This window comes from Monodelphis domestica, chromosome 1, assembly GCF_027887165.1.
Source record: "Monodelphis domestica isolate mMonDom1 chromosome 1, mMonDom1.pri, whole genome shotgun sequence".
In the NCBI taxonomy this organism is placed as follows: domain Eukaryota; kingdom Metazoa; phylum Chordata; class Mammalia; order Didelphimorphia; family Didelphidae; genus Monodelphis; species Monodelphis domestica.
In genome coordinates this window covers 421627755-421771933 of record NC_077227.1, presented here as the reverse complement: position 1 = coordinate 421771933, position 144179 = coordinate 421627755, and the positions used below count along the sequence as shown (strand labels likewise).

General features: G+C 38.3%; 1 protein-coding gene and 1 non-coding gene across 10 annotated transcripts; both read left to right on the top strand.

Annotated features, from left to right (window-relative positions):
* Positions 1-12115: 12115 nt before the first annotated feature.
* LOC130456600 (U6 spliceosomal RNA) lies at positions 12116-12222 on the top strand. Its single transcript, XR_008915671.1, has one exon. It is a non-coding gene; the product is annotated as a U6 spliceosomal RNA (small nuclear RNA).
* Positions 12223-27112: 14890 nt separating this feature from the next.
* Positions 27113-142495, top strand: GGTA1 (glycoprotein alpha-galactosyltransferase 1 (inactive)). Of its 9 annotated transcripts, none has more exons than XM_016427770.2 (8): positions 27569-27707; positions 81368-81477; positions 95211-95299; positions 95827-95862; positions 103562-103633; positions 104627-104680; positions 105799-105936; positions 139365-142495. In XM_016427770.2, exons 3-8 carry the CDS (start codon positions 95220-95222, stop codon positions 140056-140058), a joined length of 1074 nt encoding a protein of 357 aa, XP_016283256.1. In that variant the 5' UTR covers positions 27569-27707; positions 81368-81477; positions 95211-95219; the 3' UTR covers positions 140059-142495. The 9 variants fall into 9 exon arrangements, with proteins under 9 accessions (XP_007474645.1, XP_056668020.1, XP_056668021.1 ...); XM_056812045.1 differs by lacking the exon at positions 27569-27707 and adding an exon at positions 70046-70545; XM_007474583.3 differs by lacking the exon at positions 81368-81477 and having other exon boundaries at positions 27113-27707.
* Positions 142496-144179: the final 1684 nt, after the last annotated feature.

Genomic DNA, 144179 nt, shown 5'->3' with positions numbered 1-144179 from the left:
TAAGGAAATCTAGATTCTAAGAAGGAAAGTGACTTAAATAGACCGCACAGCTGACTAGCAAAGTTGGGATTCAAACAGATCTTTCTTTTAAAAACTGTATTATTTTTTAAGTAAATACACATTTATTTTCTTTCCTTTTTACCTCACTCCACTCCACTGGAAAAAATATATAAAAATAAATATATATTTATATATACACACACACACAAAACCCTTATGACAAATATTAATAGTCAATCAACTAGGTAGCACAGTACTAGAGGGCCATATATGGATTTAGGAGAACTTGGGTTCAAATTTTATCTCAGATATTTCCCAGCTTCCTGGGCAAGTCAATTAACCCTGTTTTCCTAGCCCTTGTTGCTCTTCTGTCTTAGAACTGATATTAGGAGAGGAAGCAAGGGTTGGTTTTTAAAAAATAATCAAAATAATTTTCTACATTAGCCATGTCCAAAACATATGTCTCATTCTTTACTTTGAATCCTCCACTATTCTGTCAGGAAGTTGGTAGCATATTTCATGACAGACCCTCTGGAGTCATGGTAGGTCATTTCATTGATCATACATCTTAAATCTTTCAAAATCATTGTGCTTTACAATGTTGTTCTATGAATTGTTCTGATTCTGTTCATTTCCCTCTGTTTTCGATGATACAAAAATCTTCCTCAGTTTCTTGGGAACCATCCTTTCTATCCCTTCTTATGGTACAATAGTTTTCCATTACATTCGTATCCTATAATTTGTTCAATCATTCTCCAGTTTATGGCATATCCTTAGTTTCTAGTTTTTTGCTGCATCAAAAAGAGTTGTATAAATACTTTTGTCTCTGTACCCTGGAGTTCAAGTTTGGATCATTTGCATATGATTCTCCTCCTTGATGGAGAGAAGATGCTGACTCAGTGCTATATAAGGGGCAGGGTTGGCGTGAGAGCTTAAAAGAAAGACTTCTTTCCTGCTCTCAAAGAAGACACATGGTTCTAGATTCTCCTCTGGGGAAAGAAAAAACATACACGCAGAGGGAAAAGACTTCAATAAGTGACAGACAAAATGAAACCAGGACTTCACCATTTCCATGATCTCCAGCTTACGCTCCCCTAGAGCTTTCAGGGAATTTCTCTTTAAATGAGACCAGGGATTCTCTTCCAGTGGGAGAGAGAAATAAATATTTCAGTACAATTGACCGCCAGAGAGGGAAGGGGGTGGGGAGGGAAAGAGAAGAGAGATACAGAAAAGAGGGGGGAAATCAGATAGACAAGAGAGCCCACAGTCAAGGGCTGGTACCTATATCATAGTTTTGACCAGTGAGAGAAAACCTTTTCTCTCTCTGTCCTTCTTTATGTTTCTGCTACCTATGTGAGCTAGGGTATGTCACTTCCTCTTTCCAGTCCTCAAATGCCTCATTTGTAAAATGAAGAAGTTGGATTAGGTGGTCTCTAAAGTTTCTTCTAGTCCTAATCCAATGAAATAAAATAAAAATCTTAACAAATGACCCTGAAAAAAAGAGCTCAATATTTTCTGTCCACCATGAAAAATCTTTGCCATCCTCCCTGTATCCATCATAACACTGAAGTCACTGAGTATCAAGGTAAATGATTTAATTTTGAATTACTCATTGAATTCTCCTAGCAATATTGTAGTTTTGAATAGTAGAATACCTTGTCTTGGAAGAACAAAAATTTCAGTTGAGCCAAAGGACATTGGGTATCATTGGCAAGCTGTAGGGATATTCCTGGGGGTGACTTAAGGATGAGAAGAGAAGAGTAGGCCATTACCAAATAATGGTTCAGAGCTCTCTCCTCCCAGCAGTGCATAGGGGACTATGGATGTGAAACACATCATAAGCTACAAATGATGGATTGGTTTTGCTTAAATATTTTTCTTTCTGGCCAGAAGGTTCGAAAAGAGAAAAGGAATGTAATAGGAAATGATTTGTGAAAAAACAAAAAGTGACTGTAAAACTTTTTCTTAAGATAACAATCAGCAATGATAAAAATAACTGGAAGAGATGAGCTGGTCAGGCTCATTTTGAGAATGAGAGACCCTTAAACTATAAGAACAACCTAAATTTTCACTAATACCCATAAAATGTGAAAAGAACCAGCAGAAGGCCTTTAGTGGCTGGGAGGATTTAGGACAAGGATCTCATGGTGTCAGAGGGCATAGGTAGGTTATGAATACACTAGTGGAGGAAGTATATCTGTTAATGGTTTCAGAGATTTATTCATTCATCAAGTAATGAAGTACCAATGTGGTCTTAATTTTTAAAAAAATTATTTTGTCTTCACAAAAGCAATTGTGCTCTGACCATCAGAACAAGTGAAAATATGAAATTGCCTTGAATTAGAGGAGGGCTTTACTAAAGGAAGCTCTAGAACTAGAAGAGTTGAATATCCAGTGAAATTTGTTTATGTATTTTTTTCTTTCTGTTTCTTTCTTTCCTTTGTTCCTTCCTTTCTCTTTTTCTTCCTTCCTTCCTTCCTTTCTTCCTTCCTTCCTTCCTTCCTTCCTTCCTTCCTTCCTTCCTTCCTTCCTTCCTTCCTTCCTTCCTTCCTTCCTTCCTTCCTTCCTTCCTTCCTTCCTTCCTTCCTTCCTTCCTTCCTTTCTTTCTTTCTTTCTTTCTTTCTTTCTTTCTTTCTTTCTTTCTTTCTTTCTTTCTTTCTTTCCTTCTTTCTTTTTCTTTCTTTCTTTCTTTCTTTCCATCACCATCAGATACCACAATTTGTTCAGCCATTCCCCAATCAAGGGACACCCCCTCATTTTCCAATTTTTTTGCCACCACAAAGAACATGGCTATAAATGGTTTTGTACAAGTATTTTTCCCTATTATTTCTTTGGGGTACATACCCAGCAGTGGTACAGCTGGATCAAAGGGCAGGCAGTCTTTTAAAGCCCTTTGCACATAATTCCAAATTGCATTCCAGAATGGCTGGATTAATTCACAACTCCACCAGCAATGCATTAGTGTCCAGATTTTGCCACATCTCCTCCAACATTTATTATTTTCCTTTACTGTCATATTGTCCAATCTGCTAGGTGTGAGGTGGTACCTCAGTGTTGCTTCAATTTGCATTTCTCCAATTATGAGAGACACTTTTTCATGTGCTTATTGATAGTTTTGATTTCTTTATCCAAAAACTGCCTATTCATGTCCCTTGACCATTTGTCAATTGGGGAATGACTTGATTTTTTTGTACAATTGACTTAGCTCCTTGTAAACTTGAGAAATGAGACCTTTGTCAGAGGTTTGTGTTATAAACACTTTCCCCCCAATTTGTTGCTTCCCTTCTAATTTTGGTTGCATTGGTTTTGTTTGTACAAAGACTTTTAAAGTAAAAATATTCAAAATTACACATTTTGTAGTGTTCTCTATCTCCTGCTTGGTCTTAAATTCCTTCCTTTCCCATAGATCTGGCAGATATATTATTCTATGGTCACTTAATTTGTTTATGATTTCCCTTTTTATATTTAAGTCATTTACCCACTCTAAGTTAATCTTGGTATAGGGTGTAAGATGTTGATCTAAGCCTAATTTCTCCCATACTGTTTTCCAATCCTCCAGCAGTTTTTGACAGATAGTGGGTTCTTGTCCCAAAAGCTGGGATCTTTGGGTATATTGAACACTATCTTACTACTCTCATTTACCCCAAGTCTATTCCATTCATCCACCCTTCTTTCTCTAAGCCAGTACCATATAGTTTTGATGATCCCTGCTTGATAGTATAGTTTGAGATCTGGTAATGGATATGGGATTATTTAAGTATTGTATTTCTTCTGCAGCTCATCTCCAAGGGAGGTTAAGGAAGTCAAACCACCTCCTTTTTTCTGCTAGAGTCAAACAATAAAACTTGATTAAGGACTTCGTATGTGTCAGACTCTGTTATGTCTATTTCTTCTTCTGTTAACTTAGGCAATTCATTTTTTTTAAATACTCAACCATTTCACCTAGATTGCCATATTTATTGCCATATAATTGGACAAAATTTTTCTTAATAATTACCTTAATTTCCTCTTCATTAGAAGTGAGATCGCTCTTTTCATTGATGATGCTGTTAATTTCATTTTCTTTTTCTTAATTAGATTAACCATGTCAGGGCTAGGCAATGTGGCTTAAGTGACTTGCTCAGGGTCACATAGCTAGGGAGTGTCTGAGGACATATTTGAACTGAGGACCTCCCATCTCTAGCCCTGGCTCTCAATCCACTGAGTCACCCAGCTGCCCTCAGTTTTCTAACTCTTGAACCCCTATTGTCTCTACCCTACTTTCTCCTTCTCTTTAAGAGTGGTAGAACCTGGAAGTCAGGGTGTAGACTAAATTTCTCAAGCCCTAGCCTAATCTGGGGATTTGGAGCCATATTGGAAACCATGGGGAAAAATTTTATGGGAAAGAACTCAACTGGGACTTAACGAAGGAGTCATTTCTGATAGAAATCAAGAATTGAGGTGTTCAGCTACATAGTAGGATCTGGACATGATCAAAGGTTTCCCCTCTCTCCCATCTGATTCCTCTTACTACTATTCTTTTTAATTGCTCTCAGACTTGACTCAAACCAGTGATATATTCCCATATTTTCAGGTGTGGGGCAGAGGTACAGGAGGAGGCCATAACCAGTAAGAAAAGGTATCTGTCCTGAAGTAAGTATTAAGAGTAAGGTTGCAGAGTCAGAAAGCCCAGATCTGATCATGGCTTTGTTACTTCCTGCCTGTGTAAAGTCATTTTTCTAAGCTGTGTCTGTTTCCACATGTGAAAGATGGACAGATTGGGCTAGAAGGATCTCTAAGTTCCCTCCTAGCTCTAGACATAGAGACTTAAGAGAAAATGGATTGTCATACCATCCAGCAGAACATAGGCTTATCACTGTCACTCTCTTGCTGTCATCCCACCCTCTTCTGCGAATCACACAATTGCCACCCCAAGAAGTATTGTATCCTGGTACAGAGAAGCAACTCTCTAATCTGGAGTCAGCAGACTCTGTTTCAAAAAGCCTTAACACTGGCTTACTGTCTTGCTTTGGGCAAATTAATTGACCTCCCTGGACCTCTGTTTCTTCCTATAAACTGGAATAGACAACCCATCCAGGTCTATGAGCCTGTGAACCTATTCTCTGCCAACAAGAGTAGGAGTGTCCCTCTTTTATTATTACAAATGGGCAGGGATCAGAATTTGGGCATGCATGCCACAGACTACAGAGAAGCTTGTGGAGAAAGATAAACCAATAACCTCACATTCTAATGCAACCATTGCCAACCACTCAGCTGAACAACTCCAGCAAAGTCACATAGCCTTTGTTCCTGGATGTGAGGAGCAGAATTTCCTGTCAACAGCAAGGGTGCTATGGAGATAGTGACTATACAGAGAGGAATGAGCAACTGAAAGACACCCACAACTTCTCCCCAGTGAGAAAGAAATTTCTACTTTGTCATTTTTGTAGGAAAGTGACTTTAGATATCACTAATTAAAACAGCAGCTCATCTCCAAGGGAGGTTAAGGAAGTCAAACCACCTCCTTTTTTCTGCCAGAGTCAAACAATAAACCTTGATTAAGTACCTCCTATGTGTCAGATTCTGTTATGTCTGGGGATACTAGGCAAAGATGAAATAGTTTCTGCCTATCACAAGTCTGTATTCTCATGCTTGCTACCACCACCTGAGACTTGAGGTAGAGGCAGGTGGCCATGGTTGAAAAGAGAGAGAATTTTCTTTTGCCAATGACCTCAAAATGTGTGCCTAGGAAATTATAGAACACAGAATATCAAAATTTAACTGAACCTTAGAACATAGAACTTTAGAACATACAATGGTTGAGCTAGTAGGGAACTTAGAACACTGAATGTTAGGCTATAAAATATGGGATTTAAGTGTGGAAGTGACTCTCCCCCATCCCATTTTATAGATTAAGAAACTAAAATCCAGATAAGGGAAATGACTTGCCCAACGCTGACATAAATAGTGACAAAGCCTGCACTAGAAACTGGGTTTTAGACTCCCACTTCAATGCTCTTTTTAGGATACTATAGTCCCCAATACTACCCCAGCCCTGATCAAAATTGAAAATTCCATCCAAAATCCAGATGTTTCCAAACATTTGGATTTTTCACATTGTAAAAACCTGATTTCTGTTCCCTCTAGGACACCTCTTTGATTAAACATGAGATTTCCTGCTCTCAGTGAGTCAGAAGAGAAGTCTTGAATCATTACTCATTTTCACATCTCCCATTCCTCCTGCTGGAAGTGAGGGGACCTTCTAGGCAAGGATGACATGGTGGCAAAACTAGAGAGTCCTTCAGCTCTGAGTGTCAGCTGTGCTATTCTAAATGGCAATTCTAAATGTTTTACACTCATGCACTAAGATTTAATATTTTGTGTTTTACAACTATATATGCCAATGCCTTTTCCAACCAATATATTCCTTACTCAACATTTTCGGTTATAAGGTCCTCAGGAGAACTAAAAATCTTTTTAAAACAATCTGTGGGTCTATCACAATATTTCATATCTTCTACTTGCTGAAAATCAATAGTAAAGATAAAAATAGGAAAAAAAAACAGAAAGAGGGAGAAAGAGATTGAGAGAGGAAAAAAGGAGAGAGAAGAGAAAAAGAAAAAATGAATGAACACAAAAAGTTTTTAAAATACATGAATGAGAGAAATAAGTGCAAAAGAAATGAAGAAGGAAAGAGAGAAGAAAAATAGAAAAGAACATGAAAGTAAGAGAGACTAAAGAGAAGTCAGAGAGAAGAGAGAGAATATGAGACAGCCAGGGTATTGATTTGTATTGCTCAACTATACTTAATTTTTTTTTAACTATCCTTGTCACACAAGGTAAACTCTATAAGTGGAGGGGAAGGGCATGGTTGATAGTAATATTAGAAAAGAACATCAATAAAGCATTAAAAAAAGAAAAAAAGTCCATGAGAAAACATAAGCAAATAGCAGAGAGGAAAAAGATAAAGAAAAGTGAATTGGCTTCAATCGATTTAAATGAGCTTCACCAGTTAGACAAATGTCTAAAATGTTTAGCAGGAAGATCCAAGGTTTGGGAGGGTCTGTAATTTGGAAGTTAAATTCTTGATAATTTGTCTTTTTTTTCTGTCAGGCTAAAGGACTATGGCCCAGTTCAGCTAAGTCTCTTCATTAGTAACTTTTTTATCTACATATGGCCTTAGAGTTAGGAAGCTCTTTGCAATAACTATTTCACTTCACTTAGCACACCTCAGAGATGACAGGGCAAGTGTTATAATTTCCATTTTATAGAGGAAAAAAGTGAGGCCCAGATAGATAAATTGAGCCACTTAAGGTCGCATAGCTTGTAACTAGGAATAGAACCTAGTCCTTCTATCTCTTAGTCAAGTAGGAATCATTTTCTTTCCTTTTAATAAGTATTCACATGGACCAGTTGATGTGTTATTAATAGAGCTCCTCTCTACTCCTGCAGTGATTTTCCATTTGCCAGAAAGCAATCTTTCATTTCACTTATTCATTAGAAGGAAAATGCAAAACAAAGATAACAAGCACATTTCCCCCCAGATGCTAGGAAAGAGAAATCCAAAGATACTCAATTTCCTATTTGTGAATGCACACATAAAGTTGTATACTCCAACACCTAATAAATACACTCACTTTCACACAGATGCTAATGTATGGAGGTACTCACTATCATATGCACGCTCATGAACAAATATCACACATAAATGCACACATTATTACACTAACATACACAGACACTATCCCAGTCCTAGCCAGCAAAGTTTTCTTTCAGCTACGTTGGCCTAGTTGTACTCTTTTGGAAAAAAACTTAATTAATTAATTAGCTGGCGACTTTAAAATACCCAATTAACTCTCTCCTCTTCTTCCCTCCCCCCATTAGAGAAGGCATCATTTGACAAAAACATATATGTATATATAAAACTATGTCTTAATTTTTTTTAAACTCTTATATTTCGACTTAGAATCAATACTGTGTTTTGAATCAGAAAAGCAGTAAGGGCTAGGCAATAGAGGTTAAGTGACCTGCCCAGCATCACACAGCTAGGAAGTATATTTGAGGCCACATTTGAACTCAGGATCTCCCATCTTTAGACCTGGATCTCAATCCACTGAGCCACCTAGCTGCCCCCTTACTTATTTCTGTGGCAGTGTATATAATGTTCTCTTCATTCTTCTCTTTTTATTACTCTTAATAATTTCATGTAGGTCTTTCCATGTTTTCCCCAAATTAACCTGTTTGTCATTTATTATGGAACTGTAGTATTCCATCACAATTATGCATCACAACTTGTTTGATTATTCCCCAATTGAAGGATATCCCCATAATTTCCAATTCTTTGCTACCACAAAGAGAGCTGCTATGAATATTTTAGAACATATAGGTTCTTTTCATTTTCCTTATTACCCTAGGAAGTAAACCAAATAGTCAAAAGGTATTCATGGTTTTATAACTTTTTGAGCATAAATTCAGTTTGCTGTCCAAAATGGTTGGAGCAGCCCATAGTTCCACCAACAAGATATGTATCCCCATTTTTCCACATCCCCTCCAACATTTGTCATTTTGCTCTTTTATCATATTAGCAAATCTGATAGGTGTGAATTATATCTAATGTCATTTTTTTAAATTTTATAGTATTTTATTTGATCATTTCCATGCATTATTCATTAAAGACAAAGATCATTTTCTTTTCCTCCCTCCCACCCCCCATAGCCGACTCGTGATTCCACTGGGTATCACATGTGTTCTTGATTCGAACCCATTGCCATGTTGTTAGTATTTGCATTAGAGTGTTCGTTTAGAGTCTCTCCTCTGTCATGTCCCCTCAACCCCTGTAGTCAGACAGTTGCTTTTCCTCAGTGTTTCTACTCCCACAGTTTATCCTCTGCTTATGGATAGTGTTTTTTCTCCTAGATCCCTGCAGATTGTTCAGGGACATTACACTGCCACTAATGGAGAAGTCCATTACCTTCGATTATACCACAGTGTGTTTGTCTCTGTGTACAATGTTCTCCTGGTTCTGCTCCTCTCGCTCTGCATCACTTCCTGGAGGTCATTCCAGTCTCCATGGAATTCCTCCACTTTATTATTCCTTTTAGCACAATAGTATTCCATCACCAACATATACCACAGTTTGTTCAGCCATTCCCCAATTGATGGGCATCCCCTCGTTTTCCAGTTTTGGGCCACCACAAAGAGCGCAGCTATGAATATTTTTGTACAAGTCTTTTTGTCCATTATCTCTTTGGGGTACAGACCCAGCAGTGCTATAGCTGGATGAAAGGGTAGACATTCTTTTATCGCCCTTTGTGCATAGTTCCAAATTGCCCTCCAGAATGGCTGGATCAGTTCACAACTCCACCAGCAATGAATTAATGTCCCTACTTTGCCACATCCCCTCCAGCATTCATTACTTTCCATAATTGTCATGTTAACCAATCTGCTAGGTGTGAGGTGATACCTCAGAGTTGTTTTGATTTGCATCTCTCTGATTATAAGAGATGTAGAACACTTCTTCATGTGCTTATTAATAGTTTTGATTTCTTTATCTGAAAACTGCCTATCCATGTCCCTTGCCCATTTATCAATTGGGGAATGGCTTGATTTTTTGTACAATTGATTTAGCTCTTTATAAATTTGAGTAATTAAACCTTTGTCAGAGGTTTCTATGAAGATTTTTTCCCAATTTGTTGTTTTCCTTCTGATTTTAGTTACATTGGTTTTGTTTGTACAAAAGCCTTTTAATTTGATGTAGTCGAAATTATTTATTTTACATTTTGTGATTCTTTCTATGTCTTGCTTGGTTTTAAATTCTTTCCCTTCCCAAAGGTCTGACATGTATACTATTCTGTGTTTACCCAATTTATTTATGGTTTCCTTCTTTATGTTTAAATCTTTCACCCATTTTGAATTTATCTTGGTGTAGCGTGTCAGGTGTTGATCAATTCCTAATCTCTCCCACACTCTAATGTCATTTTGATCTGCATTTCTCTTATCAATAATGATTTAGAGCATTTTTTAATATAGTTATATATAGCTTTGATTTATTTATCCAAAAAATGTCTGTTCATATCTTTTTGACCACTTGTCAATTGGGGAATGGCTTATATTCTTATGTATTTGACAATATTTTCTATATGTTTTAGATATGAGACATTTATTCAATAAAATATAAGTCCCCCACCCACCTTATTGCTTTCCTTCTATTCTTGGCTATATTCTTTTTTTTTTGGTACAAAATCTTTTTAATTTATTAAAAATCATTCATTTTCCATCTCACAATGTTAGAACTCTTAATCACAGACTGCTTTTGAGCCAAGAAAGAAATCCGTACTCACCAATTAGCTGATTAGGGCTTTTCATTGGCAAATAATATGTATATTATACTTAGAGTCACTATCTCTGGCTCTCAGAATCCCAAATGCACTGGGTATACTATAACAGAACATTTGCTTCTGACTGGAACTAGTGGTCTTCCACAAAATTCAACTTGTTAGTTAGTCAGTCAGCAAGCATTTATTAAGCATTTACTATGTACCAGCTCCTGTACTAAGCATTAGGGATAAAAAACAAAAACAAAAAAACATAGTTCCTGAAATCAAGGATTATATATTCTAAAGGAGGAGACAACGTGAAAATAATAAGGTACACTTTCTCCCTCCCTCTCTCTCTCTCTCTCTAAATATATGTGTGTGTGTGTGTGTGTGTGTGTGTGTGTGTGTGTGTGTGTGTGTAGAATAGGTAGACAATAATGTTAGAGAAGACACTTTTTATTAATAAATTCAAGATAGTACTTGGTGCTACATGTTAGGGTGGCTAGGAAGATGGTGGTGCCTTTAATGATAATAAGGAAGTTGGGTAGGATTTGGGGAAAAGCTCATGAGTTCTGCTTTAGGCATGTGAGTTTGAGATTCTTATAGGACATCTAATTCAAGATGTCCAAAATGCTGTTGGTAACTGAAAAGTGAAGCTCAAGAAAGTGTCTAGACCTAGACAGAAAGAAGAATATTTATTAAGTCTTGCTATATTCCATGCACTATCGATCTAGGAATTACCTGCAGATATAGCACTTAAATTCATGGGTGTTGATGAACATTCCTAGTGAGAGAGTGTAGCAGAATAGAGAAGGAAACCAAGTACAGAGCCTTGGAGGTTATCAGCAGATAGTGGCTGTGACATGGATGAAAATTCAGCAAAGGAGATTGAAAAAGAAAAGTCAGAGAAATAGGAGAACCAGAGATTTAGAAGGATGACAATTAAGAAAAATCCATTAGATCTGACAACTATGAAGTCATTGTTAACTGTGGAAAGTGCAGATTGTATCAAATGATCAGATGAAAAGTGAAATTGCAGAAGGTTAAGATGAGTAGAAGTGAAGCCAACTCTTATGGAAGATTTTTTTTTTTTTAGGTTTAGTCAAGAAGTGGAAGAACAAAATAGAAAGGTAGTTAGTGGGGATGGTCAGATCAACTGATGGCTTGGGAAAGAACTAAGAGGTGGAGGGATTGGATATCATGATGAGGATGAACAATAAAGTCAGGAAATATATGGCAAAGGAAAAAAGGAATGATAATATGTGGTGATGAGATAAGTGAATTTTGGAATTCATGAACATGGAAGTGGAATACTTACGAGTTGCAGCAAGATTAAGTATATGGCCATTTCTGTGCAGGAGTTGGTCATAGAAATTGAGTAGATTGAGGAATTTAGAATTCAGGCTATTTAAAGAAGCATCAATATGCATTTTGAAATTTCTTAGAATGAGGGCAAGAATTGAAGCATGGAATTCATTGAAGAAGGAAGGAGAATGTTCTGGAGGTTGATAGATGAAAGCAATAAAGATCTCCATTAGATGAAAAATGCATATATATATCACACATCTCAAAGGAAGAGGCATTGCTAAGTGATAGTAGTAGAGGAAAAGTCTAGAACACTAACAGGGAGCAAGGAGTATTTTGATTCCCTTATCCTGATCAACAAGTTGAGGGATATGAAAGTAGAGCTAATACCAGAGAGGATGATAAAGGAAGCAGTATTATCAGAAGGGAGCCAGATCTTACTGAGTGGTGGAAGATGGAAAAGAGTGAAAAAGGAATGCAAGATGAAAGGAAGCTTGTTAATTATAGACCAGAGGGTGATTGCTTCATCAGCACATATACTAAAATTGGAACAATTCAGAGAAAATTAGCATGGTCCCTGTGTAAGGACAACATGCAAATTCATGAAGCATTCCACATTTTTCAATTCTGAAGAACTTATGACAAAGAAAGCTATCCACCTCCAGAGGAAAAAAACTGTCTGAGGAGGAATGCAGATGAAAATATATGATTTTTTAAAACTTATTTATTTGAGTATATGTTGTGGGTTTTTGGTTTTATAAGATTAGTCTCTTACAAAAATGAATAATATGGAAATATGTTTCATGTGATAATACAGGCATAACCCAGATTGAATTGCTTACCAGCTTTGGGAGTGGGGAGGGAAGAGAGGAAGGGAGACAAATTGAATCATAGAAATTTGGAAAACTTATGTGAAAAATTTTTATTACATGTAATTGGTAAAAAAATTTTAAATTAATTTTGAAAGAAGAGAAAAAAAATTATAGACCAGAGGACATAGTAAAAAGTAAAGACATTTGTGTGGAGGATGATTACAGTGGATGGCTTTAAGGGAATGGACAATTGTGAAAAGGAACTGGGCTTTATACATCAGTGGCTGGGAATTGAGAATCAGTGATATAGGAATAATAAAAGAGGGAAGGAATATGCTAACCATTGAGGAATGAGTCTAGGCAGAGCATCAGTGTTTGAAGAGAGGTATATTGAGGAGAGAAAAGCAAATAAACTGCTCACTCCCTTTCCTTGACCTTTTGACAGGTAATTGTGTTTGGGGAGGTTCTATGACGCTTGCTTTGTAGGAGGCATGAGCAGGAGAATGTATGGCCCTCATTTGAAGCATAGGATCCTGGTCAGGAATTAGGAGGTAGCTATGCAAGGTGGGTCCTTCAGAAGATCATGGGAGCTAAGAGAGAAACTGAGATTTGGGTGATGGAGTCTCATCCTGGGAGGATGATCAGGATTTGCAGTGTCAGAACTCAGACTATATAGTCTACTGACATTGGGGAATGTCCTCTTGATTCAATACGGAAATACCTCTTTTTTATTTAGGAAGGTTCTATTAAAATTTTCTTTTTTTTAATCATAAATTTAACAAACCAGCAAAAATGAATAAATGAATAAATAAATATATGAGGAAGAATGAAAAAGATTCTATGTGAAATTATCAAGTTCTTTTAGGTACATTTTTAAAAGTGTTTATCAGATTTATATAATTATAATAAAATTGTCCTGTTTGCCTATCTCCTCTTTGGAACTTTAAAAAATTTTCTTATGACTACTTTTTAATGTTTTATTTATTCTTTCCCCTTCCCCATCTCTAGAAAAAGCCACTAAGGTTACCTGTAAATTTCTCTTTTATGCACTTATTCTTTTCTCTGATAGAATGTAAGTTCCCTGAAAGTAGGATTATTTTTGCCTTTCTTTTTATCTCAATTCCTTACACAGAGCCTAGAATATAAGAAGCACTTAAATTTGTGAGTGAATTGATTGATTCATGCTTAATCATCAATCTTCTGAAGTCATAATTGGTCAGTGCATTGATCAGGGTCCTGAAATCTTTCCAAATTGCTTTCTTTTGCATTATTGTGCCATTGTGTAAATTATTATTCTAGTTCTATTCACTTCACTCTGCATCATACATAATTCATACAAGTCTTTCCAGGTTTCTCTGAATCTGTCATATTCATTATTAAATAATAATATTCTATTACATTCACATATCACAGTTTGTTTAGCCATTCTCCAAATGATGTGCACCTGCTTTGTTTCCATTTCTTGCCATAACCAAAAGTGTGATTATATAATAATAATATCATTAACATAATAATATTTCTGTAGATATATGTCCTTTCTTTCTGTCTTTAACCTCTTTGGGGTATATGCCTCATAGTGATATTCCTAACTCAAAGGAAATGATATATACTCTGATTTTTTAAATCTAGTTCTAAATTGTTTTCCAGAATGGCTGAACTACTTCAAGGTTCTATGAAGAGTGCATTAGAGTGCCAGTCCTTTACCAGGTCCCTCCAATAATTGCTATTTTCTTCTTTTGTCTTCTTTACCAACCTGGAGGATATGAGGTAAAATCACTGAGTTGTTCTAATTTTCATTTCTCTTATTAGTAGTGATTCAAAACGCTTAAAAAATTGGGGGCATTTTTTAAATTTAGTTGAGATCATTTGCATTTCTCTATTTGAAAAATATCTGCTTGTTCAGATCATTTGATCACTTACCTATTGAGAATCACATCATTTTCAGATATTTGTAATAATTCCCTAAAAATCTATATAGCTTTTATATCAGACATATCAAAGAAATTTGCCACAATGATTTGCACCATGGCTATTTCCCTTCTGATGTTAATTGCATTGATTTTGCTTGTGTAAAAAGCTTTTAAATTTTGTGTAATGGAATTTGTCCGTTTTATTTTCCATGGGGAACCAACTTGCTTTCAAAGATGAGGTAACAAAATGGGCTTGATTGTAGGTGTAGTGTTTTATAGTTTCCAGTGGCAAGGATCAGCAAGAGTTACAGCCCTGAACCCACCAGCAAAATTTTGGCATCATACATACACACAGATAACAAAAAACAACAGGAAGGGAGAAGGCTAAGTTGCCATTGGGAAACTGAGCAATGGTTTCATTGACCACAGAGTCCTCTGAAACAAAGGCTATCCTTTTAAACAGTATTCTTGCAGCAGATGTTGTATGACAATGATTCATGAAATACCATAGACTCTTAAGAGTTAAGGTGGAGGGTCATGCATGCTATATGACCAATAAAGAATTTATATGACAATAAAGAATTTCACAGGAGAAGCAGCACAAAGGCAGAGTGAGGAATGAATGGAAAAGGAGATGAGTTGGCCACACAATGAGAGAAAAGATCCTTTTTGAATATTACAGGACCAGTATCTATCAAGGTTCTCCTCTTCATCTCAAACTGGGATTGCTTGGAGAAAAGCAATAAAACTCCCTCTAGGAACCATTTGATTTTAGCCTGTCTTGATGAAACTTCCTGTTCTCTTAAAGGCATACAAAGCCATCCCCCCCCCCCCAATATAGAGCTGAGACCTCTCCATTTTGGTAACTATCTGAAAACCTTAAGTCACCATTCTCTGTCCTACTGATATGAGTTACTTCCATATAGAGATAAGGTTGGCAGAGTCTATAGACGCTAAGTGCTATTATACTCTTTTCTCTGCCACATGTTAGGGCAGTGACGGTGAACTTTCTGTGTTCACCTCCCAGAGACCATGTTCCAATCCCCCCCTAACACCCCTACCCCATACAGGAGAGGGAGAAAGCACTCCCATTGGGCTATTGGGCAAAGGGGAGGGTGATATGAAAAAATGTTAGGCACAGTAGAGAGAGGGAAGGGAGCAGTTCCTTCTGAGTCTCTCTGCCTTTCCATTAATGAACTCTGGGGTAAAGGGAGAAGGGCAGCACACATGTCCACAGAGAACATTCTGTGTGCCATCTTTGGCATGTGTGCCATAGGTTTGCCATCACTGTGTTAGGGCTAGATAAATTATTTACTTTTGTTATCTGTTCAATAACTTTCAAGGATATCATTTAATCCGTATATTGAACTTAAATTATCAGAATGCCTGCATTAGACCCCACCCCTAATACTTTTTATTTATTTATCCGGTTGTTTGACTGTTTGTTTTAAAACCCTTATCTTCCTTCTTCGAGTCAATCCTGGGTATTGGTTCTAAGGCAGAAGAGTGGTAAGAGCTAGGCAATGGGGGTTAAGTGACTTGCCCAGGGTCACACAGCTAGGAAATGCCTGAGGCCAGATTTGAACCCAGGACCTCCTGTCTCTGGGCCTGACTATCAATCCAGTGAGCCACCCTGCTGTCCCCTTTTAAATTTATTTTTAATAATTCATTTGTGAAAATTTTGATTTTTAAGTTCTCCCTTCCCAACCTTCCCCATCCACTGAGAAGGCAATTAATATAATATTAATTATACACATGAAGTCATGTAAAACATATTTCCATATTAGTCATATTGGGGGAAAGAAAGCAAGAAAAGTAAAGAAAGTGTAAAAATCTGCTTTAATCAGCACTCAGAGTTAATTAGTTCTGTCTGTCTAGAAGTAGCATGCCACCCCTAGCACTTTAATCACCAAATTCTTCATCTCATTCACTACCTCAATTCTTCAGTTAAATTTCAATTTGATTCTAATCTTTTTTTTCTTAATTGAGACATTTGCCCTTACCATATTGAGTCTTACCATATCTTACCCACTTACTTTGGTCTTTCAAATATCACTGATAAGGTTCAACCATGATGACTCTCAGTTTTTTCATTGCCTCAGAGATAGAATTCATTTATGCCAGGTGGCTTGTAAACATCAAGTACAATTAAGTGCTCTTAGTATGTCCTTGCTTATCTTGGATAATAATTCCCTGTCAGTGATTTTTGTTCTATTATTTGTATTGCAAAGTTCATTCTCTTTGGGAAAGAAAGCAGGAGCAAATAAGAATTGAGCATCTCTCTCTTCTTTTTGTTGTCACTTATCATCAAACCATCCATCGCAAGGAAAGGCTCCTTTGATTCCATTTTTCTTCCTTATATAACTTGCCTCTGTTTCCATTTTATTTTTCTTAACTTCCTCCAACAACTTCAGTTCATTCAGAGCCTTATTCTTCATATTATTTTCACATGGTGATGCCATGCTCTCTTAATTCATCTTGTTATTTGACCTTTCTTCCATCTTCTGAACATGACTCTAAATTGACAAATCTACTGTACATCCACATTGCGTATTCAGACAAAGTTCATTTTCCTTTCTTATTGGCTTTGTTTCTCTTTGAGTCTTTAGGATTCTATTTTTGAGCATCTTTCATCCTATCTGGATTATCTTCCCTTGACAATAATAACATTGTTGTTGTCATTGAGTCATGTTTAGTCATGTTCAATATTTTGTGACCCTGTTTGGGGTTTTCTTGGCAAAAATACTGGAGTGGTTTGCCATTTCCTTCTCCAGCTCATTTTATAGATGAAGAAACTGGGGCAAACAGGGTGAAGTGACTTGTCTGGAGTCACATTGCCAGTAAGTATCTGAGGCCAGATTTGAATTCAGGAACATGAATCTTCCTGATTCTGGGCATGGTACTCTATCCCCTATGCCACCTAGTTGCCCAACAACAATAATAGCCAGCATTTATATCTCACTTTAAGTAAGGTCTGCAAAGCATTTTAAATAAGTATCTCCTTTGATCCTCACAACAACTATGTGAGGAAGGTGTTATTATTATCACTCCATTTTGTAATTGAGAAGACTGAGGCTAAGAAGGTTAAATGATTTGCCCAGGTTCACAGAAATATCTAAGGTCAGATTTGAACCCAGGTCCTCATGACTTTAAGCCACCTGGTGTTCTATCCAACTATGTCACATAGCTGTCCCCTAGGGCCTTCATTCTGAAGAGAACACTGTATTGGTCACCTTCAAAAGCCTCCTAGCTATCCTTATAACTTTTCAGCCTTTAACACTTTGCTTAATATCCCCTTCCATCTCCCTTCTGTGTGTTCTCTTCTCCAATTAGGATGTGAATTCCTTGAAGGCAGCGACTATCTTTCTTGTTTGTATTTGCATCTCCAGCGTTTTGCATGGTGTCTGGCACATAGTAAATACTTAATATATGTTTGTTGTCTTCCTCTTGTTTCCCCTGACAGAATGTAAACTCCTGGAGAGTAGAGTCTCTTCCTTTTTGTCTTTTTCTCTAGTGCCTACCACATAACTGCCACAGCATGAATGCTTGCTAGTTGTTTGAATGCTGTTATATATAATTATTACTATTATTTTCATCTCATTCTCTGTTTTTTCTTTTATTATTATTCATCCCATGTGTTTTAAAAAGAGAATAAAAGCTGTCTTAGTGAAATATAATCATGATGAAAGTTAATTTATTAAGAGGAGAAGGAAGAGGAAGAAGGGGAGGAGGAAGAAGAGGAAGAGGAGGAAGAAATGGAGGAAAAGGAAGGAGGAGGAAGAGGAAGAGAGGGAGAAAAAGAAGAAGAGGAGGAGGAAGAGAAGAAAGAAGAAAGGGAAGAGGAGGAGAGGGAGGATTGTGTGGTATAATGGAAAGCACACTGGATCTCCAGTCAGAGGACCTAAGTTTGAATCCTGACAGCTACTTATTTTTCCATGTCATCTTGGACAAATGACTTAACCTCTTCAGGTTTCTTCACCTACAAAATAAGGTTGAATTGGCATGGGCTTTTAAGATCCCTTGCAGTTTTAAATGTATGATCCTACATAGATGGGCTTACATCAAAGCAAGAATATACTCCTTGTGTGGCATTGAGAAGCTATTCATCCTATAAAGAAGCGGGGGGAGAGCAAATATGCTTCAAGTTATGATATTGGAAAACAATTAGGGGCAGTTAACCCAATGGATGGAGTGCCAGGACTGGACCTAGGGGTATCTGGATTAAAATCTGTTAAGCTTATATTTGTAAGCATCTTTTTTTATAAATATTCTCTCACTTGATCCTCATATTATCCTAGTATGTGCTATAATTACACCCATTTTATAATTGAGGAAACTGAGGCAGACTTTAAGTAACTTGCCCAGGGTTCTTTCCTATTCCTCCTCCTTCTCCTTTTCCCTTTCATACCATATGAAATAGTTGAAGAAACTAAGGGTATTTAACCTGTAGGAGACTTAAGAGGGAGGGACACAGTTGTATTAGCTTTCTTCAGGTAATGAAGGGACTGTTATGTGGAAGAGAGATTAGACTTGTTCTCTGGGGCCCAGAGGACAGACCTAGGAGCAGTGGGTTATACAAAAACACATTTAGATTTGATGTGAAGAGACAATTCCTAACAATTAGAATTATCCAAAGAAGGAATAGGGTTGCCTTAAGATGCAGCAATGGGCTTCCCTTCATGGAGGTTCCTCAGGCAAAGGCTAGATGACCTTCTTGTTGGTTATGATATAAAGAGGATACTCATTTAAGGACATTTAAGGACAAATTGGACTAAAAGACTTCTGAGGTAAATTCCAATTCCAAGGTTCTGTGAAATTGTACTTCATAGATCACAGGGGTCTATGATGCCCAGATTCTCTTTATCTGTACCCATGAATACTGAGAGGCATTCACGGGTGCAGATAAAGAGAATACATACAGATATAAGTACAAAGAAATAATTATAAAACACTTTTTACACAAATAAAGTCAGATCTAATTAATTGTACATGGGTAGTCTGAGCCAATATCATAAAAATGACAATTCTACCCAAATTAATTTACCTATTCAGTGTCATACCAAACTACCCAAAAATTATTTCATAGGGCTAAAAAAAAAAAGTTCTTCTGGAAGAGCAAAAGGCCAAGAGCAACAAGGGAACTGATGAAAATAAATATGAAGGAAGGTGGCTAAGCTGTATTGGATCTCAAACTGTATTGTAAAGCAGTCATCATCAAACATTCTGGTGTCGTTTAAGAGGATAGAACAACAGATCAGTGGAATAGATTAGGCACTCAACAAACAGTAGTAAATGACCATAGTAACTTTGCATTTGACAAATCCAAAGATTCAGGCTTTTGAAAAAAGAACTCACTTGACAAAAACTGCTGGAAAAAGTGGAAAACAGTATAACAGAAACTAGATATAGATCAATACCCCACACTATATTCCAAAGTAAAGTCAAAATGGATTTAGAAATTCATCATTATAATTTAGATTTAGATTTTGAAATAAAGGGTGATATCATAAACAAATTAGGGGAGCACAAAGTAGTTTAGCTGTCAGACTTATGGATAAAGAAAGAACTTATGAGCAAACAAGACAGAGGACATTATGAGATATAAAACAGAAAACTTTTACTACATTAAATTTGAATGGTTCTGCACAAACAAAACCACTGCAACCAAAATCAGAAGGGAACCAGAATCTGGGGAAATTTTTTTTTAAAAAGCATCTTTGACAAAGGCCTCGTTTCTCAAATATAGAGAGCTGATCCAAGAATACTAAGTATTCCCCAACTGACAAGTGGTCAAAAAATATGAAGAGACAATTCTCAGATAAAGAAATTAAAAGTATCTTTAGTCATATGAAGAAATGCTTCTAAGTTAGAGAAATGCAATTTAAAACAACTCTGAGGTACCATCTCTCACTTATCAGACTGACAAAAGAACTGGCAGAATGACAAAAAAGAAAAATGATAAGCATGGGTGAGAATGTCATAAAATTAGGACATTAATACATTGTTGTTGGATTGTAAACTGGTACAGCTATTCTGGAGAACAATTTTAAACTATGCTCAAAACATCATTAAACTGTGCATATCCTTTGTCTCAGCAATATCACTACTTCCAAAGGGATCAAAAATAAGGGGAAAGTACATACTTTAAATATATATATATATTAGCAATTCTTTTTGTGGTGGCAAAGAACTGGAAATGGAACAGATGTCCATTGGCTGAATAAGTTGTGATATATAATTATAATTGTGCCATAATAAATGACAAACAAGATGATCACCAAAAACACCTGGAAAGACTTATATGAAGTGATGCAAAGTGAAGTGATCAAGTCCAGGAGAACATTGTACACAATAACAACAATAGTGTTCAATAATCAACTGAGAGTGATTTAACCATTATCAGCAATGCAAGGATCCCCGACAACTCCAAGAGACTCATAATGAAAAAGGCTATCCACTGTCATAGAAGGAAATGATGAAATCTGAACACAGATCAAAGCATACCATTTGAACTTTCTTTCCTTCCCAAGTTATTTCTTGTATGTGTAATATGTGTCTTATTTCAGAACGTGATGAATATGGAAATATGTATTACATGATAGCATGTGTATGACCTCTATCAGATTACTTGCTGTCTTGGGGAAGAGTGAGAGGATGGGAGAGAGGGAGAGAGCATGGATCACAAAATGTGAGAAAATTATTATTAAAATTGTATCTATATGTAATCTGAAAAAAAAACCAAACCATTCTTTATCAAAAAAAGAAAACCCAGCGAGATACACAGCAGGAGGGTGGGGTGGAGGAAGGAAGAAACACACCTCCACACCCCCCACACACACACACATGCTACATATTCATATTAAGATATAGCAATGAATTAGCCCTTGCCAGAATGTCCTATTTGCTCTCTTAGGCATTCTTCCCTCTCTACCACTTGGTCCAGGATGATGATAAGTACTTCCATTCTCTTCTCATTTCTGTTTTTCCTCCATCCTAGGGGTTGCTATCCAGGAAGAGAGGAACTAGACCCTCCTCTTTCATTTAAGATGAATTATACCTAAAAACAGGTTAATGATTCTCATCCCTTCCCCACACTCCTGGATGTCTAGAAAACCTCTATAACTTGAATTAGAATCTATTGTAAAAAAAAAAAATCAGAGTTTAGAATGCAAAGTAAAGTTTGGTCAGAAAGTTTCAGGGGGACAAAAATTGAATCCCATTACAGACCAGGTCTTATTCAGAATAATCCAGTGCTCTAGGTTAGGAACTGAGACAAAATAAGACACTTGTAGATCATCTAAGAGATAACCAAAAGAGGTTCACTAAGCAATAGCAGAGAAAGGATATTCAGCAAGCATACAGAAGTGATGCAATTGGGCAGGCCTTTCTTTATGCTATGTTGATCAATATGAGGGAGGAACTCCTAATTCCACACTTACTGGCTTTTTACTTAGGACACTTTTTACTTAGGACATCTGGGTCTGGCGCCTTATTGTCCTGAGCCAATTAAGGCTCAAAAATTATTCAAATACTTTAAATATACCCCAAACTAACCTCACTTGTGGGAGCAGGCAATTGGACTGAGTCATACCACTCCCCTTAAAAGGCATGACTCTAGCTTCAAAGTTCCTTCTGGTTCAAATATTTTGTTTCATGCACCTTCTTTAAGTTCTCCTTCAGATCTGAAAGACATTTTCTGTGTTATCTAACTAACATCATCAGTGTAATGAGGGAGGATGCACTCATTCAGAGACAGCACAGCACAGTAGAAAGAGCATTGGATTTTGCTTCAGGAGACTTTGATTCAGATACTGACTCCTAAAACAACAATATCATTAATAATAACCAGCATTTGCATAACATTATTCAGGTCTTCAAGGCATTTAACATATCATCTCATATCCTAATCACAGCTGTGAGAAGTAGATGCTGTAATTATTCTCATTTTACAGAGGAGGAAACTGCCAGAGGTTAAATGACTCTCTATGGATCACACAGCCAGTGAGTTATCTAGTTAGGATCTGAACTCAGGTCTTCCTGACTCTACTTCCTACTCTATCCACATTTGGCTGCTTAGTTGTATGACTTTGGGCAAGTGACTCAAATGAATCATGATTTCCTTATTTTTAAAATGGGGATGGTAGTACTTGTACCACCTGCTTCCCAGAGCTGTTAGGAAAGCACTTGGTGAACTTTACAGCACAGTTAAATCCCCTCCAGATCTAAATCCTACATCTTAAGTTCCTTTCTAGCTCTAACATGCTATGTTCCCCATTCCTGCCCTGCCATTCTGTGTTGAAACACCTCCCTTTGTTAGCTGGGAGGCTGTCCAGCCACTGCCTGCTAGCTCTGTATGTTGACTCTGTAGGACTTGCCTAATTGGACTGCTCACAACGGCTCACATTCAGCTGTCAAGAAGGATGTCTCTGTTTAGAATGGGGGAAAATCCCATCTCCCCTGAGGTATGGCCCTTAGCTGCCTGGAACCACTGTTTTCCATGGAAATATAATCTGGGTAGTTCATCCAGGTTGTCCAGATAGGCCAAAACAGTATGCAGGCATCTGGATTAAAGTCCGCTCCAAAAAGTTTCCCTGAAGTCTGTTTGGGTTTTTGTTGATGGAGAAACTGGCCCCATTCCTTTACCTCATGGGGCAAACATTGTGATGCCAAACACCATGCCAGAGGTCCAAAGAGTAGCCACCGTGTTGATCTTTACTCAGTATCTTACCTTGGACAAGAATGAAGATCTCTTAGGTGGCATGAGCAAAAGGTGGCAAGAGCAAGCTTGTAACAACAACAATAACAACAATGTTTATATAGTATCTTAAGCTTTACAAAACACTTTATGAATATCATTCCATTTTGGGCTCACAACAACCCTGACACATAGATGTTCCTTTTATTGATGAGGAAACTGAGGCTGAGAGAAATAAAGTGACTTTTCTAAGATCTCATAGCTAATACATGTTTGAGGCAAGCTTTAAACTCGTCTTTCTAATGCTTCATTTTTTTTTTTAACCCTTAACTGGGGTCTTAGAATCAATACTCTGTTTTGGTTCCAAGGCAGAAGAGTGCTAAGGGATAGGCAATGGGGGTTATGTGACTGGCCCAGGGTCACACTGCTAGGAAGTATCTGAGGCCAGATTTGAACCCAGCTCTCAAGCCACTGAGCCACCCAACTGCCACCCAACTGCCCCCCCCCATGCTTCATTTCAACAACTTTCACCTGTAAATTCTGGGTGTAAGTTAAAATGGCCCAAGTTCTATGGTTTATATTCTAAACTCCTTTCTAATCCTAATATTCTATAATTTTTTTCTTGTTCCTACATTAGAGAGTCCACATGCTGTATAGCAAAGAATAATGAACTTTGACCAGAAGAGAAGTAGGTTCAATTTTTCTCCAAGATTTTCTAGCCTTGTGCTGTTAGGCAAGACATATAATCACCCTGACTTACATTTTCTTTCTTTATAAAATGTAGATAATATACCTGTAATATTTCCCTCACAATATTCTAAGACTTTTTTTTTACTTTTAGATTTTGTAATCTATGAAATGCTATTATTTATAAATATCATTTATTATTTTTGTTAATTATTAAAATATTTGAAGATACAAAGAAAAACAGGGGAGAGGATCATATAAGAAACTGTGAACATCTGTTGTGGTTTAGCAGTTTTCAGTTATGTCCAACTCTTTGTGACCCCATTTGGGATTTTCTTGGCAAAGACACTGGAGTGGTTTTCTAATTCCTTCTCTAGCTCACTTTGCAGATGAGGAAACTGAGGCCAATAGGGTTAAGTGATTTGACCAGGATCACATAGTCAGTGAGGGTCTAAGATCAGATTTGAAATCAGGAAGATGAGTCTTTCTGACTCTAGGCTCCACACTCTATCCCATTGTGCCACCAGTGCCACTGTTCACTGCTCCATTTTATACATACATATACATATATACACATACATGTGTGTATCTTTGTATGGGTATACATATACATACTCTCTATATGCACACACATACTATACATGTATACATATGAAATCTAGCACAGCAGTAACAATATTGCTGTCCCCTCCATATTTTTCTTCCATTTATTATTAAGATATTTTATCGATATTTCCAACACCCTGCCATGTCTGTCACTACCCATTAACATTCTTTCCCTTCCCCAAGTAGTAACTCTGTTATTATAAATATGTATAGTTGAGCAAAACAAACAAACATATTGGTCAGGTCTGAGTATGCTTTTCTGATTCTGCTCCTTTAGTCCAACACCTCCCTTCTAAGAGCCTGTATTGTGGAGAGTGAAAGGAGGAAACCAAGGCTTGTATGTGTGGGGAGAAGGGGCATGTGGGATGTTCATCATCAGTCTTTTAACCTCTTCATTAGTCCCTGCTTAGTCAGAATTCTGAGGGCTTTCAAAGTTTTTTCCCCTAGTGTTACTATTGCACTTATCATGGCTGTGTTCTCATGATTCTGCTCCCTTCATTCTGCATCAGTTCATACAAACCTTTCCATATTTCTCTGAATCTGTTACACTCATCATTTCTTATGGCAAGCCATAATACCATTCAATTCATAACACAGTTTGTTGAGCTATTTTCTAATTGACGGCTGGCTGCTCTCCTTAGTTTCCAGTTCTGCTACAAATATTCTTATAATGATCAGTTAATATGTTCTAATAGTTGACATTTTAGGATTCTTTTCAACTCTAGCATTCCATAATTATATGATCTCTTTATAAGGTAGATTGGTAATATCATTGGTAATATCAAGCTCATTTCTTTTCAACAGGATGACCCAGACCAGCATGCTCTACAGGGATGGGGTTATAGCCCTGGAGAGGCTAAAATTATTATTTTGACATTTTTTAAAGTTGGAAAGAGAAGACTTTTAAAACTTGGTGGAATGCAAGGAGGGTCATTTTATTAATATTACTTGCTTAGGTACAATAAAACTTTATTTCAGGCTACTGAATTCTTGGCCTCAAGGCAGTGAAGTTGAAAAAAACAAAATATCCCAAATGCATTTTTAAAAAATTGGCTAATCCCCTGTGTCTGCCTTTTCAATTTGCCATATGTAAATACCAGAAGCAGAATTTAATATAATTAAAAACAAAGGCTTCCAAATGCTTGACCAAATAAAAAGATAGAGGGATTTTTTTTCCCCTTTAAAAATGATGGGTTTAGCAGTCTTTTTTCCTGGGTTCAGTAAAGGGCAGATAACCTTATGGGCGCTTGGGGAGCCAAGTTAGTTTAGACTCCTCACTGCTTGTGAATTTCCATTTCCTTATTTATTGCTAAGAAAAAATGGAAGAAATTTTCCAATGTGATTCAAGAATAAGAAAGTTTTTTTGTTTTGTTTTTTTAGTTTCCTGTGAGGGAAACGATGGTGGCAGAATGAACTCTGGATACGGACTCAAAAGATCTAAACTTAAAATTTGTCTCTGTTACTTTCCTTTTATGTGATCTTGGGACTCACTTGTCTTAGTCTCAGGACCTCATCTGGTTAAAATAAGGCAGTAAGACTAGATCATTCTTAAGGTCTTCACCAGTTTTAAATTCTAGGACCCCCCCCCCCCCCCAATCTTCAAACACATTTTATCATGTGGTTTCCCTCTCCTAGAGTTTAAAGCTTCCCTTTTCTCATCCTATTGAAATTCAAACACTGAGGCGGTTAATGAGGAGAGGGGGAAGGGAGATCATCCATTACTTGTTTTCCCCCTGAGGGACACCTTCAAAAGAATCATTTTGTATTTATTTATTTATTTAACTCTTACTTTCCATCATAGAATCAACATTTAAGTATTGTTTCCAAGGCTGAAGAATGGTAAGGGCTAGACAATGGGGGTTAAGTGACTTGCCTAGGGTCACACAGCTAGGAAGTGTCTGGGGACAAATTTGAACCCAGGATCTCCGGTCTCTAAGCTGGCTCTCTATTCACTGAGTAACCTAGCTGCCCCCAGCTAGGATTATTAATTAGAAAGATAGACTATATAACAGCATACTATAATTTGAAGGAGCCTTTGACAGCAAAATGTTAGAACATCAAATTCTCGAACTGGAAGAGATGTTTTAAGGTCACAGAATCATAGATTTTGAGCTGGAGAGACCTTGGAGATCATCTAGTTACCCCCTTATTTTACCGAGAAAGAAATTGATTAGGAATTAGGAAGAAGTAGATTAGCAATCAGGAAGAAGTAGGAATAGTATCTGGACTAGATGGGTGACTCCGAATGAAGGACTTGTTTCACCACCTTATGTCGATCTCAAATGCAAACATCGTTTTACAGCAAACGATGCTCCCCAATCTTGCTTTCCCCATCTGTAAAGTAAATAAGGAGGCTTGCCCAGATAATCAATTCATCTTCTATCTTCTTTGCGTTGGCTTTCTGTTTCATGTTTTTTGCAATTTAGTTTCCAAAGTATTTTCTTCCATCTCTGGCATTCTCTGGACCAAGATCCCTTCCAGGTCTAAGATTAAGGACAAGCTCAGTCTAACCCAAGACATGCGGTGGAAACCACTATCGGTCCATTACAGAGAAGACAATGTAACTAGCATTTGGTTGATTTCCTCCTTCCGGGGGAAACAAGTGGTGAAACAGATACGCTCTGCCTGTGGTAAAAGGCTGAGAACGCCGTTTATTTGTCTGGAACTTAGCAGGACGAGAGCCAAGCTCTCACCAACAATTATCCTAAGTCCCCCTCCCCACGAAGAGTGGTTGGCACTAACCCCTCCTCCTCCAACCTCTGGATTGCCCTGTTGTCTCGCCGCTTCTGCTGTGGCTGAGTTTAGGCAGGGCAGGGTCGCCCTGATGAGATTTTTTCTTTTTTCCTTTTTGCTAGCTTCAGGGTTTTTTCCGCTTGAGTGAATTTTTTTTTTTAAAGGGGGTGTGTGTGTGTGTAGCTTGCAGCTGTCTGCCTAGGGTGGGGGCCTGACTGGCAAAAGCAGAGAGAAACATTAACAGGGCGGAGAGAGGAGAGTTCTGGGACCTGGGTTTAGCAGTCCCAACTGCCCTACCCGGCATGTGCAGAAGAAGAGAAAAACACATTCACTCTAGCACACAAAGACACAGACACAGACGCACACACACGCGCGCACATACACACACGCACGCACAGAGCCAGCCCTATTTGTAAGGGAGGAGGAGATAGCTGGAGTAATGCATAGGCAGGAGAGGAAGCCGTGGCCAGCGCCGAGCGGGGGAGGAGGAGGAGGAGGAAGAAGAGGAGGAGGAGGAGGAGGAGGAGAAGGAGGAGGAGGAGAAGCCGAAGGAGAAGGAGAAGCAGAAGGAGGGGGAGGCGGCAGCAGCCGCTGCCCCTCGGAGGACCTAGTCCACCGGCTCTGCGCCCGCACCAGCCTCATGGCTGAAGTTCTGTTCCGGCAGGTGGGTCCTAGCGACCGGCACGTCTTCTCCTCCTTTCCCTTCCCCAAGGCGGCTTTTTGCTGGTTACCCCTCACCTCCCCACCTCCCCACCCCCTACCCCTAATCCTGGGTCTCCTCCAGATCTGCAACGAAGTCGGGAAGGGTGCGAGACCCCGCTTTCAGTAAAGAGGAGGGTGTTACCCTCTACAAGAGCTGGGGGTGGAGGGGTGGGGGGCGCAGAGTGCAGCCTCGCCCTATCGGGGCAGTCTCCGGAGGCGGGGGACGGCGAACAAGTCCCTAAGGGAGTTATTAAGAACAGTTACGATTTCCTTTGGCACCGGGGGACCATCCTATATAAGAGGGGGAAAGAACACGGGATGCAGGAAGGAGTAGGAAGGGGACGAAGAGAGATGTTGGACGCTGTACATTTCTCTCTCTCTTTCTCTGTTTCTGTCTGTCTGTCTGTCTCTCTTCCTCCCTCTCCCTCTCTCCTTAGAGAATTGTTGAAACTTTAAGTTAATATAGAACAGAAAATGTTTAGAACATAGAACATGTGCTAAAGCTGGAAGGGGACTTAAAATCACCTAATCACTTTTTTTTTTTTTTAATGGAGACATAGACATGCCCTGAGGTCACGCCGCTAATAACTGCCGTAGTTCGGACTTGAACTCAAATCTCCACTGCCGGGCCAGTACCGTTTCTAGTACCACGCATTTGGGAAGTTCTAAAAGTTTAACTTTGGTAGTAAATAGTTCCTGCTCAGCTGAACTTCCCCAAGATCTATGGGGACACTTTCAGACTAGTTGTCAAGCCCTCTTACTCTCTCCTCCTCCCCACAAACTCCAGTTCTCACTCTCATCCATGTGGCATAAACATAGAAAAATAAACTGGTTGCAAAATTTGAAGGATGTCCGAGAAACATTAAAAGAAGCAAAAAACTCCTAAAATAAGTGGGATGAAATTGAAGGAGGAAGGAAGGGAAAGCCTAGAAGTTGGACTCGGGTTTTCTAAAGGCTTTGCCAGGATATACCCCCTCCACCTCCCCACCCCCAAACACACCAAATCCTACACATTGCCCATCTTCACCTAAGTCCTTCAGATGGCGTTAGCCAAATACATGGAGAGAGTTGTGAAAAAGAGAGCTTCAAATATGGCTAGGACTTATCATTGTTAACCCTACCCCCTCTCCTCTTTCTCTCAAGGCAGAACTTTATTTGGCTTTTCCTCTGCTCAGAACTTGTTGGGAGATACTAGACAAAAAATAAATGCTTGCGGCATATTGAATGAATATTGAATGCTATGCTGTTAGATGATTTGTTGGTGGCAATGCTTAATTTTTTTTGAAATTGTTACAAGAAAGAGCATACTATGTTGCTGCTGAAGCATTTCCTGAAATGACCAAGCTATGAAAAATAAAAGGCATCAATATAACCTTAAACAAATATATTGGGTTGCAGTGGAACTAGAATCCTCTTTGCCCAGGATGAATCTTGAACCTTACTTTCCCCATTTGTAATATTAAGCTGTTGGAATAGATAAAAACCAATCTTCCTTCTAGAACTAAAATCCTATAAATATATTAAGTGCCATTAAATATTTGCATCATTTTAAACTGATAAATGTATAGTGTTGGATGTGCTGCCCTGCAAATAAGGCAATTATCATCTAAAAAAATAAAAATCTTTGCATCTCCAGCATCCAGCACATATCAAGGGCCTTTGTATTAGGAGCTTAGTTAATGTTTGCTTAATTTAACGAAACTGAATGAGATACTAAGGAATAAACCTAGATTTTCCAATTCCACTCCCTTTCCCCTTACATAGGTGGAATGAGTTATGTCCAATGTCCAAAGTTGCTGTGGAGTGTATGAGAAGGTGGAAGGAAGGATAGAAGAAAATATGTTTATTAGATTCCTATTATGTGCCAGGCACTGTGCTAAGCACTTCACAAATATCATCTGGTTTGATCTTCACAACAACCTTGGGAGGAAGGTGCTATTATTATTTCCATTTTATAGTTGTGGAAACTGAGGAAGACAAGTTAAGTGACTTGCTCAGGGTCACAGCTAGTGAATCCCTGAGAAATATGTGTACCCTAGACAAAGTCTCCAAAATGCAAGCCTTTACTTTTTAAAATTATATACCAGTTATATTACTGTCAACTCCCCTATTCCCATTCTCTGTTCTCCCTTCCACTTTGAATCTGTACCTGAACACAAATCCTTTCCTTGTTACAAAATAAATTTGCTGGAGGCCACGGAGTACAGCACATATGCATTTATTAAAAGGGAGAGACCTTGAGCTAGAAGGGACTTCTGGATTATTAGAATGGAACACTGAAGATAGAAAGGGGACCTTAGAGATGACCTCTTCCACATAACAGAAATGAGAGTGGGGATAAAAGAAAAGGCTGTATGGGCCATCAGAAGTAGTTGGTCCTAATGGAAGTCAGGACACATGGCCCTGACATGAATTAGCCATGGAGCAAGTCACCACATTTTTGGACCTCAGTTTCCTCATGGAAAATGAGGGGGTCGACTTGATCATTATAATTTTGTGAAATTACTGATAGAATCCACAGGGTCAGAAGCTTAGCTTAACCCCATTTCCCTATGACTTTGTGTTCCAAGGGCATCATTAAAAGATAAAGGGCGGAAGGGAAGCTAGGTAGTTCAGTGGTTAGAAAATTAGACCTGAAGAGGGGAAGTTCTGGGTTCAAATTTTGCCTCAGACACTAGCTTTGTGATCCTGGGCAAGTCACATAATCCCAGTTACCTAGCCCTTACAGCTCTTCTGCCTTAGAATCAATACCAAGACAGAATTAAAAAAAAAAAGACAGGATTAAAAAAAAAAAGATAAATAGGGGACAAGTAGGTAGTATAGTGGAAAGAGAGCCAGGCCTAGAGATGGGAGAACTTGGGTTCAAATGTGACCTCAGATACATCCTAGCTATGTGACTCTGAGCAAGTCACTTACCTCTAGTTGTCTGCCTTAGAGTTGAAAGTAGGAGTTCCAAAATAAAAAAAAAAAAGATAAATAAGCATATTCTTCCTTGACTCAGAAAAGCAATACCATTCACCCACTGAAGCATTAGGTGTATTGATTAGGCTAAAGACAAAAACTCCTTGATTGTAAAGATTGTGAAGCCCTGAAAGCTGTTAACACAGACTAAAGACTAGAGAGACACTTTGCAGCTAGGTGGCTCAGTGGATAGAAAGTCAGGTCTGGAGACAGGAGGTCCTGGATTTCAAATGTGGCCTTGAGACATTTCCTAGCTTTGAGATCCTGGGCAAGTCACTTAACCCCCATTAGCTAGGTAGATGGAAGGTAAGGGAAGAAAGAAAGATCTAGAACACAATTGAAAGTCTTAACCCCCATTAGCTAGGTAGATGGAAGGTAAGGGAAGAAAGAGAAAGATCTAGAACACAATTGAAAGTCTTGAGTGGGGGGAAGAGAAAGAGGAGGGGCACTGATCACATAAGGAAATTAATTACATGAGGAACTTTTATTCAATTTTAAACTTTACCTTGAATTCTTTGCATATGTAAAGAACAAAAGGGGAAATTTTGAAAGAGGTAACAGTGAAGTAATATAATGATTTTTGTAGGAGAAAACTCTGCTATAGAAGCCACTGGCATAGCTCTGAGAAACAGCATAGCATAATGGAATATTGTGCTTGAGAAGGCATGTATTCTAGGCTTGTGAGTTTGGTTATTATATCCCTTCTCTGGACTTCCAAGTCTCTCAGCTGGAGAGAAATGCTGCCCCTATCTCACCAGGTTGTGGTGAGCTAAAAAATGGGTAAGAAAGTGCTCAAAAAGAGCCCTTGAGCCTTGAAGAAAAGAAAGTCTAGGATCTTATCTTGGTTTTGCCATCTGGTAGTTGGGTGAGCTTGGACTTGTTACTTCCTTTTGAGACTTCCTTTCTTCTGTAAGATGAACCAGTTTGACTAAGATGTTCTTTAAAGTTCCTCCCTGATCAAAAATTCTCATTTATATATACTAAAATTCTGTGTTCTCTACAGACTCTTCCACTGCTAATGTTCTATAATCTCAAGGTCTCTGCCAGCTTTAACATTTTCTGTTTTAAGGTTCTTTTCCAGTTCTTCCATTCTATGTCCCATTCTATGACTTTTTGTAATGGTAACATTCCCTGTTACCATTCTCCATCTTAGTGCTAGATAATATTGCCCCCCCAAAGAAGTTTAAAAGGAATGGAATGAACATCAGTGTAGCTGCAATAAGAAAAAGAGTTTGGATTCAAGTACAATTGAAAAAATGAAAACAAAAGAGCCAGTCAACTCTCAGAAGAATATCCCTATGGTTAGGGGAGAAATTTGGTACAAAAAGGCTCTAGTTTCCCAGACTTATTTTGTCCTTGATCAAAAAATATCTGAAGGCCAGCGAAGGCCATGCCTGAGAAGATGACAAAAAGTACGGAACTGTCATTTATGCAGATGGTGGATGGGGCCTAGAACATGGTCAAGAACAGTCTTAGGAGTAAGCAAAGGGGACAGCTGAGCCCCCAAATAACAAATCTATTTCCTTTTGTTAAGGCTTCCTTTCTTTGGTTCTTGAAGGCTATCTGGTCTTCCAGAGTTTCTTATTAAAATGACCAGGTCTTCTGGAAGAGGGAATAAAACCCCTTCAGCTTTTATTAGCAAATGTCATAAGCAGTGTGATGTAGTAGAAAGAATTCCCAACCTTAAGTCAAGACACTTGGCTGCTACATTTATTAGTGTTGGAAATTCTCAGTTTTCTTATCTGTAAGATGGGACTCTGGACCTCACAGGGATTTTATAAGAAAAATGTTTTGTAAGCTTTAAAGCAACACAAAAATGTGAATTATTACCAGTTATCATAGACTGTTTGATTCACTGAATAGATCCAGAGCTGGAGTCCAGTCCCCTCGTTCTATAGAAGAGGAACTAAGGCTGAGGGTCTCAGAGCTGGAGAATCTGAAATGAGATTTGAACCCATGACTTCCTGACTCCTAGCCCCATTTTTTTTTAAACCCTCACCTTCCGTTTTGGAGTCAATACTGTGTATTGGCTCCAAGGCAGAAGAGTGGTAAGGGCTAGGCAATGGGGGTTAACACAACTGGGAGGTGTCTGAGGTCAGATTTGAACCTAGGATCTCCTGTCTCTAGGCTTAGCTCTCAACACACTGAGCTACCCAGTTGCCCCCCACCCCCACCCCCAGCCCAATTTTTTATGCATGCTGCCTCTAGATATAGACTGTCAGACCAAAGACCATAAAAGGTTCTAGCTAGCTGAAACCTAAGAATTTAGAATATTAGAACAGAAAACAGTGAATATTAGAACCTCATAGGAACTTAGAGATTAATTTAGTTGAGCCTTGTTTTGTCCAAAAGGAGACTGAGGCCCAGAGATAATGTGGTATAGTGGGAAAATGCTGGGTTTGGATTCAAAGAAACTTTCCAAATCCCTTCTCTGTCACTTACTCCCACCTGTAAAGTGAGGAAGCAGGATAGATGGTCTCAGAAGTCCCTTCCAGCTATAACTCCGAAGGGACATTTATTGCTTGACGATACCCTCAGCCACAGTTGCCTGAATGGGGCCATTTGACCCAGCACTGAAGGGTTGAGTGGTTGGCTCTGTGTTTTGAGTTTTTCTCCTTCCTATCTTGATTTTACTTTAAGGACTCTTTGCTTGTAGAGGCAGTCTTACCTGTCCTTATCAATTGTTTGCTAACCACAGATCTGTTCCACCTGAATTCCTATCTCTGCTAGTAATTATAAGGGTTCTGCAAGATTCTGACAAGCCATTATGCCGACCAAATGTAGTTCATCTCTGTTAGCTCATTCGGGCCTCACGATTTTGCCAGCCTTTCAAAATCAGTCCTTGTTAGGGAGTTAGGAGAGGCAGTTTCAAGTGGAAAGAACGCTGCCTCAAAAGGCAGCAAGAGCCAAACATACGGCTAGTGATAAATGACCAAAGAATAGGAGAAGGCAGTTTTTGAAGGGAAAAACATAAGTTATCAACAACTGTAAGAAAAAAATACTCCAGACTTCTGGCTGAAAGTCAGAAGACCGGGACTTGAATCCTTAGTGAGGGTGATGTTGGGAAAAGCATTTAAACTCTCTGGACCTCAGCTTCTGAATCTGTAAATTAAAGGGGCTAATCGATCCCTCCTAGTGAAAACAACAAGCATCTATTAAGTGCCTTTGATGCTCCAGGCTAAGCTAAGCACCTGGGATACAAGGAAAGGCAGAAATAATAATCCCTGTCCTCTAGAAGCTTGAAATATCTCAAAGAAGAAAGGAAATAAACATTTACCAAATATACCTAGAAGAATAGCTGGGTGGTACAGTGGGTAGAGTGCTGGTTTCTAGAGCCAAGGGGACTGACTCTCTTTCCTAAGTTTAAAAATGGCCCCAGACACTTACTAGCTGTGTGATCCTGGACAAGTCCCTTAACCCTGTTTGTTTCAGTTTCTCATCTATAAAATGAGCTGGAAAAGAAAATGGCAAACCACTCCATTACCTTTGCCAAGAAAACCCCAAATGGGACAACAAAAAGTCAGACATGACTGAAACTGCTGAATAACAAGCCCCTCCTATGGGCTGGGCATTATGCCAAATACTTTACAATTATTGTCTATTTTATCATAATGTTTATTAAAACCCTACTATGCCTCATGCACTATGCTAAACACTATAACTATGATCTATCTGATCATCACAACAACCTTGGGAAGTAGGTGCTATGATTATCCTTATTTTACAGATGAGGAAATTGAGGCAGACGGCAGCCAAGTGACTTTTTGAGGATCACACTAATGAGAATATGGGACCAAATCTGAACTCGGGTCTTCCTGACTCCAGGTGCAGAATCTATCCACTGAGCTTTCTAGCTGTCTGTTTCTGATATGGTGCAGACCATATACAAACAGCTTATGTACAAATAAGGCATATATGGGATACATTGTAAGATAATGAAAGAAGGCAGAATGTCATTTTTTTTAAAGTTCTAGATCCTTGGGCCTGAGAAATGATTGAGAGCTACATTAAAGGAATTTCCTTTTTAGAACTGGAAAGAGGACTAGATTGGGAAGGGGGAATAGAGTTTAAAAGCTGGATAAGCATGAACAGAAGAGAGGATTGAAAGAGAAAGTGGGAGGATAGTGAAGATAACCTTCAACTTCACTATTTTGCTGATGACCAGTTTTAAGCCCAACCAGGCTTTTTAAAGTGGCTATACAGTAAATTGTGTCCAGTTCTAGAACATTGCTCACTCATAATGTCAAAGAAAGCAGATTAAAATCAACAGTCATTCTGAGTTGAGACACCTGAAATGTCAGATTTTATGATTATTTCAGGATGAAAAGGAATATAACTTTCTTTGATCTCTTTCTTAATGGTACAAACCTAGTAGTGGTTGGGTCAAGAGGGATGTCCAGTTTTATGTTCATTCAGCATAATTCCAAGATGTTCTTGAGAATGCTTGGATCAATTTGGAACTACACCCAAAGGGCTATAAAATTGTGCATACCCCATGATCCAAGATACCAGTATTAGGTCTGCATCTCTAAGAGATCAAAGGAAAAGAACCTATATGTTAAAAAATATTGACACTAGTTCTTTTTGTGGTGGCAAAGAATTGTAAATTAAGGGGATGCCCATCTATTGGAGAAAGGCTGAACAAGTTGTGGTATATGATTGTGATGGAATGCAATTGTGCCATAAAAAATGACAATCAGGGTAGTCTCAGAAAAACCTGGGAAAACTTACACAAACTGATGTGAAATGAAATGAGCAGAATTAGGAGAAGAACATTGTACATAGTGAACAGAAATATTGTGTGAAGATCAGTTATGGATGGCTTAGTTAATCTCAGCAATTCAATGATCCAAGACAATTCTGAAGTGATTTCCATCTCCAGAGAAAGAATTGATGGAGTCTGAATGCAGATTGAAGCATACTTTTATTTTTTTTTCTTTCTTATTCTTGTGTTTTCAGGGGTAGGGGATCTGCATTTTCTTTTGCAACAATATGGAAATGTTTCACATGACAGTATAACTCGTATCCAGTTGTTTGCCTTCTCAAGGAGGGGAGAGTTGAGAGAGGAAGAAAATTCGCAACTCAATAAAAAAAGAAATAAATGTTAATAATTTTTGTTTACATGTAATTGAGGGGGGGAAAAATTAAATTAACAGGGTGGCTGAGTGGATTGAGAGCCAGACCTAGAGATGGGAAGTCCTGGGTTCAAATGTGGTCTCAGGCACTTCCTAGCTGTGTGATCCTGGGCAAGTCACTTAATCCCCATTGCCTAGCTCTTTCTGCCTTGGAACCAATATATAATATTGGTTCTAAGATGGGAGATAAGGGTTTAAAATTTTTTTAATATAAATAAAACAAGAAAATGAATACCATGTAAGTAGTTTACACTGAAATTAAAAGCAGCAATTGTCACTAATGTCCTTAATTCCTTGCATGAAAGCCCTCTTTAGGCCTCAGTTTTCTTGCCTGTTGAAGGAAGCAGTGAAGATAGCCCTGTCTAGTTCTAACATTCTCAGAAACTTGGAGCTAGAAGGAATGGGGAAGAAGCCATTTAGCCATTTGAAACTGAGTAAGATTTCCCTCTTCATCATCTCTGAGAAGACATCAAGCCTTCACTTGAAGACCTCCAGAGAGAAGGAACCAGCTGGGAGGTGGGGTGCAATGGATGGGCAGAGTGCTGGACTTAGTCAGGAAGATCTGAATTTGAATCCTGTCTCAGACACTAGCTTTATAATCTTGGGCAACTCACTTAACTATGTGCCTCTGTTTCCTCATATGTAAAATTTAGATAATAATAACATCTATCTCACAGGATTTTTGTGAGGATCAAATGAGATAACATGTATTCTGTCAAGCTTAAAAAACGATATAAATGATAGTATTATTGTTATTGTTGTTATATTATAGCCCACTACCATCCCCCCCTTTTTTTAACTCGTACTTTCTCTCTTAGTAATAGCTCTAAGACAGAAGGGCAAGAGCTAGGCAAACAGGGTTAAGTGACTTGCCTGGGCTCACACAGCTAGGAAGCATTTGAGGCCAGATTTGAACACGGCTCCTCCAGACTCCAGGCCTGGTGCTCTATATTCTGTGCCAGCTAGCTGCCCCAATCTGCCCTCTGCTGTATCCTTTTATGCTTTTCAATGCCTCCACTACTTAGGAAGTCCTCCCCAATTTCGAATGTCTTTGCAGTTTCTTCCCTTTGTTCTCTATTCACCTTAGAACAAATTGAATCCTTCTTCTGTGTGACAGGCTTTTGAATACTTGAAAACAACTATCAGATCCTCTTTCTTTTCTCTGGGCTAAGCATTCTCAGTTCCTTCAAGGAATCCTCATATGTCATGAGCTCAAGGCCCTCCATCCTTCTGGTTGCCTTATTCTAGATACTTTCTGGTTTGCCAGTGTCTTTCCTAAAATGTGGAATCTAGAACCGAACCCCAAACTCTGGCTATGGTCCTGTCAGGATGGGGTAAATACAATATAATTGTATAGTAAAATAAGGTTTTCTGGGGGCAGCTGACTGGCTCAGTCGATCGAGAGCCAGGCCTAGAGATGGGAGGTCTTGGGTTAAAATCTGACCTCAGACATTCCCTAGCTGTGACCTGGACAAGTCACTTAACCCCCATTGCCTAGCCCTTCTGCCTTGGAACCAATACCTTAGTATTGATTCTAAGACGGACGATAAGAGTTTAAAAAATAGTAATACTAAAATAAATACATAAAACTAATATATATAAAAACAAATACAATACATAAAAAATAAATGCATTAAAAATTTTTTTTAAATTTGCTTCCAGGTCCTGCACACTGTGCCTCTCTTTTTGAGACCTGATTATTCATCGGCTTTTTTGTTGCCATTTGTTACTGTTGATTCCTATTCAGTTTCCAGTTCCTGAAAATCCTCACTTTTTTTTTCTATCTTCTGCACTGTTGTAAAGTTCATTCATTCATTTGTCATTCCTTGTTTGTTTATTTTTGAACCCAGAAGCAGGACTTTATATTTACTCATGTTCAGTTTACATTTTTAGATTCAGCTCAGTGCCTCGGGCTGTCAGAATGTTTTTGAATCCTGATCGTCAACCAGCACCCTGACGATCCATACCTAGCCCTCTCTGCTTTGCATCATCTGCACATTTCACAGGCACACTGTCTATGCCTTTATCCGAGTCATGGATATAAATGTTCAGCAGCATAGAGCTAAGTGCACATCCCTGGGGCATTCCACTAGCTTTTAGCATTCTGCATCCTTAAGTCCCTGCTCTAATGCTCTTTGTTCCAACATCCCTTTCAGCTTGATGTTTTAAGGTCCATTTCCCTTATTTTATGATGTTCTAACTAGAACGTCTACGCTGCAGGTGCTTAAGGTAGAGGAGGCCAGATTTGAACCTTTGCTTAGGGGAAACTTTAATCAAGGACACTAAGGAACAAAAGGATAACGTGATTCTAGGGGTGCCTGTGTGTGTACATAAATACCTGTATGTATACATATGAGAATCCATGTATGGAGACACCTATAGAGGTAATTCTTTCCATATATATGTATATCCTATGTATATCCATGCATGTGTATATTGTATATTATTGTCCCAGGTCTTGTCACCCACATGACATTGAGTCTTGGAAAAAATAGCCACATTTCTTTGAGGCTCTTTCTCATTCCCACAAATACAAATCATTTCTCACACATGCTTGCCTATCTGTTTAGAGGAGAAAACCTTCACTGAGTCAGGAGGGACCCTTAGTGCCCTTTAATGTTTAGAGATTTCTGGGATGTGACATCAGGAAATGTTTTCTTCTTAAAAAAAAAATTTTTTTTTAAATTTAGTTTCCTAATATGTCTCTCTCCTTCCCTTAACAGAGAATCGTCCCTGATTTGGGGGGGGGAAAGGAAGGAAGGAAAAAGAAAGTTTTGCTAAAGTACTCTAAATAATGCTCCATTATTTCACATCATGGTCTCTTACCTCTATAAAGAGTTTGGAGAGATCCAGGTGGCTCATTGGGCCTGAGGAAAATAGATGGGGAGATTGGGGGGTGAGGGTGGGGTATAGATAGATATAAATTTTTTTAAGCAGAGATTTGAACCTGGGTGGAATGGTAACAACAAAAAGCAACATTTAGGAGAGGAGCAAGTAGGTGGTAAAAATGTCATTCCTTATTTTCTGTGTGAGATGTTTTCCTCAAAAGATGTTAGGGGAGGTAGTTTTAAGTGGTTCAGTGGATAGAGAGCCAGGCCTAGAGACAGGGAGGTCCTGGGTTCAAATTTGGACTCAGATACTTCCTAGCTGTGTGACCCTGGGCAAGTCCCTGTCCCTTAACCCTCATTGCCTAGCCCTTACTGCTCTTCTGTCTTGAAACCAATACACAGTATTGTGCTAAGACAGATAGTGAGGGTTTTTAAAAAAGCAGAATTCTGTATAGCAAACCCCTAGAAAAGGGTTTTTTTTTTACTTTTACTTATACTAAATAATTGGATATCTTATTCCTAGGGTAAGCCTGTGATCAGAAATTCAGAATTTGCCAGTGAGTTTAATTTAGCCTTAGAAAATGCATTCCCTGATAAATATATATCTATATATTCCCTGATATATATAATGTCTCTGTTGATATAGCTATATGTTTTTTGGTTGGAGCTGTGCTTTCATTATTATAGGTAGCTCCAGATAAGAAATTTCCTTTAGCAGTTCAGATAACATGGGTCTAAGGGAAGTACCTGGATCAATTAAGAGGCTAAGTGACTTCCCAGGACTCCAGATCTGGTATGTGATAGGTGGCATATTAACTCATATCTTCTGGATTCTAAGATTAAGACTAAGACCTCATTTATGTGATTTTCGGTGCCAAGTCTGAAGTCAGGAAGGTTCATCTTCCTGAATTCAATGCCAACCTATGACTTGTGTCCACTTACGAGCTGTGTAACCTCAGGCAAGGCACTCAACCTTGTTTGCTTTAGGTTTTTTATCTGTGAAATGAGCTGGAGAAGGACATGGCAAATCATTCCAGAATCTTTGCCCAAAAAAATACCAAACACAGAGATTGGATACAATCGAACAACTAATGAGATATGTGTTTTGTGTAGGTATAATTTATATAAAATATGCACATATATGAATACATACATTCATCAATAACTTATTATAAAGTGCCTATTTTGTGTAAAACACCACGGTCCACATTAGAGAAGATTTGGCAGGTTGAGGGGATAATTTCGTAGGAATGAGGAATTCACCTCACCAAAGCAGATTGGTAACTCGCCCATAAAGTATAGACTTCCAGAGCTGCTTTCGCCTTGGTCAGGTAATCCAGTATATGTCTGAGGCAGGATGTGAACCTAGATGTTGTTACCAAGGCTGATTCTCTGTTCACTAAACCATATTGAAACTGTGTAAATAAAGGAAGTTCCTTGGTGATTCCAGCTTAGTGGGGTGATTAAATATATAGATCTGATAACATGTAACATTAAATGCTAAGTACTTTCAAGAGATGCAAAATGCTATCTGAGATTGTGACTGGGCTGGGATGAAGAGAACTTTCTCTTCCTTCCTTCCTTTCTTGCTTTCTTGCTTTCTTGCTTCCTTGCTTGCTTGCTTGCTTGCTTCCTCTCTCCCTCCCTCCCTCCTTCCCTCCCTCCCTCCCTCCCTCTCTCTCTCTCTCTCTCTCTCTCTCTCTCTCTCTCTCTCTCTCTCTCTCTCTCTCTCTCCTTCCTTCCTTCCTTCCTTCCTTCCTTTCTTTCTTTCTTTCTTTCTTTCTTTCTTTCTTTCTTTCTTTCTTTCTTTCTTTCTTTCTTTCTTTCTTTCTTTCTTTCTTTCTTTCTTTCTTTCTTTCTTTCTTTCTTTCTTTCTTTCTTTCTTTCTTTCTTTCTTTCTTTCTTTCTTTCTTTCTTTCTTTCCTTCTTTCCTTCTTTCCTTCTTTCCTTCTTTCCTCTCTTTTTCCTTCCTCTCTCAACTTTAAGTTCCGTATACCTACTACTATTACCTTTGTGACCTTGAGCAACTCATTAGAAACTCTGATCCTCAGTTTCTCCTCCATAAAATGAGGGAATTGGACTAGATAAATTTCCAGGTCTAAATCTATGCTTCTATAAATATTCCATTTATCTACTCAGAGTAGAAATTAAACACCTTGAAGACTGGGGTTTGTGTCTCCTTTGTATCTGTATCTCTTGTTGTTCAGTCCAATTTAGCTCTTCTTCACCCCAGGGACCATAACTATGTGGTTTTCTTGGCAACAATATTGGAATAGTATGCCATTTCCTTCTCCACTGGATCTAGTGGATCCCTTTGACATGTAGAAGTTAAGTGACTTGCTCAGGATCACATAGCTAGGAAGTATGTCTGAGGCTGAATTTGAATTCAGATCTTCCTGACTTGAGCTGCCTCATTAGTATCTTTACTGCCTAGCAAAGTGCCTGGCATATAGGAGGTGCTTCAAAGCTTGCTGATCAATTGGCTTGCACACAATTGTTAGGTAAAATTGTGTCTCTAGTAACTTAGCAAGTCAGAAGCAGCTAAAATCTCTCAGGGTAATTTATTATTATTCTTTTAAAGCAGCTCTTTCTTTAATGGAGGTAAATAATCTGACATACTTGGTGCCCTGGGACATGGGGCCAATGAGGAGGAAGGCCTTTTTCCTTCAGCCACTCTAAAGTACAATGTAAAGTAGGCCTTAGAGCAGAGCTGCCTGAACTGGGACTGAAAAATACCTCCTGCTTTGCTTAAACCACAGCTTGGGTCCAGAGCCCACTCTGAGCAAAACAAGAAAGCCCAGGAAGGGTGGAATAAGGATAACAAAGGAGCTTGCCAAGATGGGCGGGCTCAGAGCTTTTTACTCTCAGAAAGTGCAAAACCATGGCTTTTCTCCCTCACTTGCTGTGCCCAGAGGGAGGTATGCATCACACATCTACAAGAGAAAACATATAACATACATGTTTAGAACCCAAGGGACCTTAAACCTCACAAATTCACCAAAAATAGCCTCCAGAATCTGTGGAAGAGTTTAAGTTTTGTAATGAGGTTTCCCCATGATAAAACTGGGAAGTGGTACACGTACTGTTATCCCCATTTTACAGATAGACAAGCTGAAGCTCTGAGAGGTGATGAGATTTGTCCAAGGTCACATAGCCAGGCTTTGAACCCAGATCTCCTGGTTCCAGATTCAGTATTTATTTCCCTAGCCCAGTGATGAACCTTTTAGAGATGGAGTGCTGGGCCCCACCCCCATCCCACCCCCTGACCTAGTGCCATACCCCCACCTCCTTATTCCACACCAGAGAGTGAGGAAGGGCTCCCATTGGACTGCTAGGCGGAGGGGCAGGTGAGGAATGTCCTCATCAAGTGTAGAGAGGGGACGGGGAGTGACCTGAACCCTCTGCTCCCCTCTAGCTCTGCAGCCTATGAGTTCCCCACCTTATCCACTGTGTACTCACAGAGGAGTAGGGCATGTGAAAAAATATCAGGCATGGTGGAGAGGGAGAGGGGAGCAGCTCTGCCCAAGTCCCTCTGCCTTTCTAGTAACAAACTGGAGGGAGGATGCATGCCCACAGAGAGCACAATGCATGCCATCTTTGGCACCCATGCCATAGGTTCACCATTACTGCACTAGCCCCATTCTGTTCCCTAAGGGAGAAGGGAGGGGAGAATAGCTACTAGAGCATGTGACAGATATACAATACTTTTAGGTTTACAAGTTCTTTCCTCACAATGCCAGTATAAATGCTAGTAGAAATAGCTTTATTCCCACTTTATTGCTGTTGCTGTTCAGTTGCATCTGAATCTTTGTGACCCCATTTGGAGTTTTCTTGGAAGAGATACTGAAGTGATCTGCTATTTCTTTTCCAGCTTACTTTACAGATAAGGAAACTGAGTCAAACAGGGTTGAGTGACTTGCCCAAGGTCATGCAGCTAGTAAGAATCTGAGGCAAGATTTGAGTTTAGCTCTTCCTCCTTCCAGGCTCAGTAATCTACCACTGAGCCATCTAGCTGCCTTCTGTTTAATACATAGGAAAGAGCCAATAAAACTCCAAGAATTATAGATCAGAGAATGTTCGAACATGAAAGTTAAGAGTTGAAGGGGCCATTAGAGACCTTGGAAAGGGCTTTGTAAACCTTAAAAAACAATATAAAGATAAGTAATTATTAGTTGACCCTAGAAGGTGAGGCTTAAAACACTCATCCAACTCAAATTTTCATAAGTACTTTAGTTTTACAAAGGATGTATGGTGTATTATTATTTGAACCTCAGAATGCCCCTATGCAGTAATAATAATAACTTAACATTTTTATAACGCTTACTTTTTGCTAAGTGCTTTCCAATTTTTATCTTATTTGGTCCTTAGAACCATCCTATGGGGTAAAGGCTATTATCATCCTCATTTTACATATGAGAGAACTGAGGATCAGAGAGTTAATGTGAGTTGTCTACATGATTAGTAAGTTGTAAAGCTCAGTCTTGCATGTGGATCTCTAGATTCCTAATCTAGTGATCTCTTCTTCAACCTGACATTCTAGAGAAAAGCCACTCTACATAAAAATACACTAGTATGAGATAGAAATGTTGACAGTTACTATTCAGTTATGACTCATATGGGCCAGTCTGTGATACCAGAGGTCCAGAACAACCACAAATCACATTTATATTATATTTGAAGATTTATGAAATACTTTATATTATCCTCCCTTTTGATACCCATAATACTCCAATGAACTTAATTGTGCAAATATTATCAATATCCATTTTAGAGATGGAGAAACTGAGGTGCAAAAAGGTATATGACTTGCCTAAGGTCACATAGCTAGGAAGAGGTAAAGTCAGTTCTTCAATAAGGGTCTCCAAACTCAGTGGTGAAGAACTTATGACACAGGTGCCAAAGATGGCACATAAATTGCTCTCTATGGGCACACGAGGTTGCCCTCCCCACTGCCAGAATTGGTTACTAGAAAGGCAGAGGGATTCAGATGGAACTGCTCCCCTCCCCCTTTCCACTGTGCCTGATGACATTTTTTCACACGCCCCACTCCTCTGCCCAGCTGCCAGTGGGAGTACACAGAGAGTAAGGTGGGTGGCTCACAGGCTGCAGAGCTGGAGGGGAGCAGAGTGCTTGGACCACTCCCCTCCCCCTCACTATACTCACTGAAGACATTCCTCACTTCATATGCCCCTCTGTCCAGTAGCCTAATGGGAGCGCTTTGTCCCTCCCATGTGTGTGGGAAGGGGTGGGGGCACTTAGCACTCAGTGTTGGAGGGGCATGGCACTCCATCTCTAAAAGTATTGCCATCACTGTCTTAACTCCTCAAATTGAGCACTGTATCCACTGCCTAGCAAGGCTGATTATTTCAGGCTGATATTCTAAGGAGTTGGCTCTCCTGGGTGATAGGATGTGGGAGAAAGTTTGGGAGCGTGACTCAGGTGTGCAAGAAGTGATCATCTTGACATTTGCTGAGAAGAATCCACATGCAGTTAACAAAACATGAATGTTGTCTCTGCTTATTTATTTATTTACCCTGTGTGGCTATTAGACTTAGAAGTTTGGCCCCAAGCTTACACACTAACTTGATATGTGACTTTTAGCAAATTAGCTTTTCTCTCTGAGGGCAGGGAGGTTACAAAGCACCAACCCTGTAATTAGGAAAATCTGAGTTCAAATTCAGCCTCAGACATTTACTAGCTGTGTGATCCTGGGCAAGTCCCTTAACCCTGTTTGACTCTGTTTCTTCATCTATAAAATGAGTCTTTGCCAAGAAAACTCCAAAGGAAGTCACAAAGTTGAACATGGTAGAACAACCACTACCAATTCTCTCCGAGGAAGGAACTCTTAGCCATTTTTGTGTACCATGCATATCTTTGACAAGTCTTGTGAAACCTATGGCCTCAGAATGTAGAGCATAAAATAAAATGAACAGGAATACAAAGGATACCAATTAAATTGAAATACAGTTATCAAAATACCAAAAATAAATAAATAAATAAAAAGCTCCTGATGGAAATAGTTTTGGAGCATTTAACAGACCTGGGCAGGAGTCAAGGCTCTGCTACTTATTAGCTGTTTGACCCTGGGTGAGTCACTACAAATTAAACCAAATCTGAGGTTCCACCTCATAACCAAAAAATTGCCAAAGGTGACAAAAGATGGACACAGTTAATGTCGGAGGTGCTGTGGAAAAACAGGGCATGCTAATACACTGTTGGTGGGGCTGTGAATTGGTCTAGTCCTTCCAGAAATTGGTTTTCATACAGTTGTTTCATGTGGTTGTTATTAGTTGGTACTTCTTCTTTTGAATATTACTAGTTCATATCCTTTGACTACTTACTGAGGAATGACCCCTTCTTGTCACTGTTGGTTATATACTCTAAGGAGATTTAAATAACAAAACAGAACAAAAAGCCTCCTGAGTAACCAAAATATTCACAGCACATTTCTTTTTTTTGTGGTTGCAAAAATCTAGAGCTCTATTAGATGACAGTTGGTGACTGACCAAACAAATTAATAGGATATCATTGAATTCTAAAACACAGTAAATGTGACAACTTTAGAAAAATAGAGGGAGTCTTGTACTTGTGCAAAATGAAGTGAGTAGAACGAGGAGAGCAATAGAAATTCATCAAAAAGCTTAAAAAAAAACACTAGTGGAGGAATTCCATGGAGACTGGAACAACCTCCAGGAAGTGATGCAGAGTGAAAGGAGCAGAACCAGGAAAACATTGTATGCAGAGACTGATACACTGTGGTACAAGAGAACGTAATGGACTTCTCCATTAGTGGCAATGCAGTGATCCTGAACAACTTGGAGGCATCTAAAAAACACTATCCACAAGCAGAGGATAAACTGGGAGTAAAAACACCGATGAAAAGCAACTGCTTCACTACAGGGGATATGACTGAGGAGAGACTAAATGAACATTCTAATGCAAATACCAACAACATGGAAATGGGTTCGAATCAAGGACACATATGGAATCGCGCGTTGCCTAGGGGAGAGGTGGTGGGAGGGGGGGAGGAAAAAAAATGATCTTTGTTTCCAATGAATAATGTTTGGAAATGACCAAATAAAATAATGTTAAAAAAAAAACACTACAAGGAAGCTAAACTCTGAGAACAGACCAAGAAACAAACACGCCATCTCCCTCCTTCTAGTAAAGGCAGAAGACTACAGGGATAGGCTGTTGTTGACTATGACTTCTGATTTGTTAACTTAATGCTTGTCTTCTTTTTTTTACAAAGGGTAAGGATTAGGGAGAGAATTATCCAGAAATGATTGATATAAAAACCAAAAGCATCAATAAAACTTATTTTTTAAAAAATGGAGGTGGGAAAGTGACAAAGCAAGTATATTTTTCTCTTTTTATAGGTGAATATTTTATAAAGGACATTGATAAACTAGAGAAGACCCAGATTAGGGCATCCAGGCCGGCAAATGATTTTTTTTTTATTTTATTTAGTCAATTTAGAACATTATTCCTTGGTTACAAGAATCATATTCTTTCCCTCCCTCCCCTCCCCCTCTTCCCTTAGCCGATGTACAATTCCACTGGATTTTACATGTGTCCTTGATCCAAACCCATTTCCATGTTGTTGATGTTTGCATTAGGATGATCATTTAGAGTCTACATCCCAATCATATCCCTTTGACCCATGTAATAAAGCAGTTGTTTTTCTTTGGTGTTTTACTCCCAGTTTTTCCTCTGGATGTGGATAGTGTTTTTTCTCGTAAATCCCTCCTAGTTGTTCAGGATCAATGCATTGCCACTAATGGAGGAGTCCATTACATTTGATCGTACCACAGTGTATCAGTCTCTGTGAACAATGTTCTCCTGGCTCTGCTCCTCTCACTCTGCATCAATTCCTGGAGGTTGTTCCAGTCCCCATGGAATTCCCCCAGTTCCTTTGGGCACAATAGTATTCCATCACCAACAGATACCACAACTTGTTCAGCCATTCCTCAATTGAAGGGTATCCCCTCGTTTTCCAATTTTTTTCTGGCAAATGATTCTATTCCATATAAAGAGTGGTTGAAAACTGGAGATAGAGAAGAGAAGGCTATAACTTTTGTGTCTTTTTGTATCAACATTTGTATTTTGTATCATTATGCTTAGCATAATGCCTGGCCCTTAACAAATATTCATCGATGTATTGGGTTGGGAAAGGCATCATTGTATTATCGTTCAGTTCAGTTGTATCTAACTCTTCATGACCCCATTTGGCAAAGATCCTGGAGTGTTTGCCCATTTCCTTTTCTTGCTTATTTTACAGATGAGGAACCTGAGGCAAACAGGATCCACTGACTTGCCCAGGGTCACACAGCTCTTAAGTATATGAGGCAGGATTTGAACTTGGGAAGATGAGTTTTCCTGACCCAAAGTCTGATGCTCTATCCACTTAGCCCCATGATAGCCAAGGGAATGATACCTCTCTTCAATTATATGAAAAGCTATTATATAGAAAATCATGTGGAAAAGGGATTGGATATGTTCTCTTTGGTCTTCAAGAGTAGTGGAAGTTGAGATAAATTTAGAGTTGACATCAGGAAAAACTTCCTAAGAACTCTGAGCACTCTCCAGAAGTGGAGTAGGCTGCCTACACTGCTGGTCTTCAAGTGTATTGGGTATGTAAGTGAAATCTTTGTTCAGATATCAACTAAACTATATGGCTAATGAGGTTTCTTCCCAATCTAAAATTCTTTGCATCTATGACAATAATCCTGAACAGAGATTGAGATTGAACAGATGAATGAGAGATACAGATCAGCTTTCATAAGAGCACACAGTGAGTTGGTGACTAAGCTCCAGAAAGGAAGCACTGCAAAGTAGTGGAAAGAGTCCTGGGCTTGGATTTAGGAGACCTGGGAATGGGTTGAGGCTCTGCCACTTATCAGCCATATGACTGTGGACAGGTCACTGAACTCCTCTGATCATTGGTTTCCTACTCTGTTGGATCTGAAATATCTTGAAGGTTCTTTTTGTCTCTGGAATTCTTCCTTCTGATATTTCATAGGAACAACCTGGTGTAGTAGAAAGAAAATGATCATTCTCTCTGCATACCATATACAAGCTGATAAACAACTATGACTGCCTTCACTACCAACTTGTCCCTGTATTTATAGGCTCTTAGAGACTCTGGAAGGGCCTTTGAGGTCATCTAACTCAATGTTCCCATTTTATAGTTGAGGAAACTGAGAGCTCCAAGGAGAAATAGTGGTATGCCTAAGGTTGAACAAGTGGTGGAACCAGGATTTTATTGGAAGCCTCTGGTGCTTTTTAAAGCTTTTAAAATGTTTTATTGAGATTCTTTTCTTTTTTAATACCACTTTTGCTTCTCAGTGACTCGCTTCTACCCCCAAAATAGAACCTTCCCTTTTAACAAATAAGTTTCATCTTGAACATCTGAAAATGCATCTTATTCTTCAGCTACAGTCCACCATTCTGGACAAAGGCAGGTGGCAGGAGTCGTGCTTTACCAACAGTCTTTGGAATCTCCTGTGTTTTTCCTACTAAGTTCCCTTCTAGCTCCTATAGTCTACAATCTCATCTTCCTGACTTCCCAAATTATTTATTTTACTTTTTGTGATTCTTTCTATGTCTTGCTTGGTTTTAAAGTCTTTCCCCTCCCAAAGGTCTGACATGTACTGACTTCCCTATATAGTGCCCTCCATCTGCTTTTTATTTTTGCTCTTAAGGAAGATCACTTTATTAATTTATTATTATTATTTTTTAAATTTTTTGCATAGTTACATGATTCATGTTCTCTCCCTCCCCTCTTTCCTCCCTACTCCTGGAGTTGACAATCAGTTCTGCTGTGTTGTACATGTATTATCACTCTAATTCTATTTCCATAGTATTCATTTTTATAATAGAGCAAGCTTTTAAAACCCAAACCCCCAATCCTAGACCCATATAAACAAGTGATCAATCACATGTTTTCTTCCAGATTTTTACTCTCACAGTTCTTTCTCTCAGTGTGGATAGTGTTCTTTCTTATAAGGCTATCTGCTTTGAATCTACAGGATGTATGCATGTAGGTATGCACGTGTATATATATGCATATATATATGTACACATATACACCTAGATTCATACACCATGTGTGTACAGGGGTGGACATGCGTGTATATACAACATGCTCACATCTACATTATATGTATATATATATATGCATACATCCTACAAATTCAAAGTAGGGAACACCTTAGAGGAGGGACATTGTATTAAGGAAGATTCAGGAAGACTATACTCACATACACACATATATGTGCATAGTAGTAGTAGAAGTCCAACTTCTGATACATTCTGGCCACATGACCTTGGGCAAGTCACTTAACTGCAGTCTGCCTCAGTTTCCTCATCTATAAAATAGAGATAATGATAATATTTACCTCAGTTTCTTTTGTGAAGGTAAAGTGAAATAATGTTCATAAAACTCTTTGCAAACTTTGAAGTACTATATAAATGCTAGCTGTTATTATCAGTCACAGCTAGGGGCAGCTCAATGGCTTAGTGCAGTGATGAAAAACCTTTTAGAGACTGAGTGCCCAAACTGCAATTCTCATACATGTGAACCCCAGACAGGGGAGGGAGGAAGCGCACTCATTGGGTTGTGGGAGATGGGTGGGTCATGTGAGCTGCCCACTTGCCCCAGGCAGGGGAAGGAGGAAGTGCTCCCATTGGGCTACTGGGCAGAGGGGTGGGTCATGTGAGAAATGTCCTCAGGTGTGTGTGGAGAGGAGGAGGAGAGCAGCCCCCTTTGGCACATGAACTGCTATAGGCGAACTGCTATAGGCTCATGAACACAGACTTAGTGGTTTTAGAGCCAGGCCTAGGGGATGGATGATCCTGGGTTCAAATTTGTGCTCAGACATTAGCTGTGTGAACCTGGACAAGTCACTTACTTAACCCCCATTGTCTAGGCCTTACTGCTCTTCTGCCTTGGAACCAATACACAGTATTGATTCTATGACAGAAGGTAAGGGTTTAAAAAATATTATTAGTCACAATTCTAGATGGCCTTATAGCACTGGGCATAAGTTGCCAAGATGTGAGCGTGCATTGGTAGAAGACATTATCCTTTGAGAGTTTCCTATGCCAATGAAATGAGTGGTCTAATCTTTATCCATATTGAGGAGTTTATTTCTCTTATAATATAGAATTTTACACAAACACACACTTTAGATATAGGTTTTTTTCTAGGGAAGGCACAAACAGAAGAAAGTCCTGTGTAAGTTAGAACAGGTTTTTTTTTTTAACTTCTATTTCCTTTGTATTACTTCTACTTCAAGTGATTATTAATAAACTTCATAAAATTAATACTTGTAGTTGCTGGGTATTAATTTAAGTCCTACATGTATAAAGGAAGTGACACAGTCTTGACAGTAGCTGGGATTTCTAACAGATGAAAGTTAGGAGGGAGTTCTGAGGATCATAGATCAAGGGCTGGAAAGGACCTCAAAGCTCCAACTCTTCGATTTACAGATAAGTAAACTGAGACCCAGAGAGATTAAGTGACTTGCCTGTGGTCCCACAGCGTGTAAGCTAGCATCTGAATTTAAGGTTTGTGCCCCAGCATTCTTTCTACAGTATCACCTGGCAACTTAAGGGAAGGGAATTTTATTTTTATCTTCGAATTATCTTCATATTTCTGTGTATATCTTTGTGTGATCAAGAAAAAGGGGCCGAAAATGGTCACTGAGCCCAACCCCTTGATTTTACTGACCGCCAGAGTTGGAGTGACTTGCTTAGAGCCACACAGCTCTCTGGTGTCCAAGGCAGGGTTCAAACCTGGGTCCTGGGTCCTGACTGGAGAATGGAGTGTTTTATCTAGCTCAGGGCTTGTTAAGTTGAATCTAATCCCTAGGCAAACTGATAAGAGAACAATGCTCTTTCTCCCTTTAGCTCCCTCCAGAACTCTTTGTTCTGAAGCTACTGGATAGGTAAGAGAATGTGCTGCTTGGGACTCTTTTGTGTCCCAAACAGCAGGAACACCAGTAAGTAAGGGCCCCTCTCCATCGCTCTTGGTTTCCTGTTTTTGTGCCAAGCCAGAAATAGCCTTTTGGGTGAAAGGGTGAAGGGTGGGGGTGAGAGGCCTCCTCCATTTAATCAGTCCCTCATGTTGGTCCCTTTATTTCCCATTCCCAAGAGGAGCTTCACAGAAAGCCCTGAGAGCTTGGCTTGGGCCCCTCCTGCTTGCTGGCATCGCAGCTGCCTGGCCTCACTCCCATTCCCTAGGGGCCTGGCCCACTTTTAGGCGGGCTACGTCATTCCCAGGTGTTTTGCTTAAGGTGTGGCTCCCCTTTTAGGGGGTACCCTCACTGAAAAAGGACATTCCTCTTACTTAGAACCTCAGAGTATGTGTTTGCGTATTCATATTGAGAGTAGAAGCAGGATATCCCCATACACACCAGTCCAAGCCTTTTATCTTCTAAGTAGAAGGACCCTTAGCATCTAATCCAGGTCCTTCATTTTACACTTGAGGAAAATAAAGATCCCAATGGTTCAAAGAATTGCCCAAGGCCATGCTAGCTAGCTATAGAGGTTCTCTGGCTGACTTTCCCCTTACAAATGATAAAAGAAGCCTCAGAGTTATCATAAATTTTAAGAGATCATAGCATTGGTATGCCTGATCTTGGTTGAAATGTTAATTTCTTTCCTTGATAGACCTTTGCTTGAGTGTTCATTGGAATTGGCTCCACTCATATTCTCCAATCTCCCCTTTGTTCTCCTCTTGATGCTCCCATCATCACCTCTGCTTTATAGGAGGGAGCCCCATCTTCAAGTGTTTCTACCTTTCCTTCTCATAGGCATACCCCCCAAAATAGCAAAATAAGTAAATCAAAAAATTTTAGAGCTGTAAGAATCACAGGATCATTGGTTTTGACCTAACAGAAGACCCAATAAAGTCTGAGAATACCAAGGTGCAAATGGGCCGAGTCCTGGAGTGGGAGTTCAAGGCCAGTCTTTGCTATGGTTTGACCTTGGGCAAAATCATATTACCGAGGGGGCAGCTGGGTGGCTCAGTGGATTGAGATTCAGACCTAGAGACGGAGGTCCTGGGTTCAAATATGGCCCTAGACACTTTCTAGCTATGTGACTCTGGACAAGTTCCTTCACCCTGTCAACATGGAATCTGGAAACCCCAAACTTGTAGCCTAGTAAGATCTGATGAACCCCAAGTTTTAGAACTAGTTTGTAAGTTGGAGACCCCAAAGCTTATACTTGTTCCTTGTTCCTGTGAGAATCCACTCTGAAGGGAATCTCAGACTAGGCTACAAGTTTGGGGTTTCTAGATTCCATGTTGACAACCCCCATTGCTTAGCCCTTTCCGCTCTTCTGCCTTGGAACCAATACATGGTAATGATTCTAAGGTGGAAGGTAAGGGTTTAAAAAAAATCATATTACCATTCTAGGACCAAAGACTCCTTAACTGTAAGATGAGAGGATTAGACTAGACAATTTGGTGGGTTCCTGCTGTCTCTAAATCTCTGTTCCTGAGCCAAATGATCTAGAAAATGAAAGGATGGAGGTTTGTAACATGACCTCTAGGGTTCCTTTCACTCGCATCATTCTGTGATTCTGTAAGCACAGAACCAGAAGGAATGTCACAATGATAGAGTGACAGGTGTGGAAGAATAGAGGAGTGTTTCTCAAACTTTTTGGTCTCTGGAAACATTTACATTTCTAAAAATTGTCCAGAAGCTCCCTCTTCCCCCTTAAAAGCTTTTGTTCATCTACGTTTTCTCTCTCAATATTTGAAATTAAAACATCTTAATATTGTTATAAGAATAGTTTTGACCTCAAAGACTTCATCTTGAGAACTACTAGAATAGAGTTATCAGAGTTGAAAGAGGCCTTAGAAATCAACTGGTCCAACTCTTGCAGCTGAGCAAACCCTGCACATTGAATGCAATACGGAGTCAGAAGGAAGCAGCTAAGACTAAATAATAACTCGGAGCTCCAGGCTCCCAGGCCGGCTGTTTCCTATCCCACCTTTGCTTGAAGTGAGATTCATTTACATCTCAGGGGAAGTTATAAACAAGGGTTTGGGAAGAACAGCTGGATTGGGTCTTAGAAACACATGGAGCTATTTTGTGTCAGTGAGACCCCAGAAACAATTATGAGGCTTGTAGAAATGTAGCTAATGGGATAGTGTGAGATTTCCAAATAGGGTCTGAGGGTCCCGAAATGGGGCCATATCCCCAAATGACTCCATGAGATGGGAGAGGCTGTCTAGCTTGCTTCTGAAGGAGCAATTATCTCCAATCCATCTCTGCTCCATAACCTGTTCCAACTTGCTTTTCTGCCTTATTCTTGTAATTCAGAACACTGACTATACTCTCTGAATCCCTGTTTGCTTTGTTTTGTAGTTGCCATAGACACTACCTGAGAAAAGAGCCGTGACAGCCCTCTGGGTGCTCTCTGTGGCATGCTTCAGCTATACCATAGAAACCGTGAGCCAGAAGGGGCTTTAGAGCGCAGACAATTAGAACATAGACTCTAAGGTTATAGATCTCCAGCTGGAAAGGACCTTAAGGACCACCTAGACCAAACGTCTCATTTTACAGAGGGAGGGAGGTCAAATGACTTGAGCAAAGTCACAGGTAACATGTAGCCAGGTGGGAGTTGAAACAAGGTTCTCTAGTGTCAAATGCAGGACTCTTTTCACTGGACCAAGCAATTTCCATTGAACATTAGAGCTGGAAGGAACTTGAACCAAGGTTCTCTAGTATCAAATCCAGTACTCTTTTTCCTGGGTCTGGCAATTTTGTTTAGAGCTGCAAGGAATGTAGGGCTGAGGGAGACTTTAAAACATAGTGTTAGAACTCAAAAAGGGGTTTTAGAACACAATAATAATCATTTACATCTGAGTTGTCCTTTAAAGTTTGTAAAATATTTCACATTCATCATCTCCCTGGATCCTTACAGCTTACATATTATATATAATATATAATATTATTATTTTGTATGTACACATAATATGTACATATTACATATGATTATATCCATTTTGTAGATAGAAAAACCTGAAGCCCAAAATAGTGACTTCCACTATGTCATATGGCTAATAAGTGACAAAATGGGGCCTCCAACACAAATATTCTGACTCTGATTCACATGTATTTATTTTACATGGAGCAGCTTCTCTTGCATAGAAGACAAGATATGAGAGCAAGAGGAGACATTCAGACAAAGGATAGATAATATCTAAGCATAGATCCAAAAGTTTATCTAATCCAGTTTTCCTCATTTATATAAATCTGAGTTCTAGAATGATGAGTCACAGGGTCATAGGGGGTTAACAAGGAAGCTGAGATAAAAAGAACCCTGATTTTCTGACTTCTAAGGGACAGACTGCATTTTTAAAATTTCCTCATTTCAGAAATTTCCTCTTTGCAGCTGAAACCAGACTTTGTTTCTCTTTTAGGCCACTGGCACAGCTGTACTGGCTGACAACTTGCTGGCCTTTCCTTTTTTTTTTTTGTGCTGAGTAGCTAAGATTAATGCAACTACTTTATTTTCAAGTTTAACCCCTTTTAAGTTCTGTTTTTATATCACTTTTATTTCTGAACATTATCTTTTCCCCTTCTCCAACTCTTCCAGCCATCCCATATAAGAAAGAATAAAAGGGTGTGGGGGGGAGCATTTTAGAAAAATCAAAATGCAGTGTTTGTACCCAGAGTCCCTCACATATGCAAAGAAGGGAGGGAAGTGAATTTCCTTATCTCTGCTTCCTAGGGGGGCAAGCTTAGTCATTTTATGGCCTTTACATTTTATTATTGTAATTCTCTTATTCAAGTGATTTATAATCATTATCATTAATGTAGTCAACACAATATTCAGTTATTCCTGGTCCATATCTGAGCTACCTTGAAGTTAATGATATCCAAGGAGAAAGGAAAAGCCATACCTTTCTGTTATAAATATAGTTTCAAAATATTGTAGCTTAAGAAATGGAAGGGTCTTAGAATTTGATCTGTTTTTAATCCTCTCATTTTAATAGAAGAAAAAAACTAAATGTTTATTGACTGACTCACTGGCCTTGGGGTGGGGGTGGGGCCCTTTTAGTAGAGGGGGCTGTGGGGCTGCTTTGGTCTTCGTTTTGGTATTCTTAGGTTCTGGCACACATAAAATGGATATCATCATATTCGGCATTACAGGATTGGTGTAAAGGAAGTGCTCTGTCAACCGTAAAGCATTTTGGACATGTTTGTTATGGTCCCTATGACTATTCTCATCAAAAGTTGTAACTAAAACCAGGTATTTTGACCTGTGGTGCAGAACATGAATGTTGGGAGTTTATTGGAGTGATGGTGAGACTGTAGATTGGGGTTAGTTAGGGAAGGCTTCAAGGAGGAAGTGGTTCATTCCTACCTGGGTCTTGAAGGATGGGAAGAATTCTTTTGAGAAGATAAAAGGAAGGGCATAATGAATGAAAAAGAGGCTGATGTTTACAAGACTGCTAGAACACCAAGTATGGCTGGAGCCAAGTGGAAAGTCATGGGGGATTAGGTTAGAAAGTGAGTTGAAGACCGGAGGTCCTAGGTTCAAATCTGGCCTCAGACACTTCCCAGCTGTGTGACCCTGGGCAAGTCACTTGACCCCCATTGCCTAGCCCTTACCACTCTTCTGCCTTGTAGCCAATACACAGTATTGACTCCAAGATGGAAGGTAAGGGTTTTAAGAAAAAAAATTAATTAATTAAAAAAAAGAAAGTGAGTTGAAGGGGGTAGCTAGATCTTACCCCTTTTCCTCTTTGGAACATAGTATTGATTCTAAGATGGAAGGTAAGGGTTTAAAAAAAAAAGTGATTTGGAGAGGGGCAGCAAGGTGGCACAGTGGATTGAGAGCCAGACCTAGAGATGGGAGATCTTGGGTTCAAATCAGGCCTCAGACACTTTCTAGCTGTGTGACCCTGGGCAAGTCACTAATCCCTTCCATGGCCTAGCCCTTACCCCTCTACAAGGTGGCACTGTAGATTGAGATCCAAACCTAGAGATAGGAGGTTCTGGGTTCAAATTTGACCTCAAACACTTCTTAGCTGTGGGCAAGGGCCTTAATCCTATTTGCCTAGCCCTTGCCCTTGGGTCTTAGAGTTGTTACTGAGATAGAATTTGATATGGCTTTAAAGCTTGATATGCCCATAAAGTAATGCAAGTATTATTATGCCCATTTTATAGATGAGAAAACTGAAGCACAAAAAAGGCACCACCACTAAGTGTGTCAGAGCTCCCACTCAAATCATCCATTTTTGAGTTCAAGGCCAGTGAAATGACTTTTTTTTCCCTACATGAAACAGTACCACTTGCTCTTATTTTGAATTTAAGTAATTGGTATTTATCTTTGAAAAGGATGTATCTTAAACCTTTCTAAGCTTCCCTCTTTTGTTTTGTACACTGATATATAGGCTTATTCGAGGAAGAGGAATTTACAGTTTAGTAGAGGAGACAACTCACACCAAACACATGAAACTGCCTGAACAGCCACTTGAAGGGGTGGGGGTGGAGATAGATGGGGGGCAGAGCAGAGTGGTTGGGGCCCACTGCTCTATGCTAGTGTTGAAGAAACCCGGAGAAAAGGGAACAGAGGAGGCAAAGGATCAAGGCAAACTATTTCCCTTTCTTTGCTTTAGCATTAACTCAGCATATGATTTCCTCTCTGGGCCTCAATTTCCATGTTTATAAAATGAAAATGCCTTTCCATTTCTAATGTTCTGTGTCCCAGCATTCTTGGTTCTAAGATCCTTTGAGTTCTGACGTTCTGTAATTCTCTGGTGCTAAAAAACATTCCATCACCTTATGCAACCGATCCTGCATTTTCCTTGTGAAGTTTGGTCAGCTGTGGTGGGACTAGTGCCAAAGAGACTCCAAGCTTAGAATTTCCCTGACCACAAACAAAGGCAGAGAGGCCTGCTGGATAAATTCTGAGGACAATGGTCTGTGGTTGGCGTCAGTACCTGGAGATTCCCCTCCTGATTTGTTTGAGCAACTCCAGCATTTCTCAGACTAGGGCTTGGAGACTTTTTTTAAACCCTTACCTTCTTCTGTTTTAGTATTGGGTCTAAGACAGAAGAGCAGCAAGGGCTAGGCAATTGGGGTTAAGTGACTTGCCCAGGATCATTGGAGACTGTTTTTTGACTCTCTTGCTTGGAGCCTTCTTCCTGGTGGAGCATGGGAGATGGGCTTTATAGAAAGGTTCAGGAAGACTGTCCAGTGGCCATAGCCAGAGGCCCAAAGCATGATAGGCAGTAAAGATTTTTTAAGCTCCAGGCACTTTGCTTACTTAGCACTAGGACTAGAAAAAGGCAAAAGATAGCTTCAGCCCTCCAGGAGCTCACAATCTATTGGGGGAGATAAAAAGCAAACAAAAAAAAATATGTACAAACTATCTATTGGGTAAATAGGAAATAATTCCCAAAAAATAAGGCACTAGAATCAACAGAATTGGGAAAGGTTTCCTGTAGAAGAATGGATTTTAGTTGGGACTAAAAGGTCTTTTGGTTGTCACATCTGCGTCTTTGTAATCCCAAAAGGAATCATGGAGATGCAGACACAACTGCAAAGACTCAACCACAACACTAGTTTCTTTGCTTTTAAAAAGGAAGCTAGAGACTACCCTCTGACAGAATCATGGGATTTAGAGCTCCAAGGGCCTCAGAATCATTTAGGTTCAGCCCCTTCATTTTAGAGGTAAGGAACCTGGAGTTCCAGAGTTGGGGACCCAGGACCACCCAGGTAGGACTCCCCATTCAAAGTTCTAGCTTGCTCCTTTTACAAGAACATTTTTTTTTTGGTTTACATTTTATTTTTTATTTTGCACTTAAACACTAAAAAAAGTCGTATTTTCATACATAACATGAAACAGAGGATTCTGTGAAGCTGAGAGTCTGTTTCACACTGTTTGAATTTGGATCTTATAACTTCAGAAAATTTATGTGGAAGTTGTTATTCTATGTAATCTGGAAAATAAAATATCTTGGAAAATAACTACTTTACATGCAAAATTAAGGTATATAATACATCTTGCACATATCTTTCAAAGCAGTCCAGCTTGTGCTTCAGTTCTCTTTGGTGCTTTTTAAATGTTACAGTAGCTACCTTTTTATGGCATCACTGTTACTAATCTCTCCCATTTTTTTCTCTCCAATCTTTTCCCCAATTCATAGAGAGAAAGGAAGAGAATTAAAAGCATAGATATGTATACATATATAAATACATATACATGTGTATGTGTTTTTATACTACTACAGTATAACCACACACATCCCCAAGGTTGAACCACTTTCCTTCTGAGAAGCCAAAAATGAATATTTATGTTCCTTAACCTGGAAAGGACCCAAATGGAGCTGCCTCTCACAAAGTGGCCAATAAGAGGCTCAGGACAGTTCTCAGCACCAGAAACTCTGGGAACTCTAGAGGAGCTAGAAAATCATATGGGAACACTGCCTTTCCTCAGAGGTACTTTTCCTCCAGCCTTTCCTCTCTTATTCCAGAATGGGAACCAGGTAGAAAGAGGAAAAAGGGGAAGAAGAGGCAGACCTCTTAGAAGAGGTTAGGGATTGGGAGAGTGTGAGCTTAGTATCATTTTACTCCCCAGGATTCCTTTTAGCAAGGACAAATAATCAGAGCTTTGGGAGCTTCATTTTTTTTTAACATCTGTAAAATGGAAATAATAATTTCCTTATTACTTCAAAAGGTGTTTGTGAGGATCAAGTGATTACATGCATAATTTTTTAATAATTATAATGTAGAAAATATAAAAAAACCATTTATTGTTATCATTAGGGATGGGAGCTGGGCCCATAATTTATTTGTTGTAGGAGCTCTCAGTGAAGAACAACTTCTACCACTGAAAATCAAGACAAGTTTTTTTTAACCTTTTTTTTTTTGTGGCATGGACTTTCTTTGGCTTTCTGGAGAAGCCTATGCATCTGTTCTTCAAGTGCACACAATTAAATACATGGGATGGGAGGTGGGGGAGGTAGGTGACTCAGTGAATTGAAAGGCAAGCCTAAAAATGGGAGGTCCTGGGTTCAAATGTGGCAGTAGATACTTCCTAGCTGTGAATCCAGGACTTCATGGTGCTGAGACCTATTCTCTATGCCAATTGGTCTCTCTAACTGCCATAATTATCATCATAATTATTAAATTTTAGAATCTTAAGTTTCTTTTTTTTAACCCTTACCTTCCATCTTAGAGTCAATACTGTGTATTGGGGGCAATGGGGTTTAAGTGACTTGCCCAGGGTCACACAGCTAGGAAGTGTCTGAGGCCAGATTTGAACCTAGGACCTCCCATCTTTAGGCCTGGCTCTCAATTTGCTGAGCCACCCAGCTGCCCCTAAGTTTCTTGCAAGCAGAGACGATTTCATTTTTGTGTTATATCTTCAAATATAAGAGGTACTTAATAAATGCTTTTTGACTGATTGATGTACCAGATTGGGCACAAATAAATAGCTATGTGATAAAAATTGTCTCCATGTCACTAAAAGGCAAAAGTAAAATCTAATATGAAACTGAATATGGGATGTTGTAGAGATGGATTAAAGCCATCTTTTTAAAAATTAAGTTTATTTAATTAATTAATTTAGAATATTTTCCTGTGGTTATGTGATTCATATTCTTTCCCTTCCCTCCCCTCCCATAGCTGACTCAGTTCCACTGGGTTTTACATGTATCATTGATCAGGACCTATTTCCGTATTATTAGTATTTGCACTAGGGTGATTGATGTCTGCATCCCCAATCATATCCCCTTCGGCCCATGTGATCAAGCAGTTGTTTTTCTTTCGTGTTCTACTCCCACAGTTCTTCCTCTGGATGTGGATAGTGTTCTTTCTCATAAGTCCCTCAGAATTGTCCTGGATCATTGCATTGCTGCTGGTAGAGAAATCCATTATATTCAATTGTGCCACAGTGTATCTGTCTCTGTGTACAATGTTCTCCTGGTTCTGCTCCTCTTGCTCTGCATCAATTCCTGGAGGTTGTTCCAGTCTCCATGGAATTCCTCCAGTTCCTTATTCCTTAAACATAATAGTATTCCATCACCAACATATACCACAATTTGTTCAGCCATTCCCTAATTGAAGGGCATCCTCATATTTTTCCACCACAAAGAGCACAGCTATGAATATTTTTGTACATGTCTTTTTACTTATTATCTCTTTGGGGTACAAGCCCAGCAGTGCTATGGCTGGATCAAAGGGCAGACAGTCTTTTATCGCCCTTTGGGCATAGTTCCAAATTGCACTCCAGAATGGTTGGATCAGTTCACAACTCCACCAGCAATGCATTAATGTCCCAACTTTGCCACATTCCCTCCAGCATTCATTACTTTCCTTTGCTGTCATGTTAGCCACTAGGTCTAAGGTGTTACTCCAGGTGTAAGGTGTTACTTCAGATTATTTTGATTTGTATCTCTCTAATTATTAAAGCCATCTTGACTTGGGTAAAAAATGAGTGTTCAGAGGGATTGCTACCATGGTTTCTTTGGGTATTTCCAAATGAAGGGTATGATCCTTTCAGCTTAGAATTTCTTCTGTTCCTGTGCCCATCTTCTCCATGGTAATAGTTGTTGTTCAGTCATTTTTTAGTTGTGCCCAATTCTTTGTGATCCCATCTAGGGTTTTCTGGGCACAGATACTGGAGTGGTTTGCCATTTCCTTCTTGGCTTCATTTTATAGATGAGGAAACTGAGGCAAATAGGGTTAAGTGACTTGCCCAGGGTCACAGGGCTAGGAAAGTTGTCTGAGACCAGATTTGAAGTCTTTCTGACTCCAGGCCTGGTGCTGTATCCACTATGCCATCTAACTGCCCATAGTAAAAGTACCCATATTTATGTGAGGGTTAATGAAACAAAACAGTTTGAAACTACATTGCACCTGTTATTATATAATGAAAAACTTCCAATTCTGAGTGGAAGGACCTCTTTATAGAGTCTTCAAGGAGTCTTTCTGAATACTAATGGGCTAGCTCTTCCATGCCTGAGATAGCAACCAGTATTTTCTGAATACTAATTTGCAGAGTGTGTATACAAGTGTGGCAATAGATAACCTTTTGCATACTTGTGATTGTGATATCAGTGGCTTAGTTGTGGCTAAGATATGAGGAAGCCTGGGAGGCAGTTGATTCCCATAGGTAACCCAAGGAATTATATATGGGTCTGGGGCTTTGGGAGTCAGTGGCTTTATTCAAGGATGGGCAGTCTATTCTACTTGGATTCTAATAGTTATTCCTGACAATTACTTTGACTTGGGCTACAGTTGGGTAGGTATGGTGGTGGTGATGCAAAAGGGCAGCAAACTTTTCATAGAATTTAAAAGAAAAGGAAAGGGGCAGCTGGGTGGTTCAGTGGATTAAGAACCAGACCTAGAGATGGGAGGTCCTGGGTTCAAATCTTAGATACTTAGATACTTCCTGACTATGTGATCCTGTAACCCCCACTGTCTAGCCCTTACCACTCTTCTGCTTTGAAACCAATACATAGCATTGATTCTAAGACAGAAGGTAAGGGTTCAAAAAACAATTAATTAATTAAAAGGAATAAGAAAACATTTGTTGCCTTTTGGACAAGCACATTTACAAGGCTCCAAGTAAATGGCTATGACTCCAAGGCAGTGATGAATTCAACATGAAAACAAAAAGGATTATGATAAGGCATATTTAATACTAAAATTTCTTTATAGCAATCTCCTAAAATGGGGATTATAGTTATAGCAGAAAAGAAGTAATATTAAAAATACTCTTTACAACAAAATAATTTTAATTCATCATTTAGCCTCCCTTCTAAAAGTAGAAATTCATAATTAACCCCTCAAATTGGGGGTATCATTGCAAAAGTAAGGGACTGGTGAATAGCAAACAAAGCTACCCAGGATAAGCTCTCATAATCTCTTTCCGGAACTATTGAAATTGCTTCCTACTTGGTCTTTGCTTAATACTTCTCCTTTCTCCAGTTCATGCTCCTCCACATACATGCCCAAAGAATCTTACTGAGGTACAGGTTTGATTATGTCACTGCTCTGCTCAGAAATATCCGGTGGCTCCCCATTGCTTCTAAGCTCTAATAGAGATCCCTCCACCTGGCACACCTCAATCTGACTCCAGCCTGTTTCCAGACTTCCTTTATCTTATTCTCTTTCTCACATTCCACATTCCAGCCAAAGAGAGCTACTCATGGGAAATCAGTATTCCATTTATTGTCTCTATGTCTCTGTTAAACCGAATACATTTACATAGTTGTTCATTCAAGAAGAATTTGTTAAGTTCTTACTCTGTATAAGAAACTCTGATAGAAATCTGGGGACAAAGTCAAAATGAAAAATAGACTCTAACTCCATAGAACTTGAATTCTTTTGGAATGATTTAAATGGAATATCAGAGCAGGAAGGGGCATTAGAACATAGAATGTTAGAACTGAAGAGATACTCTTTCCAGAATATTTGGGTTCAATCATGTAACAAGGGACTAAGGAAAAATGGTATCCTAAAACCTTTCTCTGCTCCACTAAGATGAATTCAAAACAATCCCCCTCCTGTCTTTAGTTTTACAATCTGAAGGCAACTATTTTCTTTTTTTTCTGTGAATCAGGTGATGGAGGGTATTGTTAGCAAAAAACTTTAAATGTTGAAGTTTTGTTTCCTCCACTGGAATGACAGGATTTCCTTTCCTAACATAATGGAGATCACCCCCCAGACTAATCCTCTAAGGAACCCAAATGTAGCAGCTTCTAGTATCATATGGTTCTTGTAATATCTTTTTCAGTGATAATTTAGGGGAGTTTTAGACCTCCAAATATGGAATTCATCATATGATTGAATGTTAAAATAGGAGGCCCATTAGGAAGGACATAGAATGTTGTAATATGGAATATAGAATGCCAAAGCAGGAAGGGACATGAGAGATTATTCAACCTATCCATCCCTGCCATCACAGAGAAGGAAATTAAGACAGAGAGACAATAATATGTCCCAGAGCATCTAGTTAGGGACAGAACCAAGTCTAGAACCCAGGACTTATTCCTCCTAGCCCTGTGTCCTTTGTCCTAAAATAGGCTTCCTTACCAACGAGAAAGGGAAACAACAACAGTAATATTTTAAAACTCTTGATTTTTGGCATTATTCTTTCTAAAAGCAAATGCTGTGTAAAATTAAATATAAAGCCTGAGATCATCATAATCATTTCACTACACTATTCTGCTGGCTGCCACCCCCTTTTATGTTTTCCCTTTATCATATTGGGAGGTAACAGCGTCCATGGACATAGCCTATGTCCATAGAAAAAGGCAAAAGTATTTTGTGCTTGTATTTGTATCTCTAGCACCTTAGCACAGTTCCTGGCACATTGTAAACACTTAATAAATTTTTCAATTCCAACCCCCCCTCCTTCTCTCCCTCCTTCCTTCTTTTCTTCCCGCCTTCCTTCTTCCTTCTTTCCATCCTCCCTCTCTCTCTTCCCCCTCCCCTCAGTTGCTCTTTGCAGCCCTTCTTTCCCCATACCTGCCCCCAGTGATAAATCAAAATCATCAGATTAGTCTAAACTAGATTTTGTAACTGTATCAAATATAAATCTTTGTAGCCTATACCTGACTACTGGTAATAACAATAACCATCATTTCTATGAACCTTAAAGGTTATGCAAGCAATCTCATTTGATCCTTGCAGAAACCTGTGACACTGGCATTTTCATTAGCCCTTCTTTTGTAGAGGAAGACAATTAGGCAGAAAGGTTAAATTATTTGACCAGGGTTATACAGTTGATAAATACCAGAGGCAGGATTTGAATTCAGATCTTCCAGATTCTGACTTAAGTGCTCTAGAAGAACACTATTACCTAGATGCCCCTGGCTATTCAGAAGCATCTAGTTTGTTTTTCTAAAGAAGAACTTTACATATTTCTTCCTTTTTCTCAAAACTGTCAGTGACTGTTACCTATAGGATTTGTTAGTGTGGCATTTGCTGACCACCAGTTTTCTTGTCTTCTAAATAACAGTTTTGTAACACTGGTGATGTTATCGCTAGTCATCTTGATTCTTGTCTTGCCACTGGACTCTGGAAGAGAGAGTAAGGTCAAAGGACTGTGTGACTATACCTCAGTTAAATCCAATTTATGTGGGAGCCAAAGGACATCCATGATGCCCTTTGGATCCTCTTTGAGTACAAAAGACAACGGCTAACCAACCATCTTGTAAGACCTATGAAGCAATTTGAAGACTTTAATAATAATCACTCATATTTCTGCAGAAATTAAGTCCTTTCCCTCAAACACCCTAAAACGTTGGTAGTCACCACATTATATCTGTATTATGGAGGAAGAAGGTTTAGTGACTTGCCATGGATGTATTAGAGATGTCCAGCTAGTATTAGAAATGAGACATAGAACTAGGTCCTCTCCCTTCAGTCTAAGGGACCTTCTAATACCTGATGCTGCTTCTCCTTCAAAAAAGAAATGCCATGTAGGAATCATGATTAAAAAAAATCCAAAAGCAGGGAGCAGCTGGGTGGCTCAGTGGATTGAGAGCCAGGCCTAGAGACGGGAGGTCCTAGGTTCAAACCTGGCCTCAGACACTTCCCAGCTGTGTGACCCTGGGCAAGTCACTTAACCCCCATTGCCTAGCCCTTACCATTCTTCTGCCTTGGAACCAGTATTGACTCCAAGAAGGAAGGTAAGGGTTTAAAAAAAAAATCCAAAAGCAAAAGAACAGAGTTCTAGATTTCAGTTTTCTGATTTGGTTTCAGTGGGAGAGGAAGATCATAGAATCATAGGGTTCAGTATTTGAGTGGATCTTACAACATAGAATGTTAGGATAGAGTTAGGAAAAAAACTTTAAAATTGGCACACACAAAACTAGATTAAGTTGGAAGGAAATTTAGAGAACATCTATCTAGTCTAGCATTTTCTCCAAAGTATAATAGGTGTCATAGGATTTAGAGGTGGAAGATACCTTAGAGATCACAGTCTAACATTTTTATTTTAGAGAGGAGGAAGCTGAGGCCCAGAAGAGGGGAAGTGCTTTGTTTAAGGTTAAACAAAATACCATCTGGTTTCATTCTAACCTCAGCTCAAGTTTGCCAGCATTTTCAGTATCAATCTTATCCTGTCTGAGGAACTCTGAACCTCCAGAGTAGCAGAGTGAAAAGAGCCTGGGTTCTGGAATTAGAGGATCTGATTTAAAATCTCACCTGTGCTACTTACTAACTATAGGATATTGGGATATTCACTTAAACTCTTGATTTTTATCTGTAAAATTAAACTCCTGGAGGAAAGAGGCTAATTCATATCTTTATTAGTAGTACCATATGGCATGCTATATGATGTGAATTAACTGTAATAAAGTCAAATTGCATAATGAATTTCATATCTTTTACATCTAAAAAACCTTTTACTTTGTCTTATGCTATTGTTTTGTATGAGTTGGCTTCAATTTCACAAGAATCCAATATGTATTTTTAAATCTTCATTATGAAACCATGTGTCACGTATCAAATATGAACTGTACCTTTGACAATCCATCTTTCCAAGTCCATCATTGATTATAGCTCAGGGGTTTTCAGTGAGTTTAAATTAGGTGAATCTCTAGGTCATTGAAACAAACTTATCACTATATATGGATATAGATAGACAGAGATAACCTTAATTTTGTATTTAACCTTAATTTTTCATGATGCATCTCATGGTGAAAGGTCATTTTCCAGTATTCCATCTCTATTTGAAATTTTCTGCAATGCTAAACCAATTCTGTTTCTTAGCGCATTCTCATATTTATCAGAATTCATCATTCTTTTAAAGGGGATGAGTTGTTGTAGGCACTCTTGGAAGTAAAAAAGTCTCCCAAATATTTTTTGGTGGATTGTTTTAGAGTTTGATAAAGATCCCAGATCTTACAGGCTTGCTTGGACTTCTAATAGCAGTTTTGATTGGGCAATCTTGACTGAAAATGAACTTCATCATATTTTTTTTCCAATCTTGAGATCTCCAATCTTTACAGTCTTTTCCATGATTTTTTTTTTAAGTAAGGATTAACAGCTTAAAAAAAAAGTTGTCATCTCACTGTCCTTCCAGGTTAAAGAACATTCTATACACAAGAGGAATCAATAACAATCTTGTAGCTGTCAGGGTTTGGCTTGTTTCTGAGAATTAATTTAAGTTGTTTTCAGTAATAGTTTGTCCATTCTTGGTATTGTTTTTCATTTTCAACTCCACTTTTCATCACATGTTGGTGTGACTGATTCTCTGTACCAACAGCTGCTCATGCCTCCCTGAGCCATTTGAAATGTGTTCTCCAAGAGCTCTACTTTTTTGTGTTTTCTCCGTTCTTTTTTTTTTAAACCCTTACCTTCCATCTTGGAAGGAATACTGTGAATTGGTTCCAAGTGTGATAGAGGAATGATCCAGCGACTTTGAAGACCAGGAAGTGTTTGAGGTCAAATTTGAACCTAGGACCTCCCATCTGTCTCAATCCTCCAAGCAACCTAGCTGCCCCGTTTCCTCCATTCTTAAAAACCACAAAATTAAAAACAATAAAAGAGATAAATGAAACACATTTAGCAGGGAAAATCTGCTTAATTTGGTTTCATCTGGTAAACTCAGACCCTGATTCAATCTAGTGTTAGGAGGATCCCCAGTGCCAGAACATTGTCAATTTCACTGGTTTGGGGGAACTCCCAGGTGAGGAAACTTCATCTCCCAATGCTGGTTGTCATCTCCACAACTTAGAATTTTAGAGCACTGAAAAGTTAAGTGACTTTTTCCTAGGGGCCCACTGGATGTGGGAGAGGTGACACTTGAACAAAGTGTTCTTGACCTCGAGGCTGTGCTCTCTCTGTTCCCAACATGAAACTATTCCTATTGTCTGATGAAATTTGGCTGCCACGCAGTAAGTGTTTAATAAATACCTGAAGACTGATGGACTTGCCCTTTGAATGAGCAAGTTGTAGCCAAACCTCAGAAAAAGTCCTCTTTTTTGGAAGAGGAATAGAAAATGAAATCCTAGTCCTAACTAACAATGGGGCCTTTACATGCTTATTTTTATTCCGCATGAGGGGAAAGATGGGAATTCATGAGGAAACTTGATGTCGACATGGTGGGCAGGCACCAGTTAGAGATAACAGTTAAATCTGTTGCATATCAGCTGAAGCAAAACTATAAAAAAATTCAGGAAGAGAAGGGGACACAATGCACATTAAGGGAGGAAATGTTATTCTAGGCACTCATGTTATTTTATGTCTGAGGCATATTTTCTTTGAGATCAGGATCTCTCCTGATCCTTCAATAGCTCCCAGGTAGTGGTAATGAATAGTCATAGCTTTCTCCTAGCATAGTAAACATCCAAGTCCTAAAGTTCCTTCTTGTTCTCATTCTAGCCAATTGAGCCTGCTAGATGGTGCAGGGATAGCAGGCTGGATTCAGGTAGAAGGAGTTTAAATCTGGCCTCAGATACTTACTAGCTGTGTGCCCCCAGCAAGTTTCTTAACCTCTCTTTGCCTCAGTTTCTTCAACTGCAAAATGGAGGTAACACCCTGTCAGGTCTGAGATACATATTTTACAGTGAGTACAGTGCCTAGGCCCACAGAAGGTGCTTGTTCCCTTCCCATTCTATCTTCTAAGATTTTTTTTTTAGTATGCAAATGTCTGTATTATTTTGCTTTTCACTCATTTATTCATTTATTTAGGTTTTATTTTATTGATTAATTAAGAAAATTTTCCCATGGTTACATGAATCATGTTCTTTCCCTCCCCTCCTCCCCCCACCCCACCCCCTCCTCTAGCCTACCCATAATTCCACTGGTTTTTATATGTGACTTTGATCAAGACCTATTTCCGTATTATTGATATCTGCACTAGGGTGATTGAATAACAGTGTTATAATAGCTGGAAAAGCAACCAAAAAAAATATTTTAGCTAGGATAAGACATTTGAACTTTAAAGTATGGGAAGTCTTTTGAATTAGAAAGGACTTCTTCAGGCCCCTTTCAGATTAAGGAAGTTTTCTTTGACCACATACTAGCAAATCTGCACATCCCCCAGAACCCCTGGGGAGCGGATTGGAAGCCCCATACATATAGACAATGAAGGAAACCCACAAGCAGTTCCAGTAAATGCTTTCAATATGCATACTCCCTGGCTACTTAGCCATTTCCTTTAAATTTTATAGACTTGAAAAAAAAGTCCATCTGGTTTGGACCCAAACTGGAAATAGTACTAAAGGGACAGTATTTCTCATTGGCACACAGATACTCCCCTGAACAGAGCTATTGGGAAGTTGCCTCTCACCCCTGCAGAGCACACATTTGAGGAGATCCACTGGAGGAAAGAGGGTCAGAGGATTTGGTATTGATTTGGATATGAAGAGGCCATTTAGGTCAACTCATCTTATTTTAATGATAAGCAAACAGATCCTCAGAAAAAAGAAGTGACTTACCCAAGGTGTCCTAGCCCATAAAATGGGGTTCATTTTTTTTACCTTCCCATACAGAATGGAGTTTTTCTTCAATCACACATTAGGCCCTCCCTCCCCTCATTTTCAAGTCTCATTTCTCCACTCTCAGGTATCTTGTAAGCAAGATAGGAGAAAGAGGGGGCAGCTGGGTAGCTCAGTGGATTGAGAGCTTAGTCTAGAGACAGATGGGAGGTCCTGAGTTCAAATTTGGCCTCAGACACTTCCTAGGTGTGTGACCCCACAAACCTCTTAAACCCCGTTGCTTAGCCCTTACTGTTCTTCTGCCTTGGAACCAATACACAGGGTTTAAAGTTTTGTTTTGTTTTTTTAATTTTTAAAAAAGATAGGAGAAAGAAAGAATACCCAGGCACCCAGCAAGGGTGAGGGAAGGTTGGATCTAGGAATTATAATTACAAGAGAGAAACTATCTACCTGACAAATGTGGGAAGAGAGGACAAGTTTTATCCTGGTAGATGTACCCCTCACCTTGTTCAGAAGCCCTTTCTTTTTAATGGGGGGGGGCTGAAGTTTGGTGGAAAGGAAAGGAGGGAAATAATCTTTCCTTCCAGGTCTTGAGGGGAACCAGTTCTGGCAATAGATAGCATTTCATGTGCTGCTTTATAAACTAGAAAAAGATGTGACAAATTGTTGACTCCTTCGCTTTGCCACCCTTTGCCCAGCCTGCCTTTTCTCCTCCAGGACTCTGGTGGAAGTTCATGTCCTCAGGAGAGCCCCATCCAACTTAGTCTATCCAGCCAACCTCAGTTATTCTAGTAAAGTTCATTGAATTAAAAATAAAAAAAACCAAAACATTTCTTTTGGAAACCCTCACTTTCTGTCTTAGTAATAATTCCATGACAGAATGGCAAGGGCTAGGCAACTGGGATTAAGTGATGCTAGATTTGAACCTAGGACCTACCAAGGACAGACCTGGCTCTCTAGAAACTGAGCTAGCTGGCTGCTCCAGGTTTCCAGATCCTGGAGCTGGGAGGTTCATCCTCTTTGTGTGCCCCCCTCCCCCCTTCCCCTTTTATTGTGCATATGAGGAAACAGAGGCCCAGAATGTAGAGAAAGCCAAATTTTATAGTGAAAAAGGGTATTGGATTTTGTCAGTCTCTGTTTGAAGCCTGTCTCTTTCTTATTATTTGTGGGTTCCTGGACAAACTGCTTTAGATCTTTGGGTCCTAATGTTTTCCTTCATTTGTAAAATAAAGACTGGGGATTAGTTGCCCTTGGAAGTCTCTTCTACTTCCTGTTCCACATGATGTGACAGACCCAGGACTCCTACCTAATTTTTCTCACTTCTAGTTCAAGGTTTTTCCTGATATATTAGGCTGCCCCTAGTTGGGTGGGAAAGCACTTTATTTCATACTATTAGACATAGATCTGAAAGAGAATTTAGGGATCATCCATTCCAATCTCCTCTTTGAATGAAGGAAACTGACAATGAGGAAACTGAAGCACCAGGGACTAGGACGAGGTGATAAGTATGGAACCCAGGCAAGACAAGTGCGTTCCTTCTGCTATGCTGCCTATTCACACCAGTGGGAGAAGTTCAAAGACTACCTTATTTTGATGCTCTGGAACACCTTTTAAAAATAAAATTTTAAATGTTTATTTCTCCTTTTGAAGGGGAAATGAAACCGTCCAGAAGGCAGAGAGTAAAAACCTCAGGCGCCCTGAGCAAGTTAATTTACTTCTCCCTCCTCTGCCAACTAGACAGTTCTGTGCTGCTGAGGGGAGGGTAAATGCTAATCAATAGTTTATCAATAGTTTAGAGATGGAGGTTCAGATGCCAGCTTGTGTAATCCTGAGTAAGTCACTGAACCTTAATTTTCTGTATCTGTAAAATTGGAAGGATAATGCCCAAGCCACCTGTTTTCTAGGCTTTGTTGTTGGGAGAGGTGCTTGTATAAACCTTAGCATGCCTTTATAGTTATGACTTCATTTTAGCCTGCCTGGTCATTTCTGAGGCTCCCCCTCGGGCCCCCACTGTCAGAAGCTCTGGGGCAAACTAGGCACGTGAGCCTCCGTGGGGGTGTAGGAGGAGGGGCTTTCCGCTGGAGCCTGGCTTTGGCTTCCTTTCTGTTTCAGTACCTGAATTAGCACCCTCATTTCCTTTTCTAGCTAGAAAGCCCCAAGCCCAGGCTCATGTATCTCCTCCGGGGAGGACGCTGCCCTGGGCTTGTTCTGCTGGGCTGGCTGGACCACACAGGTGTGACCCATCCTTGGCTTCTCCTGCCTGCCGATGGAAAGGAAAACAAGCTTGCTTTGGGGCTATCCCTCTGACAGAGTTTCTCCACGAGTCTGGACAAACTTTGGCCTTGATGGGTAGTCTGGTGGAGGAGAGTAAGACAGCCTCGTTGTCCCCTCTCCGCTGCTTGGACTTAGTCCAGTCTGGAGGAGGGCGGCTTGAAGAGACTGGGGAAGGTGAGTTTGGGAGATGTGGGCCTGGCACCGAGGCCCTTGCCTCTGGTTCTTTCCAGGTCGGATGAGGCATTCTTTCTCTCTCCCTTCTCCACCCCCACTTTCCTTCAAATTCATCTTTATTTAACCCTTGACCTCATGGTGGGAGCTGGGAGGAGAAATGACCCTTAAGCCCTGAAGTATTTTGACTGGAGAAGAGGAAGGAGCCATCACCCAAAGGAAGTTGTGGAAGGTTGGAGCTGGGGGAGAGCCCTTAGAACCTAGAATGCTGGAGTGGGGAGAGGCCCCAGTACAGAGAATTTGGGAGCTAGGAGGGCCCTGAGGACCTAGAGCAGAAAGAGACCTTAGATCTGCAAAGGCCACAGAAATCACCTAATCCAACCCTCATTTATAGAGGGCCCAGACATTTTTGTCACCTTCTTCCTTCTCTTCCCTATTCATAATATCATTTAATTTTATTATTTTTAAACCCGTACCTTCTGTCTTAGAATCAATACTCTGTACTAGTTCCAAGGCAGAAGAGTGGTAAGGGCTAGGCAATGGGGGTTAAGTCACTCACACAGCTGGAAAGTATTTTGAACCCAGGACCTCCACTCTGGGCCTGGCTCTCAATCCACCAACCCACCCAGCTGCCCTGATAATGTCATTTTAGTTGTTGGACCTGCCGAGTGATTTGAATGCAGAGAAGCTTCAGAAAACAAACAGGATATAGGTTCAATGAGAACTGCAATATAGTCTTTTTTTCCAACCAGACTGAGCTCCTTGCCATCTGCCTTTTTTTGGGGTGGGGGGAGTAGTAGGATTTAGCATAGGACAAGACACAATGGAGGTACTCTATAAATTAGCTGTTGGTTGAAAGAGGAAGATTAAGCTGCAAAAGAAGCTATGGCTTCAGTGGCTATTTGGTTGAGACAGCCAAATAGGACTATCACTAGAAAATCACCATAATTCTAGAGACATAACGAGGAAAGAAATGTCATTAGAAATGTCATTCCTTGGATACATGTGGCCCAATCTTTAGATCACAGCTAGTGTCCAGTGCCTGGAGGTAAGTTCTACAGTTGAAGAAAATTTAGAAGGAAAACCAGTTAAGATGACTAAAGATAATTAAAGTCCTGAAAAAATTACATAGATTGAAGGAAACAAATCTGAAGTCTTCCAGTGAGAGCTCTTGTCCTGAAGATGACAATGGATGTCGTTGGGCCTTTCTGACAGCTTAAAGTGGGCAGTGTCCAGTCTGGAGAGGCTGCTGGGTTTAAGGAAAAGATCTCTAGGATTAAAGTTGAGTCTGGGAATTGGGGATAAGAATACTTCCCTTTCCTTAATTCCCTCAGGCTGGTGGGGAAAAGGCACTTGCAAGCATGATGGAAATGCAACTACTGTGATTAGAAAACTTTAAACTATGCAAAAGGTGGCTAAGATGGAAAGGCTATACCATGGGAGCCAAGGTCCATTTTTTTTTTTGGCTGTGTAGCACCTGGGTTTTCTGGGTGGGATCCCTTCTAGCCTGGGACACCAGAACAAGTGGAGGGAACTATGGGTTTAGGTTCCTAGACCTAGTAGGTTATAAAGTGGAGTTCTTACTTTTATGCTTCATGGACCCTTTGCTTACACACTTCATGTGATGAAGTCTAGAGAGCACTTGTTGGAATGATTTTAAATGAATAATATGCTTAAGATCACAAAAGAACCAATTCTATTAAAATACAGTTAACAAGATATTTTTTAAATCAAGTTAATGAATCCCAGGTTAAAAAAAAAAACCCTTTGCTATAAAAGGCATGGTGACAAACAGGGAAGCAAGTGCTGTTGTCTCTCCTTTTTCATGTGGAAAACGAATCAGTGACCAGACCCTGGTGAAAAGGAAGTGATAGAAGAAATCTGAGCAAAGAAATAGGAAGTGGCAGGAAACCCCTGCATAAACAAACTGCCCTCACCCAAATCCTGGTGACTCTGGAACCTCTGCTTTCCCTGTAAAAACCTTGAAGTCTGGTAATCATGTATATGGAAGCTTCTTAAGGTACTGAGGACATATTGCACTGATCTAAAGAGAAAGAGTGGCGCAGTGAAACAGTTTTTGGATTTGACATCAGATGATCTGGATTGGAATCCAGGCACTTCTACTTATCATCAGAGGGACTTGGGGGAAAGTCTCTGGGCCTAGCTGAGCTTCTAAAGTTCCTGTTTTAAATCCTATAATTAAGAAGCCAAGTAAGAGAACAGGAAAGCCAGGGAGAAATAGAGAAATCAGACTCCTGCTGATCTTATTGTGGATGGTGGTATAGACTCAGGAGGAAAGGAGACAGGGTTAATTCTCTGGTGGGCAATTTTAAAAAGAGGTTCAGCAGGTTTGGGAAGATAGGAGAGGAAGAGACTTCAGCTCTGCAGAATGACTTCTAGCAAGGGCCTCCTGAAGGTGAAGGAAGACACATAAAGTTTTAGCCTAGAGCCTTGGGAAATCCTAGTCTCATAGGAGATCTTTGGAATTCCTTTAGGATGATCTGACTTAGAGGAAGCAACAGCCATAGGAGAGGTAGGAGGTACAGAGAGCAGAGTGACTTCTTAGCACCCCTGGGATTCTAAATGAGCCTAGAAAATAAATAAGAAAATATTTGCTATTAGTAGAAACAGAAGGATATGTTTAATATGTATGTGTAATGTCATTTATATTCTGTTACCCCATTTCCACATGGAAGCCACTCTAGGTTTTTAAAAAAAGTTATTTCATTTTTTTTTAAACCCATATCTTCCATCTTGGAGTTAATACTGTGTACACTGGAGTACTTGGAGTCAATACTGTGTCCACACTGTCCTTCTCTTAAATTATAGTCAGCAAATATTTGTTAAAAGCTAGGGATACACACAAATAAAAAAATGAAATTTAGGACATGCCTTCAAGGCACAGCCTAACAGGGAAGACAAAAGAAAGATGAAAATAAGAGGAGGAGGAAGTGCCCAGTGAGCCTAGAGGCTGAGGAAGAAGTCCAAGTAGTCCGAAACAAATCCTGCTGGAGAAATCAAAGAAGTCTAAAATGAGTACATGAATGCAGTGGTTAGATATTTTAAGAGCTCCCTGAGGATATATAATGAGGAGATATATATGTGTATAGATATACTCTAGAAAGAACCATTTTGATGTCCTATATATTTAAAATATTTTAATGATAGATATGTAAAACAGATATGTGAAGTGTTCCATTCACATGATGTAATAGGGAATTTGACCCCTGGGAGCAAAATGTGGGTTTTTCTGTTCTGCCAGGTGGTAGGAGCCTTGACTTTGTGAAGCAATAAAAAAAGTAAAAGACCCAACCAGCTTTGTGTAGGTTGGAGGAAAGAATCAGTGATAGGCCTTGCCTGGATGGTTTCTGAACATTTCACAAACTAGCTGAAATGATTCAGTTACCTTCCTTATCTCAGACAGAGCCCTCCCAAGGAGTTGCATTATGGGTGAGAAGAGATAACACTAAGCTAGACCTGAGTTTGAGACGCATTTCTCCATTGACTCCATTAACTGATGGCTTTAGGCTAGTAACTTAATGAGGATTATAATGTTCCAAATATATACATATGGCTTTAAACCTTGCTTACTAAGGGTTTTATATATATTGTCTTCATCCTCCCAAGAGGCGATCCTTATCTCCGTGAGTTACATTCTGTGTTATTGCTCTCATTTTACATGTATTGGTATGAATTATTCTCTAATTATTTATGCTTATTGGTATGAATTATTTACATTTATTGGTACTAATTATTTCCTAATTATTTCTATTTCTTGGTACTTATTGGTACTAATTATTCTCTATTTATATTTATTGGTACTAATTATTCTCTAATTATTTACATTTATTGGTACTAATTGTTCTCTAATTACATTTCTTGGTATTAATTATATTGGTACTAGTTATTCTCTAATTATTTACATTTATTGGTACTGATTATTCTCTATACTTATTAGTACTAGTTATTATTCTCTAAATTGTTTATACTTATTGGCACTAGTTATTCTCTTATTATTTGCATTTATTGGTTCTAATCTTTATACTTATTGATACTAGTTATTCTCCAATTGTTTATACTTATTGGTACTAGTTATTTACTAATTATTTACATTTATTGGTACTAATTATTCTCTATACTTATTGGTAGTAGTTATTCTCTAATTATTTACATTCATTGGTACTAATTATTCTCATTTATTAGTACTGATAATTTGCATTTATATTGTGCTCGATTTACACTAATTAACACTCACAATAGTTGTATTGGTATTAAATTAATATCCATTTTACAGAGGAGAAAACTGAGCTTCAGAAAAGTTAAGTGACTTGTCCAGAGTCACACTGTTAATAACTACCAGAACTGGGATTTGTGCCCAGGCTGACTCTCCTTCTGCCAAAAATTTTGGCACTATACCACATTGCCTTCCCTAGGTCTCAGGTTCCTTATTTGTAAACTAAGGTAGGTGGTCAGAGAAATGGACTAGAAGATCTTGAAAATTCCTTCCAACTATAAAGTTTTATGCTGTGTTCTAAAATGCCTTCTAGGGGACAGCTGGGTAGCTCAGTGGATTGAGAGCCAGGCCTAGAGATGGGAGGTCCTAGGTTCAAATTTGGCCTCAGACACTTCCCAGCTCTGTGACCCTGGGCAAGTCACTTGACCTCCATTGCCTAGTCCTTACCACTCTTCTGCCTTGGAGCGCTCCAAGACAGAAGGTAAGGGTTTAAAATTAAAAAAAAAAAATGCTTTCTAGTTGTAAGCCTATGGTCTGTGTTCTAAGGCCCAGTTCTAACATTCTTTTGTTCAGCTCATAGGTTTGTATCTGATTGAAAAGATAGAAAGGTTAGTGGAGAGAAGCAAAGACTAGTTCTGCAGTTATTTTCCAAGCATTTCCCATTTCTTTTCTTCTGATTGATGAAGTCCACATAGGCCAGATAAAGAGTGTTGGCACCAGGTACCAGATCTCCCTTCCTTACCTTCTAGAAATTGATTAAACCTCCTTCATCAGGCCTCCAGCCGTACCTCAGGCATCTGTATTTTCTGTGGAAACCAGAACTTGTTGGGGGAAGGTTCTCAATACTTCTATGTTTTTTGTTTAGAAGTAGATAACCTCTGCTTTCTGCAGAAGGCAAAAAAGTGGCTGAGAAATAGACCTTTATGGAAGGATTTAAATACTCTTGTCAGCAAGAACTTTGACAGAAAAAAAAAATCTACAAGTAAACTCCTTTCTAATTTAGAGCTGGAAGTGTTCTTAATGACCGTATGCAGGGGCAGCTGGGTGGCTCAGTGGTATGAGAGCCAGGCTGAGAGATGGGAGGTCTGGTTCTACTCTGACCTCAGGTAGTCCCTAGTAGACCCTGAGCAAGTCACTTAATCCCTATTGCCTAACCCTTTACTACTCTTCTGCCTTGGAACCAGTACACAGTATTAATTCTTTTTTTATTTTATTTTATTTAATTAATTAATTTAGAATATTTTTCTATGGTTACAAGATTCATGTTCTTTCTTTCCTCTCCCCTAATCCCCCTCTTGTAGCTGATGCACAATTCCACTTGGTTTTACATGTGTCATTGATCAAGATCTATTTCCATATTATTGATAGTTGCACTAACTAGGGTGATTGTTTAGATTCTATATCCCCACATCGTCATCGTCATCATATCCTCATCGACCCATGTTATCAAGCAGTTGTTTTTCTTCTTACACAGTATTAATTCTAAGATGAAAGGTAAGGGTTAAAAAAAAAAAGAACAAAGAACCTAAACTGCTCGTTTTACAGATGAGGAAACTGAGGCTCAGTTGCTTGCTCAGGCATTACATCTTGTTTATTCTAGTCGGCCCAATACTAGTAAAGTAGATGCCACGTAGCAGGCACCTTATTTGTCAAATGAATTGAATGAAATGTTTTTATCCCCTGAGAAGTCATGTAATCTTCAGAAAAGTTAAGGTTTTTTCGCAGGGAATAATTTAGGTACCATTCTGTGTGCAGATAGGAAGATACACTAAATCTTTAGCCTCTTAAAGCCCTTTCCAGTTTAGGTTTATGAAGGGAGAAGATCATAAAATCCCAAGATTTAAAGCTTGGAAGGCCCTTCAAGTTTTACAGATGAAGAAACAGAGGTCGAAGGATGTGAAGATCTAGTGTCTGCTTTAAAAAACAAAACATAACAAAATACCTCCCTTTGGTGTCTGACTGTTTTAGAGAGAATCATTTAAATAAACAAATACTTCAGTAGACTGACCTAGGAGAAAGTCCCCCGGGTTCTCCCTTGTTGCTTCCCCAGGCTTTTAAAAAAATTTCCCCCCTCAATTTTCCGTTAGGCGGGGGCTAGCTAGCAGGACAGTGCTTGTAGGTTTCAGCTAAGAGGTAGCTGGCTGTTTTCAAGTTTGCAGAGCTCTGTGTAAGGGTGTGGGACGGGTCAGGCAGCCTTGTTTTGTGGCGACTGTGAGTGGGAGGCTCATGTCCCCAGCGCAGGGCATTGCCACAGATGCAGCCCTTGGAGATGGGGTGGAGTTTGGGCACCAGAGCCATCGTGGTCTTAGTCCAAGAGTGGCATAGTTTGAGCTTTTGCGTTTGGCTGTGAGTCAGTGATCCCAGTAAACAGCCCTGTTTCCTGATGTTTTAGGGAAAATTATTCTCTTCAGCCTAGAGATCTGCCTTCTCTCTAAGCCCTCGCTATGGGCAGTGCTGTTTAGTCTTCACCAGGAGGCCTGAAGCCTGGCAGCTTCCTTAAATTCCAGTTAGGCCTGATTCAGCAGAGCTGAGCTCAGTAGAACTTTAGTTTCTCCTCTTTTTTGTGTGGGGAAGGGAAGAAGAACACAATAAGGGAGTGAAATACTAATAGGGAACTAGCTGTTTGATCCTAGGCAAGTCACTGAATAATTACATACAATTATAATTATCTACATTAGATAATTATATATTATAATGCATCATATATTATTTCATATTGTAGATTACTATAATATATTATAATGTATTATATCATAACAGATATACATAATATTATTAATTCATAATGCATTAATTATAAAATATACTGTATCACATATTATATGTGATTATTATGCATATGATATAATGTATAATATATGATACATCATAACAATTTATTATACTGCATAATGTAGTATTATGCTAGAACACAATGTCATTATATTATTGTCATTCATGTTACATAAATACAATATAATATATCATTATTATTGTCATTCACATGTTATATAAATACATAATATACAAATATGGATTATATGATTTTATTGATATTTTATTTTTTAAATTATTCATTAAATAAAATTAAAAATTAATTATTGGGGCAGCTGGGTGGCTCAGTGGATTGAGAGCCAGGCCTAGAGATGGGAGGTCCTGAGGGGTTCAGTTCCGGCCTCATACACTTCCTAGCTGGGTACCCTGGTCAAGTCACTTAACCTCCATTGCCTAGCCCTTACTGCTCTTCTGCTTTGGAACCAATATACAATATTGATTCTAAGATGGAAGGGAAGGGTTTTTTAAAAAGAGAGAAAAAATTAATTATTTATTAATATCAATATATTACTTATATATACTTCTATAATAATAGCTATTACTTCTATCATCCATTAAGGTTTGCACTTTGTCTACCTTTTGATCATTTGATCCTCACAATAACCCACATGAATTATGATTCCCATTTTATAGATGAAGAAACTGAAATTGAGGAGGTTAAGCAACTTCCCCAGGTCACAAGACTAGGAATTAAGTGTATGTACCTCTATGGGTCTCAGTCCCCTTATTTAGAAAATAAGCTGGTAGGACTAAATGGTTTTTCAGTTCCCTTCCTCAACTCTAAATCTCTGAGCTGATGAATTGATGATATGATTTACTTCTGCTATAATGGCATTTCTGTGACTATTTAGGTCCAATGCCTTAAATTGTACCTTAGAGTACTCTAGGGGACAGGTAGGTGGCTCAGTGAATTGAGAGCCAGACCCAAAGACAGGGGGGTTGGAGGGGGGGGTTGGGTTCAGATTTTTTTTTTTAACTCTTACCTTCCTCTTGGAATCAATACTGTGTATTGGTTCCAAGGCAGAAGAGTGGTAAGAGCTAGGCAATGGGGGTCAAGTGACTTGCCCAGGGTCACACAGCTGGGTTGGGTTCAAATTTGACCTCAGACACTTCCAGCTGTGTGACCCCCATTGCCTAGCCTTTACCACTCTTCTGCCTTAGAACTAATATGTAGTATTGATTCTAAAATGGAAAGTAAGGGAATCAATCAATCAATAAAGTACTCTAATTCTCCATGATGAAATAAACTGTCCTTTCCTTATAGCAACCCTATAAAGTGAATGGGGCAGGAATGAGTCTTGGCATTTGACAAATCTGGCTGTTTGACAAAGTTGGCTCTTTCTTCTGACATTTCCTACACAAATCATTTTGAGCAAGGCATGTCATCTCTTTTGATCTCAGTTTCTCCCCCCTGTGAAATGAAGGGGTTGGACCAGATAGCCTCTGAGGTCACTTACAGCTCTAAAGCCATGATCCTGTGATCCTTTTTAAGGTCTTCATGTCCTTACTAATTTATCTGCCAGGGGGTAGCTAAGTGGCTCAGTGGATAGAGATCTACACTGATGATGGGGAGTCCAGGGTTCAAATCTGGTCTCAGACACTTCTTATCTTTGTAATCCTGGGAAAATCACTTAACCCCCATTGCCTAGCCCTTACCACTCTCTTGCCTTGGAACTAATACATAGTATTGATTCTAAGATGGAAGGTAAGGGTTAAAAAAATATAATTGGTCTGTCAAAGTTCTCCATTGATGCTTCACTGAATTTGAGAATTGGGAAGGACCCTAGAGGCTATCTGATTCAACCATGCATGAAAAATATTGATAGCAAAACAGACTTAGGTCCTAAAAGGGATGCTGGGTGGGGAAGGATTATATGAGCAGAGTGTAAACTGTTTGGCAGGTCCTACCAACTTGGTAAAACTTAAAATTCTACCTAGTGCCCAAGACCCAGCCTAGCTAAGAATGAAGTATCTATCTCTGGAAGCTTGGCCACTAAGTCTTTTTTGGGGGGGATATAGGGGGGTAGGAGAGGTAGGTGGGGAGCCTTGAAATGCCTAACCAGGTAGAATGTGGTTGGGATCACTGGGAACATTTCTACTTATTTGTATTATCTATATATTATGAAATCCAAAGCTTAGATCTTGCAATCCTGAATTACTGTAGATATAGCCACTATAATGATAAAGGTATTATGGACAGAATGCTGAGTCTGGAATCAGCAAGGCCTGAGTTCAAATTGGACCTCAGACAATAACTGCGTAACCTTGGGCAAGACACTTAAGTTTTGCTGTCTGATTCCTCATCTGTATTCCTACCTTCCAAGGTTGTTCTATGATGAAATTTGTAAATTGCTTCATGAACTTCGAAGTACTATGTAATATGTATGTCTCTATAATATATTGTATGTCATAGTACATACTTTATTATTATTAATGCTCATATGAAGAATATGCTACAGTTTTTAAAAACCTGTGATTTACTTGATAAAGGTAGAGCGTTTTTATGGTTTGACTCTTAATATTTTTCTGTTTCCTAAAAGTAAATATCAAGATGAAGCTAATTTGTCTTGCCAGTTACTTAAACACAAACAACATGTAGTTAGGAGAGAGTCTTCCTAATGAAGGCTGCACAGTACAGGAAATTTCTTTTAAGCATTTTGAATCTGACTTCAATGGATCCATGATTTCATTGATGACTATTTATTCCACTGGCATAGCTTATAACCCATCTGTGCATTTTTATCCTGCATGATTCTTGTTCATATCCTTTGACATCTTTCCCACTGGGTCAGTGTTTTGGAAGTCTTCCTTTTACCCCCTTTTCCCTTGCTTACTTTGTTTATCCTTATTCTATTCAATCTCTCTCTCTCTCTCTCTCTCTCTCTCTCTCTCTCTCTCTCTCTCTCTCTCTCTCCCCCCTCTCTCTTTATTCTCTCCATTCCTCCTCTTTTTCTCCTTCCCCCTCTCTCCCTCCCTCTCTTTCCATCTCTCTTCTTCCCCCCCCCCCCCATTTATGGGGTATCACTGTTGCCCATCCATTGTTATATTACTTGAGCAGCCCAATTGCTTTTCAGATCACTTATTTCCCCAATGATTTCTCTCATACCACTTGTACGTCATGGGTCATGGTGTCAAATGTGTTGCTCACCATGCATATTTTCACTGCCCATTTTGCTTCATGCTACTTTGATTTTTTGAAGACTGATATTCCAAGATTTCCAATCATACAGCAATGAAGAAGGAATATATAATAAAAATGTGAGCTTCTACTATCAAATGGCATGTTAAGGTCTGGACAAGAAGTACTTTTCAACCCATTTAGTTTTCCCTATTGTTAGACCTCTCTTTTTGAGTAGTCGGGTATCTTACCAGCCAAGTAGTCTTTGTAATGTTCTGTGGCTTGAGACAGTGATAAGCAGGAACCTCTATGACATCTTATCATCTCTAGCAGAAGTTTTTTGGGTGACATGAACCCCTCTTTTCAGAGTAATTTTAAAGGCAAAAAATAAAATCTATAGTATTTGTTAAAAGAAAATAAAAATTTATTGAAAATAAAGATGTGACTCTCCCCCCCCCCCCCAATTCAAGTTGATGGACACTGTGAAATATTTCCAAAGACTACTTTTAGATTCATGGACCTTAGGTTAAGAACTTTTGACCTATAGAGAATCCCTTTCCATTTAGATTTTCGGCAAGCCATCCTTTATACCATAAAGTTTTTGGTGAGACCATTTATGGTGAACATCACATCTCTGTGATTTATGCTTTGCTTAACAGTAATTGGAACATCATGGAATGGAATTTAATTTCTGGGGCTGCATTTATCAAGGAAAATTGTATGGTGCTAATTTATATATGAGAAGCTATTTGTCAGGAGGAACTTTAAGGTAATGTTTTTTCTATACATATTCAAGTTTATTTTCATAATTAACTCACAATAAATGGCAGTGGTATGGGTTTTATATTCTTTCATCTTTCATCTTTCAGTCAGATTTGTAGCTATAAAATATTTGCAATTGAAAATTTGTTTTCTGAAAACCTACAGTTTATAAAGGATCTAGAGAGGGATTTGAAGTAAGAAAGAGTCAAATTCAAATCTCTTCTCTGTCATTTACTAGCTATGTCACTAGGGAAGTCCTTTAACTTCTACCCTCAGTTTCCTCATCTGAAAAATGATGTTCTAAATAATGCCTACTACAACAGGATTGTTTTGAGGACCAAAGGAGATAATGTGTTCAAAATGCTTTGCAAATAAGAAGCATTATATGGATATCAACTGTCATTATTATAGCATGGATTTTTTGTTAAAGAAAATCTTCAGTGAGTGTTTAGATTATTCTCTCAAAGATTTTATTAAAAGGAGAAAATTAGTTTATATATTGATCAGTAGTTATTGATGTTTTCTTGTGATTACTTTTGTGCATATATTGTATTTTTGATTCCCCTACTCCCTCAGCCTTTTAATCTCCTTTTCTTCATGAACATATTTTTAAACCGATTCCTTCAAGCTTTTAAGATTCTGTCACCTCCAAGATGAATTCTTTCAGGGTGTATTGAGCTTTAGTCTAGCTGCTCTTCTCAGCTTGGTCACCTTAAGTGCTATCATGATTTCCTTCTACAGTACGATGATCAGGGAATGAGGTATTAGGGTCCAAGGGTGGCAATTCTTCTGTTGCTGATGATGAGAATAAATGGTTATAGAAACACTGACACATTTATTTCATTTTCTGTTCGTTTGACCTCCTAGTTTCCTCTGTGAATGTTTCTGGAATGACGTGGCTCAGTTGAGTCCCACACCAAGCTTTTTTGCAGACTTGTTTTTGTTTCTACTGTTTTAAGCTATTTTCTGAGGCAATACTGCTTACTCATAATTCTCTGCTATCCTCATCTGTGCTGTGTTAACAAATGATCTTGTATAATTGGTGTTGCCCTTGTCTGATGCATCTCTCTGATTGGCCAGAAAATTAGATGTTGATTGCTAAGACAATTTCTGATTTATTTTGGCCTTCTTGTTGTGTTGATCACTTTATAATGGTTAGGCAAAAAAAAAATTTGTGACAAACTCAGTATATTTGCCTTTTTTTCTACTTTCCTTATTTGGGGCATTGACAGCTCATTTGACTACATTGGGTTGAAGATGGTGATGATATAATATCTTTATCTTTTTCTAATTTGATGACATCTAGTTCTTTTTGACATATAGATGTGAGCCTTCTGAGTAATCTACAGGTTTTTGGGGCTTTTATTTCTCAAAATTGAGCCATATTTTCCAATTTTCTCTGCATTCTCTGGGCCTGAGCATCAGAGTCTTTAAGTATCACAGTATATGTTGACTTGACTTGGAAAATCTTACCAACTTTTTAATAGAATTTCTCTGCCTTTTTTATCCTTGAACTGTTGTTGGCATGTAAATTATTGTTAGACCATAAGCTTCTTTGGGGCAGGAACTGTTTTTCTCTTTTAACGGTAACCCTAGTGCTTAGAGTAGTGTTTACTAAATGTCTTTTCATTCAACCCTCCATTCATTCATGGTGGTCCTTTTCGCCTGTGCTCATGAGCCACTGTAAGACAAGATGACAGAGTCTCATGTGAGGTCTTTCATTGCTTTTTGTTGAGCCATCAAAGAAACTATTTCTGCTTACTCCTCTCTGGCCTAGGGACTGTGTACCTATCCTATGTCAATCAAGGCTAGTATGTGGGAGAACTGAGACTAGAACCCAGGTCTCCTGCCTCATGGTCAGGAGCTCTCAGTCACCAAGATGCAATTACCCCAAATAGGTCTCCAGTTCAAAGAATCACCAGTTAGTTGCTTTGTCTAGGGAACAGGCTGAAAAGATTGAAACCAAAAGTCAGATTTTGAAATCTTTGCTATAGTTGCTCTAATCCTTTGCTGGAGCACCTAGCTATTCACCCAGGGAAAAGAATGTTGGTGGAATTGTTTTTGCTTCTTTTGTATTTTTTACAATGTGTGAATGAACTGTAGCTTAGATTAGTATCTTATCTTTTTCTCTATTTGGTTTAGCTATAAACTCTAGCAATAAAATACCATTTTCAACTCAATAGGTATTTATGAAGCATTTATTACGTATAGAAGATCCTGTTAGACCCTAGGAGAGTCTTAAGTAGAAAGGTGAGTGCAGTGGTAGATAGAGTGTTGGGCTGGGAGTCAGGAAGACTTGGGTCAAAGTTTTCCTTTGACATTTAGAGAATGACTATAGAAAAGTCACCCGGTAGTCTCTCAGAGCTTCATCAGCAAAATGAAGATAACATTTTACAAGGCTCACATGAGATATTGTATGTAAAGTACTCTGTACACTTTTAAATGCTATAAAAATGTCCCTAATTGTTATTAACCTTATGGTTTATAGTGGAATGAAATATATATACAACTTATAATGTAAAGGTGGCACAATTACTCAAGAGCTAGACTTGGGAGTCAGGAAGACTTGAATTCAAATGTAGCCTCAGATACTAGCTGTGTGATCCTGGGCAAGTTGTTTAACCTCCGTCTCACTTGCCTCATCTGGAAAATGGGAAATAATATCACCTACTTCTTAGGGCTGTGTTCAGGATAAAATTAAATGATATTTTTGTAAATTATTTGCAAAGCTTAAAGTACGATATAAACGTTTCTTGAGTAGTTACAACAACAATAATTAGAAGAACATAAAAAGTACACATGAAATACTGTGAGAGGTTTTCAGAGAGACAAGTGCTACCTTTGGAGAATTGGTAAACGCTTCATGGAGGAGATAGCTCAGTCTTGAAGGATGAGTCGTATTGCAACAGTTATCAGGGAAAAATATGTTTCAGGGAAAGAAATAGAAGAAGGGGATCCTTTGGGGAGCTGTGAAACAGCATAATTTAATTGAAAGAATATTGAATGCAGAGTCAGAGGAACCTCAGCTCTGTTACTTACCACCTCTGTGATGTTAGATTATTTTCTTGCCCTCTATGGGTTTATTAAAATCAGACTAGATGCTTCCTTTTTTTTTTAAACCCTTACCTTTCATCTTAGAATCAATACTGTATATTGATTACAAGACAGAAGAGCAATAAGGGCTAGACAGTGGGGTTAGGTGACTTGTCCAGGGTCACACAGCTAGGAAGTGTCTTAAGTCAGATTTGAATCCAGGATCTCCCATCTCTAGGCCTGGCTCTCAATCTACTGAGTAACTTAACTTGCCCAGACTAGATACTTTCTAAAGTTCCTTCCTGTTCTAGATCTTAGGACCCTCTCTGACTTGAGCAGAATTACACATTTTCACATGGTTTCTCTTCCAACTAGATAAGTTGATCAGCAAACCATCAAACGTTAAAATTGAAGCAATCTTGAAAATTGTGAAAGGTCTCCACTTCCAGTTGACTGCCAAATACCTAATTGTCTTCCAGGAAAAAATGGGAATGTGTTTCTCAAGACACATTCTCTGCCAAGAGCTCTCTGAAGAGCCAATGATATGTGTTGTCTCTGAGGCTTGGAGTACAGAAATGGATAACTTGCGAATTCAACCAACACCATTCTGAAATGCTTTACTATGGGAAACAAGATAAAATCGAGGAAATATTCTCAATTCTAAGCCTCAAACAAAAACAACTGTTAGGAGCTGCAGAAACTGGTACAGGCAAGCATTTTGTCATGATAGAAAGAAGTTTGTTTTAAGTGTTGCCTTTCAAACATCAGCTTTTCAAAACGACTTTTGAACAAATGTTCAGTTTGGCTGACAAGTCTATCCGATTCTGTCTTTCTTTGATGAAAATTTCAAGGGTCTCCAATGTGTGGGGCCCTGGCTCACTTTTCTTTTTCCTATTGCTCATTTCTAAGAATAAATGTTTTCATGCAGCTGGAAAGAGACACCATTTCATTTCAACCACTTATAACTCACTACTATGTATAAAATTCTGTGCCAGTCGAATGGCAAAATGGCAATAACTGTGATAAAGGGAGGAGAAAGGCATCTTGGTATCATTAATAGAGGACTGGCAGGAAGACCTCTGTTCATACTCTGCTCCAGGCAACTCTCTTCCCAGTCACAGTTCTGATTTTTTTTTTTAATGAAGTTAAGGGAAAAGGAGAAATGGAGGTAAAGAAAGTGGAGGGAGAAGAGATTGTGAACTTCATTGGAGGTAGCATAAAGGTTGGATCTTGATGGAAGAGAAGATCTCCAATAGATGGAGTTAGGATAAAAGTCCATTCTGGGCAAGGGGAATGGTGTCAGCAAAGACCCAGAAACTGGAGAGAACTGAATGAAAAGCAGATTCTCAGCAGAAGACAGTATAGTTAACCAAGAGCTTGATGGAAAGTGCTTGGTGCAATGCCTGGCACATGATAGAGGCTTAATTATGGATTTTTATTGATTCATTATAAATGTCATATTTTTCAGACCCCAGCAGTACTATATTATAAGATCATATTTTTAGAGGTAAAAGTCATCTTTAGGGCTGCAGATATCAACTCCATTTTACAGATTAGGAAGTTGAGCTTGAGAAGGGTTAAGAGATTTGCCCAGGTTTACACAGCCAGGAAGTGGGATTTGAATTCAGATCTTTCTGACTTTTGTGACAAGGGAATCACTTTAAAAGACTAATATTCCAATAGTCAAGACCCACTATCAATAGGAAATTTTTCAAGTATGAAATTTCCCAATGGTGAAATTTCCAACATTTATAAGTCTAAGAAATTTTGAGATTTACACTTTTGAGTCTAGGACCTTGTCTATCATATTCAAACATTAAAAAAACAAAAAACAGCCTTACTTTCTATCTTAGAATCAATAGTATATGTTGGCTCCAAGGCAGAAAAATAGTAAAGGCTAAACAATGGAGGTTAAGTGACTTGCCCAAGGTCACACAGCTAGTAAGTTTTCTGAGACTAGATTTGAACCCAGGAGCTCCAGTCCTGGTTCTCTATCCACTGAGCCATGTAGCTGTCCCATAACAAGATTTTTTTCTTGAGACAACTGTACCAGGAACTATGCTAAGCATTAGAAATACTACAGGGGGCAGCTGGGTGGTTCAGGAGATTGAGAACCAGGCTTAGAGATGGGAAGTCCTAGGTTCAAATTTGGCCTCAGACACTTCTCAGCTGTGTGACCCTGGACAAGTCACTTAACCCCCCTTGCCTGACCCTTACCACTCTTCTGCTTTGGAACCAATACACAGTATTGATTCCAAGATGGAAGATAAGGGTTTAAAAAAAAAGGCAAAGCCATTTCCTCTCCTTCCTCCCCCCTCCCCCCAAGCTCACATTCTAATATGAGGGGGAGTGGGCAACAAACATACATTTGATGGATTAGGAAGAACTTCTTGTAGAAGGTAGAATTTTAGTTGGAACTTAGTAGCAAGGAGGAAGAGCCTTCTAGGCATGGGAGCCAGAAAGTGAAAATGCGGGAGGGAGTATCTTTTTTGAGCAATATCAAGGAGGCCAATGTCACTGGATGGCAGAGTACAGGGTGGTGAGTAAGGTGTAAAGGCGGGAAGGGTAGGAAGGGACCAAGTTATAAAAGGCTTTGAATGCCAAATGGAAAATTTTCTGTTCAATTTGGGAAATGATAAGAAGCCACTGGAGTTTTTTGAAAGCTAAGACTTATAAGGTGTGATTGTCATCATATCACCTTTTAATGGCATAACGCTTTCCAGTGGTCTGTAGCCATTGCCTCATTTATTCCCTAATATGGCCATTTGAGGCAGGTAGCAGCAGTATTGTCACTCCCGTTTTACAGAGGGAGAAGCAAAGGATCTTGCTTAAAATTCTATAGCTAGGAGGCGACTGATTTGGGATTTGAACCTAGATCTTCCAAAGTGCAGGCAAAATTCTTTTAACTACAAAAAGGCCACTAATCACCCCTGTGAAACTTTGGATCTGGTGAGAGAAAAACTCTTCTCACACTTCCAGTTCCCCAATAAGGGTAGGCATGGCTCTACAATATTGTATAAAGACTATAACGTATTTGTTCCTTTTGGCATACAAGCTCTTGTTTGTGTATTCCATTAACATCAATTGTGCACAACTCAGAATGTTATAATAAACATTTCAGTGTAATAAACATTCCAGTCCAAAGAGCACTTAAGAATGAAAAATGTAGGCATATTCTTTTCACATCATTTTATCCTGCTAGTATTCTCATAATTTTGATGCATTATTAGGAGAACTTAATGCTTTAATTTTCTTTTTAGTAGATGTGAAAAATTACACTTGAGCCATCCATTCCTTCCAGCCTTGCAGGGGACAGCTATCTTTTTATTTTGTGGGATAGTGGGTGGCGGGAAGTGGAGACTAAGTCACCCTGTCTCACTCAGGCTGGAAATACAATGACTCCCACTTATGCACCAATTCCAATACTGATTGGTATAGAAGTTTACTTGTTCCTGACTTGGGTTGGTTCACCCTCCAATTCAGAGCCCACCATATTTGTACTGGACTGAGTGCTTTAGTCCTGCTTCAGCTCAGAACTCCTGAACTCATAATCCATCAACCTGAGCCTCCCCCAGAAACAAGGACTGCAAGAATTACTGACGCAGGCCACCACACTTGGCAGAGCCGCCTTTGAAAAGAAATCTACATTCCATTTTCCTTCTTGTAATTCTGTTTCCTCCAAGGCTCAGTCTCATGCCTTTGGCCTCATTTTCACCATATGTTAAGTACTGAGATGTTGGCTCAGATGTGGCAGCCATCTAAACAGTCTCTAAAATCCTTTCCAACTCTTTAAGATTTTATGGTATACAATCTGTGGTTAATGTTAACATTGTAAATATTATATTCACATAGTAAAATTATGGGCAGCTAGGTAGTGCAATGGTTAAAGCACTGGGCCTGGATACGGAAAGCTCATACTCCTGAGTTCAAATCTGGCCTCAGACACGTAGTAACTGTCTGACCCAGGGCAAGTCACTTTCCTCTGTATGCCTCATTTTCTTCATTTGTAAAATGAACCAGAGAAGAAAATGGCAAATCATTTCAGTATCTTTGCAAAGAAAACCCCAAATGGAGTCACAAAGGAATTGGACACAGCTAAAAAATGGCTGAACAACAAAAGTAAAATTACAGGAGCTTAATAAATGAGTTGAATCTTCCAGTATATAAACAGGAGCTCTCAACCCACTTGTAATTATGCAGATGTATATGTTAAGTTTTACCATTTAGATGTCTCATAGTCATCTCCTAGTCAGACTCCTCCTTCAAACCAGCCTCACCTCTTGCTTCCTTATTTCTGTGCCACCATTTCCTCTTCAGAGGTACTGATTGGAAACTTTTTATGATTTTTTAAAAAACATATTCCTTTTTCCCTGCACTCGGATAGTGTACAGTGTAATAGAAAAAAAAAAAACATAGAATCTAGAATTGTAAAACCTTGGTTTAAATCTTAGCCCTTCAGTTTCTACCTGTGTGACCTTGGGCAAATCATTTAATCTCAGATGGATTTGGTGATGTCTGGGATGCTTCCCAGCTTTAAATCTAGTTAAGTTTATAAGTACCTTCAAACTCTAAAATTATGTGATTCTAAGACACAGTTCAAATGCTATCTCCATCATGGACTCTTATTTCTTATATCAATGTATGATCTTTCCTTTGGAAAGATTTGGATTCAGAGACAGTTACTTAAATGATAGACTCATAACTAGGGATAAAATGAAATGCACAAAGGGATGTAAAATATTCACTTGAAGTCTTATTCATAGGATCAGGATTGTTTCAAATGAAAAAGGGAGAGGAAGGTAGAAAATTGTTCAAGGAAATCTTCCCCACTAGGTACATGTACCATAGAAGATAGCAGGTATTATAGAGAATAAAGAACATGGTAGAGAGGGTCAGTAATTAGCAAGAAGAGAACCAGCAATTCAGCCTATAATCTCAGGTACCTCTACTCATGTATGCAACATATGGGCAAGAAGCAGGATGCCCTAGAACTTCTAGTGCAAAGAGACAGATTCACTAAGGTTTGGTGAGATGGAGCTTATGATAGGGATAGGACTCTAAAGGATTAAGCTTTTTCATAAAAGAAATAAGATAAAATATTATGTTTTTTTATAAGAAATATGCTTAAAATAAAGAGATGCACACAGTAAAAATAAGGGGGAAAATAAAATTCTAAAGTAGAATCTTTTATGCATCAGATGAAGTTAAAAACAACAACAACAAAACAGGGGAAGGAGTCATGATCTCAGCCAAAGCAAAAGCAAAAATAGGTCTAATTAAAAGGGATAAGCAGGGAAACTACATCCTGCTAAAAAGGTACTATAAACCCATGATGGCAAACCTATGGCATGTGTGCCCAAAGAGGCATATAGAGCCCTTTCTGTGTGCATGCCTGCAGTTGCCTAGAGTTACTAGAAAGGCAGAAAGACTTGGGGTAGAGCTGTTCCCTCCATTTCTCCATGTGTCTAAAGACATTCTTAATTTCCCCTGCCCCTCTGCCTAACAGCCCAGTGGAAGCACTTCCTCCCTCCCCTGTCTGGGGTAAAGGGAGGGGGCAGTAGCAAGAGAGGTAGGGACAGGGTCCAGCACACCATCTCTAAAAGGTTCACCATCACTGGAGTAGAAATAATATCAGTACTAAATCTATAGATGTCAAATGGGATATCATCCAAATTCTTAAAGGAAAAGTTAATTGAATAACAGGAGGAACAGGCGTTAAAAGTGGAGGACCTTAACTCTCAGACTATATAAGCCAAACCAAAAAATAAACAAAGATTAAAAAAAAATTAAAGAGATGAATAGACTTTTAGAAAAGTTAGATATGATGGACCTTTGGTGAAAACTGAGTAGGAATAGAAGGGAATATACCTTTTTCTTAGCTGTACATGGCACCTTCACAAAAACTGACCATGTATTAGGGCATAAAATTACATTTAACAGGGGGCAGCTAGGTAGCTCAGTGGTTTGAGAAACAGGCCTAGAGATGGGAGGACCTAGGTTCAAATCTGGTCTCAGACACTTCCCAGCTGTGTGACCCTGGGCAAGTCACTTAACCCCACAGCCCTTACCACTCTTCTGCCTTGGAACAATACACAGTATTGATTCAAAGATGGAAGGTAAGGGTTTAAAAAAAATTACATTTAACAAAGGCCCATGGAGACATAGATTAAAAACTAAATGGAAACTAAATAATCTAATCTTAAAGAATGAGTGTCAAAAAACAAATCAAAGAAATAATCAATAATTTTGTTAAAAAGAATGGCAACAATGAGATAGCATACCAAAATTTATGAGCTACAGCCAAAGCAGTGCTTAGGGAAATTTTCTATCTTTTAATACATCAATAAAAGAGAAATAGCAGAACAATTAACTGAGCATAAAATTAAGAAAAACTAAAAAAAACCATGAAAATCTCCAATTAAACACTGAATTAGATATTCTAAAAATCAAAGGAGAAACTGACAAAATTGAAAGTAAGAAAACCATTGAACTAATAAAACTAGGAATTGGTTTTATTGGGAGGGGAGGAATAAAATAAATGAACCATTGATTAATTTGATAAAAAAAAAGAAAACCAAATTACCAATATCCAAAAGGAAAAGAGTAAATTTACTACCAATAAAGATTAAATTAAAGCAATTATTAGGAGCTATATTGCCTAATTGCAAATAAACCTAACAATCTAAGTGTAAAATGGAAGAATGCTATCAAAAACTTAAACTACCCACATTAACAAAAGAGAGATTATTTAAATAACCCTATCTTAGTAAAAGAAATTGAATGAGTAATCAGTGAAAAAATCCCCAGTATTATATGTATTCACAAGTTAATTCTACCAAACATTTAAAGAACAATTGATTCTAATATTACAGAAACTCTTTGGGAAAATGAACAAAGGAGTCAAATTCTTATTGACACAAATATGATGCCATACCTAAAACAGGAAGAGCAGAAACAAAGAAAGAAAAATGTAGACCAAGTTCCCTAATGAATATTAATGAAAAATTTAAATAAAATGTTAGCAAGGAGATTTCAGCAATATGTCACAAAAATCATACACTTATGACCAAGTAGGATTTACACCAGGAATATAGGGTTGGTCCAATATTAGGAAAACTATCAATATAATTGATCATATCAATAACAAAAATAATATGATTATTTCAATAGATGCAGAAAAAAGTTTTTAATGCATTCATTCCTGTTAAACATTCTAGGAAACATAGGAATAAATGAAGCTTTCCCAAAAATAATAAGTAGTATCTATCTAAAATCATCAGAAACATTAGCTATCATAGAGATAAGCTTGAAGCTTTCCCATGAAGATCAGGGGCAAAGCAAGAATAGCAAAGGATGCCCATTATTATTCATTAAACTATACTAGTAGACTATATATAGTATACTATGCTGGTATACTCTACATATACTAGAAATGCTAGGTATATCAGTAAGAGAAGAAAAAGAAATTGAAGGCAATGAGTAAACAAAATAATCACTCCTAGAGATTCAACTAAAAATTTTGTTGAAATAATTAACAACTTAAGCAAAGTAATAGGATATTAAGTAAACCCACATGTCATCAACATTTCTGTATGTTATCAACAAAGTCCAGCAGGAAAAGATAGAGAAATTTCATTTAAAATAACTGCCAACAAAAAAAGTTTACCTGTCAAGGCACCCAAGAACTCTGTGAACACAATTAGAAAACACTTTTCACACAAAAAAAGTTTGATCTAAATTGGAGAAATATCCATTGCTCATAAAAATATAATACTCCTTGCAGAGAGAAACTAATTTCTATCTTGCCTCAGTCTCCCCTAATTTTTAACTGTTACAGGAGGCCAAGCCAATATAACAAAAATGATAGTTCTACCTAAATTAAATTACTCATTCAGGGGTATACCACATTCCAAATAATTATTTTAGAGAGCTAGAAAAAAATGATAAAACTCATCTGGAAGAACAAAGAGTTGTAAACTAAGCCAAACATTCTTGAGACCAATTTAGATCTTTGTCTACTTGGCTCTAGGATGTTGTACACCCTTTGACCTACTACTAGGTTTGAATCCCACATACCTCTCTTCCACCCTACCTCCCTATACTAGAGAAGGCATCACTTAACAAAAAAAAAAAGTATATATAAATTATATCTTCCCTGTTTCTATTTATCAGTTTTATCTCTGGAGATGGACATCTGCAAGTAATGTTTTCTTGTTTTGCTTTTCATAATCTTTCCAGGGTTTAGAAAAAATTAACCTGCTTATAATTTCTTATCGTGGATTAGTATTCCATCATAATTATATGCTACAACTTGTTCAGCCATTTCTCAGTTGATGGACATCCCTCAATTTCCATTTCTTTGCTACTACAAAAAGAACTGCTATAAAAATTTTGGAACATAAGGTTTCTTTTCCTTTTCCCTTGATCTCCTTGGGAAACAGATCCACTAGTGGTATTGCTGGAACTAAGGTTATATGCAGTTTTATAACTTTCTAGGCATAATTCCAGATTATTCTACAAAATGGCTGAATCATTTCACAGCTCCACCAATAATACCCATTTTTATATATCCCCTCCCACACTTGTCATTTTCCCCTTTTATCATTTTAGCTAATCTGATAGGTGAGATGATATCGATCTACCTTTATTTTTAACTTTTGGAACTTAAAAAACAATACCTAAAATTGGATTATTTCAGCCCTCTATTTCTTATTCTGTTAACTCAGAATTTATTCAGTCTCACAGCTAGCTTTAAGGTGTCTCTAGCAAGATTTGAACTTAGATATACTTGGCTTTAAATCCAGTGCTCTGTCTACTTCACCATCCAAATAGATGGCAAACTTGGCATTGAAGGATGACATACTAGTGACATGGGATTACAACTATCTAGAAATCTGCCATAATCTGCCAGCACATTCTCTTGGTCAAAAATAGAACAGCTGATGTGTTCTTACCTTGCCTTAATTGTATTCTTCTGTTGGGGCAAAGCAATAGAGAATTGCTGTGGTGGGTCTTATTTTTTCCTTTCAAATAGGAGTTAGCTGCTGAAGTAGAAATGAAGGGAATCCTAGGAAGAAGTCAACATTCTATCAATTCATAGTAGAGAAGGAGAGGAAAACTGGGGATCATTTAACTGATGTAGATTATAGGAGAATAGATTTATTTTTTTAATATTTAATTTTATTTAATTATTAAATTTAGAATATTTTTATATGGTTACAAGATTCATGTTCTTTCCTCCCTTTCCCCCAATCCTGTCCCATAGCCAAAGCACAGTCCTACTGGGCTTTACCTGTGTTATTGAACAAGTCCCATTTCCATATTATTAATAATAATTGCACTAGGGTGATCATTTAGAGTCTACATCCCCAATCATATCCCCATTGAACCATGTGGTCATGCAGTTGTTTTTCTTTTGTGTTTCTATTCCCATAGTTTTTCCTCTGAATGTGAATAGCATTCCCTCAGAATTATCCTGGATCATTGCATTGCTGCTGGTTGAGAAGTCCATTACGTTTGATTGTGCCACAGTGTATTCCTTGCTCTGCTCCTTTCACTCTGCATCAATTCCTGGAGGTCGTTCCAATTCACAAGGAATTCCTCCAGTTCGTTATTCCTTACAGCATAATAGTATTCCATCACCAACATATACCACAATTTTTTCAGCCATTCCCCAATTGAAGGGCATCCCCTCATTTTCCCATTTTTTTCCACCACAAAGAGACTATGAATATTTTGTACAGGTCTTTTTTATTATCTCTTTGGGATAATAAACTCAGCAGTGGTATGGCTGGATCAAAGGGCAGGCAGTATTTAAATCTCTTTGGGCATAGTCTGATGAAAAAAAGCCTTCGGCAGAGGCATGATAACTTTCTTTGATAAATAAAAGGCTGTCATGTGGAAGAGGGATTAAATTGGCCCCAGGAGGCAGAATCTGGATCAATGCAGGTGCATGTAGGGGTGTGGGGTGAGTATAATACGGTAAATTTAAGTTTGATGGAATTATGCTCCTTAAAATGCAGAGTAGGGTCCATTTAAAAGGGGGTGCATGCTACCTCTCTGACACCCCTCATAATATTCCTTGAAGTCCACATCATAAAAAGGATGCAAAATGGCTTCTTCAGATGGTTTAAGTTGAACTAGATGGTCCCTGTGGACCCTTTGAACTCTGAAATTCTGTGAACTTCCTTAAGACCATTGTATTTCTCTTGCTGATGGCCCTTCTCTAGTAGCAAGTGTTTTACGTTTAGCAAAGCACTTTACAAAGACTACCTCATTTTATTCTTACAGCAATGTTGGGAGGTCGGTACTATCATCATCATCCCCATTTTAGAGATGGAAACTGAGGCAGGCAGAGATAAAAGGATTTGCCTAGAATCAACACAGCTAGTGTGTCCCAGACTTTCCTGACTCTGGGTCCAGAGCTCTCTGTCTACTGTACTACCTAGCTTCCTAGATTTAACTCAACAAATCTTTAGTCAGTGTCCACTATCAGAAAGGCTATATGCCAGATACTTATGGGATACAAAGAAAGCACAACCTCTGCTTTTTTCCCCTAGTGTGCACTTTTGACTCTGAAATAGTAGGCAACCTTTGAAGTGTAGGTTAATGCATTAATACTTTATTTGTGCAGAGAGAAAGACATACCAGGTTTCTGTCTGGGCCACTGAATGATCTGTAATTTCTTCTTTTTTCCTTCCCTCTCAGGAGAGAATAATGATCTCCAAAGGAAAAATCATTCTATTTCTGCTGATTTTATTAACTGCGCTGGTGGTGCTCTGGGGATATAACAACAGGTAACTCTGAATAATTAGTAGATGCAACTGTTGCTTTTGTCCTTCTCTAGTTTCTCTACCGAAAACAAAAATGAGATTGGCAGCCACATGTGACCAATAAGAAATTCTATTTCTCCCCTTGCCTAGTCCCACCTTTGTCTGTGCACTTGGATGGAGCTCTGTTTTGGGCAGTGTGGCATTGTGGCAGAAACACAAATGTGGTTTTTAAAAATGTGCTCAGGTTCTGATTGTGCCACTTTCTAGCCTGGTGACCTTGGGCAGATCAATTGCTCTCTCTCTCTCTCCCTGAGCATCCCTTCTGTCATCTGTAAAATGACAGCAATCTCATAAATCAATTAGAGGTTGGTTTGAACAAAAGCCATTTGGATATAATTGCAGAGTGAGCATATGAGGCACATGTCTCATGGTGGGATCTGTGGGAAACAGTTAAGTCGTACCACCCAGCCAATCCAGACCAGGGCTTTAATTGTAATCATTACAAAGGAGTGCCTTCCAAGATTAATTTGTTGCTTTCTGTTTGTTTACAGCACAGAAGGATCTTTTTTGTGTATCTACCCTTACCAGTAAGTGCCTTTATTTGACTAGTGTGGAAGTGTCCTTTGGTGGGAGGAGCAATGATGATGACTCCAGGTTGGATAAATAGGAGAGAGATAGAAAAACAACATTAGAGTTTTGCCCCCACTCCTCATTCCCTTGGTCATACAGAGCAAATTAATTAAACTCTTTGGGTTTTAATTTTTCCAACTGCAAAATGAATGGTTTGCCACATGATTCTGTGGTTCGCTGCAGAGAGTTACTGTGAGTAGTGACAGATAGCATCTGGGTTTGTAACTTTGCCATGTAGATGGGTGAGGTTGCCTTATTAGGAACCAGGATGTCCTGGTTCCTAATGTCATAAGGGGAATGACAGGGATTAATAGAGTAGTGAATCCCTAGAAGAATGGCTTAGTATCTACTGTGAAAGGCCCACAGCTTAGTCACTGTCCAGGTCTGTCATTCATCCACACATGGAGATTGGAACAACAATATAATCTCTAAAAGGAAAAGTCAGAAAGGTATATCTTTCTGTTTCTGCCTCACAAAAACCGAATGATATTTCCTAGGCCTGTTATCTTTTCCTTGTTCTGTTCCTCAATAACCTTTTATCCTCAGCACTAATGAGGTCACTTTGTATTTCTTAAGGAGGCAATATGGCGTAATGGATGGAGCACATTGGACTTGGAGTCAGGAAGACCTAGGTTCAAATCGCATTCTTAGATCCTTACTCTGTGACCTGGGACAAACCATTTAACCTTAACTTCAGTTTCCTCATCTGCAAAACAGGGACAATAATAACCTCAGAATGATTGTGAGACCCAAAGGCAGTAATCTATGCAAGCTCCTTTAAAATGGTTAATGTTTGCCATGATTTCTCACTCTGATACATGCCAACTTCTCCAGTTATCACTGAAATGATGTGTTTTTGTCCACTGTTACTATCTTGTCATTCTTTATTTCCTTCTCCTGTTGCCCAGTCTAGACAAGTTCAGTGGGACACTAAGGAGAAAGTTCATCCTGACTTGGAATCAGAATAATTGCCTTTGATGTAGTAGCCTTCTAGCAGGTGACCTTTCTTAAATAGCTATGTTAACCTTTTGAGCTTCAATTTCCTGTAAAATAAAATTTAAAACATTTCAAGTGCTTGCCTCTCTGGAGTTGAGAAGAGTACATATTAAAGTGTAAAATACCTAGCAGTGTGACCCTGGGCAAGTCACTTAACCCTGATTGCCTACCCTTTACCGTTCTTCTGCTTTGGAACCAACACATTCTCAGATAGAAGGTAAGGGTTTAAAAAAAAAGAAATACTCTATCTATGAACTAATTCTTCACCATCATTATGGAAATAACTCCTGAATTTTTTCTTATAATTACTAATAAGCATCTATTTGCTCAGAAATTCCAGGCAGCACTATATTAATTTGGCTCTGGGTCTGAGGGGAGAGACAAGAAAAAATAAGACATAGTTCTTCCCTTTAGAAAATTTATAATCTGGTAACCATCAGACACTTAGTACCTGCGTGACTTTGAGCAAATCACTTAATGCTGTTTGGTTCAATTTCCTCATCTGTGAAATGAGCTGAAGAAGGAAATGGCAAACCACTCTGGGGTCTTTGCCAAGAAAACCTCAAATGGGGTCACGAAGAGTCAGACACGACTGAAAACGACTCTATTACAACAACAACAAATATCACCTGTGCTGGTTCCTGGGGTCACTGTCAAGTCTGGGATTTCAAGAAACCTAGAGACAAAACCTCATCCTCAGTTGATCTAACTACCGAGTTTTTTGATAGTTTACGAACCACTGGTAGACTGCTCCCTCGCCATTCTAAGATCTCAACCTTTGACTGGCTCCTAGAATTGAAGCTGTATAGATAACTCTCCTAGGAAGTCAGTTCTGTCCAGGTATAACCTGACCTTCAATGTCTTATGACTAAAAGTCTAAAGGAAACTAACCATGGTAGGCAGATCTCAGCTACCTTCTGATGCAGCAGTCAGAGGTAAGGATAAATGTGAGTTGGTTGACATTTCTTTGAAATGTTGGATGTTCATCATTCACTCTAATTGTCTTGGGCTGTGTCAGTGGTTGTCAGAATGGTTGCACACACCTTAATAAGGGCACATACCTTGTGTGAGAGGATGCAAGAATAAAATAAAGACCTTCCTGCTCCCATTATGGCTGGTTTCTGGCCAGCGCTGCTCTAACAGTTTTGGTGGCAGCAAGGGATCAGGTTGCTGATCACTTTCCCTCCCCCCCTTCCTCATCTTCTTCCAAGGCTTCCTCAGTGGCAGTGGCAGTAGCAGCCGACAGAAAGTCTCCGAAGAGGTAGTAAGGGTGAGAAATGAAGGCAGGAGCTGTGGTCAGGGATGCTGGGGCAACCCCAAAGTTACAAGAGTTAATAGAATATATAGTGCTCTTAGGGTTAGCAGGGAAGCAGAAATGACTGAACCCAGTACATAGGTAGAAGCTGGCTGTAAAATGATCCAGAAACCTATGAAAACAAGGAAGTTGTCTCTAATTGAGATTACTGTGAACATATTAGGAAACCGAGGCAGCCAGGTGGCCCAGTGGATAGAGAACCAGGACTGAAGACAAGAGGTCCTGGGTTCAAATTTGGTTTCAGAATCACTTCACCCCCATTGCCTAGCCCTTAACACTCTTCTGCCTTAGAACCAATACATAGTATTGACTCTAAGGTGAAAGGTAAGGGTTAAAAAAAAATAATGAGAAAGAAGCAGAAAATAAAGATGGAAAAATCACAGAGCAGGGGACATAGTAGTGTCCTACTTAGCTCTGCTTCATAAAGTTTCATTATGCTGAGGACAAAAATGTGGGCGAATGATGCTTCAGCTCCTAAACAGATCTCTCCCTTCTAAGGGACTGTGAGCCCTGGCCCAAACCTTGCAACAGCAGCCTTTATCATGCTGGCTAAATGTGGCTGCTCTGTTACTCCAGGGTGCACAGCCCATCAAGCTCTTGTAGATGAAACCAAAGAAAATGGAAGACACAAGAAACTGGGTATGCAGATGAGTTGATCCTTGGCAGCCTGTGTCCAGTGTGAGTTCTGATTCTCTAACTCATCCAGTGCCCGAATGAAATGATGGACTCGGGCCATGTTCTTCAAGAGACTTGTTAGAAAATTGCTCCCCCATGGCAGCCAGCTGTAGACCATTTGGATGAAGAATTAGCTCTGTGGCTAAATTTAGATACTGCTATAAAAGAGGAAGATAAACATCTCTCTAAAAGCTCAGACATCTCAGGACCCCAAATCCAAGAAACACAGAAGGTGTAGCTGAAGGAGAAAATATTCTAGAGGGGAAAAAAAAACGATCTCTCTTTGACTGAAGAAACAGGCTTGGAATCTGGATAATCACCAAGTATATTCAAAGTATGTTTGAGGGAAAGCTTGGAGCCTGGCAGGGCAGCATGATTTCCCAAAGGAAAAACAAGGGCCTGAAGAATTGAGGTTGCCTTGCTGTTTCTGAGTGGGTTTAAGGGGAAGACACAGAATATGGCAATACTTGAGGAAGAGCTATTTATAAATGTCATAGGCACACCCAAATTAGTGTTCCAGCACATTCCCTGCGGCATGCCGATCTCTATTTCAGACAAAGTTAACACAATAAATTAAAGAAGTTTATTCTAATCAAACACTCTTTTTGACTTCCAATTGGAATAATCAGACTTCCTTCAACAAATGAAAGGTTGCCACACATTTTGTGGCATTGCTCTGGCCAATAGGTAATACTTGGGCCCCATTATTAACAAAATTGTGGTTAAGAGTAGGGTTTCAAGGTGCCTATGTTTACTTGGGAAAAATAAGTTCCATAAGCTAGTAAAACATTTAAAAGTTTAAAAATGAAGATTTCCTTTTTAACACCACAATTCACTCACTTTGGGTCACATGCCCCTTGTGGTATCTTGAGTGAATAATGAGGATCCCATAATTTGGAGGGCTTGTGATATAGAACATTTATTCATTCATTGTCAGCATATTATATTGCTGTATCAAAAAAGTATTAAATCAAGATTATAAAAAACAATGAAATGGAGCAGCTAAGTAGTTCGAGGACTGACCCTAGAGAAGGGAGGTTCTTGGTTCAAATATGGCCTCAAATACTTCTTAGCTGTGTGATACCAGGCAAGTCACTTAACCCCAATTGTCTAGCCCTTATTGCCCTTCCTTAGAACCAGTACTTAGAATTGATACCAAGATGGAAGGTAAGAGGATTTTTTTTAAACAAACAAAAACAATGAAACAAAAAAATTAATCAAATTGCTTTTACCAAAAATCTTTTTAGCCAAGCAGAACTAATGGTTTCCTGTGTTTAAAATAATTTATGGCATCTTTATCCCATTTGAAAAAAATATATACTTTGGTCTATATTTTGCAATGCTAGCACAGTAGTACATGTACATAATTTATATAGAAATGCATTTTTATTGAGGTTGTGTTCAAAATGTATTTTTTACTGATGAGAGTTCAATAAAAATTTAGAGTGTACAGTCCTGATAATCATTATTCTCTTTCTCTTAGGGGAAGGGGTCTAGTCCAAACCAGCCTACAACAATGTAGAATAGGAGAAGGGGCAGGGAAAGAGAAGTTTGGATGTAAACAGATTGATCTTGGCTGTCCTACTTATGACCTCTGTGTCCTTGGAAAAGTTCCTTCCTCTGCTTTGAGCCTCAGTTTCTTCACCTGTAAAAAGAGCGACTGGAATTAGCTGATCTCTAAGGACCACTTTTAGCTCTAGAATCCTATGAGCCCATCTAAAACAGAAACCCTGGAAGCTTTTAATCTCCCTTTCCCCCACTAAATGTGTTATCCAAGCCTGGAGGATAGGAAGAGTAAAAATGTCATTGTTGTTGAATTCTGGCTGTTGTTTTTTTTCCTTATTTTTAGAGGGGAAATGCCAATCTTTAAAAAAAGAAGTTTATAATGTTTTTACATCAGTCACTTCTGACAATAATCACCTCCACCATTATCATGACACTTTGCTTATAACTAAGGAAAATAGTTACGCAGAACTAAGATAGTGAGGCTATGTCTGATGATGGACACAACCTTCTGCTTTCCTGGTCTGCTCTCCGTGCAAGAAGAGAGGTTCCTGCCACTGATTCTTATTGGGCACATAGGTAAAGAGCTCTCTCCAGGGCTGGGAGGCAGAGTGAACCCCCTCGTGATGGTGGTGGTGGTTGTTGTTGTTCAGTTTTGATCATCTCTTACTTTTGGTGATACCATTAGAGTTTCCTTGGCAAGAGTACTGGAATAGTTTGCCATTTCCTTCTCCAGCTTATTTTACAAATGAGGAAACTGAGGCAAACAGGGTTAAATGATTTCTCCAGGGTCACACAACTAGGAAGTATCTGAGGACAGATCTGAATTTGAGTCTTCCTGACTCCAGACCAAGTGTTCTATTCATTACTTTCTTCTTTCTTTTCATAGTCAGTGTACCATCAATATGTGCATGAGAATGCTCACATTCTTTATCCCCTGACAGATGCATTCTGAAAGGAAATTACTTTGTTAACCTGGAAAGAATATTTTAAAAATGATTATTAAATGATAATTATTTTCCAGTATAACAAAGTCTCTGGGAGGCAGGTAGGGCAAACAATCATTTATTTCTATAAATAATGAAATCAACACAGATCCAGCTTGAGTCTTTGCTCTTATGACTTGGCCTAAGACCTTAAGAACATGATTCTGATAGAATCAGCCTAAACCCCCAGATTTCCTGTCTCCTAGAGCCAAGCTAGTATCTTTCAAAGTCACCCATACCCGGTGTAAGTGATGTTGGAGGGAGAGGTCCCACTTGATGTTGCCATCTTTCATTTTGGAGAGAGCTGCCCTCTAAAAGGGCCCAGCCTCTGGGTCAGGAGTAGCTACAGTACTGTAACGTTGTAGGCATGGTTTCCTCTTGGTAGCTGGGAGTTCCAAGAGACCAGTCAGCTTCCTTATTTAGCCAACTGATGTGCAAACCATGTTCTGTCCCCACTCCTTCCCCTTTGCTTCATGGAGGATCTCATCCTCTTGGTATGTAAACCAAACAGGATTGCACACTAAACAGAGGCAGACCCACCATAACTAATTAGTGTGAGGAGCCTTTTTTTTTTTAACCTATTTTGTCAAATTTAGTTCTAGTTTCCTTGTTGGCATTGAGGGAAGGAGGATCTGGGTCCCAATTGTCACCTTGGCAACTTATTCTCTTTTGATCTGTACTTTTAAGTTTCTTTCACTGAAGCCTTGTTTTTTATACTTCAGTTATTTCCTGATAACTTCCTCACCATGGAACTCTCCTTGTTACACATTAAAAGAGTTAAGCAAAGCCACCTGATTGGCTTTCTTCATCTGACAATGTAGAAGATATTCTGCACCTGTGATACTCTGCCTTTACCAAGAGGGTGGAAGTGTGTTTCACCATCTGTTCTCAGAGTGTGAAATTAAACCTTTGGGCAAACCGTTTTACCTCCTCGGGCCTCCATTTCCTTCTCTTTAGCTATAGGGGATGGACTAAAAATAACTAATATTGAATTTAATGCTTGAGGTGTCCATCTCATTTGATACATATAAGAATTCTGGAGAAGATGTTCTTTACATATTACTATTCCCATTGTACTCATGAGGAAAAGCTCAGAAAAGTTGAGATTTACTTATAGTAACTCAGCTAATTAATGCCAAGTCAGGATTTGATAGTTAAAGCTGCTTGCACCTCTAAATCTAAAGAGTTTTATTTAAAATCTAGAGTCAGGAGAACCTAGGTTCAAATCTGGTCTCAAGCATTCCTTAGCTGTGTCACCCTGGGCAGATCACTTAACCCCAGTGGCCTAGTCCTTGTCACCTTTCTGTCTTTGAATTCTTTCTTAGAATTCATGCTAAGCCAGAAGGCAAGTTTCTCTCTTAGAATTCATACTAAGACAGAAAGTAAGGGTTTAAACAATAAAATAACTTCCTCAAACTGGTATCATTTTGCTTAATTGGGTAAAAATCCGAGCCTTCTTATCTGATGATCATGGGATTTACAGTTGGTAAGGAATATAGAAATCCTTTCAGGGCTAACTTCTTCATTTTACAGATGAGAAAACTGAGGCCCAAAAAGATGAAGGGAATTGCCTCAGGTCACATAGCTAGTAAGGAATGGAGTTAGAATTCAAATCCAGAGTTCTTTCTCCCTTACTTAACTGGCCTTTAGTGGCATGAACTTATTTGAAGAATTCCTGCCCTAGCCAGATTTTGGTTTTCCATTAATGAAAACTCTTCTGTGGTCAACATTGCTTCCCTTCCCATGAGGCCTTTCCCTGCCCTGATTTGTTAGTCCTTTCCCCTCTCCTGATCTACTTTGTATGTAGTTTGTTTATTTACTTCTCTGTAATCTGTGGATTTCCCCCCAGTAGAATGAGAGCTCCTTGAGAGCAAAGATGGTTTTGGTTTTTAGTCTTTGTGACCCTAGTACCTAACGTGGTCTCTTGGTCCATAAGAGGAACTATTTTTTTAAACCCTTACCTTCTGTCTTAGAATTAGTACTGTATAGTGGTTCCAAGGCAGAAGAGTAAAAAAGGCTAGGCAATGGGGGTTAAGTGACTTGTGTAGGGTCACACAGCTGGGAAGTGTCTGAGGCCATATTTGAACCGAGGTCCTCCTGTCTGGCTCATAATAGATATTTAGCTAATGCTTGTTGATGTTGAGTGACTTTATGATTTAATAATCTCTTCTCTTCCTACAGATCGAGAGGGAAAATTAATAGCAATGCCTATGTTCAGAAGAGTTGGTGGCTGTCCAACTGGTTTAACAATAGGTGAGGACATCTGAGATAGGTGAGCCATTTTGTTCCAGGAGCTTATGACTCTCAGATCCCATACCCTTAAATGGCCATCTCTTGACTTTCTGAGCAGTCCTCTTTTCTCTGCCTGTCAAGACATGACGAGGAACCTTGCCTTGACAGGAAATTATGACACTTCAGCTTTCATTAGTCCACTTCCATTTCAGAATGAGTATCAGCAATCCCTTGTAAGAATAACCAGCACTGTGATTTCAACTCACTCCAGTGGGTGGAAGAAACAAAGGAAACAAATTTCCTCTCATTCAAAGGAGGAACTTGCTACTACTCAGAGCTGGCCAACAATCTAATGAGCTAACTGAAGGGAGTGAGCTCCCTGACCGCAGGCATGCTCAGGGAGAAGACCGATGGCTCTTTGTCAAGGATGTTCTGTATGAGATTCCTCCATTGAATGGAAGGCTAATCCATTTCCAACTCTGAGTCTATGGATTTAGTCTTGCTTAGGACTTTGCAGTTCAGAAAACTCCCTGGCATGCTCGATGTGTGAACACGACAGCATCACTTAATAAACGATTTAACCATATTAATTTTCTTATTTAAAGGATGCTCTAAAGGATAGAGGCTGGATAATGTGACCTTTAAATTCAGGAACACCTTGTTTCTAGTGATTGCCTCTGGTTGGGTGACTGGTGAAGTACTCTACGTTCTCAGTGGCCCAGAGTTGCTCATTTGCCTTATAGGGAGGTACCTTACCTGGAGTGAGGAAAGCAATGAAAACTTTTGGTCAAAAGAAGAGAGGAAGGAAAGAAGGGATAGAGGGAAACCCTAGGTTATTCCAAACCTTTTACTCAAAGACAAGTCTCCAGAATGGAGGTCAGGTCCAAAATGGCTACATAATCTTGATTTTCTTCATATCTATGTAACAAGTCTTTGATCTATCACGCTCTTAATCACTTTGGATTATAGCCAGTGTCATCAGGCTCACAGTTTTTTCTTTCTGTTTGCACTCAGGAGCCAGGATGATCAAGTTGAAGAACCCCAGCTGTCAGATTGGTTTAATCCCAAGTAAGAGACAAACTTTTGCTCCCTAGGAAGTTAATACTTGACACGGCTCTGTGTGAGGTCAAAGGTGTTCTGTAGCCAGCTGTCAGTAGTCTGGGGAAGATTCCAGATGGAGGGGAAGGGAACAACTCTTTGCTTCCAACCCCAAGACTGGATTAGAAACCTGGGTCCCCCCTTTTGAAACCAGTGCTTGAAAGATTAAGAGTTGAGTGGGCAGTCATGGAATGTCAGACCTGAATGGAACAAGAGTGTTTAATTAGTCTAACCCCCTCATGTTATAGGTACCCAAAGTAGGGAATGAGGGGTTATTCCAGGCTTTATAATGGCCTTTCACTAGAGGCCTTCAAGTGGAACATGAATTGACCACTTGTCAAGAGATACTGTAAAAGTGATTCTTGCTCAGGTTCAGTTTGGATACCATGTCTTAGGAGTTCTTTTCCAACTCTTAGATTTGGTGTCTCTGTGTATAGCAATAACTGTATTAAAACACAAGACTAATCTTCCAGATCTTCTGAATTCCATTCTAGGCTTCTTCTATGTTCTCAGCCTCAGTGACCTTCAAATTCCCTTTTAAAGTTTTATGATTCTGTGATTTGATGAAACTTGGGCAGTGTTATGGGATAGTAGAAAAAATAGTAGATTTGGCTTAAAAACCCCCAACAACATAGGCTCCATTCCTACCTCTTCTGTTGTTGACCTTGCATAGATTACTTTCTGGATCTCACTTTCCCCCTTCTCTAAAATGAATAGATCTACATTAGATGTCTTCTTAGGTCCATTCCAGCTCTAAATCAGTCAATCTTAGGGTCTCAGAAGCTGGCACATTCTGCTTTACCTATTATATTTTGGTTATATTAAAAAGTTCAAGGGAATCTGTGTCTGGATAAAATATGGGTATCGATGTCTTTTTTTTTCCTCTATTCACCATATTTAATGTCATCCATAGCCTATGATAGGGTTTGGAGGGCATCTAAGGAGAAACCAAAAGCAAAGCAAAGTTAATAATGCTTGCCAATGGAAAGCCTTATTGGAGTCATAGGTAGGGGAGAGAGTAAAAAAGGAGTGGGCAGAGAGAAGAGAAAGTTCAACTATTTATCCTTCCCCTTTTCACCCCCAAACAGAAAACGCCCTGATGTTCTGACTGTGACAGATTGGCTTGCTCCAGTTGTGTGGGAGGGGACTTACCATAGGAAGATCCTGGAAGACTATTACACAAAGCAAAAGATCACAGTGGGCTTAACAGTATTTGCTGTTGGAAGGTAGGTGCCATGTGTACCTTTTCATATGAAAAATTGTGATGGACTTTTGAAAGAAAAACAATCGACTTGGTATAGAATGAGATATTTTTTGGAACGTAACAAACATGAGATTCATATTTCTTGCCAGTTTTCATTTTTGTTTCATCTTACTCTTGCAAATTACATTCATGGCAACTTGTTTATGGAGCAAATGGAAAGACCAACATATGGACTTTAGAGAGTTGGGTCTGCTCTACCAGTAATTTCTTTTTTCCATATAAACCCTTGCTTTCTCTCTTAGGATCACTACTAAGTATCAGTTCTGAGGCAGGAGAGCAGTAAGGGCAAGGCAAAGCAGGGTTAAATGACTTGCCCAGGGTCACACAGGTAGGAAGTGACTGAGGTCAAATTTGAACCCAGGACTTCCTATTTCCAGGTATAACTTGTACCACTACAGTATCGTGACTACACTTTTATAGCCTGGGTATTTCCCATATTTTAAGGGGCTGGACTAAGTGACCTTAAAGGTCCCTTCCTGTTTTAATACCTTATTATATATAGTTGTTGTTTTTTTCTTAAACCCTTACCTTCTGTCTTGGAACCAGTTCCAAGGCAGAAGAGTGGTAAGGGCTAGGCAATGGGGGTCAAGTGACTTGCCCAGGGTCACACAGATGGGAAGTGTCTGCGGCCACATTTGAACCCAGGACCTCCCATCTCAAGGTCTGGCTCTCAATCCACTGAGTCACCCAGCTGTCCCCTAATACCTTGTAGTTCTAAAGATCTTCCTTGTAGGTGGGCCACTTGAGAAAATAAGTCATCAAAAGAAAACTAGAGCACATAACCCATCAACAAGTTATTATCCTGTACATTTCCCCCCAGAAATCTCCCCAAAGAAGTCTTTCTCTAGCTCCCTTTACTTTGTTTGGGTGCCAAGACAGCACTCATACTATCTGGGTGATCTCACATCTTGATGACATATTTGATCCTCTTCCTTTTCTGCTCCTGTATCTCACTGACATTATTCTGCTTCATGATATGAATTTGCCACTTTGCAGCTTTCCATTGCCCTTTTTTGAACTCAGAGATTGTGGTATTTCTATGATTTTCAGTCCTACAGTGTCACTAGAAGAACACTGGTGTTAAAAAGATGGGGTTTTAGCAGCAGGGATGGCATTTGGGATGGTTGAAATATCATGCAGTTTCTCACAGGCAGTTTTGTCTTCAAGTTTTGTCTTCACTCCACCTTTTTAAATCTCTAACCCAATTTAGAGTTCATCTGCTATGTCTGTCTAAAATATACCGATGGACCAACCAGTTCCATGGCTAGCCATTTAATTGTCAAATGCTGAACAACAGGCATTTGTTATCCACTTGGATTTCCCTGTATAGATCATTAGACCAAACTCCTGAGTGTATTTGGGTTCTAATTTAGGAGCCTCTGCATTATTCTGAGGCTTGAATACAATCAACATATTGTTATCCACAAAAAGAAGAATCTGGAGAACCTCCTCATCCAAAGGAGTCTACTTTTCATTTTGGTGATCTGCTTGACATTCTCCATGACAGTGGCTAACAACTCAAATCTCCTTGTTTTATGTCATGCATGATAACAGCTATAGAAGCATCAATGTCCTATAAAAATCATGCTCATAACAGTAACTGATAGCTTTAAGCATATATCTCCCTGCTTTACTTTTTGTATGAGATATATGTTTGTGTGTGTGTATATATATACACACACATGCATACATATGTTTTTTTATACCCCTACCTTCTGTCTTATAATCAATACTGTGTATTGGTCCCAAGGCAGAAGAAAGCAATGTGGGTTAAGTGACTTATCCAGGATCACACAGCTAGGAAGTATCTGAGGCCAGATTTAAACCAAGAACTCCTATCTCTCCATCCCATATGAGGTTAAAATTCACAAAACCATCAAATGTTTCTTTCCTATTGAGGATATTATACAATCTAGATATAGGCACTGAAGCTGTTTTGTTGAAGGAGAATCTTTGAGGCTGTATCTTAACCTACCGATTTGGGACAGTCTGATAGAGCAGGAAGAAAAAACTAGATTTGGAGGATCTGAATTTGAATTCCAGCTCTTGCTACTTCCTACATATGTGCTCTTGGGCATTTCCCTGAAGATCTTGGCTTCCATTTTAATCACCTTAGGTTGAACACATTGAAGTGGATGATATCTAAATTCCCTTCCTTCTCTGTCCTCTATCTCCACCTATTATCAAATACTTTCCTATAGTTAACAGACAAAATTTAAATTTCTAATGGTGATACCAATTCAAATATATATAACCATGGGATTCGTTATTTGTGTTAATCATGACCTGGCTAATTATTTGTGAAAATCTGCCTAAACCCTCAATATAAGTATAAATTTATCTCCTAAAGATCTTATAGATATGAGAAAACAGGCATATGACTTAGTAGTTATTGATATTCTCACCTCTGCCTCTTTTGTGGTCTTAATTTTTGCAATCTTAAAAATAACTTTAATAGTAATAAAAATGACGTTCTCATTTTTCTAAAGTATTAAAAACCGAACATTTAAGTGACCTCAAAATCATATTGCCGCCCATGGACTTCCTTAGTCATATTTCATATTCACTCTGGTCTTTATTTGTTTCCATTTTTTTCTTTGATACCATTTTTGCCTTCCCACTTGGCACATTCAGGATTGTGAAATCAATAAATTGTCCAAATGTGCTGAATTCTCTATTGATAGAAGAAAGTTGACTATTGTTTGTTATGTATCTTCCATTTTATTTCATCCATATGTTATCCTTCCAATTATATCTTTTAACTTTTGGGTTGATTTTTTAATATTGTATTGAATGCTAAATTGTCTGCAAGATTTCTTTTCCATTGCTAATTGTTACATGAGATGATAGTTTTCATAATCTTCTGCTCTCCAGAAGATTGCATAAATGAGAATTCTAAATGGCAGCTCCGCTGGGTCATATCTATCCTCTTTTGCTGGATTCTTCCTGGTTCAGATGGTTTGTAGACTCTTTTGGCTAGCTCAATGAAGTTATTGCCTTTTGTTCTTCTGTAGGGATAGTTTCCTTGCTTTCCTTCAAGTCCCAAATCAGATTTTAATTCCTGCAAGAGGCTTCTACAGGTCTTTTAGCTACTAATGCTTTACCTCTCTGAGATAAACTCTGTTCTGTATATCATCTTGTATGTACATAGTTGTTATGTGATCTTCCCCATTAGAATGAGATCTTTTTTTGAGCACAGGGATATTTTTGCTTTTTCATGTATCAGGTGTGCTTAGTGTAGTTCCTGGCTCTTAAAAAATTGATTGAGAGTCCATATTGACTTATTCCATTTCCCTTTTGAAGGATTTCAGATTTACCATAGAGTGGGAGATACCAGCAGTTGGGTTGGCAAGGGAAAGATGGTGATCAGGAAAAGTGTTCTACAGAAAGTGGCATTAGAAATGAATCTTGGGGGTAGATGTTTGTTTTTACTATTTTTATTACTTCATAAGTTGTTCTCCTTCTTATACCTATTCCTGGTTCTACTCACTTCACTTTGCTTTAGTCCACACTAGTCTTCCCAGGTTTTTCTGAAAACATCCCTTTCATCATTTCTTAGCCCAATAGAGTTCGATTTAGGAAAGGAGACTGAGGAGGAAGGGTCAGGTAGGAAACAATTAAGAGAGACTAGCCAGAAAGAGATGTCATGCTGTGAAGAGGTGAAGAAGGATGAAAATTGAGGAAAGGCCATTAGATTTAGCAATTAAGACATCATTGCTAACTTTGGAGAATCAATAGTGTCCCATCACATTCCTATACGGTAATTTGTTCAGCATTTTTCAGTCGATGAATACTCCCTTCTTAGTTTCCAGTTCTTTGCTAACATGAAAATAGCTTCTATAAATAATTTCTACTTATGGGTCCTTTTCCATTTTTTAAAACAGTTTATATTTGAACCAAGCATTAATAGAGTGTCGTTGGAATTTACTGAGGAGGGGAATTTTATGATCAGGTCTGTGTTTTAATAGTGATGTGAAGGATGAGACCCAGAGCAGGGAGACCAATTACGAAGCTGTGATAATTGTCCAGATAACAGATGATGAAGGCTTGCATATGGGTAATAAAAATATAAAAACATATTTCTATATGTGAACATATAAATGGAGAGGATGTACACATGAATATGTATGGAGAAGAAGATACATGAGAGATATTATAAAGAAAGGACTGGCAAGATTTAACAGCTGATTGAATATGTGGGATATGCAAGGAGTTGAGAACAACAATAAAGTTTGCAGCCTACATGACTGCGAGAATGATGGTGCCCTTAACCATTATAATTATAAGGAAATTTGGAAGAAGGGAGGATTTGGGTAGAAAGATAATGAGCTTTGTTTTATATAGAGAGAATTTGGGATACCTTTGGGGGATATCCAGTTAAAATGTCTGATGGGGGGGCAGCTGGGTAGCTCAGTGGATTGAGAGCCAGGCCTAAAGATGGGAGGTCCTAGGTTCAAATCTGGCCTCAGACACTTCCTAGCTGTGTGACCCTGGGCAAGTCACTTGACCCCCATTGCCTAGCCCTTACCACTCTTTGGCCTTGGAGCCAATACACAGTATTGACTCCAAGATGGGAAGGTAAGGGTTTAAAAAAAATGATGGACACTTAATAACAGAAGACTGGAAACTGGAATACAAGAAAGAGATAGGGCTGGATAGAGAGATTTGGGAACTATCTGTATAGAGGTGGTCATTGAACCAGAGAGGTCTGATGAAATCATCTAAAGGTATTCAGAGAAAGAGAAAAGAGATGGACTAACTTTGGGAGATACTCAAATTTTGTGGACATGAACTAGATTTTCTAGGAAAGGAGAATGAGAAGGAAGAATCAGAAAAGACAATGAAATGACTGTCCAGGGGGCAACTAGTATGACAGAGGCTGGCACTAGAGGAAAAAAAATGCCAAGCTGAAGTGTATGTGAAATTGATAACCTCAATGAGGGAGGGGCCTAAGGAGTGGAATTCAGGAGGAGGAGAAGACTCTGGCTAAGAGAGCAGTGAGGCTCTCGGTCTTGAGAAGCCAAAGAGAGAAGTTGGGAAAAAGACTTTCTCCTCAGGGTTACCCATTTTTCCTGCTGGTGACTGGAACTCCTTTCCCCCAACACTTCCCAATTGAAGGGACTTTCTGAAGAGAAACCTGAGCAGACATTACCTCAGCTCCTGTTGTCCAGGGATGAGTCAACCTGACTTTCTCTCAGGGGGCTCAGACTGCCAAGGCCTGAGTTCCCCCCAAACTCGAGGAGGGAGGGGAAAGGGTTTAGATAGAGACAGGGACCCCTTTTTCCCACTTTCCTTTTCCCCCTTCTGCCTTCCCTCCTTTGTTAAAGCAGTTCTCCCAGATTCATTCTTGTCCCTCTTGCCCCCCCTCCACTACTCGAGAACAAAGGTCTCCCCTTGATCCATTCACTCACACTCAGCTTGGGGAACAAATACAAAAGGAAATAACAGGCAGGGAAGAATGGGAAAAGGAATTATAGAATATTATCTTATCTTATCTTATCTTATCTTATCTTATCTTATCTTATCTTATCTTATATCATACCATATCATATTATATTATATTATATTATAGAATCATATTTTTTCCCTTCCCTCCCCTGACCCCTTCCCATAGCTAATGCACAATTCCACGGGGTCTCACATGTGTCCCTGATCAAAACCTATTCCCATGTTGCTGATGTTTGCACTAGGGTGATCATTTAGAGTCTGCATCCTCAATCATATCCCCATCGACCCATGTGATCAAGCCGTTGTTTTTCTTCTGTGTTTCAACTCCCACAGTTTTTCCTCTGAATGTGGATAATGTTCTTTCTCATAAATCCTTCCGAGTTGTTCTGGATCACTGCATTGCTGTTAGCGGCCTTTTTAAGGAATTTTAACTGAGAAAGGGAATAGTAAAATATGAATATATTGATAGGCTCAGTAGGGTTTTTGTTTGTTTTTAGAAAGAGATTTTGATGTGTGTATAGCATAAGAGATTTTCTCTCTTACAATAGGCATCCAGGAAGAATCCAGTGGATAAATAGAGAATTAAGATTAGAGAGCATAGTGATGATCATGGGGGCTCTGCTGGATAAGACCAGAGGGAATGAGATCAAGGGTAACTTCCTCTTCAATATCTAGAATGAGTGAGGACTTAGTGGGTGATAATGTCTATAGGATGTGAGATGAATAGGAAAAGAAGAGAAAGAATTCTTAGTAAATGCTCTCAGTTTTGGTTTTTTGGTAAAGTTTATGACTCAGCTGAAAAGCATTGGGGAAGGACATGCCAAGGGAGGCTTTCAGAGAAGAGAGAATCAGTTATAATAAGTCAAAAAAGGATTTCCTTGTTTCAGGAAAGCCCATTTGAAATTAGATAATAGAAATTTGTTGTAGAGTCAATCATCAATTTTGTTACTTCTTCAAGCCTGATTTAGCTTCACATGAACAGGCGTCTAGGCAGATGGTAGAAATAATCCAGAGTGGAGCTATAATTTTGGCTCCATTTTAGGCTACAGATTAGTCATTTAGTGAAACTTTAGCCTCATTTTGCATCAACAGTTGGAGCTGAGGCAGATGGTAGAAGTAATCCATGGAGGAGTTATAATTTTGACCTCATCATAGACTACAGATAAGTCACTTAGCCTTATGAGACTGAAGTCTCTTTTGCATAATGAGGGCAAACCACACTGTTCTAATTGTAGAGAAGCAAAATTTCTGGAAATTCTTAAGCCAATTTTTTTTTAAACCACAATTTTTTCCCTGCCATAAGCAATTTTGTCTAACATGTTTTATTTTCTGAATTATCTATCAGAAGGTTTGGCATCCAAGTCTTTTATTTTGAAGTATCTTTGTGAACTTCTGAAGGTATCAAATTTGTTCACATTGAGGCAGATATCTCCTTTCTTTTATGTACATATTTCAGAATGGTACAATATAAAGAACCGTGGACTGGAGTTACAAGATCTGGGTTTAGATCGTAACTCTGATGCTTACCAACAGTGTGACCTTGATCAGTCAAGCCATTTAATTGTTTTAAGCCTCAGTTTCCTCATCTGTGAAATTAAAGGGGTTGGATAAGATGGTATTAGAGGACCTTTATTTAGAAGTAACCTTTTTGGATATCTACCGTTTGGTAGATTTAAAAAAAAAACCACTATAGTTCAAATGTTGTGGAATATGTTGGAATTTGAAGGCAAGAAGCAAGAAAAGTTTAAAACCATGTTATGAGAAAGCCTCAGGGGTATTATTCCAGGGTCAGGAGCTGCCATAGGTCTTTGATGAGTATATAAAATGACCAACAAGTTTAGCAGTAAGCAGTGTTGGGTGTGACTCATGTCTCAGGAGCAAAGCAGGGTTTCAGTTCCCATTTCTAGAACAGTCTGAAGCTTTCACAAAAATAACCAAGGCAAGAATCCCAGATCAAAGGGGATACTGCACTTTTGTAACTCTGAATCAGAAGGGCTTTTCAGCTGTCTGGCAGGAGTTAAGTCCAATAGCAGGCTGCCATTTTTTAAGATGTGGTATTAATTCTAGGACAGAACAGCAGCAAAGGCTAAGCAATGGGGGTTAAGTGATTTGCCTAGGGTCACACAGCTAGGAAATGTCTGAGGCCAGATTTGAACCAGTACCCTCCTAGATTCTAGAATAATACAACATTCAGTATTCCAAGAAAGTAGCAGCAGTGATCAGCCCAGACCTTCCCTCTAGAAATGTACAGTGCTTAGCCTTAATATCAAGGAAGTAGACTAGAAGAATGAGTATACAAAAAGAATACTTTCATAAAAATGTCATTACAATGATAGTGATTCTTGTAAGGAGGAAATGGGGTTAATTTTAAAAGAGTTGGACTTGGTTATTCAAGAGTGTGGTTGCCAAGAATTTAATCAATTCTAAAGTGATTTTATTTACATTTTATTTACAAAATGTAGAATAAGTGAAGTAAGAAATCAGAGAGAAAGGATAAAATAAAATATCTAGCCTAAACACTAAGTAATTTACTCCTGGCCCCTGGGCAGGGAGAGTTAGTTCTTAACTAGAGGGGCGTTGACCCTTATAGCCAAGGCTCTGGGGATGCAGGGAATCTCTCTCAAGAGGATAGGTCTCTCCTGAGGTTAGTCTCTTCTGAATATCCAGCAGTTAAGAGTCAGCTTTTCACTTACCACATGTCAGTCTAAAGGAACAAGGTCTCATATCCAGTCAGCAGATCCTTCTTCCCCTCTTCACCAGCTTCAACTTGAAAGCATGAAGAATTGAACTCCTTTCAGGAAGTTGTCGCTCCCTTTTAAAGACATTTACTCTTGCGCCACTTCCTGTGCCTTCCCCTAATTATATGTCTACCAATCACAGTTTGTGCTCTGTTCTAGGACTGCCCAGAAGGCAGTCAATCGATTCTGATTTGTCACCCCCATGGGTCACAGACCTCCCACTCAATGATTAAGTGAGATGTTTATACTTTTGGTGATTAGATCTAAAAATGGGCAGATCTCCATACTCAACTTTTAAGTAGGGTGTTCTAAAAATTATCAGGGGTTACAATTTAATCTGAATAATCTGGGAGAGTTAATTATTTTCATTGTTATAATCAGGGGAGAGTTAAATTTAATCTTCACACTGTAATAATTAAAAAATAATATTTCTACCCAGATATATACATTTTTTAAAGTTTATTGGAATGGTAGACAATGTTCCTATAAGTAACCTGACCATGTGGTGCCTAGCCTGCCAGTCTCTTCCTCATTCCCCCTCACCTGCCTGCACTGTCTCTTCTCCCCGTGGTTGTCTCGATTCCTCTTCATCGTTCTGCCAATTCTGCCCCAAACCTTAACTTTTATTGACATACAGAACATACACTGACATCAAGACATAACAGAACTACTCTCAGATTTCATCTAATTAGATTCTCTCCATGACCCCAGATAATGACAGAGTTCAATGATGACACATATATCATCTCCGCATATTTGGATATAAGAAGTTTATCTTTGTTTAGTCCCTTATGGTTATTTATTCTTGCTTACCTTTTTGTTTCTCTTAATTCCTATGTTTGTACTTCAAAGTTTCTAAGCAACTCTGGTCTTTTAATTGGGAATGCTTTCAAGCATTTGATTATTTAATTAAAAATCAATTTTCCCCTCCCCCAAGACCCCACTAAGTCATTTCTACTCAGTATTGCTGGATAGTGTTTATATTGGTTGTAAGCCTATATCCTTTGACTTCTTTTATTAATATTATATTCTAAGCTCCCTACTCTTTTTATAGAGGTGGCTATTCTTGATACCTGCACTCTTTCTCCCTGAAGGGAGAAGAGAAGGAAAGGTTAGGGGGAAATTAGCTCACATGATCAGACTGCATGATTAGACATCTATTTAAAAGAAATTAGAGAATGGAATGAGCAGTTTACACTCGAACCTCATTCTCATCTGAATTGGTCAAAGGTGGGAAAAATATGCACATATCCACACACACACACACACACACATTTGGGTCCAGAAATACATTTCATTCAACAGGGAAAGTTGAGAAGGGGGAATTAAGGGAGATTAGTGCTAAGAGATCTGAAGGACTGGGAATTCAGTATGGCATAAATACATAAACACTATATACATGCATAGATGTATGTACATATTACACACACACACACACACACACATATTTCTCTGTCTTGGGATATAGCAATACAGGAATTTGTTTTGTTTGGATGTCCCTACATATTTGAAGCATAATTTTTCAAAAATTGCTTCCAAACATCGTGTCCTAATTATACTTTGTCTCTTGAAATCCAGTAGTAGATCAATAATTCCCTTTGACTTTTGGTCATATGAGTTGGATGGCAATACAGTTCTTCTCATTTATTTACAAAGGCTTTCATTTTGCTTTGTTCTGTGCTTTCAGATTAGAAACACATTTAGATTCTTAAAAATAGAGGATTTTACTGCGTCCTTTACCACATAAGGTCATGCCCAACAAGTATAGTATCTGAATCACATCTTAAGAAATCTTCAGAGAGTAAAAACAGTTGAACTTTGAAGAAATGATTAAAGGCAGGTAGTTGTGGTATAGTAAGGAGAACCCTGGAGTTGGAGTTAAGGTTTGGGTTTAAATTTTGACTCTTGGACCATGATCCAAAGCCATGACCCTTTTATCTAAGACTTAGTTTCTGCCTCTGGGAAAAAGGAAAAAAAAAAGCAGTAATATTTGTACCTTGCTACCTCAGAAAGCTGTTATAAAGAAACTTGTCGGTAAGACTCTCTATAAATGTAAACTGTTATTCCTTTAAGATCATCAATTATATTTCTGAAAGTGCTTGATTTTTATTAAGCCTCCAGAGGACATTATCTCTCTGACTACAGAATTTGTTCTTTCAATTTTTTTCCTCCTCTTCTTTTTTGAGGTCAATAGGAATGAACACTTCATATTTCTCAACTTGGGATCTTGGAATTTGAATCTGGAAGGGTACTTAGAGAGGACCTATTCCTTTATTTTATATACAAGAAAACTGAGGTCCAGAGATGAAAATTACTTGCCCAGAGTCACATTTTTGAACTCATATTACTTGACTCAATTTAATATTCTTTCGTTGTACCCCATTTTCCTTTGGCTCGACTGTATATCTTTCAGAGGAGACTTAGGTCCTTTCGTTTTGGGTGAATGTTAAACTTCTGACCCAGAGGTTCATTGACCCTCCCATCTCTCAAACACTGTCTTCCAATTAACTTACACCCCCAGGACTTGATACCTCTATCTATTACATGCCTAACATACACACACTCACATTCACAACATAAAGGCAAGCCATGCTATCTCCCACACCTATACCATCAATCAAAGTCATTTTCACAATATTACCAAACCTCAACATAGCCTCATGAAATCCTTCATCATTCAGCTAATTGACAGAAGTTGGGTGTTGGATCATGAGCATCAGTCAGCTTACTATCCCATTTTTAATAATAGCACTAATTCATTTCTGTGGGTCTTACAGATTGATCAGCTTCATTTTATTGATGAGAGTTCAGAATGACCTTGTGAGACTCACATAGTCTGTTAGTATAGATGATCTGGGATTCAGACCCTATTCTGAGTCCGGTATTCTTTCCTCTACGTAATGTTGCCATTGTTCCTATGGAACTCATTGTTCCCTGTCACATTGTTTTCCACAACGCCATTTTTTTTCTCCAACCTATTAATAATGTTGGGAGGAGTATCCCTGCATGATGCCTTGTAAATATTTTGCATCCTAACTATTGTGCTGAGGTTCTTAATTTGCAGAGGTCGGATCCCCTAGCAATTTGGAACACTGAGCCATGTCATCATCTCTTGGAACCTTAGGTCCCCTAGGACTTTAACAATGGAGAAAACCATAGTATAGCTGAAATTAGATTTGGAGTCAGAGATCCCTGGTTTGGATCCCAGCTTTGTTCATTCATCCAACCAACATTATTTTGTGTTTACTATGTGCTGGGGCAGTCCTGGAGTCATAAAGTTAAAATATGGCCTCAGACACTTCCTAGCTGTGTGACCCTGGCCAAATCATTTAATCCTGTTGGCCTCAGTTTCCTCATATGTAAAATTATCTGAAGATGGAAATGGAAAACCACTCCAATATCTTGCCAAGAAAACCTCAAATGGGAAAACCTCAAAGAGTCATACATGACTGAAACCACTGAATAAGAACAAAAAAAGTGCCAGGGACTTCTAAGTGCTGGGATACACAGACAAAAATTAATCTCTGTCATTAAGGAGCTTTCATTGAATTGAGGGTAGAAGAATGTCATGATCATAGAAAAGTAAATGCAAATTATATATGTATATGTATATATGCATATATATGTATATATATGCACAAATTAACTTGAGGTGTGTGAGGGCATGGTCAAGGGTGCAGAGGAATTCGTAATGGACCCCATGTAGTATGTGAGAGTTAAACCAAGCCTTGAAGGAAACTAGAGATTTTACAAGCAAGACATGACCAGAGAATGTACATTCCAGGTCTGGAAAAGAGGGGCAGCCCATGCAGAAGCAGAAATAGGAGTCAAAATGTTTGTGTCCAATGAACAGCAAGTAAGCCAATTTAACTAGAACACTCAGCGAGTACAGGGGAATAATGTGTAATAAGTGGAAGGTTAAGCTGGAGTCAAGTCTTGAGAGTGATAAATGTCATATTTTATCCTAGACATAATAGGGAGCCCCTGGAAGTTCTTGAGCAGGAAAATAACATAGTGAGACCCAGGCATTAGGAACATCAATATGGCAATCATCTGAAGCATGGATTGGAAAAGAGATACTAGAGAATGAGAGAGTAATTGGGAAACTATTGTAAAAGCTCAACCAGCTCAACCTGTGCTATTTGGGGCCTGATCTTTCTACTTCCTTCACTCTGTTATTTCCTCCTCTGTGAAAAATGGATGTTGGACTCTGATTTCTAAAGTGAAATAGCCTTAATCCTCTTGTGATAAGCATTGAAGTGTCCCTGCAGGCTATTTGTCTCTCCCCAGAATGCTTTCTGTGGATTGGTTTGCCAGCTAGCCCACATTCCCCTTTGGCATGAATTAGGGAAGCTTGCCCTATTGCAGTTTCATCTTGTGGTATTCAGCTGTAATGCTACTGTAAATGGCAACTTGAGGAGGAAACAGTAGGTAATGGGACATGGCACTTAATCAAAAGTGAGAGTTTCTGCATATGTCTTTCTTCAGTCAATCCACTGGTTCTGTGGGTATTGACATTGTCAGGGTGGGGCACATTTTTTGCATCACTTGCAAATAGTCATAAATCTACAGATGGAAGAGACATTAGGTAGAGCCATTTTCCTATGTTTACTGAACACAGCACTTTGGCTTTTTCCATGTGTACTCATCCATGTTTTCGTTGGAAGTTCATGTTGTCAGATTCCTGTAAGGAATCTATCTCCACATGGTCTCTTTTATAAATAGGAGTGTATCTGGTCCTGGCTCTTTGGATGAGTAAGTGGAGGCCTAGAGGGATGAAATGCCTTCCTTATTCTTATGTGGCAAGTAAGGAACAAAGCTAAGAGTAGACTTTAGCCTCAGTAATAGAATTTAGAACTATAAAGGGATATTAGAGCATTAGATCATAGTAATAAAAGCTAGGTGAACCTCAGAGAATATTTAGTCCAATCCTCCTGGTTTTATAGATGAGGAAACTGAAGTCCAGAGAAGTTTCCATAGGCAGTGAATAGCAAGTTTATACTCTTCCAGGAATTCAAATTGTATAAATTTGTATTTCTACTTTTGATGGGGACATGAATTTTACCAATCAAAATGTTTGCTGACTAATTGAATAATTGCCTTTGGTATCCTACATGCATCAGCCTGGTATAGAGAGACCGTGGTCCTTAAAAAAATTTTTTTTTTGAAACTTTAGTCAATATCCTTATGTAGATATTAGTGGTCCCCCTTTAAAAAAACCATTTTTAATGTTTACCCCCCCCAATTATATCTAAAAACAATTAACATTTATTTTAAAGAATTTCCAAGTTCCAAATTCCCTTTCTCTCTTCCTGAGATAGCAAATAATCTAATGTAGATTTTATTTATATATAGTCATGGAAAATGTCTTTCCATATTAGTCATTTTGTGGAAGAGATCTAGAACAAAAAAGAAGAAAGTGAAATATAGTATGTTTTGGTCTATATTCAGACTCCATCATTCTCTGGATACAGATGACATTTTTCATCATGAGTTTCTAGAACTGTCTTAGATCACTGTATTGCTGAGAATAGCTAGGTCATTCCCAGTTGTTAATCAAACAATATTGTTATTACTTTGTACAATGTTCTGCTTCTGCTCACTTCACTTTGCAGCAATTCATTCATGTAAGTTCATAATTCTAATCAAGTTTCTGCCATAACTTTGCCATATGACCTTGGGCAAGACACCTCCTTTCTTTGGGTCTTAGTTTCTACTTGTAAAAGGAAGGGGTTGGCACCATTCTAGAGGCTAATTTGCCAACTAGTGATGAAATATGTTACACTTATGAATGATGGACTTGAGGTACAAAATTAGATGTTTTTTCTTGGTCAGGGAAAATGCCTGGGAAAATGTGTTTGTTTGGTCTTGCTCCACTATGGTTATTTATCACAAAGTTTGAGTTCATCTTTGGTTTTCATTTGGGGAGGTAGGGTTTGATGGGGAGAGAGGAGCTGGCCATCATGTTATCCAAAGTAAAAAGGGATAGTGAAGATTTTATTGATGTACAGAAGTAAAAAAAGAAGTTCAGAGGGCAACACACAAGCAGGACAATTTTAATAAGTGAAGTTTGCCTGACATGTTGAATTTATCATTGTTAGATGAAAACAAAAAAATCCTAATCTGAAATAATTTAGGAAGAAAGTTATTAAGTTATCCAGCCAGAAGGGAGATCTGAAATAGGTGGCTTATTCCCCCTAAACCTTTAAAAGTTGCACATTATATAGGATTCAAACAAAAAAGCAAAGAAACAGTAGCTGATTGGTTAACACATACTAAACTTTCCAAATAAGACATACCAATTAATTAACTTTTACATAGTTTAATTGAAATCCACTTCTTAGGAAATCAGAACTTAAGTGGAATTTCCAAACATCAATCTTTGTGTCCCTGAAGTTTTCTGAGGTTGGTATGAAATCAGGGTCGTAAGTTAAACATTAAACTGCTCTGGTCTCTAAGCAATACATATCTGGTTTCTTGTCACACAGGACTAAGTTTAAACAATACCATAAAGTTTTCCCACAGTTTCTCCCCTTTTGGATATTAAGCTCATTCCTGTATTAGAGGAAACACAATTATAAAAGCAAACAGCTAGGTTAAGGTTTAAAATAATGAATCAGTAGAGGAATCTCCTTCACTGCTCATTTTATTAAAAGCTTGAGAGAATTTCTTTAGGGAGTTATAGGGATCACACTGCAACCCAGCATCAAAGGGTTCAAACTGGGCAAGCCTAAGGGCTCTGAGTCAGGAGTCTTAAATTTGAACCAGGAAATAAGTACACAGTACAAGGAAATTTCTCAGACATTGAAAACACATAATATCACAAGTATCACAGAAAGTTAAAAAAAAAGGCAAATTCACAATTCCATGCTTCCTTCAATGTCATAAAAGTTGAACAAATTTAAACAGCCTCTGTAGATAAACTAACTCCTAGATTAAAGATTAAACTACATTGAATCAATTTATTTTCATTTGGGGTCTTGTCTCTCCCGCGTAGTTGTTTAATATTTGGAAAGAATTTCTCTTGGAAATTCTAGAAGGGCATTTGTGGAAGGACAATCCATTTTCATGTAGTGAAACTCAGTTCAAACCTTATGGAGATAGCCTCATACTTGCCCTTTAGTTATTGTTCTTAGTAGGAATATTTGAAAGCCAGTCATATATATGTATCTTACTTTTTTTTTTTAATATATAACCCTTACCTTCTGCCTTAGAATCAATACTGTATATTGGGTCTAAGACAGAAGAGTGGTAAGGACTAGGCAATGGGAGCTAAGTGATTTGCCCAGGGTCAGAAAGTGTCTGAGGTCAAATTTGAACCCAGGACCCCCATGGAAAGGGTAGCTAGCAGCTTCTAAAGCTATCCTTCAATTAGAAAAATGTTACTTATATATTTACATTTCTCCATAATGTCTACTCATTGTTCTCAGTTCTGCCCTCTGCAAAGCAAATCTCAATCCTTCTTCCATGGGACAACCCTCAAATACAGCTATCATCTCTCTCCCTCCTGCTCCCAAGTTTTTTCTTCTCTAATTAGAATGATCCATCACCCTCATTTACCTTCCAACATGAGGGACTGTCAAGATTTTCAGTATGTGCTCAGAATAGAACATAGCATTCCAGGTGTGACCTGGAATATTTTCTATTGGTGTTCTTTTGGTTTATTGGAGAGTATTTCTATCAGTTTCTATTGGCAGTGGTATATAGAAATGCAAATTATTTTATGTCTATCTTGTATTCTTATACTTTACTAAAATCATTAATTTTTTTGTTATCTTGGGTTTTCTTGTCTTCTGCAAATAGAGATCATTTAATTTTTCCCCCTCAATATTTATGCTTTTGGTTTCTTCTTCATGTTTATTATCATTAAGATTTCTGAGTTTCCTTATCTATAAAGTAGGGATAATGATGCTAGTAATAGCAATCATATAGATCTGCTTCAGATTGCAAATGAGATCATGTAGGTGATGATGTTTTGCAAAATTTTAAATACTTTGTCAGTTATCAATATTAATAAATAGGAATGATAAGAATGTATCTTTTTAATTGACATTCTTTTGAAATTTGTTCCTTCATTGTAAAAAATATTAGCTTTTAGTTTCAAATACAAGGTATTCCAAGTCTTCGTTTGGCTATGAACTTTAATAACTTAAAGCTTTTAGTGGCTTATAACCTCCTGTACCTATACTTTGTATCATAATATGGAAACATCCTTCTAATTTCTTATTTTCAAATATTTACAGCATAAATGACTGCTGTGTTTTATCAAAGACTTTATCAGAATAAGGCTCAGGTAGTCTTCAATTTTCTTCTGTATTCTGAATTATTTTTTATGATAAATTTTGTTATAAATGCTTGTATTTTATTGCAGAATTCTTTTTTTAGTATTTAATAGTTTGCATTCATATTCCTTAATGATGTTGCTCTAGTTTTCTTTCATAACTTTATATGTGTTTATATATTAACTTCTATTTACCTCATAGAAGGCAGTAAGTAGCCTACTATATCTTCCTCTTTGCTTTGAAACTGTACACTCCTTATGTGGTTGGTAGAATTCACATTTGAATACATTTTGGGACATAAGCCTTTTTATGGGTCATCTCCTTAAATGGTTTGCCCGATTTCTCCATCTGAGATTGTTTAATTTCGGTTGTTAATTTCTGCATTTTGTGCCTTTGTTTTTCTTGCTTTCCCTACTTACTGGTTGTAGGTCTCTGTATATGGTCCAGGCAATGTATGACTTAAGTCAACAAACATTTATTAAGTACTTATTATGTCCTAAGAACTGGGTATGCCAAGAACAGCAAACAATCCCTGTTCCCAAGAGCTCACAATCCAGTGAGGGAGACAACATGCAAATCTTGATGTAAAAACAAGATGTATACAAAATAAATTGGAAAGAAACCCAAAGGGTGAGGTTCTAACTTCAAGGAAGATCATTAGGACAGACTTTTTGCCTTAAAATCATAGGGTGTAGAATTATATCTGGAGGAGACCTTTGAGGCCATATAGTCTAACACTCATTTTTCATAGGAGTAAACTGAGACCTGATAGATTATGATTTGCCCAGAGTCCTATAGGTAATAAATAACAGATTGGATTTGAACTTAGATCCTCAGGCTCCAGATCTGTGATCCATTTCACTGGACCCTGCTCCTACTTATTTGCTAAACATACAGGGATTCTGGGATTGGGGATCAATCTATATTGGTTGAAAGGGTATTACCATATTGTGAACTCCATATGTTGAGAAATAAAAAATCAAAACATTTGAGAATATGAAGGAAAGAACTATGATTTAAAAAATAATTTTCTTGATTTTTTTTATCCTTACGATATCTTCTTTTTATTTCTAACTTTATAATTTGGGTTTCTTCTCTTCCTTATTAGACTCACCAATTGTTTTATCCATTTAATAAATATTTCCAAATGCAGAACTCTTGGATTTACTTTGTCATTTAACTTTTAAAATATATTTAGCTCTGCTCTGATGTTAGTTGATTCTGTTGTGTTTTTCAGTTTGTTCCTTTTTAGGTTGTGTTTTTTTTTAATGTGTTGATATAATTTTTTAGGGCAAGCATATACTTCTACATAAAGTACACTCCCTGAGAAAATAATTTGACTATTTTTTAATATTATTTTTTAAACTTTTAACCTTCTGTCTTAGAACAGTTAACAAAGTATTGATTCGAAGGCAGAAGAGCAATTAAGTGTGCTAGGTAATTCGGGGTAAGTGACTTGCTCAGAGTCACAGAGCTAGAAGTCTTTGGAGCCAGATTTTGAACCTAGAGCCTCCTGTCTCCTGGCCTGACTCTTTGGCTGCTTTTTGACTATTAATTGATTGACCATTGTTTTAACTATTTGACTATTGACTATTGATTAATAAAGGGGAAGAGTGTTACTTTAAATTCTGGCAACATGACACTAACATTAACTTCTAGTATTAGGTCAGGATTTTGTTGTTCATTTGTCTTCGTTTTATAATGTTTTCAATTGTGGAAAGGCTTAATTTGTGCATTTTCTTTCTCTCAAACACATTTAGGGCTATTAATTTGTCCCTGTAAATTGCTTTGGCCTCATAGATTTTTATATGAATTATACATATTACAATTCTCTGATTTAATCTATCATCTTGTACAATAATTTCCTCTTTTACCCAATTATTATATAGTAGATGATTTTTAAAATGTCTATGGGGACTATAATTTTTATTTATTTCATTTATTGCAAAATTTATTTATTATGGTGATTGTTTTTGGTTTCTTGTGTTATGTTCTATAAATGAAGTACACAAACTGTTTTTCTATATTTGCCTATAATCTGTTCAGTTCTGTGATTTTTTTCTTATTTATCTTTTTGTTTAATTTACTATGGATTATAAATCAGTACTGAAATCTTTTTTATTTAATTTCTTATAAAACTGTGACTTCTTTTCATTTTGCTATAGAATAATTAGGTATGTTCCATGTCTCCTGGATGATAGTGGTCAGTGGTAAATCATGTAATTGTTTCTGTGGCCCCCACTGAGTAGGGGGAGTTCTGCTTGGTCAAATAGTACTTCTGTAATGTTTCTTAATGAAAATTTGAAGGATTTGATTTTATTATATGCAAGTGTGTCTGGTATAATCTGGTTCTTATTTACTCAGACATATCCTATAATCTTCCTTTCTGTCTACCAGGTTCTAGGGTGGGGGGGGGGTTCCTTAATATTGATATACTCTCATTTTGCATAGTCCCTTGTATAACATAAATGTCCTTTATCTCTTCTTTTGTTTTCTGATTTTAATTCACCTATCTTTATCATGATTTGAATATAATGGTAAATTTTAAACTCTTAATTCTGAATCTATTTAGATCTTTCTGAAATACCCTTTCTGTGAGTATTCTTGTTTTTATCAGATGAATTTAGCAAATTTGTGTTTTATAATAATAATCATTTTGTTAGAAAAGAATGCAGACCTTCTCTTACCTCTTATTTCTGGTATTAATTTAAGCTCAATAGAACCACTACTAACATGCTCCACAATCCACATAACTGTAATTCTTTGACATTCTGTTCTTCTACCCTTCTTGCTTCACCCCTAGGGCTTTCTTTCTGTAACCCACCAAAATCTAGTCATTCCACCCCTTCTTGGTTTCCCCCATAACCCCTGATCTGGCCTCACTTTCCTCATTTCAAAGTCTCAATCCTTTAGTGAGCCAGATTAACATTACAGTGCCCCCTTACTCTTTAATCCTTTCTCCCTTTGTCTTGCTCTCCATTATCTCACTTTATCACCCTGAGTTTCAAATACCATCTGCCTTTTCCACCCCTGCTGGGATGAGTTTGTAAACTGCCTTCTAAGGTTTCTTCTAAGGTAAACTGCCTTCTAAGGCCCCAACCATGTCAGACTTCTATAGTCCTTTCTTACTGGGTGATCAATGCTCTATGGCAATCATTTTGCTCTTTCCCCATGAATTCTATGGCATTTCTCACATCTATCTATGCCATTAATACCTTTCTCTGTCTTGACTGCTCTTTCTTAGCAGAAGACCTTACTTTCTACTTAGGTAGGAAAATTGAGACCATCCCTCTTGAGCTCCAAACCTCATCAATTCCAGATCTCCCATCATCCATTCACCAACCCTGATGTATGGATGTATCCCAGGCTTCCATCTTTGTCCCACTCCTCTTTGTATACTTTCTCTTGGTGATCTCATTTATTGGGATGGATTCAACGCCCATCACCACTCCTTCCTTGTCTCCTGTGCTAGATTCTCTTCCAGTTCATATCCTCTAACTGTAGGTATCTCACAAGGTTCTCTCCTGGGCTTATTTCTCTTTTCCACCTGCACCACTTCACTTGGTGATTTCCTCAGCCCCCATGTATTTAATTACCATCTCTATGCTGATGATTCAGAAATCTACCTTTTCTGCTCCAGTCTCTCTGCTGACCCCTAATCTCACAGTTCCAACTGCTTTTCATACAACCCAAACTGGATATCCTGGAGACATTTTATTTTGATTTTTTTGAAAATTTTATTTAGTCAATTTAGAACATTATTCCTTGGTTACAGGAATCATATTCTTTCCCTCCCTCCAGTCTCTCCACCCTTCCCATAGCCGACGTGCAATTCCACTGGGTTTTACATGTGTCTTTTATCAGAACCTATTTCCATGTTGTTGATATTTGCACTAGGGTGATCCTTTAGAGTCATATCCTGGAGACGTTTTAAACTCAATATGTCCAAAACAGAGCTCAGTAATCAAAGACCTCCAGTTCCCACCTACTGATCCCTAAATACAATTTGGGAGCTCATTATTCAGCCCCTCCCTTGGACATCCCAAGACATCTTTAATTGTCGAATACCCAATAAGGAGGTGATCCATCAAAATGCTCAACCCCTCCCTGTCTCCTGGATGATAGTGGTCAGTGGTAAGTCATATAATTGTTCCTGTGGCCCCCAATGAATAAGAGGAGTTCTGCTTGGTCAAGCAGTAGTAATGTAATGTTTCTTAATGAAAATTTGAAGGACTTGATTTTATTATATGCAAGTGTGTCTGGCATAATCTGGTTCTTATTTACTCAGATGTATCCCATAATCTTCATTTCTGTCTACCAGGTTCTAGAGGGGTGGTGATGGGGGTGTTCCTTAAAGTTTTTAGGAATGAAAGTGAGTATAGAGGTCAGGGAAATTATTCAAGCCCCTAAATTAAAAAATGGGTATAGAAATAATTCAGTATATAAAAATAAATCTTCTCATTTTGCTCCAGTGACCCTGGCCTTTTAGGTATTCCACAAACAAGACTTTCCACTTCCTGTCTCTGGGCATTTTCTCTGTTTGTTCTTCCTCATCCCTCCTCCACTCTGACTACTGACTTCCCTGGCTTCCTTTAAGGCTCAACTAAACTCCCACTTTCTACTGGAAGCTTTCCCTAACCCCTCTTAATTCCAATGTTGTTTCTCTGAGTTATTTCCCATTTATCCTGTGTATAGCTTATTTTGCATATATTTATTGGCATATTGTCTTTCCTGTTAGATTGTAAACTTTTGACAACAGACTGTCTTTTGTCTTTTTTGTATATCCAGCTCTTGGAACAATGGCTGGCATATAGTAGATGCCTAATAAAAATGTTTATCTAATTGAATTGAATTTATGCAATTGACTCCCAAATCTATATATTTAGTCTTCATCTCTTCCTGAATTTGTGTTCTGAAATACCTATTTGACATCCCTATTTGAATGTCACATAGATTTTTTTTCCATCCCTCTTACCTTCCTTACCTGACCTACCAAGGGGGGACTATCATACTTCTGATATCCTAAGTTTTTATTTTTGGCTCTTTACAAATCTCACTTACCCCATAGTCAATCTATTTACAACAAGTTTTGTTGATTCTACAGACTCTCGTTTCTTTCTCCATCCCTCTACTTATGTCACAATCATCACTTCTCACCAATACTATTATAGTTGTTTTCTAACTGGTCTCCTTATATCTAATCTTAGCTCTCCAATCCAATATCGACATAGATATGAAATTAATATTTCTAAATAGAGATGTAACCAGATCAGTCCTTTGATCAGGAAGCTTTATTGATTCCCTAAAGCCTTCAGTTAAAGTGCAAACATATGAACTCCTCTGTTCATATGAAGGGCATTTAAAGCCCTTCATAATCTCGCTCCAGTTTATTTTCCAGGCTAATTACTTCCCTTCATGTGCTATATGCTCTAACCAAATTAACCAGCTTCCTATTCTCATACATAACATTTCATCTCCCTATCCTTGTACCTTTTACTTTAGTGATTCTCCTTACCTAGATTGCTCTCCTCCTTCATGTCTATCTCTTGATATTGGTAGTTCCCCTCAAGGTTCAGTCCAAGTGTTATTGATTTCCCCAGTTGTTATTGCCTCCGCTTATAACTTATAATATTTTTTAATTTACTAGATTTGCTTGTCTTTAACAAGAATAATTTGAGATTCATGAAGGCAGCAACTGTCTTTTATATTTTTATTTCCAGTGCCTACCAAAGTATCTGGAACATAAGAAGGCACTTAGTAAATGCCTATCAATTATTTAACTGAAAGTTTTCCTTTGTCCTAGATTGAGAACTATACAAATGGCAGCTAGTTGTCTCAGTGGATAGAAAGCCAGGCTTGAAGTCGGGAGGACCTGGGTTCAATTCTGGCCTCAAATACTTCCTAGCTGTGTGACTCTGGGCAAATCACTTAACCCCAATTTACCTCACTCTTAATATTCTTCTGCCTTGGAACCAATACTAGTATTGATTCTAAGACAAAAGATAAGGGTTTAAAGCAAACAAGCAAAAAACCCCTATACAAATGGAACTTCACATAATGTATGCCAACTACAAATAAAACCTGAAAAGAATCACTGAATTTTCCAAATGATCAGATAGCATATAGGTACACATAGTAGACCTGAGTGACTGATCATTGATATTGTAATAATTAAAGGGATTGTAGAGATTGAAGAAGTACAGGGGATAAGGAAGGTTTTATAACAGGGAATGGAGGAGTTGAAGGGAGAGAGGGAATATGGATGCTGGTGAGGTAAAAAGAGAGAGATACCCCTCTGCCAAGATACTGTCTGAAAAATGGAGTTCCTGAGAAATGGGCCAACTATGATAACCTGAGGGGATGTCTTCTCTATTAATTGATGTTGAAGATACCCAGAGCAGGTAAGCACGGACCTCTCTGAGGGACAAGCCTCCTGCTGGACCAAGGTCATCTGGCAGGGGTCTGATAAGGACCGCTTATGGTTGAATGGCTGTCCTTAGGTTCCGCTCCCTCTATGTCTCCCTGAAATGATATTCCTCTTATCTGACTGTAGGTTATTTAACTGAAGATGAATTTAATAACAAGTTTGGATTGGGAAGATATCAGGGAAGAGGGATTTCCATAAATTGGGTGTGAGTCTCTCTCAGCTTTTGAGCTGAGGCCAGGCCTTGGCAGGCTGAAGGAGGGTTTCTTTTATTCCTGTCTATGCTAATCAGTTCTAGTTTTCTTAAGTTCAAAGTCTTTAGCAGTAAACAGCAAGAGAAAGAAAAGGTTCTGACCTTCAGAGCTGGTTGGGCCTGTCTATTCAGGCTGACACCCTAAAGAAGGGTCTTACAGTTAAAACCGCTCCCTTTAAATCCTTTTATTTGATAACACAATCTCAGGAATCTAGGTAGAGCACACAGTTGGGAAAAATAGGAATAGAGGGACTTCTATCCCGAGACAGGGAGAGAGCTCTCCTTCCAGTCCAAGGGCCAGTAAAGAGAGTCCCCGAGACCAACTGTCACTCTTCCAGTCTCCTCCCCCCCCACCTGTCATTGCTGTCCATCAATTTCACTTTAACCTTCCAACTGCTGTTTGCTCCAACTCAGTGGCAGAAAGTTCAGAGCTTGAATCAGTTTTCCTTTCCCCAATACAGCAATATAGAAAAATAAATCTGGGTTCATGCCCTCATTTCTTTGTCAGTTTTTATGTTTTTCATTTTTTGTCTTTGGAAAATCAATTGTGTTGTATTTTTTTTTTAATGGTAATGAAGAATTTGAAACAAAGTGAATGGGGCAGCTAAGTGACCTAAAGATGGGAGCAACTGGACTCAAATTTGGCCTCAAGTGCTTCTGGCTGTGTGACCCTGGACAAATCACTTAACCCTAACTACCTGATTCTTACCCTCTTAAGTCTTAGAACCAATACATAGTGTCAATTTTAAGACAAAAAATAAGGGTTTTAAAGAAAAAAAGAAACAAATTGAATGCCCATTGATTAGGAAATCACCAACAAATAGTGTTATGTAAATATAGTGGAATATTATTACACCATTATGATCTTGGTAGGCATCTTAGTATGCTTGTTTATTAATTTATTTATTTTAAAACTGTCTTGTTTTGAGGCTAGTAGATGAAAGATCTCGTTCCTTTGGTCATTTCTTTGACATCTTAGATTCATCTTCTAAGCCATATATCATTTTCAGATGATCAGCTACTCTTTTCTCATCTGACTACTTTTTATCCTCCCAAGTTCAAATCTGACCTCAAACACTTACTAGTTCTGTGACCCTGGGAAAGTTCACTTAATCAGATTTGCCTCAGTTTCCAAATCTATAAAATGAGCTGAAGAAAGAAATAGAAAACCACTCCAGTATCTTTACCAAGAAAATCCCAAAAGGGGTCATGAAGGGTCAAACACAATTGAAAAATAGCTGTACCACAACAGATTAATTCTTCTTTCTATCTTTGCATCATTACCATGATAAGAGTGCCATCTAGGCCTTTGCTTAAGTCATAAGAACTGTCCCAGGTGGAGAGAGATAGACATATCATGTTCCTTAAGCATTGACCTCTGATGCATTGCAGAATAAGAACAGTTGGGATGGGAAGTCCAAGTGGATCTGTACAGAAAGGGACTCAGGTAATTGGACTAACAGTCTGGTATCCTGTTGCCCTCTGGTGGTCAGCAGTGAGTGAATGACTAGATGATGGAAAGCATTCATTTTACTTATTTTTTCAAAATTTAATTTTTTTATTTTTCCCCCATGGTTACATGATTCTTGTTGTATCTTTCCCTTCTTCCCTGGAGGTGACAAGTAATTTTATTGGGTTGTACATTTATTATCACTAATCCTATTTGATGGAAAGCATTTATTGAGCCCTGGTCTACATGGAATATAAGTATAAATGTAAAAACAAAGACACTCTTTTTGCTTCCCTCAACCTCACCCAACCCAGTAGGAAGAATAAATATCCTAATGAGGGAAACCATACTCCCTGGGAGTGGTGGTTAGGGAAGGGGCTCTTTGGTCCAGAAAGTTAAAGCAATGGTTAATGAGGTCCCTTCGAGAAAAAATCGACACACCCCATTTGGGAACAATGGCAGAGCTGATTTAATCACAATTCCAGAAATAATTGCACTTATATCCTTAAAATAAGTCTCACAGCTAGTTTATTTCTAGATCATATCTCCCAATTCTATAACCCCTTGAAGGTTTTTTTCCCCCCAAGTTACTTATTATAATTTTGAGAGGAGGTAGACTGTACATTTATTCTTTCTATTTTCATTTTTCAGGAAACTGAAGCTTACAGAGAAATAAATCACAGGATCATAGATTTAAATCTGGAAGGATCATCAGTCAGTCAGTAAACATTTATTAAGCACCTACTATGTGGCAGGGACTATGCTAATCTAAAGATTCTAAAAGCCATAGAATTCTTCTTTCTCATTTTGTTGTTCAGTTTTTTCCAGTAGCATCCAACTCTTCATGACCCCATTTGGAGTTTTCTTGGCAATGGTACTGGAATGGTTTGCCATTTCCTTCTCCAACTCATTTACAGTTTAGGAAATTAAGGCAAATAGGATTAAATATCTTGCATAGGGTCACATAGCTAGGAAGTGTTTGGGACCAGATTTGAACTCTGGAAGATGAGTCTTCCTGGCTCTAGCCAATGCCCTACCTTGTGTCCCCTTCTCTTATTTAACAAATAAGGAAATTCAGGCACAGAAAGGTGATAGAGCTAGGACTTACACCAATATGACTTGTCTTAAAATACTGTATTCTTTCTCCTAGTTATAATTCCACTTCTATCCCTCATAACTTGTGTGTCCTCAGTCAAGTCACCTTCTTATTTCTCAGGTTCTTCTGTAAAGTGAATGGGGCTGCTAATCTTTCATCACCTCCAAGGTTCCTCCCAGTTCTTAAATCCTATGTCTGTGATTTGCCTACAGTCCCGTGGCTAACAGAGTGAAACTGGTGTATATAAATGCAAATTAACTATAAAATCAGAAAATAAAGTTTATAGTAAACTTTCAGACCAAATATGAAAGACAGGATGACTGAGAAGAATTATGGGGGTTCTGAGCTGATAGTCATATTAAACTGTAGCTTTACTGTTATACTGGTTTAGTTTTTACAAAGGCACACACTTGTACACAAGCCATTTCTGTCTGTAGCTTCTATTAGGATGATGAAGGCTGTGGACAAATTCTGAAATAAATGAGTATAACTACTTGAAATATAAAGTGGTTTTTAAAGTTATTTGGAATATAGTACCAATAAGGTCAAGATAATACATCAATATATTAACATTTCAGATTGGAAAGTACCTCAGAAGTTGTCTAGTCCAACTTCCCACCTAAGCATCACTTCTGCAGCATCCCCTCAAAGTGAGCATTCAGCTAACCCTTGAAAACCTTCAGTGACTCTATATAGAATTCACTCCCCCTGAGGTACCTACCTCTTCCCCTTTGAGAGAGGTCTAATTATTCAGAAATGTTTTCTTATTGAGTTTCAGCTCAACTGAACCTGCCTAAGTTTTGTCTTCTCTAGGCCAAGTGTGATAAAGAGAAACTGAGGCACAAAGTTCCAAGCATGATCAGTTCATTACTATGACTAGCAAATATCAATAAATTGTATCCAAGACTCTAGTAGTCTAGGATGCGTCTGACAGTCATAGTGACTCAACAGATATATTTCATGCCTGATTGGTTAGTGCTGCTTACATGACTAGCATCTTCTTTAAAAGTCCATGGTGGGGGGAGGGGGTAAGCTGGGTAGCTCAATAGAGTGAGAGTCAGGCCTAGAGGTGGGAGGTCCTCAGTTTAAATCTGGCCTCAGACACTTCCCAGCTGTGTGACCCTGGGCAAGTCACTTGACCCCCATTGCCTAGCCCTTACCACTCTTCTGCCTTGGAACCAATACATAATATTGGCTCCAAGACACAAGGTAAGGGTTTAAAAAAAAAAAAGCCCATGATAGGCAAGCATCCTATCACCAGATTGACATCTCCCCACCATAGTCAACAAAAGGTCACATATTAGAATTTTTAGGTGGGGCAGGTTGGTGACTCAGTGGGTTGAGAGTCAGGCCTGGAGGTTCAAATCTGGTCTCATACTTCTTAGCTACAGGACCTTGGGCAAGTCACTTAACTTCCATTGCCTAGCCCTTACCACTCTCCTGCCTTAGAAGCAAGACATAGTATTAATTCTAAGACAGAAGGTAAGGGGTTTTTTTGTTTTTTTTTTAATGGATTTTTATGGTAGGACTTTAGCTACATAGGAATATGGAAATTAAACTTAAAGATTTTACTAATTAGGATATATATCATCATGTCTGGATTTGATTTATAATATTGAATGATTAGATACAATTCTCAAGCAATTAAATCATAGAATACTAATTATATAATTTCACTTCACACTAGGCAACTGAAGTTACAGGCTTAAGGGAGTTAAAATTCACATAATGGGGAGGACAAGGAATATATAGTGGATTGATTGCTGATTCATAATAAATTGAAGAGAATACAAAATAAAATGGGATTTCAATTTCACATTTTCCCCTTTGATTGTTTGGGGATATATCTGCAGTGAATCACTATCTATGAACCAAATTAGTATAATGAGGAATGATCAGTATCCGTTGGAATTCAATTAGCAATGGAGCAATAGAAAGCAGTAATTACATTTTATACAAGATCAACCATGAGAAATTTCATTATTACTAGTGCCATTGACTTATAAATGGCTCAGCAAAAGGTGATAAGTCTCTCCTGCCTTCTGTCTCTGCATGTTGTGATAGGCTCTCATGACTCTGGAGTGCTTTGGTAAGCAACCTGTTCTACAGACTAAAAGCCTTGCACCTAAGGCTGGTGCTTTGACAAAATCTGTTCAGGGAAGTCCCCTTTGGTAAGTTCTCCTTACAGAGACAGTGGCACATAGGAAAGGAAGAATTTACATGTATTCCAAGAAATTCATGTGCCTTTGGACCTTAGTAGTCCTGTCCCAATATTTTTCATTCTTCAGTTGAGTTTCAGATGTCTCTGGTATTCCCGTGGTTCCTGGAAACAACTTCTCTTATCCCCTTCTGGAGTAAGTTTCAGTTGGTGGCAGCTCTGAAGGTAGATCTTCTTAGAAAGGCTGCTTGTTTGGTTGAAGTTGACTTGCAGAGGTTCCTAGTGTTCTTGATATAATCTTTTGTAAAATAAATCTTAATGCTGAGTTTTTAGTAAGTAAGTAGTTGAGGTGGTGAACTACATAGAACATCAAATTAGAAATCAACACCTTTGAAACTTCAGGAAATTTTAAATCCTTCATGTGTCTGTTTTTTATCCAAACCTTCTATCTATGAGCATCTCTACCAGTCTTAAAAAGAAATGCATGAGGACCTGAGATATAAAATGAACAACCAGTGCTGTGTACACACTTATCTTGTTACTCCTGAAATTCTCTGCTCCTTTTAATTTAAAAAAAAATGTTACAATTATCTTCAATCACTTTTTATCTAAATCTAATTTTAATTCATTCCCCTCTTAGGATATTGTAATCATATTAACATAATGAAAGGATGTTGAAATATCTATCCCTCACAAATTAAAAACCCTATCTATTATAAAACATGACTCATAATATAGTACCTCAGGAGATCAGGCAAAGTATCTCCTCTCTTGTTAGTAAAGTGAGTCATTGGATGGTCTCTATTCTTTGTAATTGAAACGACAACTTAAAATTCCTCACTATAGTACTGCCATACTAACATTTTTATTATTCAATCAAAAATGGGGTTTTATCTCTTATGGTTATTCTAATAAAAAATTGAAGCATCCTCACATCAAAGGAATTTGCTGTGTGAGGGAAAAGCAATATCAAAACTGTTTCTAGGTTCTGTTTGATTTTATATATGAGTTATAAGCAACAGCCAAACACCAGAAAAGCTAAACATGAGCTGTAGAAGACCACGGGAAGGCTCAAATATGCCTAGGTGACAAAATATTTCACTTAGTAAGATGAGGAAACTTAAGTCAAGAGGATTCTACCTTCACATTCACAAGACTATTTCCTCAACTCTCCCAGAGACCACCATCTATCTATTTACATCTGAAATCAAAGCTTAGAATAGCAACAAATTAAAATCCTAAAAGATTTTTCCTCAAACGACAAAATTTCACTAATTACAACACAAGACTAATTTTTTGTCAACATGTTATCAGGACTTGAATAATTCCATAAAAAGCTCTGAAATTTACAAACATTTATTGCATATTAACACCTACAGAGGAAAAAAATGTTTAAAGACCTGTTGTTATTAGGTAGATTTTGAGATGTTACTTCAAGTCACCTTGGTTTTAACTGACATAATTTTCAGGAGCAATGGGCAAAGAGCTATATAAAACATTTTTTGAATATTAGGTTCCCCGTCTAGCTTAATTTTTTAGATTTGTTTTTCTTTAGCAGTAGCACTGATAAAAATTTCAGGACCTCAAACAAAAGGAAAGTTTAAGGAACTTAAAGGTTGTGTATAACTTGTGTCTGTACAGCAAGTTATCATTATTAACCATCTTAAAAATACATATTTAATAATTGATGTAGCATATTAGAAAACTGGACAGTCCAACGCATGATGTAGAAAAGGAAAAATTGCCCTAATACAGTCTCATAGATTATGAAACATGAAAGAAAACTTTGTACACTTTGGGAGACATTAATACAGTAGATATTTTCACATTGGCTTACATAAAAGTTCATTCATTTTAGAATCATATAATAGAACCATAATAAGAATGGGTAACAATTTTACATAATGCTCACCACTACAGGCATTATGATAAACACTTTACAATTATGGGAAGAGGAAAGTACTGTCTGTTTGAATGCCTTGTTTAAAGTTCTAACAAGGGGGCAACTAAGTGGCTCAGTGGATAGAGAGCCAGGACCTGGGTTCAAATGTGACCCAAGACACTTATTAGCTCTGTGCCCCATGTCAAGTCATTTTACCCCTATTCCTGACCCCTTACAACTTGTCTGCCTTTGAGGCAATAAGTAGTTTCTATTCTAAGACAGAAGATAAGGACTAGGGAGCAGCTGGGTAGCTCAGTGGATTGAGAGTCAGACTTAGAGATGGGAGGTCCTAGGTTCAAATCTGGCCTCAGATACTTCCCAGCTGTGTGATCCTGGGCAAATCACCTGACCCCCATTGCCTACCCTTATCACTCTTCTGCCTTGGAGTCAATACACAGTATTGACTCCAAGACAGAAGGTAAGGGTTTTAAATTAAAAAAAAAAAGGACTATTAAAAAAATTCTAACAAAAACCTCCAACATTTTAACTTTATTTGTTAATAAGGCTTACAATAAGGACCTGGAGAACTATTTCCACAAACTGCAATAATAAAAATTGTAGATGTTAAAGCGAATGGCCAAGTACAAGTATTTGTTTCCTTATCCTTTGGGATGAGCTCTTTGTTGGAAATATTTGCAAAAATGTTGAAGAGTTTAACTATTCTGAGGCTTTCTGGGCAATAAGATTGTGTTACAATCACATAGTTTTTATATGTGATAGTCAAATAAACCCAAATAAAACTCACTCAGCACAACTGCAAAATTTAAGGCTCCTCCCTTTGGCTAAGAGTTAGTTCCTCATTGTAAAGTGCCATAACATGCAGGATGACTTTAGAGAAGAAGTCATCTATCTCCTTAAAGTTAATCTCTTTTATGCTAGAAAAACATGTCAACTTAATTCTCAGAAATTTTACTTGGCAATGCTAAAGGCATTATCCAAAGTCCATTTGTGGCATAGGAACATCACAGACAATGGTACCTTAAGGGATCTCTATTATTCCTCTCCTAACAATAAACTATTATTATTATCTATACTTCCTTCATATTTTAACCTGGTTTCCTTTTTCAATTTGTGGTCTAATAGCATTGCAGAAAAGCAACTTCCATCTTGGTGCTTTTAAATGTATGATATCATAATATAGAAAGTTCATCTATTTTATATTAGTTATATCTAAGTAGTTATATCTCTATATAAGTCCAAAAAAATTTAATCTTTATAAAGTTGTACGCACTTTATCCATGAAAGATCTTAGTTCCTCGCTACCTCCTTCCTTTATGAAGTTTGTGATATCATACAAAACTATATGTTATTACATTATTATATCTAATGAAAGATTTAGCAGCTAAGAGTTTAGCTTTGCCTCTCATCAAAAGAGAAGTTAATTTTCCAGGATTTTAAATTAATAGAAATTCCAATATAAGGATTTCCCAAATACTAGAAAAATTATGGCAGGAAAATAAAATTATTATGGATTTTTAGAAGATACCACAAAATGTCTGTAAGTTTTTACAGTTACTCTTCTGCTAGAAAACATCTCATGAGAGCACATCAATTTAATTTTTGGAACAAATTTTAACTAAGTCAACTGTAAGCTGTATCATCACTAAAGTAACCATTTTAAAATCTCAATTTTCACAAGGGCCATTAACTACTAGAATTTCACATTTCAGGACCCACTGTTATCAATTAGCTTAAGCTTTCAAATTGAAAAGTAAGGATGCACTACAATATGTTGGAATGGAACTGTGTAGAATTGTGAAGAATCAAATTGGTTCTACTTAAGACAATTAAATATAATTTAAACAGTAACTTTTGATAGTATACTTAAAGAAACTGATAGAGCCTTCCCTAATGACTTTATACCAATTTCACTAATTCTCTGATAGTAAACAATATTATTATCCCTTCTGATCTATAATTAAATTAGCCCTATTGTTAAATGGTCAGCAATGATTTGAATCAGGTTCTTTGATTTGTAACATAATAATTTTTTATTTAAAGTATCTGTTTTTATTACAGCATAATTTTAACATCATTCAGAGTTGACAGAAATTACATTACTGGAAAATGATAGAGACCATAATTCTCTGAAGGGCTCAGGATATAATGTTTTCTCTAATTCCTTTCAAATTACTCAAAAGCTAAGACCCCCCCCCCCAACCTAACCTAACATATCATTTAATAGCGATATCAAAGAACTGGGATATAAGGTCTGATGACCTTATAAGCCCAACTGATAAAAAGCTGTTTCCTATTGTAAGCTTCCTAATTTCATCCTATCAGATGTTTATTTGTCCTGAAATAATTAGCAAATTCTATTTTGTCCTCTGAGAACTTCAGTATTTTATACTAACATTTATAGCCTATATACTCATTTTAATTTGATCTTTTGTAATCTGAGCACCCTCTCTCCTCCCTCCCCCCTCCAATTAGGTGAGCACATGCTACATTTGCACCAATAATGTGTGTTCTTGTTAAATTCTGTCCTCAGTAATTCTTACCCTAACTTATTATAACCTTCACAGAAGAACATTAAATTTTACTTTTCAGTTGCTTCCTGCTTTTAAAACATGCTTTTCTCTCTCTCAGATCAAACCAGAAATTGGGAACCCCCTGGAATTACCTTTATAATTTGAATGCTTAAAACTTTCCAGAAGTATATAATCTGGAAGACTCCATGGGCTTGGTTGTTTAAAAACATCCTATTATCAGATTGATTCACTACCCCCAGAAAGTCCCATGAGGGACAAACATCCTATCACCAGATTGACTTATCTCCCCTTATTGTCAGCAAAAGCTCACAGATTAGTAGGATTTTTGTGGTTGAACTTTAGCCCACAGCAATAGGAAAGTTAAATTCTTACAGATTTTCCTAATACAATCAAATCTGAATTTGTTTCACAAATAATGGTTCTGATTAGATACAGTTCTCAGTTAATTAGATAATGGAATAACAATTCTATAATTTCACAGTAGGCAACTGAAGTTACTAGCTTACGGGAGCTGAAACTCACATATTGGGAGCAGGATAGCCAATACATAATGGGTTGATCATTAATACATAACAAATTGAAAATAATAAGGTGGGGCATCAGTTTTCAGTTTCTTTAATTGATTTCCATATGGCATTGTCACTGATGTTTCCTATCCTAGACACCCTTCTCTGGTTGCATTCCACTTTGCCAGTAGCAAGCTGTAAATGGAGGCAAAAATAGTTATGGTAGCTAGATTGGTCGTCCATCTAAAGTCCATCCATGCTTTTAGTTGTTAAAGAAAATGAGAGAGAGTAGAGTGATATATAGGACTAGACTTAAAGTCAGAAAGACCTGACTTCAAATCCTGCTTCAGACACTTATTAGCTATGTGATCATGGGCAAGTCACTTAACTTCTGTCTGCCTTGGCTTCCTCAAGTGCAAAATTGGGCTTAGTAGTAGCTTCTACTTCACAAGTTATTAAGAGGACTAATTAAAATAGTGTATATAGCATGAAATAAATGCTAACTGTTATTTTTATATGGCTCAGCACAATTCATCACTAAAATTTATTTTCATCATCATCATCATCTGGGGGATAACAGCTTTTTTTCTGGTCTTCACAGATATCTCGATCGGTATTTGGAGGAGTTCATGACGTCTGCTGAAAAATACTTCATGGTTGGTCAAAGAGTCATATTTTACATCATGGTGGATGACTCCTCTAAGATTCCTTGGATACAGCTGGGTTCCCTTCGTACACTGAAAGTATTTGAAATCAACAGAGAAAAGAGGTGGCAGGACATAAGTATGATGCGCATGAAGATCATTGGGGAGCACATTATACATCACATCCAATATGAAGTTGATTTCCTCTTTTGCATGGATGTGGATCAGATCTTCAAGGATGATTTTGGAGTAGAGACTCTAGGCGAGTCAGTAGCTCAACTCCAGGCATGGTGGTATAAGGCAGATCCCACTGAGTTCACTTATGAGAGAAGACCTGAGTCTGCGGCATACATCCCTTTTGGCCAGGGAGATTTCTATTACCATGCAGCCATTTTTGGGGGCACACCCCTTAGGGTTTTGAACCTCACCCAGGAATGCTTCAAGGGAATTCTTCAAGACAAGGAAAATGACATTGAAGCTGAGTGGCATGATGAAAGCCATCTCAACAAGTATTTCCTTCTCAACAAACCCACAAAAATCTTATCCCCAGAATACTGCTGGGATTATCATATAGGCTCCTCCTCAGATATAAGACTTGTCAAAATTGCTTGGCAGTCAAAAGAATATAATGTCGTTAGAAGTAACCCCTGATATTTTAGGTGGAATAGTATTAAGCGTCCGGATTCGAGTGCCTATCATTCTGGCTAATTTCTCAAAGCAGTTGCACTTTAAAAAAAAAAAAGTAAAGCCAAAAAAAAGTTGCAAAAAATCATCACATCATTCAAGAGCAAATTCACAAAACCTCTTCTTTCCTTGTAATTTTGAATCTTCTGCATGGGTGATACTGGATAAAGAACATATCTTTGGAAATTAGATGTAAATACACTCTGATTTTTTTTTTAATATCTTCTGTGGGTAATGGGAAAATATTTTGGCCTTATTAAAATATGACAAAATAGAGTCATAAGGATTTGAAGCCAGAGACACTCTTATTTTGTAAGTGAAATTCACCCATCCAAGGGTTGGTGAGGAAGATACAGATCATGGTTGGGTCCCTTATGATTTTGTAATATATTACTCTTCTCACCTAGCCTGAAGAAGGACAGTGACCTACCCTGTGCCAATACTTTATAAAGACTGTGGACACAACCCAAGTTTACACTTCTGAGCTGACTTATTAATGGCACATTGCCTGAGGCAATTTGAGGACTAACCATTCCTGCCTAGAAAGCAATCTGATTGTGTGCATGGTTTGACAGAGATACAAATACCCACGCATGGGGAGTTTTCATAACGAAGTCCAGGGCTAGGTATTAAATATCTATTCAAAAAGAGACATTAACTCTTAAACGAGTATTAAACCATCTGCATGAGCAGGGAGGGCTGGATAATGTGAAGTAAAGTGTCTGGCCACTAGTCACTAGTCTGGGACAGTGCTCTATTAGATCCCAATGGTGCACTGGGTGTAGTGGGGATCCCAGTGGACACAGCAAGTTTACAGGGCTACCTAATGGCTCTCCAACTGGCCAGGGTCTCCCTCTGCTTGTCATCATCCTGTTTTTTACCTGCCCCAGCTACAATTTTCACTTTGTGGTTTTTATGCTCCAGGGGAGGGCAAGCAAGGGGTCAGGAGAGCCTAGAGACAGAAAGGGTGAGTGGAGATTGAAAAGACAGAGTGAGAAGCTTTCAGTTCTTTCAGTTCAGTCTGCGCTTCTTCAGAACTCAAGTTAGCAGATGCAAATGCTCTGTTATTCAGATGTCACCACCAGGGCCATTTGGACCACTTCAGGGGAGTGAAGAATGCATGAGCAATCAAGGATGGGCAAAGCAAAAGACAGTGAATGACCGTAGACCCTCAAAAATGGAATTCCATGGGAATTATTATGGAAACAAATATAAATGGGAATGTTAGCCTTTGGGGGAATACTATTCTTGAAAAAAACATTAGTATCCTCTGAGAGAGACTGTAAATGTCCTTAGACCTCATTGGTAATTGAGCCAGTAGATCACTGAGTAGGCAGGAGAAGGAATGTACATTTAGGTTGATTTTCCTAGTTTTTTCTTGTGTTCAGCTCATGTTATTTTCCGTATTCAAGTAAGTTCCTTAAGGGCCTTTTTTTCATTGCATATCTCAGGCTAACTACTGTGTAGGAGCTATTTTGACACAGTGTAACAGGAATTAACAGGAATGTCCTCCTGTTTCCTCTTCCCATCTAACACTTTCTTTGTAAAAAATGATGATAATAAAATTTTAAATAGCTTCAGGGATAAATGGGTCATATGTTGATCAAAGCCCTCCTGATCTCTATAAATACTAGTTAATCCATTTTCGACTGGATTTGGATGAAGGAGGGGTAAGATTTCTACCCTGCACTCAACATGATGTGTTCTGAATGTTTTGATATCAGGGCTATGAGGCGACTTTAAAAGGAGTTACTGATTAGTATACTCTCTCTCTCTCTCTCTCTCTCTCTCTCTCTCTCTCTCTCTCTCTCTCTCTCTCTCTCTCTCTCTCTCTCTCTCTTTTTTAAATAAAGGAAAGAGTCTTTTAAATTCCAATTGGAACAAACTCAGTATATCTTTAATGATTATTCATAAACTTTTAATATCATGCAATATGTAAAAAATAAATTATTTTCTCAGAATATACTGGTGTATTCATTGATTATGCATGCCCTAATCAGTTAGCACATCATTTCACACCCAGCTGATCTCCTGGATTTCATTGCTGCCAGTAACTCATCTTCCTGGAAAATTTTATCATCTCTGAAAAGTAAAACTTCTTTAGAGTTTGTCTTTTCCCCTGAATCCCTCCCTCCATCTGATTGGAAGGTGTACAACTGCTCTCATTTCCTCCTATACAGAAGGGGCCCAGAGCAGCCCTCATCATTTCCCACCTAGCTATAGGTCTTCATGTTGAATATTGGATGTTGAGTACCTTCCTTGTGGTTTCTTTTTATGTGTCTTTTCCTATTACACTGTGAGCTCTTTGAAGGCAGAGATTATCTTTTTTGCCTTATTATCTCCCATTTTTAGCACAATACCTGACACATAGTGGGTGCTTTTTAATAAATGTTTATTGTCTGCATGCATGCATTTCTTGCCTAAGGAGTTGAGAGTTGGCTTAGAATTGGTTCTACTTTCAAGGGGTGAAATTGGCCATATTGAATTTGGGCTCTGTAAGTTTGTATAGTCATTGATAGGTAGAATACAAAAGTAGGAAAGAAAAGTGAAAAATTAGACCTAGAAAAATGCCACCAAAGTGAATAAATGAATGGAAAAAAAAGCACTTACTAAAGCTTACTGTGTACAAAGAACCATATTAAAGGTTTGGGGTAGAAATAGAAAGTCAGTAACAGCCTTTTCTCAAGGAAAATTTTCTAATTTCCAGATCCTAATGGGAGGGACAACACATAGGTTTGAGCTGCAGGTAAAATGGAAAGCTCTTGTGATTCTTAGGGCTCAATAGGAAGGGATCATCTCCTTTAATGTCATTTCTACTTCGATTTATATCCATATATAAAGATAATGTTGGGTAGTGTAAGATTTAAATTAATGTCTAATATTTCAAGTATTATTTTTATAAAGTTTATTATCTGACAAAACAGAACCACATGACTAAGTTTTTCTACCTGCTCAAAAAATCCCCGCTCCACCAAAGCTGCCACAGGAAGGAAAGAGCAAGAAAGACAAAATTACACCCAATTTATATTCTGCCTACAACAGCACATAACAATGGGAAGTAAGTAAGGTGCTGTAAATCATAGTTTGCTGGGGATCACAGTAGGCATTCCCCCTTCTAGAATAAGAATTCTTGGAAGATGTCCAAAAGGATTTTAAAAATAAAATATAAAGAAGTAGAGTAAAAATTGGGGAAAGAAATGAAAGTAATGCAACAAAATTAGGAAAAGAAAGTCAATGGCTTGGTAATGGAGGCACAGAAAATACTGATTCACTTGTCCAATTCTAATTTTTGAAGAATTATTTCCTTCAATGAGCTTTTGTGCTTCTTTTTCCATTTGACTAATTCTGCTGTTTTTTTTAGGAGTTTTTCTCTTCATTGAATTTTTGAACCTTTTTTACCGTTTGGCCAAGAAAAACCCAAATGAAGGCATGAAGAATCAAACACTACTGAAACAAATGAATAACAAAAAATGAGTCACAGGAGGAAATAGACAATAAACAATGCTAGTGGATACCTCAATTTTCCTATCTCAGAACTAGATAAATCTAACCATAAAATAAGAAATAAGTTAAGGTGATAGATAGAATTTTAGTAAAATTAGATATGACAGACTTTTAGATAAAAACTGAATGGAAATATAAGGGAATATACCCTTTTCTCAGCTGTACATGGCAGCTTCACAAAAATTGACCATGTATTAGGGTATTGAAGACCTTATAATCAAATGCAAAAAAGGCAGAAATGTTAAATGCATCCTTTTTAGAATGTAATGCAATAAAATATTCAGTAAAAGAACTATGGAAACATTAAAAATTAATTAGAAGCTAAATAATCTAATCTTAAAGAATGAGTGAGTCAAAGAACAAATCATGGAAGTAATTAATAATTTCATTAATATAAATGACAACAATAAGGCAATATACCAGAATTTATGGGCTCAAACTAAAGCAGTACTTTGGGGAAAATTTATATTAAATTTATATTTCTGAAAGATGATATCTTATTATTATAGAAAGTGATATTATTTACATTGATAAACCAGAGAAAGAGCAGTTCAATGAATTGAGCATGCCACTAAATTTTTTTT

What these genes read in the sequence shown, in the direction of transcription:
- GGTA1 (XM_007474583.3), top strand. Translation starts at nt 27,483, where the DNA reads ATGCATAGGCAGGAGAGGAAGCCGTGGCCAGCGCCGAGCGGGGGAGGA. An exon ending in CTCTGGGGATATAACAACAG is followed by an intron (nt 95,300 to 95,826) that starts GTAACTCTGAAT and finishes GTTTGTTTACAG; the next exon opens with CACAGAAGGATCTTTTTTGT. An exon ending in TCCAACTGGTTTAACAATAG is followed by an intron (nt 103,634 to 104,626) that starts GTGAGGACATCT and finishes GTTTGCACTCAG; the next exon opens with GAGCCAGGATGATCAAGTTG.